This window comes from Megalops cyprinoides, chromosome 17 (genome assembly GCF_013368585.1).
Source record: "Megalops cyprinoides isolate fMegCyp1 chromosome 17, fMegCyp1.pri, whole genome shotgun sequence".
Lineage (NCBI taxonomy): Eukaryota > Metazoa > Chordata > Actinopteri > Elopiformes > Megalopidae > Megalops > Megalops cyprinoides.
Window position 1 is genome coordinate 29,070,882 of NC_050599.1, and position 144,179 is coordinate 29,215,060.

At 41.9% G+C, this 144,179-nt stretch overlaps 6 protein-coding genes and 1 pseudogene across 10 annotated transcripts; 4 read left to right on the forward strand and 3 right to left on the reverse strand.

Moving 5' to 3' along the window:
- The first annotated feature begins 3,430 nt into the window (after positions 1-3,430).
- Positions 3,431-4,000, forward strand: LOC118792544 (histone H1-like). The gene has a single exon (XM_036550423.1). It carries the CDS (start codon positions 3,431-3,433, stop codon positions 3,998-4,000), a length of 570 nt encoding a protein of 189 aa, XP_036406316.1.
- Positions 4,001-6,330: 2,330 nt separating this feature from the next.
- LOC118791859 (histone H2B-like) lies at positions 6,331-6,705 on the reverse strand. Its single transcript, XM_036549342.1, has one exon. The coding sequence runs from the start codon at positions 6,703-6,705 to the stop codon at positions 6,331-6,333; it is 375 nt and encodes a 124-aa protein (XP_036405235.1).
- A 10,893-nt stretch (positions 6,706-17,598) lies between these two features.
- Positions 17,599-17,994, forward strand: LOC118791860 (histone H3.2-like). The gene has a single exon (XM_036549343.1). It carries the CDS (start codon positions 17,599-17,601, stop codon positions 17,992-17,994), a length of 396 nt encoding a protein of 131 aa, XP_036405236.1.
- Positions 17,995-29,622: 11,628 nt separating this feature from the next.
- Positions 29,623-32,008, reverse strand: LOC118792164 (glutathione-specific gamma-glutamylcyclotransferase 1-like). The gene is made up of 3 exons (XM_036549911.1): positions 31,328-32,008; positions 31,150-31,185; positions 29,623-30,940 (listed from the first exon to the last, which is right to left on the reverse strand). Exons 1-3 carry the CDS (start codon positions 31,496-31,498, stop codon positions 30,539-30,541), a joined length of 609 nt encoding a protein of 202 aa, XP_036405804.1. The 5' UTR covers positions 31,499-32,008; the 3' UTR covers positions 29,623-30,538.
- A 12,060-nt stretch (positions 32,009-44,068) lies between these two features.
- LOC118791861 lies at positions 44,069-67,266 on the forward strand (annotated as a pseudogene).
- Positions 67,267-80,392: 13,126 nt separating this feature from the next.
- abcd4 (ATP-binding cassette, sub-family D (ALD), member 4) lies at positions 80,393-93,953 on the reverse strand. Of its 5 annotated transcripts, XM_036550156.1 has the most exons (21): positions 93,899-93,953; positions 93,525-93,650; positions 93,262-93,322; positions 92,463-92,581; positions 92,075-92,202; positions 90,891-91,030; positions 90,369-90,485; positions 90,170-90,295; positions 89,661-89,711; positions 89,161-89,255; positions 87,796-87,917; positions 87,357-87,448; positions 87,190-87,279; positions 86,884-87,089; positions 83,854-83,945; positions 83,712-83,748; positions 83,253-83,302; positions 83,099-83,151; positions 81,902-81,978; positions 81,628-81,743; positions 80,393-80,836 (listed from the first exon to the last, which is right to left on the reverse strand). In XM_036550156.1, the coding sequence occupies exons 3-21, from the start codon at positions 93,300-93,302 to the stop codon at positions 80,768-80,770; spliced, it is 1,821 nt and encodes a 606-aa protein (XP_036406049.1). In that variant the 5' UTR covers positions 93,303-93,322; positions 93,525-93,650; positions 93,899-93,953; the 3' UTR covers positions 80,393-80,767. The 5 variants fall into 5 exon arrangements, with proteins under 5 accessions (XP_036406049.1, XP_036406051.1, XP_036406050.1 ...); XM_036550158.1 differs by lacking the exon at positions 92,463-92,581 and having other exon boundaries at positions 93,525-93,940; XM_036550157.1 differs by lacking the exons at positions 93,262-93,322; positions 93,525-93,650; positions 93,899-93,953 and adding an exon at positions 93,060-93,148.
- An 11,232-nt stretch (positions 93,954-105,185) lies between these two features.
- On the forward strand, positions 105,186-115,703 carry LOC118791862 (butyrophilin subfamily 1 member A1-like). Its single transcript, XM_036549344.1, has 5 exons — positions 105,186-105,534; positions 105,693-105,983; positions 110,880-110,923; positions 114,758-114,898; positions 115,611-115,703. The coding sequence occupies exons 1-5, from the start codon at positions 105,186-105,188 to the stop codon at positions 115,701-115,703; spliced, it is 918 nt and encodes a 305-aa protein (XP_036405237.1).
- Positions 115,704-144,179: the final 28,476 nt, after the last annotated feature.

Sequence of the window (144,179 nt, forward strand, 5' to 3'; positions counted from 1 at the left end):
ACTCTGACCAGTCTTCCTCCATTCAACCAACCCCCAAAATGAGGGCAAAGACTGCCTTATATACCCTCCAAGCTGGCTGGGAATATCCAAAACAATTTTAATGTTTTTCCATCCCAGACTGTTAATACTGTAATAATTAACCAAAATAATTCACATTACAAACAGCCTTTCAATTATAACACATTTCTCACAGTTTCTGATTTACCAGGTTCAAAAAATAAACGCATATGAAAACTGGTGTTAGTTGGACCATACCACCCGAAGTATATTAAATTATAAATACAGTCCCAGCACAATGTACCACCCTTTTGCTCCCCGATGACCCGGAAACAGTGGATGCGGCTGCCCCAGGCCCATGGTTCTTCCAGTTACAAAGGGGCCCAATCTGCCTGACTGAACATGCATTTTTATTGTTTAGTTGAATATTTTGAATAAAGTTTGTTTGTGCGTCTGGATTGCGGCAAAAGTCAGACTGAGGGCGTAATGGTTTCGACCGACCCCTAGCTAATTTTCTCGCCGTGATGTTTATTTCGAATGAGCAGAGACACAATAGAGTTACAGAAAACTTTATTCGCTGTCCAGTATCCTTGTGTAAGTGTACAAACAGAAAAATTACGCCCTCTTTTCCAGTCCCAAAGCAGGAAGTAGGCGATCTCACTCCTACTCGTCCACCCCTCCTCTGTCTAAATTCTCCCGTTTGTTTCAGATGCTGATGTGTCTCACCTCTTTACATCACATCAACTCACTGCCTGTGCCCTCCTGCAGACCATTGCTCCCAGTATTCTTCCATTCATTTACATTACATTTACATCTATTCATTTAGCAGACACTTTATTTCAAAGCGACGTACAAAAGTGCATATAGTGGGCAAACAGGCACAGGCACAAGGGCAAGATGTGTACAGGTCATACAAAGCAGATAGTGCTGAAGCTGAGCGCAAGGTCAGTGTAGAACTAAGACAGAGACAGAACTAATCTGATCTAAAGGTACATATGCCAAATACAATCATTGGGACAATAAAGTACCGCTATACTACCTAGGCAAAACGCTTGAAACGAGCTGTGCCTAACCAGCTATCCTCCTTTCTCTCCTGGAATAACCTTCCCGACCCTTATCAGTCTGGCTTCAGGGCTGATCTGGTCATTCCACAGAGATGACCCTATCCTCCATTACTGAGGCTCAGACTCAATCAGCCAGAGCTTCCTCCCACTCCTCAGTCTTGATTCTTCTAGACTTCTCTGCAGCCTTTGACACAGTGGACCACACTCTCCTTCTTTCCACCCTGCCTACTTTGGGGATCACTGACACCGCTCTTCTTTGGGTTGAATCCTACCTCTCTGGACACTCTTTCAGGGTGTCCTGAAACGGTGGGTTGTCTAGACCCCACAGCCTGTCTACGGGCATCCCGCAAGGCTCTGTACGTGGTCCCCTCCTCTTCTCTTTCTACATGCAATCTCCCGGGTGTATCCTCTCCTCCCACGGTTTTTCGTATCATTTCTACTCCGACGACACACAATACTTCCTTTCGTTTCCACCGTCTGACACACAGGTTTCTGCACATATATCAGCTTGCCTGAAAGACATTTCACTGCTGAACCTGGCTAAAACTGAGATGCTTTTCTTCCCATCAAAGTCCTTCCCATTTCAAGAACTCTCCCTCAGCCTAGACTCTACAAGCCTGGCCACCAATAGCAATGTCAAAAGCCTTGGTGTAATGCTTGATAGCCAACTATCCTTCTCCTCTCAGGTGGCAGCAGTGAGTCAGGCGTACAGATTCTTCTTGTGCAACATCCAAAGGATCCGCCCCTATCTTACTACATGTTCTACACAGCTCCTAGTTCAGGCCCTGGTCCTCTCACGCCTGGACTACTGTAACTCCCTCCTTGCTTGCCTTCCTGCCTGTGCAATCAAACCTCTACAACTAATCCAGAATGCAGCTGCATGACTTGTCTACAATCTCCCTAAAGCTAGTCAAGTTACTCCTCTCCTCACCCCACATCACTGGCTTCCTGTCATTGCTCACATCAAGTTCAAAACTTTAGTGCTGGCATACAGGACAGTGAATGGAACAACCCCTCTGCAGGGCAACTGCCTATCCCGACCCTACGGGGTCGCTCTTTTCAGACATGATCCCTGTGTGTATTGGTCCCTCCAGTGGTGGAATGAACTCCCCACGGAGGTTAGGACAGCAGATTTACTGGCCATCTTCCAGCGAAGACTGAAGACCCACCTCGAGCGGTTGAAGTCCTTTGTTTCGATAGATGGCTGATGTTTATTAAACGAATTAAAAAAAAATGTGCATATGCACAGACATACAAACACACATGAGCACATATACATACATTGCTTCAGATGGAGCTCCAGTACTGTACTCTCTCTCACACACAAAGTGTGAAAGAAAGAATGTGTGTGCTTATACTTGAACAAAAACTTGTGGATTTGCAGCAGTCCCCCACGCCTGACGACCTTGCTCGTGGTAAGACGGTGTTTTCTGTTCAGTTTGCCACACAATTTGAAATAACCAAATAAAATCAAAAACATTTCTTGCAGGAGAGGATTGTTTTCACACATGGAATGGAGTCAGGGTGGGGTCATAATGTTACAAAGGTGCTGCACATGTCAGTTGAGGTTACAGCCGGGGCAGGTTTGCCAATTCTGCCGACCGTAAAACAAGAACAATGTGTTACAAATGTGAGAAATACTTCTGTAAAGTCCATGCTTGCAGACTTGCACACTGTCATACATGTGCTAAATAGAGAAATACACAGCCATGTGCTTGGTGCTCATGCTTCCCAAAATAAGACAAAGAAAGTTATCATGTTTGCCAAAAAGTTCAAGAAGGTTATTGCTTTATTTCCTTTCAATAAAACCCAAGGGAGGCGAAGAAGAAACACGGTTTGACGTGTGCTTTGACTGGCACAAAAGGAGTCCTATTTAAAACTCACGCTCGGTTAAGAGACGACTGGCAGCGTCTTTTCCAGCTGCGCGTGGGTCTTGCGTGAATGGATAACACGCGATGTCAGAGTGCCGCAAATGTTTTAGACGCTTTAAGTGTGAAAATCTGCACGAAAATCAGTGTGAGGGGGTTCTGTCTCCCCGCAAAGTGGCTAGGTTTAAGGCATGTCGCACTAAAATATATCAGAAGTCCGTAACTCGAAGGGGTGTGATACGAGCGGAAAGGCTTTCCGTCAGTATTCCGTGCTATTTTCACATGTAGAACAGCTGCAGGGTTGATTTTTTTGGCCGTTTTGCACGAAGAGAAAACACAAGCGGACAGAGGTGTCGGGAGCACCGAATCGCTGCTGGAGGGTTGAGTCTACATGGTTCTCATGTGATGTCTAACACCAACCCCCTGCCTGACGAGCAGCACTGAATTAGACTGTGCTACAGACTGCGCGTGTGTTAGACGAGAGAAGCGAACGAAAGGAAAATGGCTGAAGTCGCACCAGCTCCCGCCTTGGCCGCCGCCGCCCCCGCGCCGGCCAAGGCTCCCAAAAAGAAAGCAGCAAGCAAGCCCCAGAAATCGAGCCCTAGCGTTGGAGAATCGATCGTCAAGGCCGTGTCCGCCTCCAAGGAGAGGAGCGGAGTGTCTCTCGCCGCTCTGAAGAAAGCTCTGGCGGCCGGCGGCTACGATGTGGAGAAGAACAACTCCCGCGTCAAGCTGGCACTCAAGAGCCTGGTGACCAAGGGGACCCTGTTGCAGACCAAAGGAACCGGCGCCTCTGGCTCTTTCAAGCTCAACAAAAAGCAAGCCGAGGCTGCGAAAAAGAAGCCTGCAAAGAAAGCGGCTCCTAAAGCGAAGAAGCCGGCCGCCAAGAAGCCCGCCGCCGCCAAGAAGTCACCGAGGAAGGCGAAAAAGCCCGCAACACCCAAGAAGGCCACGAAGCCGGCAGCAGCCAAGAAGCCGACCAAGACTCCAAAGAAAGCCAAGGCAGCCAAGCCCAAGGTGGCCAAACCCAAGACCGCCAAAGCAAAGAAAGCGGCTCCCAAGAAGAAGTGAACATTTGGAAGTTTCATTTCTCGCACAGCAATGGCTCTTTTAAGAGCCACCTAAGCGCTCCCCGAAAGTGCAAACGCGTTCCGTGAAACACTCTTGCTTGTATGCAACTGCGACTTGTGCTGTATAGCCAGCTCGATTTCTGTGACTACATGTGCAGCGCCCTTAAAGACACAATCTTTCACTACATTTGCAGATGTCGAATAGAAATGAATTCGGTCTTGTACACATCGTCTTCGTGCGCCTCTCCATTCGTGCTAACTTGCCACACGCTCACGCTCTACTTAGCGTTTCAGTAGCAGCAGTTAGTCAATCAATGCAATTTCCCTGATTTTCGCCATCGTGTGAACAGCTGACGTTGTGTGTGTGTGTACCGTGACTGTGACAGTCCTTGGTTTATTCAGAATCAAAGGGGAGTGCCAACTGAATATGAAGGACACTGAAATCAGGGAAATAAGACTGACATACCACATTTATTTGTGATTCTTAGTTATGTTCTGAGAAAACCAACAGGTTAGATGTGCAATAATTAATAATAAACAGGTAAAAGCAACTAGTATGGAACACACACCTGAAACAGTTCTCTTGTCATGAGGACAAAACACCTCGAAGGACCCGGTAAGTACCAAGCACCCAGGAGAATAGTCATCCTCCTCTGTGCCTTCAGTCAACCCACTTTGTGAAACACCCCCTAATATATAGCATCCATTATCCACTGCCTGATCAGAAAGCCCTGGAATCAACAGTCTCATGCACACAAATTGAGAGAGGTGAAACTGAAAGAGTTTAATGATGGTAAGGTGTGAATTCATTGGTAAACCTGAGGCCCCAAACGAAAATACACATTCATACAATGAGTAAAAACAAAAAGGCGTTGTAAAGTAGAAACGGTTCGACGTAGAAAATGGTTCATTTTAAAGTCTTCAACTGTTGATCAGGTAGGAATTTCCTTACAATCTTATATATACATTTAGTTTCCTGCTGATAGCTTTCCTGTTGATAGTCTCATTTCGTGGTGGATACAAACATTCTTTGCCATTGCACATTTTTGGTTCTTTCCTTTGTTCTGTTTTCTGCAGCATGAAAAAGTGATTAATCTAATAAACAGTTAAATACTGTTGCCCACAAAGGGGACTTAAGTCCTTGGGCAAATGACAACAGTACAACAAGCTTCTGACAGACAAATTCAATATCAAAGGCAGGGTCCACGAGACAGCCTCAAGGATTTTGCTTTTCACATTGGGGCACTCTGTCTACAATGGCTGCAAGTATTGAGGAAAATGAGATTTAAAGTTTTCAAAAATAAATAAATAATTTTGAAAAAAAACCCAAAACATCCAGGTAAATGTGTTAGAATTTACCGTGCTAAGCAGGTTTCCTATAATAATATTTATTCATAATATCATAATATTATTCATAAGCCTAGCCGAGCCTAGCTTATAGCCATACGCTACGCATTCATTGGACAAGGCTTTGATAGGATTTCATCCAATCACATCGGAGCAAGCTTTCTGCGCGGGTGCTCAATTTTAACAATGTTACCGATGGAGAATTGATCGTCTCACTAAAATGTATCCGTACAACAGCCTCCACACTGAACGTATAGTGTTGGTTTTCAAAGAGCGTTCGTCACTTGTGAACCTATAGCCGACAACAAAGTAGAAAGTTACCCTCGCGTATAGAATATGCATATTAGTTTTTAATTTTTTAACGGTCTGTATTGCTCCTCTGTACAGCTTATTTCCTAGTGTTTGTGCATTACTTGTGGTGTCCAGTAATAAATGAATTTCCCATCAATAGAGCACTGCTACTAAATGACATGCAGGGTCAATTCAGCATTGCCCCAGTAATTGCCCTAGTTCTATAAGGGCACTCACAGCTTAGCCAGAACGTGTCGAACATTCCAGAAGTCATGCATGAGTGCGTTATTCCCACATTTTTATACGGAGTGTGCAGGCTGACCTGCTGCTGTGTGCTTGAGGGTATGACGTTGTCGAAATCAATGAGTGAGTGAACACTGGACTGTGGAGATGCGTGCGGCGCTTGTGTAGCGGATGTCGTTGCAAAACTGTCGTGATTATACACACGGTGGGATCAGCTTCAGTCGATATTTTACTGAGCACTTCGTCTTAACGCAGCCCGCTCTCCGAGTGCCAAAGCTACTGAGGCCAGCTAATGTGGTCCCGTTTTAATTGTATCTAGCTTTAGCCTAGGTACTTTTATAACGACTCAAGCGGAACTCCCACCACTAGGTAAAATGGTTTCTGCCTCTTACCCGAAAGAATGGGTGGCTCTGAAAAGAGCCTTTCGGTTGGACTTGTCGCCACGCCACTTTACTTTGAGCTAGTGTACTTGGTGACAGCCTTGGTGCCTTCAGACACGGCGTGTTTGGCCAGCTCTCCAGGCAACAGCAGGCGCACGGCAGTCTGGATCTCTCTGGAGGTGACGGTGGAGCGCTTGTTGTAGTGAGCCAAACGAGACGACTCACCGGCGATGCGCTCGAAGATATCGTTCACGAACGAGTTCATGATGCCCATTGCCTTTGAAGAGATACCCGTATCAGGGTGCACTTGTTTCAACACCTTGTACACGTAGATAGCATAACTCTCCTTCCTGGACTTTCTACGCTTTTTGCCGCCCTTACCGGCCGTCTTAGTGACGGCTTTCTTCGATCCCTTTTTGGGAGCAGACTTGGCTGGTTCAGGCATTATCACACACACACGAATAAAAGCTCTTAATCTCCGTACTTGGTCTATATATAGGGTGTATGCAAATTTACCCACGATCTCTGCCCAGCCTTTTATCGCAGGATCTCATTGGCAGATTCTTCCGAATCCGATGACATTCACATTCGATTGGCTGACTTCCTTCGGCGGGAATACCACACGCCAAAACGTTAGCCATCCATCGAAACAAAGGATTTCTACCGCGCGATTCCCACTTTGTCTCTTTTTTTCTTTTGTATTATTTCTTAATCTTTATTTTTTGCAAAACAATTTACAGTATGTAGGTACCATTAGTCAAGAAATACATTCAAGACACATATGAAACGCATATGAAAAACCAAAAATCTGCACAACGTACATTAATCATACGTCAACATGCTGGATAATATATAAACATCTCTCTCTCTCACACACACACACACACACCAGACTATGATATTCAACAGGCGCTTAAAACTCAACTTTTTCTCTGCCACAAATAGTCTTCTATCTAGTTGTGACAGTAAATATCCAGCTGTATAAATGGATAACATTGTAAAGAACTGTAACCTATGTAAGTCGCTTTGGATAAAAGCGTCTGCTAAATGAATAAATGTACATGTAAATGTATACAGTTACAATGAAAGCATGAAAACTGGGGTGTGTTCCAGAAAGCCGGTTTGAAAATCGTAAATTTAAACTCGAATTCGGACTTGAGTTAGCAAAATGCCACACGTGCTGAATTTTTGGTTCCAGAACAGATGATTCCAATTCCGGAAACTAAGTTCATTCAATCTCGGATAGGCTGAGTCTGAATTGTGCGCGTTCGCGGCGAACTTTAAAAGCCATCATCAATCGAACACTGAAGATGTGATAAATGATGGATTCTGACAGAGAGAAACCACGTGCAACGTTTTTCACGGCAGCAGAGCAAGAAGTAATAATGACAGCGTACCAAGACTACCGGCAAATATTCATAAAGAGAAGCAATACGGTGACAGCAGCAAAGGAAAGGGAGATGGCGTGACAAAAAAATTGGCGACGGAGTTAATGCGTAAGATTATCAAGTTGTGTAAAGTGGTTATGTTGCATTCAATATTTAAAGTAACTTTTGAGAATTTGAATGTAATTTTGCCTGCATTGTACACTATAATACTGAATGCATTTTATGTTTTTGAACCAGATGTAACCCCAGTGGTGTGAAATGCACTTGGCAGCAGGTAAAGGTCAAGTACAAAAACATGATTCAATCAGGTAATATTTCATTTGCTTTATTGCTAATTTGTTTCCTCAATTGTAAATGTAGGCCTAGGCATTACAGTTGAGTTTCACTTTGTAGCCAACAGGAAGAAGGTGGAGGCCCGTAAAACGGGTGGAGGGTCCCCCACCACCCCGTCTGAAGAGCTGGCAGTCTGCCAGAATGCAGAAAGGCCATTTATGGATGGCATTAGCTCATCGGAGCCAACTACTCCCCAGGACACAAGAGCCTATATAAATGGTAGGTTTATCATATTTGAATAAAGGCTGATCACTGATTAACACTTACATGTAACCACCTTAATTTCCAGTGACTGAAGGTGTCCTCAATCTTCTGGACATTCCACCATCAGTAAGTGGCTCATTCTCAACAGATTTTGCCTGATGCATAGGTTTCAAGTAGCCTATATTTAAAACATTTTATGTTCTAGGATGAAGATAATGAGACTCTCTCAGCATTTACAGAGAGGCCTGTGGAGGTATACCTTAAATTCTGAGAGGGGTAACTTCTAATTTGGTGACAGATTAGAATCTTGCCATGTCATTGTCCTGTCAGACCACAGCTGGCTGTTCCCCTTCCCCTGTGGAGGAATCCCCATCCAACTCCAGAGAACATCTTCGACATATGAAAAGCCATTCTTACTGTGCTATCAACCATGTGTCTAACTGAAATCATAAAATAAGAACACTATAACCTCCTCTAACAAAATGTCGTCTCTCTTCCCAGATGGCAGTAAAAGATCTATATAAAGTCCATCTGGAGAAGCAGATTAAAAAATGTGACCTCCAGATGGACCACATACAGCTTCAAATAAAAAATTTAAAAAAAAACTTGAAATTGAATTACTGGAGCACAAGTTAAAGGTGGGTTTATAAAATGATTTTATTTTTCCATTGGTGTGCATGGTGTTAATAAATTAAAGCTTGGTCTTTCATTTTCATTTGCAGGACATAAAGAGTATTCATTGAGCATGCACAAAAAAATAAATGAATTTTTAAACAAAACTGCAAACAAAAAATGCTATGCTTCCAACTTTGTGGCAACAGTTTGGGGAAGGCCCTTTTCTATTCCAACATGACTGTGCCCCAGTGCACAAAGCAAGGACTATAAAGACATGGTTTGATGAGTTCGGTGTGGAAAAACTTGACTGGCCCGCACAGAGCCCTGATGGGTGAAATGTACCAAATTATGGGAGTGTACAGGGAACTCAGGAGAGTGTGACTGCTTCAGAGACCTTACAGAATCAGCCACAGCCTTGCTGTAGGCCAAAACGTAATGTAAGACCACTGGACAGGTTAAATTTGTAACAGAAGACTGTAAATGAAAAAAGGGGTTACAGATTTCTGGGGAGGAGTGTTATATGAGGTTATGCACGTGATGTCACAGTAGGCGAAGTCACTGCGAGTTACACCCACTGAGTGGCAGCGTTAGCCTTCAGCTTGAATGCCGCGAAAACACAAAAAAGACATCTAAACTGGGAAAGAGCTGTTGTGCGATTGACTGTACAAATAGATTCAACATGAAATCGGAGCTATCTTTTTACAGACTTCCGAAAGCTGAAGAAAAGAGAAGCAAATGGATAGCTCCAATTCGCAGAAACAACTGGAATCCAGGCACCGATACGTGTAGTTTACAGTTTTCCAAATAAAAGTTGTAATAAAATAAAAAATATTTGTACAAACCTGACCACATACAACCAGAATATCCATTGGTGTCCTCGTCACTTTAAATTCGCCAACAAATCCTGCCTTGAAGTACAACCAAGCTTTTGCGGACATTCTAAAACGCTTAGGGTGAAACAGCTTAACGTGGCTTAATGTTCCAAAACAGCGATCAGTGATTACCAAATTTCTCTCGGACATCTCTTGTCACAAAAAAGCAAAAACCAAAACCCAGGAAATATGGTATTTAGGCCGACGTTACATTAAGCGCTGTCCTTTTGCTTGTTTGTTAGTTATCGCTGGAAAATTAAGCTACGAAGCGTTTCCTTATAATGGGCGTGAATGGAGAGTTTTGCTTTTTTATAGGAGATTGTGTTTATGACATACGAGATGGCAGACAAATTTGGTGATCACTGATCGCTGTTTTGGGACATCAAACCACGTTAAGCCTTTTCCTTATAATGGGAATCAATGGAGAGGGAAACGCTTAACGTGAGATAACGACCATACTATTCGGTTTTGATTTTTTTGACAGGAGGAAATGTTTCTGACAAGAGATGTCCGAGAGAAATTTGGTGATCACTGGTCACAATTTTGGTAAATTAAGCCATGTTAAGCGTTTTAGAATGTCTCGGCTTTTGTAGGCTATGCCTTCAGGCTTTGCTTTGTGTACTTCCCCGGCGTCGAAATGAGGTAGGCTACATATAAATGTCAGGAGACCCGTTTCCTGGCCACGTGTCAATGTCCATGAACCGCTGGTTCTTTGGTAAGTTGTAAGGATCACTGTCGAGTCCACCTGCCTTTAATATAAGCAGATAATCGTTTGTTTTACTCCCGCTTTCGCAGTTTCCCCTAATAAAGACAGCTATGTAGCAGGACGTTTTGCCACCCAGCCCGACTGAGGGGGCGTATTCCGGCGGTCAAGTGACGTCAGTGCATTACCTCTTATTGAGGTTACACTGTTAAGGCAGTGTTGTGCCTTTGTATTGGAGGTCAGCTTGACTGATATTTGATTCTTAAAATTGACGTCATGTGATGTAAACGCACCTGATTGGTTGCTGGAAGTTGTGCGTATAACCGCCGTTCAGAGCGGCCGACAGCCAGGGAAGTCGGTGCCACTTAGTGGTATGCAAAACGATTCTTTTTAGTGATTCGGTTCCTTTTGTTCAGTTCAATAAAATGATTCGAATCTTTGACTCACTGATTTGTTCATTTCCAAATCTAGTCGGGCGGAATACACGAATCTGTAAATAGTTTTATTGCATTTTAAAAGTTACTCTACATTGTTCCAAACATCATGTCCATTATTAGCCTGCTCTGCAGCAAACCAGCACGTGTGAAACCAAATGTCAATGAAATTAATGATTAATGATTAAATTGTTAATTAAACTGTAATATTCATTACAGGAAACTGCACCATGCTATTCAAATCATCAGCCACAAAGTATACTTCGTCTTTAGGAAGGTAATAGAACCCCACATTTTAACGTGTAGAGCTTAAGTACATGTTGTTTGCTAAAACTAAAAAAAATGCACTGAGGACTCGTTTTACAAGTTTTGATCAAACCGAGGCCGAACATTTTAATATAGGCCTACTTGTAGTCACCGCTCAATTCACAATGTGACAGTGAGGGCATGTCACTGCCCCCGCTATCTGTCACACATACGGTAGTTCATTAAACGCACCGAACAAACACATGGGGTGTCCCACACACACACAACCTAACATAACTGTGTAACAAAGTAACATAGCCTACATATCAAAGTCTTAAAGGAAGAACGTTAATCATAAAGAAAATCTAACAACAAAAACAAAAAGAATCATGGGAACACACACTTCCTTAGCAGCAGTGGCTAACTATCAACCGCTACAATATGTAATGTAGACTAGGCATCATAATTAAAATAATACATGAAACCACTGTAGTTTACTGAACTGTACTACTGTACTACTGTACTGTACTACTACGCTACTACTGAACTGTTTTACTGAACATTAAATACATCGTAGCCTACGTAAAATTGCAGTTGTGATAAACAAGAACTGCGATACATTGTGCGCACCTAAAATATGCTACTGCTAAAAATATAAATATAAAATAATATTGCAAGTAGATGAGCAAAATAATATTTAATATTGTTTTTAATTCCTATAATAATGTCACAGAAGCGCTCTGATTCCTTTTGCATCGTCACAGTCAACGGCGGATGTAGCCCAAGCCTGCTATACTGAGAACTAGCGATTCTGGCAACACAAAGTCACCAGGTCTTCATAGTCAGTGAATCTTTGAAGTCCAAACGAACTGATGAACTGAGGAACTTGTCAGCATAGTCACCAGTTCCTTTGAGTCCGAACGAACAGGTGAACTGAGGACTCAAAGGAACTGGTGAACTGAGGAACTTGTCAGCATAGTCACCAGTTCCTTTGAGTCCGAACAAACTGGTGAACTGAGCAAGGGCATTACTGTGTCTTCAATATTGGGGGGGGCAGGGACAGAGACTGTTCACTAGCATTGTACCTCATACGACGCACTTCTGATTTGCTCTGTCTGAGCAGCAGGCCTCTGTAATACCCAACATGAGTACATACCATACACAGGGTTGGGAGGGTTACTTTTAATATGTATTCCACAACAGATTACAGGATACTTGCCCTAAAATGTAATTTGTAACGTATTAAGTTAGATTACTCAAGGTAAGTAATGTAATCTAAATACTTTGGATTACTTTCTGAACACTGTGTTTTTAATTTTTAAAAGAATGTAAGTAAAAGTGTGAATGTGGCATATTGGTTGGGCGATTCTCACGAACTATGTCCAAGTGATGTCAAAATCTCTATAGCTAAACTTGAGTGTTTTTTTTTACTGCAATCCATAAAATACAGTCTATATTTTTTAATTATGATAACATTACACATGGGACTAAGGTTCTGAATGGTTGTTTTTAAATGTTCACTTTGAGCTTTGTTGTGGCTAACATTTTGGCACCCTCAATTCTATACCTACTAGTTAGCTGAATAGCTAATCCGGTGCAGCCAAACTATGTAAGATAGCTAGCTAGCGATCAATATTATCTTAAATAATGAAAGCTTGTGGACCGCAGTGCGAAAACAAGCAGCGGCTGACATCACGTGTCTCGGAGGAGGGCACGTGCTTGTCCATGCTCTCCCGGATTGACAGTGGGGGTTGTGCAATGGGACCGAACAACAATGACGAATTGGACATTCCAAAAATTCAGGGAATTGGCCATTGGGGAGAAAATGGAAAAATGAAAAAAAAAAAAAAAAACATTAAATGAAAAAAATAAGTGAAGTTAAATGAAAAAAAATCCAATGTAATCCCTTCAGTAATCTAAATATTTTTTAAATGTAACTGTAATTTGGTTACCATCAATTTAAATGGTAACTGTAACGGAATACAGTTACTCATATTTTGTATTTTAAATACGTAATGCCATTACATGTATTCCATTACTCCCCAACACTGACCATACATTAGAAAAGAGGAAAATACCTCAGCAGATCAACCTATCTTACGTAGCACAAGATCAAGTTGACTACATAATGTATATAGATTAGGCCTATCTCTTTAATGATTTATTCAGCTTATGTTGCTTCAGTTTATCTTACCTGTGCCTCATCACTGTCACTACTCCAGTCTGTGTCTGCTTTTTCCGTTTCGATTTGCTCTGTCTGAGCAGCAAACCTCTGTAATAACCAATATGAATACCGTAAATTAGAAAAACGTAAAATACTTTAGCATATCACCTCCTCCTACTTATATTATTTATTCAGCTTATGCCGCTTACTCAGCCTTTGCCACTTTAATTAACTTTAATTAACACCATTATCATGCTACTAGCGCTGCATTGTCCTGGGCTCCTCTGCCTCCTACATTTGCCAGAAACGTTGCTGCCTCCTGGGCTAAGCTCCCTTGTGCTGTTGGTAGGCACGGGGCTACATGTCTCTGACTGGACTGCACTGTTGCTGCTTTTAAAACATTTCACTGGCTGCTGCTCTCTACAGAATAATGTTAGTATGATCTTTGTTTTAATTTATGCTCATGTCCCACCCATCCCACCTATAAATAACGCCTGCGGAACTGAGGACTCACAGTTCCTTTGAGTCCGAACGAACAGGTGAACTGAGGACTTACATACTCTTTTTCCACCAATGCGAACTACATGCTAGTTCTGGGCTTGTACCAGTGCCAGTTCGGAGTTGCTTCAACTTGCAAACCTTCTAAGAACGGGCTTGCTTTTCCACGGGTAGAGAGCTACCATAGAGCCACATCATTACATCACTGTATATGTAGCGGAGCTGAAGTGATTAGCTCGTGTGAGTCCTGCGTAAAGCCTTAGGTAGCGGGTAGCAGGTAGCCGAGTGGTTGCAGCGGCTACGTCACTCCCCCTGAGACCTGGTTAAGTAGCGTTGTCGCCGACAGGCTAACGGCAATTTGCCTTTAGCTCAACTGGCAACGACGCTGGCTTTAAGGGGTTGGCAGCGAGCAGTAAGAACCTCGGTTCGAAACTCGCTCGCTCGCCGACCCACGTAACATCACATTAAAAACACAACGCAAGAGACCACCCGTTACATATACGTCTCCGCTTTCCCTAGTGCCAAGCTAGCAGTGGTGGCTGGTGAGCTGGAAACAGGGGAAGCCCGAACACGACCTTTAAATCTATCATTACTTTCAACCTGCTCCCAGGTATCCTCCTTGATTAACAATAAAACAAATAATTCACAGAATAGTCGACACCAATCGCGAGAATAGAGTAAATATGCTCGCAAAACAGTGCAGATTGTCTGTAGTTTGTGTGCTTGCGAAAACTACAACGTGAGATTAACAAGGATTTATCGATTTAAATTACGTTAAATGCTCATGATATCACAGATTTTATGAGGTCTGTGTTCTAAACGTTATTGTTCATTGCACTCAGCCTAACGTAAAAGTTTATTCTCAGTAATTTAAATCGATTTAGCTAGCCTAAATTTAGCTCCCCGTTCTGTAATTTGAATTTTGTAACACAAGAAAGCTATATTGTGACACATTTAAGAGAAAGCTTTGGGATTCCTTGCCACTTAATTATTCAAATTGCCTTCCTTGTTAAACAATCTCATGGCATCTCATTCGTAATAGCACACAAATTTCAAACAATCTGCGGTGCTTCGCGAACATTGTGAGGGAACAAACAACAACAATAGAAACAAGAGAACGGTGCTTTAAAAACTACACTTTATACAAGTTTAGCTTTTTGTGAAGCCAAATGTTAAGGTGAGGTGAGTCAATGGCAATGTTAGAAAGTAGCATGCTAACGTTAGCTACTGTTACCCAAGCAAGCATAGCTACTAATTTCTCACATCAATGATACGAACGTCGAACGTAACACTGATGTGAGAAATTAGTAGCTATGCTTACTTGACTAATGTTAGCTGACCAACAGCTAGCTAGCTAGCCAACATCGATATGAGAAATTAGTAGCTCGCTACACAGCTAAGAAATAGGCTACATAGCTGGCTGGCAACAAGGCAAAACGTTTGAAAAATAAAAGTTTGTTTTTTTCTGCTTCTTCTTCTTTTTAGGCAGACTAGACGCTACACTAGCTCTGTTTTTTTTTTTTTAATGGCGGTCACAAAGTTTTAGTTGGTCACGATCATCCCGCCTCCAGCGGTGGCGGTTCTTTGTTCTAGACCAGCAAAGAGTTGGTGCTGCTCTCGAACCAGCTTTCCTGGCCGAGAGCCGGTTCTTTGGCTGTCGAACTGGTTGAAGATTAGGCACCGGTTCCGAACCGGCCCTCGAAATGTATTGGTGGAAGAGGGGCAACAGTTCCTTTGAGTCCGAAAGAACTGGTGAACTGAGGAGCTTGTCAACACTTCTATCAGGTCAGTAGATGGAATTTCGAGTCTTCGTAGTCACCGGATATTTTGCATTGTCCCACATCGTCAGTTGTGCCGAGATGTGCCAGTGGGAGGTGCTTCGAGAGTTTTAGCATTTCAGCCATTGGCTAGTTGTTGTCATGAACGTACTGCTGATACAGTTTTGTGATAGGCTGCTTCGTGGACAGACCGCATATCTCCACTGGAGGGAGAGTTATAGCTGCTATGCCAGCTAATCAGCGCGCATGAGGAAGGAACGAATTTTTTAGACTAGGGATTCGGTACACTCAGTTCACGTCAAAGATTCGTTCAAAAGGATTCATTCGTTCACGAACTGCACATCACTAGTGCCACTGAAATGCCATACTTGCTTGTTAATGTGCTTAAATAAATGAGAACTTTATTTTGCGGGTTTTCTTATTTTGTTTTAATGAGAATACACTACAACAGCCATTGCTGCTGCTGGGTATTCGTACAAACAGTGATGCCAGGCCACTCACGTGGTAACTTGGACAGCTGGTCAGCGAAGTAGCAATAAATTCAACTCCTTGATTCGTGGCTCAGTACTCGCTGGGTTAAAACTTCGACGGCGAGTAAAGGGCAGTTTCGCACTTTTAAAAAGACATGAGTGGGTGGCTCTTAAAAGAGCCTTTGGGTTATTGGGTCAGTGTCGGACGCTGCGAGAGTTACTTGGCTTTCTCGGCCTTCTTGGGCAGCAGCACAGCCTGGATGTTAGGCAGAACGCCGCCCTTAGCGATAGTGACGCCGCCCAGGAGCTTGTTCAGCTCCTCGTCGTTACGCACTGCAAGCTGCAGGTGACGGGGAATGATAGGGGTCTTCTTGTTGTCCCGAGCAGGAATACCAGCCAGCTCAAGGATCTCAGCCGTAAGGTACTCGAGCACGGCGGAAAGAAGGTGGTAGCCATGAGACGATGAAAAAACGACCCTATGATGAAGTTAGTTGGGCCATCCTTCATCACCTACTCACCCCATTTTGCCTGCCTTTCCTGGTGTCGGAAATTTTATGGAGAAGTAAACTCGCTTACGCAAGCTTATTTTCTACTTCAAATATTCCATACAGTTTGCAATAATATCATGTGCATTTGTCCATTCACCATCATGTGTTTTACCGTTAATTCCATTGACCGAGTTGTTAATTAATTCGCGAGGAAAATGGCTTGCAGTAAAAAGCGGAGCGGAGTTTTGATAGAATTCTAAACGGTGCTATGTAAATGCGACGGTGGTATTGTTTATTTAGTTGTGTGAATTGTATTTGAAGAAGTATTATGGTTGTGCTTGTGTGCAGAAACGAGTTAAAATACGTTAAGGGTGTGCGCCGTGTAATTGTTAGTTTAAATTTTACCGTCAGTCCGCATCTCTGATCTCCTGGGGAAAGGCACGCGCATAGGGCGCGAGGCGGCTGTTTAGTGCTTTATAAAGCGCACTGGAGCGCTGATAGTCATGGCTAAGGGAAGATTTAGAGTTAATACAGTTTTGTGTATTACTTTATTATGACGGACTGGCTTGCTTATATTTTAAATTCTGTTGTTACTCCGGTTACATTTTCATCATAATTATGTACTGTTTCAGTTTGTTTATTTGTTTATTTGAATAATTGATTATTGTTTTGTTCCCTCTTTTTCTGTGCCCTTTGGTTTAGGCTGTGGGGAGGAGGTAGCCACTACCTGTGTATAAAAAGGGAGGGTAGTTTCATTTCAGGGGGGTCTCTCACAGGGGCTAGGTTTGGCTCAGGTGACTGTGAGAGGATGAAAAGTGTTAGTCTGGTCATCTTGCGATGCCAGTACTTGGGTTGAGTTTGCCTTAGTTTGTTTTTTTTTTTGTTTGTTTGTTTTTCATCGCATCTGTTAATAGATTTTGGCACTTTTTTTTGGAAATATCTTTAGTGGCTGGATTACTGCCCCCCTACGACCGCAACACCACATTACCTTTTGACAGACCCCATGGTCACAGACAACAAAGTGAGGTGCAGACCAATGAGAGCCCCGTATAAGCTCATGCAATCAGCCTTTCACTGCTACGCCTTATAAACATGTGCTGTGCGTTTCGCTGCTACCTTTCCATGCAGAAAAGTGTCCCGTCGGGATGGCTAGAACCAAACAGACTGCCCGTAAATCTACCGGTGGCAAGGACCCACAGAAGCAGCTGGCCACCAAGGCTGCGCGTAAGAGCACACCTGCAACGGGCGGTGTGAAGAAGCCTCACCGCTACAGGCCTGGCACAGTGACTCTGAGAGAAATCTGCTGTTACCAGAAGTCCACTGAGCTTCTGATTCGCAAACTGCCTTTCCAGAGGCTGGTGAGAGAAATTGCCCAGGACTTCAAGACCAACTTGCGTTTCCAGAGCTCTGCTGTCATGGCTCTGCAGAAAGCCAGTGAGGCCTATCTGGTTGGCCTGTTTGAGGACACCAACCTGTGCGCCATCCACACCAAGAGGGTGACCATCATGCCCAAGGACATTCAACTGGCCCGCCGCATCTGAGGCGAGCGCACTTAAAATGCGTGACTACACTGTCTAAACCCAGTATCTATCCAACTGCTCTTTTAAGAGCCACTTCAGTGTGTCTCAGAAGTGCATATCTCTCAATATTGTCAAATTCTCTGTGTGTATTCAGGCGACATGTAGTTGTGTGCAGGTCCTGTGTTTCAAGCTTTCTCCAAATCACAAAATATTTCCACCCGGTCTGTAGACGTGCTGTGAGCGGAGTGTAATGTGAACATTTGAGTCCAGTATTTTTTTTTTTGTCCCATAACTTTATTTACAACAAAGAGGTATAATAACAATTGTCATACAAAACAGTAAACAGTAAAGAGCAACTTTGTACAAGCCAGAGGAGTCCAAAGTCCATTCATTGTGAATCCTTTTAGAGTTCAAATAAAATGTACTTCCTTTAAAATATTAAAAGTCTTTTGTAGCTTTTTTGTTCTTCACATGTTCAATTAAAGTGCCTACTTTTTGAGTTCAACAGCAAACCGATTAAAGCAGGGTTTGGAGCTTGACCATTTTGATTTGTGGATGTGGAATTCGCCAAGAATGATCAGAAGCTGAATTATATAGTTGATATTACTATCCAACCCACTGAGCACAAAATATAACATTACATCAAATACATTAATCTGTACATTAGTACCCATTTTTCTATTTATAAAGTTTTGTATATCTGTCCAAAATAAAATTGAATGATCACAGTGAAAAGACATGAAGTATTGTTTCTCTGTCTGAACTGCAACAAACACAGGTATAGTCTATATTTAGCTTAAATCTTTCCAACACTTCTTTAACAGGGTAAATTCAATGTAAAATCTTGAAGGATACTTCTTTCACTTTATTATTAATGCAATATTTATTTAGAATACAACAAGCCTTTTTCCACTGTGAATCACCCATGATAGAAAACTAAAAGAATTTTGCTGCAGGAGGTGTAATACAGACCAAAGCATTTCTGGTGTGTCTGTTACTGCACAGTTTATTCTAAATATCAATATCTCCAATAAAAATGTGCTTAGATTTTACTTCCTGTGAAATCACAATTATTTAAAAACTGAAGTGAATCTGTGGGAACTGCATCAAAGATAATAGCATATTCTTTAGGTGTGACTGGTACCTTAAATTTTGAAGAAATTCTGAATATGACAGTAATACACCATTTTTCTTTACCAATTCAACTAACAAAATTCCGTTGTCAAGGCACGAGTGATAAAACAGTGATTTATTTTTGTATAAAATATCCCTATTATTCCACATAAAGTATCTGTGAGGACTGATATTGTGTTAATATACTAATGCCAAAGCTAAAAGAGCTTGCCTATGAAAGTTAGCTAATCTGATTGGGATTCTGTCAACAGAAAAATTGCATTTTAACAAAAAATCAATGCCACCAGTATAATTAAATAAATATGCGAGACAAGCATTCCAGATACTGTTGGGATTCTTTAAAAAATCCATAATGCACTTAATCTTAAAAGTATTATTCAAGATATTGAAAGCGAAGACCTCAAGACCACCTTGTTCTCTACTACCACTGCTCCAGATATAATCATATAGCATCTTATCCAACTCCTTGGTAACATTTGTTGGGATACTGAGCCACAATGAGACATAGACTGATCTTCCTTCCTTCCTTCCTTCTCTTTTGGAAAACAGGACCCTATATGGAAATATCTCTCATTAACCATGAATTCAATTTTATTTTGTTTTTTCAATAATAGGGTCAAAATTTAATTTACATTGTTTTTTTTATTTTATTCTTACAAATAACAATGCTTAGGTATGTCACCTTGTCTTTAATTGGAATTCCATAACAATCTGACAGATTGTCATAATTGTCAGATTGTTATGGAATTGGAAATTGGAAATAAAACAGATTTATCCAAGTTCACCTTTAAACCTGAAACATTAGTAAACTCATTCATACAAGCCACTGCTTTTGAAACCTGACTTTTTTTTTTTTTTTTTTTTTTAGAAAAATTGCAGTATCATCTGCTAACTGACAAATGTGAAATCCTTCCCCACTGCATTTATTCCAAGGGTGATTTTTTTTTTTTTTTTACATGAGTAGCCATTATTTGGGTAACTAACAAAAACAAAAATGGAGATACTGGACAGCCTTGTCTAATACCACAATAAATGTTAAATCTTTCTGAGGTACCATACATTAACTTCACAGAGCTGGAACAGCCATTATATAGTGTCTGAACTGTATTTTGAAAGTATTTTCCAAAACCAAAAAAAGAAATGGCTTTAAAAATAAACTCATGTTCAATCGTGTCAAAAGCCTTATAAAAGTCAATAAAGAAAATAAAACTTTCATCAGGTATTAGACTATTATAATCCATCATATCCAGTATTAAATGAATATTATTACTAATATGTCTCTTCTGCATAAAACCAGATTGCTCTTCATCTATTAATTGATTTAACCCTTGTTCTTTTAGCAAAAATTAAAGCAAATAATTTACTATTGTTGTTAAGTAGACTAATAGGTCTCCAATTTTCTATGTGTAGTCTATTATTGTTTCGTTTGGGAATTAATGTAATTACCCCCTGTTTTAATGTAGTAGGAAGCTCACCCTTTTGAACAGATTCTCTAAACATGGCTTGTAAGAAAGGGGCAAGTTTTGAGGTAAAAGTTTTATAGAATTCCCCTGTCAGACCATCATTACCTGGGGATTTGTTTTCTTAAGACATTTAATACACTCAACAATTTCAGGTAAAGATATCTCCTCTTCACAAAAATCTCTGAATTCATCCTTTATTTTGTTTGTATTCAGCGAAATATTGTCTAAGAAGACTCAATATAAGAAGTTGCAGGGGCTGAAGATTATGACTTTTGATAAAATTGAGCTACATGTTGAGAAATTATTTTAGGTTAGTTATTGTGCCATTAGCCATCAATTTATTTATTGTTGCAAATTCAGCATTTCTCTTTTCTAACACAAAAAATATTCTGTAATTTTCTTACCTTGTTCAATCCATTTACATCTTGATCTAATAAAGGCACCCCTAGTTTTCTCCTCATAAATATTGTCTAACTGGTTCTGTAGCAAATTCATATACCAGTACCTCTTGACTAGTTAAATTTCCACAATTTTTCATTTGCAGATCTAAAATTGCTTTAATGATTTTAATTTATTTATCTCTTTTAAGTTTGCTAATAATTTGCTTTTTTTAAATAGCAACCCTTTGGATTTCATATTTCATTAATTCCCAAAAGTACCCGTAAGTACCTACCAAGTACCTACCAATCAGGCTTGATTCCAAAACTTACCCATAATATTGTTTTTTTCCAATCTAAAGTCTTCATTTTCCAACAAAGAATTGTTAAGTTTTCAATAGCCTGTACCAGAGCCGACCCTGACCAATTTGGTGCCCTAGGCAAGATTTTAGCTGGTGTCCCTTGCATTGAGGCAAATTCCACCACCAGGGTTAATTGTGGTTTTAAACTATTCTTTATGGTCAGAACATGACAAACACTTGAATAAACAAACAGCAGAATATTTCACAAATCTGAGGTAGAACATTCAAAACAATTGTAATGATAAGATCTTTTTTCAACATCAAAATATGCATGAGTAAAATTAAGTAAAATCCCTTTTCAGTCCTTTTCTTCAACAAAATATTTTAATGGAAAATGAAGTGCTGCAGTGTGATATAGCACACATGTAAGATGGCTCAGACTGCAAAGTTTAAAAGTGTTTTAAAGGATAATGTCAATAAATAAAACAATATATTGACAAAGAAATCTTAATTCTGGTCAGCATGCCAAACCCTTTGTACAGATGGTTTGAAACATTTTGTAAGTATTTTAGCTTACAGTGTAAACAAAATAAATAGACAAAAGAAAAAGCTCAACTGTGGTCAGTATCTTCTGTACAAGTTTTAAACAAGCAAAGCCATTACCCTGCAAGTGTGACTGCCCTGTGACAGCTGATAAGCTTCTTGAATCCCTCATTTTCGACAGTGCTAATGGGAAGCATGTCTTTTGCAATGCAATATGCAATTGCATTTGTGATGTCTTCGTGTCTTTTGGTTTTTTTGTCGTAAGGCATGGTGCTGGAAAATGCTGATACGATCATTTGTTGCTGGGTAGTCGCACTCGGTATTGGTCTGGTGCTTGTCGAGGGTCCACTAGCAACACTCGTTTCGGACTGCGTTTTCTAACTGGTGATAATGTTTCAAATGATGAAACAGTTTTGTGGTGATGCCTGTCTTTGATGGCATGTCTTCGGCACAGTTTGCAGCGCATGCTGCTCTGTTTTTGTCGGATTGTAAATAGCTAAAATATCTCCAAACTACTAAAGTTGAGTGACCTTTCTTGTCAATGATGTCTTCGTCCTTCAAGCTGGTCATGGGCAGTGCTTTTTCTTTGGTGTCGCTCATTTCATTTATTTTGCTTATTCCACTCCATCTACAAGGTCAGCCGCTGTGTCTGTAAACAATACCACTTGCTGGCCTGAATTTATACCTCTCACCGTGTAACCTGACTGTGCAATGCATAGCTCTATTCCTGCGACATGATTGGCAGTTTGTGATTCATTTCTGTGCATGTTATGTAAGCATGGAAATTAATTATATTGAACATTTACTGAACATTTGTTATACTTCTATCGAGTAAAATTATGTCGCGATAATTATTGTTATTGTTTTATCGTCCAGCCCTACTTACATTACTTACCTACTTACTTATTAGTTACAAAAGGGGATGGAAAAGGAAAAGCATTTTAATTGACTATTACAAGCAGGGCTAACGTTGGCTAACTAGACTAAGATGTCAATAAAAATGTATGCCTGGTTTCTTGAGACAGACAGTGAATGGTTCCTGCAGCACACTCGCCGGGGTGCCGGGGTGATGCTGCGGGCAGCCCGGAAAATAGGCTATGTAGTTACGTTGTTGTGGGCTTTTTTGTAATATTTCGAAATAATAGTATTAAAATAGTATTAGTAAAAAATAGTAAAAGTTAAAATTTTTGAATTTTTTTTTCTTCCCTCATTTGGGGCGCTCCTATGGATAGACAGCGCCCCTCTCTAGCATTATATTTACCACCTATGCCACGGGCTGGCTCTGGCCTGTACCATATTTCTGTGTATAACTATCTTTTAGATCAAATTTAATGAAGATCCCTTTATGATCTGTTAAAGTAGCCGGTTCTATCCAAACGTCTATATCCAGATTAACAAGATCACTAGAAATGAGCCAGAAGTCAATACGTGATTGTGAGAAGTTCTTATTACACCATGTATACATATTTTGTTGAGGGTTTCTCTTTCTCCAAATATCCAAGAGTCCCATTTGTAAACATGCATGTTTGAGTTCACAGTCAGTGGTTGTAGCCTGTTTTTTGTAGGCCATCGATCTATATTCTCATCTGATTTCTCTGACTCTGACTTTTACATTCTCAGCAGAGGTAAGCTGACAGTTGCCGCCGTTGTTGAGCTCCTCATCAGGGAAATTAATTGGGTAGGCTACCGCAGGTGTGTGTTTGTGCCGGGGTTGTTGAATGGTCGTTGCCGCCGAGCTGGCGGAGCTCCCGGCTGTTCTGAATTGTCATTATTACCGGGAGTACAGGTATGAAAACGCGATGATTCAGGCAATCGTGGAGACGGAACACCTGATAAAATGGTGTAGAATATATATTTTACTCTACTCATCTCTCCCTTTCTCCTTCTTCATTCATGCCTGTGGGGCAGCAGTGTTGTGCAGTGGTGAGGAGCAGGGCTCGTGACCCAGAGGTTGCCGAGTTAATTCCCAGTTGGGCCACTGTTTGCAGTTACACAAGATACCTAACCCAGATTGCCTCACTAAATATCCAGTTATACTGAAGGATAACATTTTGCTAAACATGTCAAATGTGTCAGATATAAAATGTAAATAATGTGCAGCTGGATGACTTCAAGAGCCCTTTCTTCAAAGATGAAACAAGCCTGATGTCCCAGCATGACTTTTGTTTCACAAGTAAGATTACCACATTTCACCAGTTATACAGGTGTTACACCTTTTACACCTGTTCTCTGCCTCTGAGAATAACTGTCTAGAATACAGTATATAAAATCAGTCATAGACACCCAATCTCTCTTTTTCACACACACATCTTTCTGTCTCTCACTTACACACACACACACCCATACACACGCAAACATGTTTGAATCGAGAGGCCAGATGTTTAGCCTGTGTGGGTGGCCAAGGGTCCATGGGTAATTCTCTGTGCAGCGCTGAGAGTCAAATCGAGACAAAGCGGCGCGGGTTTCAGTCTCACCCCTAGGCTCAGCTGCACAGGGCTCGGGAAAGGAAGGCTCTGCTCGCGGTTTTATCGGGGGAGTTATTTCCGGTTTGGTTTATTTTCCTTCTTTGTTGCCTTTTGGTCATTTTCGGTTTCGATTTTGTTGTAGCCTACGTTTTCGGCCGGTTTTTCTTTTTTTGGGGGGGAGGGGGGGGCGGGTATTTTAAGTTTCGTTTACTTTTGTTTCTTTTGGTTTAATTTGGAGAAATCCCGGGAGGGGATTTCATTTTATCTGGCAGTGCGTGTGTGAGGAACGAGTGACAGCGGAGCGCTTCAGACCCGTACCGCTTCCCGGAGTGACGCCCGGGGCAGGCAAGGCAACGGAAGCCGGCTGGGGAAGGAGAGGGAGAGCGGCGGAGCGACAGCGCCCCAGGCTGGCCAGGAGGCGAATCGGGGCGTTGCCCCTGTGCAGTAAGAGACGTGACTGGCGGTGTTGCCGTTGTGTGTGTGTGCCTACCCTTTTTTGCCCCAGTCTACCCAGCCTAGTTTATTGTTTGTTTATAGGATCCCCATTAGCCAAGCCGTACAGCCCCGCTATTCTTCCTGGGGTCCGAAAAGTAAAGAATCATAATAATCAAGTTAAAAATGCATTACACTGCAAAAGACAACAAAAAGAAAGGAAGAGAAAAAACTACAAAGACACAAAAATGAATTAATTGAATAAGAAAGACAAGCATTAAAACACCATCATTGTGAAACACACTAATAGCAGACAGGTAAAAAAAAATACTACAAATGCACCCACTGACAAGGATTGATCTAATAGCAATGATTAGGTGTACATCTGACCTAGGTAATTCTTTACTTGTTTTTTAAAAGTAGATTTAATATTTATTGTTTAAAAAGATGGCAGCTTGTTTCATGATGTAATTGGTCTGTATACAACTGTGCGTTGAAGTGAATTGGTGTTGGCTTTTGGTACTACAAAACATCCTTCCACCGCATATCGTGTGCTGTAGGTGTTGGAGTGGAAACATTTACAGAAAAGATTATATAGATTTGATGGGGTCTTTTTAAGATTGTCCAAGTTGAGAGTAGTAGAGAAGCTGATGAAGAAGTTGATGTTTGTTCTATATGGACATTTGAGAGCAAGGTGTGCTGCTTTGTTCTGGACCAGCTGAAGTTTTTCCAGATGTTTCTTACTGGCATTTGACCATTGATAATACAATACTCCATCTGAGCTAGAACCAAGGCACCCATAACCTTCTTTGTTAATTCAGGCATAAGGTATGTGCTGCAGCGCCTAAGTAAGGCAAAGTCTCTACTCATTTGATTTACAATATTGCCAATTTGCTTTGACCAAGACAATCTACAGTCCAAGATTACACCAAGCAACTTTTCCTTAACCTGTTCAATTGGTGTTTTGTTTATGGGAAGGTGAAGTGGAGGTTCCTTGCATAATGAGTGATTAGAACCAAACACTATACGTTTTGTTTTATATATATTAAGGACCAGTTTTCTTTTACCCATTTCACTATTTTTTCTAGCACATTGTTCAAAGTGTCCTTGCCAATGTGCAAACTGTAGTGTCATCCACATACATTACTAATTTGGCATTGTTTACCACTAGAGAGAGATCATTAGTGAAAATGGAGTACATTAGTGGGCCCAAACAACTTCCTTGTGGTACACTATACTTGCGCTGTCTGAAAAACTCCTGTTAAAAAGGACTTTCTGAGATCTTAGTCAGATAAGGTAACTGCTGAAGGTTTAAAACCATAGCCCTCCAACTTTTTGAGTAACAGTCTATGGTCAATTACATCAAAAGTTGCAGTGAAATCTAATAGGACAGCACCACAAATCTTTTTGTTGTCAATTTCTTGTAGTCAATAGTCTGTCATTTGGGTTAGGGCTGTGCATGCTGAATGCCCTTTCCTATATGCATGCTGGAAGGCTGAGAAGTAGTGTTGTATTTGATTGAATACTGCCTTCTCAAAGATCTTACTAAGTACTGATAGCAAGCTTATGGGTCTACTATTACGTGCTGTAAAGGTTGTTTTCTTATCCTTGGGTAGTGGAATTACTTTAGCCTCTTTCCAGACTTGTGGAAAGATACATTGCTTTAGGCTGGTATTGAAAATATGGCATATAGGGTCAAGAATGTGGTGTGCAGCCATTCTGAGAATTTTTCCGTCTATATTGTCAATGTCTGCTTGTCTGTCTTTGCAAATTGACTTGATTATTTTGCTCACTGTGTCTCCCTTTAATTCAGTAAACTCAAAACTACAAGAATGATCCTTCATGAGATGTTTTATGTTAAGAATAGAGCCATTATTAATTTCTCCCGATGTCTCAATTTATTCACTTTATTAATAATCAATCAAATGGTTAGGGATGTCCATTAGTTTAGCAATGAAGGTGCCTCCAGTCTCAATGAAAGTTGGAGGAGACAATTGTTTCCTGCACCGGCCCTCGTGACAGAGTGGTCACTGTGTGGCATGTGAATGTGCACGGGGGGGTTAATCTTACGGTGTGCCTAAGTTTGCGGTCTTGTGTGGGGGAGGGAAGTCTCGCTCCTGGCACCGGGTTCTTGTGGGGAGAGAGTGGGATGAGGGAAGGGCCGCTGTGGTAAACTGTTTTTTATTTAATAGTCATTGTACCTGTACTCCTGGTGTCCTGGTTGTCTGGGGCAGGCAGATCTATTGGGGGAACCTGTGCTGGGAAGTGGGGGCCAACGTTGGCGTTCATGGCTCCTGACATAGACACCATCTTTGCCTATATCGCTCTTGCTCATTAACTCTTGATCCCAGATCTGCCATCTTTTTCTTTAACTCCACATTTTCTATTTTCAACATTTCGCTTTCCTTCCTCAAGTCCTTAACATCTCTGTGAATTGAGTTAAGAGCCTCACTCACGTTCTCAATTTCAGCTGAGTTTTTCTTGACCATCCTTTCGAGTTGATCTGCCCTTTCATTGATTTTTTTTCCAGAGAGGATTTGTATTATATTGCTCTTTAGTTTGGGTTGGTTCCATGACGGCACTTGGAGTATTCCTCAACTTCTTGGCGGCTTGGCTTTTACTTGGGGTGTTTGGGTAGGATTCACATTCCCCTCCAGTTACTGCTTTACAAGCGTAGGAGTGAATTTCACCAACTCTTCTCTTTTCTTAAGCAAGATCTACTTCCATGCCTTCCAAAACGGCAAGTAAATCTTGGGTGGACATCTTAACTAGCTGTGTGCAGGCAAACTTACATTAGTAGTCGAAAACTTGAACCTCAGGCCAGTGACAAATCGTTATCAGGGTATCATGTAGATTAATCCATTAGGAGAACATAGACCAGTCTTTTGCTGTGCAAATTGCTGTTTAAAATGCAGAATTTTGTGAGAATTCCCTTCGCTAACCTCCGCTGCAGAAAAAGCGCCTATTCAAAGCGCCATCTTGAACGCCCCCCTCGAGTCCCAGTATTCTCTTGCATGTGTACGCACCGTAACAATGTGGCAGACAACAAACATTGCGCAGGCTTCTAGCGGGAGTCACAGGTCTTGGAGGAAATATGACGTGTTGTATATTTGCGAAGTAACATGACAACAGCTAACAGGTTGCGACAATGTAACGGCAGCATGTGAATCTATTATGCGCTTATACTCGATCACCATCATGTGAACAGCTGACGTTGAACTGAATCGCTGCCCTTGCGCAGGCTTCATATGTTTGGGTATTGAAATTCGAGTAGGGGATGAATTTTGATATTATGCATAAAAGTATGACATAGAGAGATGACCCTGATGAAAAACTGTATTCACTGTTGTCACATTTGAGCTAAAAACATACCACACCAAGCAGTAGACGGACTGATTAGCACAGTGAATTGCATGGATTTATGATAGTAAATATTACTGTAGGAAACCTGCTTAGCACAGTAAATTCTAGCACAACATTTACCTGGATGTTTTGGGTTTTTTTTTTTTAATTATTTATATTTGAAAACTTTAAATCTCATTTTCCTCCATACTTGCAGCCATTGTAGACAGAGTGCCCCAATGTGAAAAGCAAAATCCTTGAGACTGTCTCATGGACCCTGCCTTTGATATTGAATTTGTCTGTCAGAAGCTTGTTGTACTGTTGTCATTTGCACGAGGACTTAAGTGCCCCTTGTGGGCAACAGTATTTAACTGTTTATTAGATTAATCACTTTTTCATGCTGCAGAAAACAGAACAAAGGGAAGAACCAAAAATGTGCAATGGCAAAGAATGTTTGTATCCACCACGAAATGAGTCAAGCGCTGTACCAAATAATCTTATGTACAGGGCCATACACCCCAATGAACAACAGAAAAAAAGTCTGAATGTCTCTGTTCATAAGCAACACCTGAAAATATGCATACGTAAAAACAATAATCCCACTAACAAAAGTAATCCACAAAGCAATGTCCAAATCCAAGACAGAAAAGCTAAAAAGGATTGATTTTACCAAACTCCAAAAGGTTCCAGCAAAGGTGTACACTGTGGATCTATGTGATTTCATGACAAAGAAACGATGAAAAACAAAATAACCTTGACTGATATACCCTCAAGCCTTGGTAAGCAGTCAGACAAAAAAGCAAAAAAAAGCTATCAGCAGGAAACTAAATGTAAATATAAGATTGTAAGGAAATTCATACCTGATCAACAATTGAAGCAGACTTTAAAATGAACCATTTTCTACGTTGAACCATTTCTACTTTCTGCCTTTTCACTGCTTCACAAATTAATTTTCCTTTTTGTTTTTATTTTTTGTATGAATGTGTATTTTCCTTTGGGGCCCCGGGTTTACCAATGAATTCACACCTTACCGTCATTAAGCTCTTTCAGTTTCACCTCTCTCATGAGACTTGATTCTAGGGCTTTCTGATCAGGCATTGGATAATGGTGTGACTGATTGATTTCTTTGCCATGCCTCCTGGGTCATATGACAGAGATATGGTTCAGCAGAGGAAAAAGAGCAACAGTGGACCAAGTGAAGACCTTATTTTTATCCCATTGTTCCCTTTAATACAAGCCTGTGTTACACAATAGTTATTCATCCTGTTTATTCATAATAAAGAACATCATGATTTGATCTGAATACATTCTGAAGCCACTGTACTCATCTTAAATTGTTTATATCAATGTCACTTACCTTTAGCACTTTATTAAATACACAAATTATGACTGAACTTTTGTCTGCTATGCAAGTATATTGCAGAAGGCTTGCAGATCACTTTCATTCTGCATTACTTCTGCCTAGATACTCTGAATAACTTACAAAACTTACAATTTGACATTATTCATTCAGTTGTATAACTGCATAGTAACTGAGGTAATTTGAGATACCTTGCCCAAGGCTACAAATGAGCAAGTTGCTTGGCGCTCGGCAGAACTGGTTTGACCACACCTAAAGCATTTGTAACAAATGTCCATACCGACCTATGACAACACTAAGTAACCCTTAGTTAGTGTTGCCATTGTTTTGTTCACCTATGAAAAGTACAGAAATGCAACATGGGGAGTCTCCTCCAATAAGATGCACACAGGCATTGTCTGTGAAGTGGCAGGCTGCACTACTCATATCAGGCTAGTCTGGAATCCATGACTTGCCTTCTTCTATAACTCCTCCTAGGTATCCCAAACATATTACCAAAAAGATGCAAATTTCTGTTACCTTTATGAGTTTATTGATGTCTTAACATGATGCAAAAATAATGTGGTATTAATAAAGTCAAAAAACCATTCCCTTTACATCAAAGGAGTCTGACAATCTCCAGATGTGATCACACACACAATACATAGCAGTGCAAAGCAACTACAATTACAGGGAAAACATTTACATTTACATGCAACAGTATGTCCAATATGTAATGAAAGGATGCACTTTGCCAAAACTGATCAGTAGTATTAGGAACAGTACCTTTATGTAATATTATTGAGTCTACTTTGAATGCCCAATCACTGCACGTGTGGAGAACCTCTTTATGGACAAATTTAACATTAAACAGTAAATTTAATGGTACTTAACTGCCATACAACATCCACACAATATTGCACAATACCCACAGGTGGTCAGGTGTCACTGCACAGGTAGAAATACTTGTAAAGCATCATGCTTTGTGTAATGCAAACACCACACCCTTTCTTTGTCCCATTAAAAAAACCATGCTTCCCTTATTACCGTTTTGAGAATCATTTTGTGGCTCTTCATAAGCAGACACTGTAAAGACTAACACTACACACAACTATGAGAGGACGATGTCTGAAGACAGTTTAAGCTAAAGAGTGACTGGCCAGCAGGTTCATGATGCCAGCACAGCCTGCTGGGACCCCAAAAGGTAGGGCACCAGGGCCAGGGCTGCAGCCTCGATGGAGAACAGGTGGGCGTCCTCCACTTCAGGGCACTGGCACCTCATGAAATCTGCCAGGCGGAGCAGGTACTCGATGTTGTGGCCGGCCTTGCCGTGGCTCACGGTGATCTGGGCGGCAATCTCCTCAGGGCTGGCAGGCCCCAGGTAGATGGGGTTGTTGGCAGTGGCGATATAGACCAATGCCAGGAGGGGTGGGTCTCCCGCCCCACGTGGAACAAACTCCACTGCCCTGGTGATGTAGCCCCCCAGCACCGCCTCCCGCACATTCAGGTACTTCAGGGACTCCTCAATCTGGGAACCGGTCACCTCGTATGCCACCCCCCATGTGCATGCCTGGACACACAAAAGAACCTCAACTCAGTCCAGTTATAAGTCAATGGAAAGGATTATTCTCATTATGAATTACTTGAGTTGTATTTGAGTTAGGAGTAAGTGCCCAAAAATGGTAAAGAGCCTTCAAGATGCGTACATTAGCTAAAGGCCAAGGCGGTTAAGACATCAAGGGAACTCCTACACGCAGCGCGAGGGGAAAGTTCACTTACGTCATCATCTTCCACCAGCGTCACCACTCTACCGGGCTGCGTAGAAGAACAGAAAAGAAATGAATGCATTGGCTAGCTGCCCAAATAGCATACCACAGTATCTACAAGGCTAATATGGTATGGATCAATACGTTATATAAAAGGTACAAATTCGTCGCTTTAGAAGACACCGTCTCACCATTTCGTCATTTCCCCGATGGAAATTATCCCCGTGCCAGAAGCGTCTCTTGTATCCCTGGATATACCCGACTTGACTCTTCTTGTATTTGAAATCGGGTTTCCAGACAAGTGACCCATACCCGAATATCCACAGACTGGTCTTCTCTGCCAAGATGTCTTGAGGCTTCATTCTGGTCACTTAGCTTGCGTAATAATGGCCAAAGGACAAGGCGACGGTTTCAATGCGGCTGCTAGCCAGGTAGCTATTTCCCCCGATCAAGTAGTAGTGGTATCGGTTGGCTCGCGGTTATACCGCGTGTGGAGCCCAACTGCTTGGCAGTTTTTGTGATGGAATTGTGCAGTCTCTGTTGCCTTGCCTGATGCATGCCGATGCATTAGTGTTGCCGCATAATGCCTTAAAAAACCATTTTGGCCTCCTTGGCTTCCAATACAAACGAAAATCGAAACCGTCTGGCTGGCTTCCAAGCCAGCTACCTGTCTATCCTCTTCTTCCTTTAAAATGTAACCAGGTACCCACCTAAAATCGCGGATGCGACTGTAATGGCAACGTCATAAACCTTACGGCTGGTTTTCTTTCTGAAAGCTACTAGCTTTCCGACCCTAAAATAAGAATGCCGCCCAGCAGCTCCACACCATTATAGCCGTAATGTTAACGTCCCAGACTGATCGAATTTATACCATCGATGACCCAGGTCTACTTATTTACTGTTCCAAATGTACCATCCCATGGAGTGGTCTACACCAATAGTGTCGTTGAGTGGGCGGGGTTTTCATGTTAATACAGCCAATAATAACATTTTATGGAAAGGTAAAAACGGATCTTTTCATTGGCGTAGGGACCAAGGACAGCCTCTCGTATTGCGTACTGTGATTAGTGTAAAAAATGTCAATCTACTTTGCTGAAATTCTTAGTGGATATTACTTCTGTCACTTTTAGAAACATGCATATTATTAAATATTGCTTGGCTGATGCAACAAGACGCAGTGTTTCAGACTCGGAAGCAAAGGGTGGCAACTGTTATGGATATTGCATCAGATGTGTTCTGATGCGGTGTTCGGGAAAACGACACATACGTATATATGTTTGTGAATGATGACTTTTTAAAAGTTGGTTTATGGCATTTATATGTTGTTACAGTGTTTCCTAGATTTAATATTTTGCTCGTTGTGTGTTGCACAACGATTGTTTTGATGGGACTTCGTGTCTGTCCTTTCGAGGATTTCGCTTAACGTTTCACCTGAGATTCCTCAGTTCTTGAAGGTCCGATGAACATAAGGTTTTAAATGGAGAACCTCCAGTCAGTATCAGAATATATTAAAAGCTAAAGGAAGGCCTGTCTTGGCCGTTCAGTTACGTGACGTTACATTGCATTATTGTCATTTGTCATTTAGCCTAAGTTAAAGAGTACATGGTATGTGCATTTTTAATAAAGGTGTTCTCTTAAATTGCATTGTGTAATTCTCTGCCTTTTGTGACATATAACACAACCCCTCATCAGAGGTAATCAGGGATATTCGATTCACTACGTGTGTGAGCGAACGTGGGAACATTATCATAGGATTGTTCGGGAGCATCTGTTTCACCATTTTTCTCTGCAGTACAACACAAAGAAACAGGTATTGTGAGACACGGTCGATTCGCCTTTCTCACGTAAAGATGTTAACTTTCCGGTCTGAGCCAACAGGGGGTATCTTTACTTCCGGTTAGCCTTCTACTATAATATAAAATAACATAATAATACAATACTACTGTGACGAAGGACTGTCAGTTTTGTCCGCAGCGCCCCACCATCTTAAAACTTCTTTCACGGACGTATTTCACAGCCAATCAACAGCGCGGATTTCACTTCTCCATAGCTGCAGCCACCGCCCCCTCTTAGCCAGATTTGCTTGGTTCTCCGGGAAGGAACGAGTACCGAGTCGCACTGGTGTCGGAAGTGAAATTCCCCATTCATTTTAGTCATAGACATTTTTTAAAACGCACTTTTAAAGTACTTCTAGTGATTTATGGCTTACCATCGATTTCCGGATTATATATTGTGATCCCAACTTGTGACTTGTATTGTTTATTTTAATTGTTTTGAGCTAATTTTACGTAATTTAATTGTTTTATCTTATATGCTAGTACAACCACGGGCTAAAAACTACACGTCCCATGAAACCAAGCTTTCTCATTCCCGCTCTCCGGCCTTGCAAGCTAGAGTGTGGCTAATCATCGTTATCAGCTATCGCTATAGCAGCTAACTTGCAAGCTCTTCTTTAGCGGTCATCACTATCAGCAATAGCAAGCTCACCGTTAGCAGCAATGGTGTTGCTTAACCATATTCTCCTTTTCTTTAAGGATGAGACCCAAAGTTTTCAGCGGGGCAAAAACCATTATAAACCAGGGTATGTGGAGGAATTCAGTTGTTTTGAGGGCCATATTACCCATTTGGTCTGGGCAAGCAAAAGGGATAAGACCTACAGGGTGTCAGTGAGTGTAGGCCAGTGTAACGTTAGGTAGCATAGCTAACCAGCAAAGTCAGGTTACCACATCATCAGCCATCGAGCTTGCTAAGTGGACTGATTGTTAGCCCACGATTTTTGTAGTGTTTAAAAGTAAAACAAAGCCGGTAGTTACAGATTTTAATAAAATAACTAAACACATCCTGTATTAGGAATACGGTGCAAAAAAAATAATAAATAAAAAAACCGCCACAACCTCCAAGTCACTTCGCTTTCGTTCTTCTTCCCCCGTGCACTAGCTCACGGCACCACCTTGTGGTATAATGTAGAATAAAACGATTACTAACCGAACACAACAATTTTGAATAATGAAAAACGCCCGAAGCCTTTGAGACATATCTAGAGTCAGAAACACCTTGATGTTTAAGCAAAAGGATAATTCTGCTTACACGTGTAGGTTTGGGCTTGAGTGAAAATGCAGTTACCCACATTTGACAGACGTCTCTCTGATGGTGTGCTTACAGTGATAACCCTCATGGGTTCCATAATCAGAAGAAAATTGAAGAAACAGCGATTTAACATTAACATTAAAAAATATTGTTCCCTTTCATGTACAACATGTTCTGGAATGACAAGAAAACATCCTTATCCTTAATAGCAACCGCAAATCCACGTTTCAGTGCCTGGATTCCAGTTGTTTCTGCGAATTGCAGCGATCCATTTGCTTCTCTTTTCTTTAGCTTTCGGCAGTCTGCAAAAAGAGAGCTCCGATTTCTTTTAATCTGTTTGTACAGTCAATCGCACAACAGCTCTTTCCTAGTTTAGATGTGTTTTTGTGTTTTCGCGACATTCAAACTGCACGCTAAGGCTGTGTTCACACGTAGCGTCTTTTTCTGATGAAAAACGCTGGCCAGAGCGTTTTTGTCAAGTAAAAAAAAAACCCTGGCAGTGTTTGTTCCAAAAAGCAGTTGAGAGCGTCTTTTGTTGCCATAACAACAGTAGCACGTACAGTAGCGTGCTGTTAGCGATCTAGCTGGCTATACATTGTTGCAGAGCTAACGTTAGGTAACAGGCTAGTTTTGCTAACGACAAGCAGTAAGCACAAATACTTTCCAGAAACTCCTACGATCCGTCCAATTTGACTCCAAACGGCATCTTAATGATGAATGTTACGATACCGTTTAACTGTCATATTGCGCAGTTCACTGTGCTCTGAAACTAGCACGTCTCCACCGCTACCTTCTCCATCTCTGCTTGTGATTGGTCAGCTGTCAAAAAAGCGCTTGACGTAGTTTTTTTTTCTGAGAAGTTGAACTTTTTTCAACTGAAAAAACCGCCCTGAGCTGCAGAAAAAGACGCCGGTGACGGCGTTAAAAAAACGCTGAGGACGTTTTTGAAAACACCGCCTACTCCATAGGATTATAATGTAAAACAGAAGCTGACAGCTTCAAAAGAGACGCTACGTGTGAACACAGCCTAACCCTGTCTTTCTGTCTTTCTGCCACTCAGTGGGTGTAACCCGCAGTGACTCCGCCAACTGTGACGTCACATGCATAACCTCTATATGTAGCCTAGCAGCTCATACCCCCCAATCCCCACCCAATTTCTTTCTTTGTTTTACGTATCTGCATAATTCACGTGGGTCACATTTTCAGGTCGGAAAAATCCGGAATTTTAGGTGCTTGTATTTGTTGGACTGTGGCTTACAGTTGGCTTGTGGTGATGGCCTCAAGATTTAACTTTGAGCAGTTTCCCCTGTTACGGTCTGACCCTAGACCGGGCCGTAACAGGGACAAATCTGAAACTTACCGGTCACGTTTCAATAACAGTCTATCTTACAAACGCAAATATAATGTACACCTAGGTTGACAACGACCTCAAATCAGTTTGACTATTTAATGAACAGTAACGATTAAACAAAACCTCGACATTAGTCGCTAAAATGTAGGCTATTACAAAACATCTGTAACCTGTCTTTTTTTTTAAGGCTAGGCCTACATAGCATCAAATGTAGCCTACATTTAGCTACCAGATAATGCTGCTTCACCGGAAGTTGCACCCATAATCGTTTCCACAGTAGCGCCCCCAGGAAGTGGACAGAGGGTATGCGTTGACGTCACTTTCCCGCCGGAATACGCCCCCTCAGTCGGACTGAGTGGAAAAACATCTTGCAACATGGCTGTGTTTAGTACGGGAAACTGCGAAACCGGGAGTAAAACAAATGATTATCTGCTTAAATTAAAGGCAGTTGGACTCGACAGTGATCTTTACAATTTACCAAAGAACCAGTGGTCCATGGACATTGACATGTGGCCAGGAATCGGGTTTCCTGACATTTATATGTATCCGATTTCAATGCCGGCGAAATAGGCTACACAAAGCAAAAGCCTGAAGGCATACAAAAGCCGGAACATTGTAAAACACTTAACATGGCTTACCAAATGTATGTACCAAAACTGTGACCAGTGATCACCAAATTTCTCTCGGACATCTCTTGTCAGAATAATTTCCTCCTGTCAAAAAATCAAAACCGAAATCCTATGAGTATGGTCGTTATCTCTCGTTGAGCGTTTTCCTCTCCATTGACGCCCATTATAAGAAAAAAGCTTAACGTGGTTTAATGTCCCAAAACAGCGATCAGTCATCACCAAATTTGTCTGACATCTCACATATCATAAACACTATCTCCTATCAAAAAAGCAAAACTTTCCATCGACGCCCATTATAAGAAAAACGCTTCGTAGCTTAATTTTCCAAAAAGCGATCAACTAACAAAAAAACAAAACTGGGAGGGCAGGCATAACGTAACGTCGGCCTAAGTACCATATTCCTTGGATTTTAGTTTTGCTTTTTTGATAGGAGATGGTGTTTATGACATGTGAGATGTCTCATGCTTGCCAATGAAACGTGAGCTTGGCCAGGAAGTCCCGCCCCAATTATCAGCCGAGTGAGAGCGCGCGGCATGAACTGCTCAGACCACCAAGAGAGAAGGTGACGCTTAGAATTTCGAACCAGAGAAAGTTGACATTAAATTGACATTAGAAACCACTAGTTAACAATAATTTGTCTCAGTTTACCTCAGGAACCCACCAATTCACTAATTTGACCAACTATAAATTAAACTGAGCTGTAAAAAGATTTTATTTGGTAAGTTTTCATTATTGTATAATTCGCGTATGAATGCTAGGATGCTATCAGTAGCTACATTCTATTAGATACATTGGTTTAGCTAAGATAAAATTAGAATTAAACAATGTTTTATGTTAAGTTATTTGACAGACACTTTATTTCCCTGACCTAAAAGAAGTGGTAATTGAACTGTTTGTCTTATTTTATTTTATTTGCTGAGTTTTTCAGTACTGCTCTAAACCGCGAGTGGAAGCTAAGTTGCCAGTAGTAGTGACACTGAATCAGATACCATTGCCCTGACGCAGCTAAGGGCTAGCTGACGTAAATTGTCCAAGTATAATGGTTTAAGTTATGAAACGTGGTCAATGTTTATACGTTTGTCATGACAATGTTTATTCTTTTTTTTTTTTTTACAATTATTGTCAAACGAATGTGCCCGTAAGTAACCTGTTAAGAATTTTACGAAATGTTAAGGTTGACTAGCATTGATAAGTTTTCATTGTGATACTCGTCTCGTATTAAAAACCGGTGCATGCGCATTTAGTTCTGAAGCAGCGCGTACATGTTTCGTTATAAAGCTGTGCAGTTTAGTACAGTGAACTGTAGTATATGGAGAGAGAGAGAGACATTTTATTAGTTATTTAATTAATGTAATTTAGTAAATGAAAAAGAATAGTATTTTATTGGGTGTTAAACTTGATAACTGAGAATGTTAGAACCTTTGAACCCTGTCTTGCAATGGAAACAACTTGAAACAAATCACAGAATTTTATTAAGCATAATATACTTGATAGTTATGTATGTTTTAATGTAACTTCCTATTTTGTATGCACAGGTCAGGTCTTTTTTATTTTTGTTCATGCAAGAGATTGGGAGGTTTGACTGTGAAGATCTTTCCGACATGAGATGGCGAGCCACCCTGGAAGAATTTAATTGCATGCAGAAGAAAACAGCCAAGGCCCGGACGACGGCTGAGCAGTTGTCTCCTTTATGCTATTGCAAACAGCGGTAGGACTGAGGCGGCCTTCAGTAATTTTTTTTTTGGGACTTTGTTTACATTTTTTAAAATTCATTCCTTTATCTGTTTTATTTTATGGGTGCACCCAAACCAAAGAAAAGATATTGGGGAAAAAAGCATTGTTGCATTGTACATAGTAACAACATATTGTTATATGTGAGAGTATCCATATTGTAGTTCAATGTTTGTATGTGACAACTTAACATAATTTTACATTCATAGTAAACCTGGCTAATCTTCTTTCAACTTGCATCAATCTAATCATTAGCACTTCCCTCCGAACCTAGAGCATTGGTCTATGTTCGGGTAGGGGTTTAACTAAAACTTGCTACAAGTACATTTAATGCTACATTTATTTTTTTTGACGATCAGCACATACTCTTATCCAGTCAAGCACAAGGTGCATCCAACAAGACAAAATGAAAAGATACACAAGCAAGGACATTACCATCCACACATGACTAAGAGTTAGTGCCTAACACAAAGCCAAGACCAATAATACACACATGGCACCATGTTCCAATAATATTAACACAATATTAACATGTAGCCTGGAGTAAAACTACCACATATGATAGATGGGATTAGATAGATTAGATAGATGGATGCACATAATTCTTGAAGTTAATTAACAATAAAAATATGGGATAGTCATGTGACCTGGCCTCCCTGCTGGGAGTGCTGTGCTGTGGTAACTATAACACAAATACTTTAATAAATGCATGCTATGCAATGCAACATATCTTACAATAAAAGCATAAAAATAAGGGGAGAAAGGAATAGGTTATCTGCTGAAGGTTTACAACCAATAGATGACTTATATACTTCAAAATATATATGTACAGACACACATATATGCATGCATGCATGTACACAATCACATTACATTTACAAAAGATGACTTCTTTTTTGGGGTGGTAGTGGGAGCATTTCTTAGTGATTACAGCAATGAGATGGTTGAGTATGTCAGTTAGGCTCCTTTTGCACCATGTTGGCTGCGTTGTTATCTGACCCAGAGCCCCTGACTTGGATCTAACAGTGACAGGCCCAGGAGGAGAAGGGCATGACTTTGGCCATGTCTGCTGTATAGTCCAGCATGGCCTTTTGCTCACTTAATCATTTTAGCCAAACTTAATGCACATTTTGTTTCCTTTCTACTACTGGGGAATATTTAATATAGATTTTCACGTGTTTTAAAATGCTAATCATGTCCTAATATGCTGCCATAGGCAGCTTATGGTTTTGAACAGAGTTCATGATTTTTTTCACATTTCTTTTGTGATGGACTGATCTAGTGACAGCATGGCTCACAATGGCCACTATCTGCAGTCCAACCACTCACCTATCCAAGCTGACTAGGTTTGAAGGAACAGCAGCAAACCCTCCTCTTCAAGTTCAACATTTTTCTTCAGACGGGAGATGTCCAATGGTTTTAAACCCCAGAAATCAGCACTGAGAATTCTGTTGATTTGTCAGAGGGATGTCACAAGTCAGAAGTAGAAGTCATGCTTTTCCACCAGAACCCACCTCTCTGCATGATCTTGCATGTGTCTCAATTCCTTTTCTCTTACTGGCTGTCTGGGGAAGCATTATAAATCTTGATTGCTTTTTCATCATGGCTTAGCATGCTGTATTGCTTTTCAATGAGACTGGGGAGCAGATGTGTGTAAAATTTAACTCCCAGAGGGTTTCATGCACCATTAACTACTTATGCAGGTTCAACAACATGCTCAATCACACATCTGTTAACATCTTTCAGGAATGACTACTTACACTGGCTTTTGTAAATGCGCTGTGGACATTCTGGAGGTTGGAGATTTTTCAGTGCAAATCTAGATACACTCCTGCTGCTGTTGCAATGCTCTATTTACACATATAATTCAAATTGCTGTTTACTGCTGTCACACTGTAAACATTTTATTTAAGTTTTCAGATACTAAAAGAAGAGGGAGTTTCATATTTAACTCCCCCATTAAAACTACATATCACCATTTAAAACTAATGAAAAAAGTAGATAAAGTGCCATGGATGTCTTATGTCTTTCTGAGAGAACAAATCAGCTTCAATCCACAAATGTAAGTGTTGAATTAAAAACATCTGGGACAATAAAAAAAATACAACTTTCAGAATGCACCAGCTGGAAATATGAACTGACATCCATTAGCACATTGCATTAGCATCACAGTGTTTCAACATCTACAGATTCCTTATATTCAATTACAGATGAATGGACATTAGAGGATAGTGTTTATACCAGATGACATCATGTATGTCATTCATGATGTCATTTAGTATAAATTCATCTGAAATGACACTCTACCTGCTATATGATCTTCCAGCTTGGTTTGATGTCTGTTACGCTGCTGGCTGATCTCAGCCCTACCTGGGTGTGGTAAGTACGACTGGAGAGAAGGAGGAGGAGGGTGTCCATTGGACTCCCAGTTGAGAGTTATAGGATCCCTACTGACATACTCGCAAGGGACATCCTAAACAAAATGCACAGTTCAGCCTAAGCCACCCGAGCCCTGCGGATATCTCCCATGCTCTCCTGAAAGAGGAGGTGGTTTAAGCTCATTTTGCTGCATCATTTACAGCCCCATCAACAGCCCTCTCCATGCTGGTCATCACCTTTAGCCTCATTACCATGCAGACCAGTTAGCGTTAGGGTTAGTGACTCTAATGAGCTCAGACTGAGGGGATACACTACATATTACTGTTTTTAAATAGATATTATTTTTCACAGCAAAGCAGTGAACAATGATGACAGTTGACTATCCATTGTGTCCGTTTTGCCCTTTGGTAAGGAGGGCTTAGATGGTTGTCATTTGCACTCTTTTTACCACAAGAGAGTATGGACCAATGGAAGACCCAGACAATTAATAGGCTGGAAATTGATTCCAATGGATTGGCCAGTTTATGAGGACATGTCCTATTCTGTATGTTGCCCTTAGCAGGATTGGTCTGGTGAAGAAGGAGGGGAAAGTGGTGGTCACGCACCACTGTCAGCTCTCTCCATTCTCCCTTGAGCTTATCTAAGATGAAATCACACATAAACAAATTAGAAATTCATAGGATATATCTCCCAGTTGGTCATAGTGTAACACCTCTCTGGGGATTTAGTGAATGGATTTTGACTGATCACTCATTAATAAGGATGCCTCTGGAATGGAACTGGCTAGAAGGCAGGCACCTGTGTGTGTGTGTGTGTGTGTGTGTGTGCATGCATGTGTGCTTGTACTTGTGTGTTTGTTATATGTTTCTGTGTGTGAGCATGCATGTAAATGTGTGTGTATGTGCATGCATGCATGTGTGTGCATGTGTAACCTGCGTTATGTAGACTACACCATCCCAACCCGGATCTGCCTTCTGTCAGCACACAGGACTCGGATGGAGGATGGTGTAGTTCAGTGGTCACCAACCTTTTTAAGCCCAAGATCCCTGACCTTGGCCTTGGTGAAAGGCAAGATCTACCTATTGAAGCGTTGAGGGAAAAAGACAGCCCAGATTGTACTTCCAACTTGAGGCCTTTCATTTAGGCGAACTGTATTTGAATTACATGAAATGCTTTGGTCCAACTTTCAAATTGATGCAACCAAGAAAACACTGTAACGAGCATATCAAACAGGCCATAGCTGTCTTGCTTTAAGAATTTTACATCATACCGTCAATTCTAAGTTTCAACATTTAATTTCATTCCAACACAAAAAATAAAGGCATGTGGCCTACTTTCCATTTGTTCATAGTAGACAACAAAGAAAAAAAATCAACACACTTGCACTGAGCAGATCAAATGAAGTGCCATTGTTGACTGTTATGCTTATCCACTGAAGCTTCATGCAAGTTACTACATTTACCATTAGCATTTTAGAAAGTAGAACTGTAATGTGTGCTAACAAAATTCTCAGTCAGTGCAATTAAGCTAAGTGCAGATCTATGTCCCATCTTATACAGCATCACTTTTCACAATGCCATCAGAAGGCAAAACTGTTGCAGTCATGTTACTTACTCAAGTCAGTGTGATGGCTGTGACTGAATACTGTCTGTGAGTACTTTGTAGTTTGACTCATAGCTACAGACAGCCAGTCTGAGGCAGTCTGTGAGGTGTCTGTCAGTAAAGCAGCTCCTGTACTTTGATTATTTTCATCTGTGAAAACGACATTTCACAGAGGTAAGTGGATCCAAAGTAGGCACTCACTCTTAGTGCACATGTGGTGAGGAGAGGAAACTTCACTCTGCTAACAAGTCCCCAAAAGTCACTGTCCCTTGATCTGGCATTCAGCTCTATGTCATTTTGCAAATCAACCATCTCCATGTCAAGTCCACTTGGCAAAGCAAATACTTGCTGGAATTTGGCTGCTACCTGTTCTATATCAATGGGCAGGAATGGGTTTGAGATGAATGCAGCAATATCTTCCATGATGTCTAACTCACCGAAATGCTGATTGAACTCTGTTGCCACTTTGTCCAGGTGAGCATAGTACTGCTCAGGGTGAAAAGCATGCTTGTCTCCGATGGCCTGTGACATTTTCTCCAGGTTGGGAAAGTGTGTCAGCCTCCCGTTCTTTAGATGTGTGGTCCAAACACCAAGCTTGGCCTTGAACGTATTCACTGCACCTATCATGTGGGGCAGGTGTCGGTCTTTCCCTGGAGCTCGTTGTTGAGTGCGTTCAGTTTTGCCGTTAGGTCTGTCAGAAACCCCAGGACCAGTAGCCACACATCATCTGACAGTTCCTCGTGCTCCTCGTTCCTTGTCGACAGAAAAGTCTTTATCTCAGGCAGCAAGTCAACAAATTGCTGCAGCACTTTGCTGCAACTCAACCACTGGACATCACCATGGAGATGTAGGTCTCTGTAAGCGGCTCATCCAGTAATGCCTTGAATAAGCGGTGCTGAAGCGCTTTTGCTCAAATCGAGTTTCAGTTTGACCACCAGTGTCATTACATGAGAAAAGTCCACGATCTTCCCAGCCAAGGCCTGCTGATGAATCACACAGTGATAATTCACGAAGTCGGGAAAATCGGGGTCATTACGGCACAGTGCTATAAAACCCATGCACACACCGCGCATTGCTGGGGCCCCATCAGTAGTAATTGCCACCAGTTTATGAATGGGGATGTCATTTTCACTGACATATTTTTTATACTCATTGTAAATATCCTCACCTCTCATTCTCGCCTTTAAGTGCAAAAGAGTGAGGAAGTCCTTTGTTGTAGAATCCTGGAAAACCATTCTGACAAATACAACAAGCTGAGCTGTGTCCATTACATCCAGGGATTCATCGAACTGACTTGAAAAATATTCACAGAGTGACAAGTCCTTTAACACTTGTCGATCCATGTCCTCTGACAGTGACTCTGTACTATATAGGGATGCATAGTTCTCATTCAACGGTAAACAACGGTAAACACAGTTCTCGTTCAACATCACAAACACTCTAGTGGTCATAAAAAGGTATTACATCTAAAAAAACTCGAAAATGGCGTTACTGGCTAATTTTAAAAGTAAAAGGTAATACGAATTGCATGAAACGTACAATTCAGTGAACAGCATTGCTTACCTGCATAAAGGGTCAGCAAACACAATGTTTGGGAAGGGCATAAGACAATCTGGTCCGCCTAAATGAAATACATTTACATCGTATTAAAATTTTCTCCATGAAAGCGTGCTTCACGGTCAATTGACAAGACAAAAGTAAATAAAAGTTACAATTTAGGTTAAATGGTCACAAAAACGCGATTTCTAGTGCAATTTATGCATATGACTTAGAGTGAATGATATACAGAACATGCCATATGATGATAATTTGATTTTAATAACTTTTATTGCGGACCCGCTATTTGCCCGATGCAGCAGTAGTCTCTCTTCCCGCTGCGGATTACCCACAATATTTCCTACAGTGCAGAATGAATACAAAAGTCGTTTATGCAATGAATTACAGCAAATAGATGAAGGTGAAGACACAAAAAAGAGAAAAAGGATAATAACAGAATAAAATAAATAAAGAAAAAGAAAACAAAAAAAAATACGTACAATATTTATCAATAGTTTTTTGACTGCATTGTCCTTATGACTGTGCGATCAACCTCCTGCCCGGCTCCTCACCCCCTCGGGGGCGTCTGTACTCCCTATCCCTGCCGGAGACAGGCCATGAATCGCTACATCTGGGAGTCCCTAGCAGCTGGGATTATTCGCCCATCCTCCTTGCCTGCCGGGGCCGGCTTCTTCTTCGTTGGGAAGAAGGACGGCTCTCTTCGTCCTTGTATCGATTACCGGGGTCTCAATGCCATTACTGTGAAGAACCGCTACCCCCTCCCGCTCCTGTCCTCTGCTTTTGAGTTGCTGCAGGGGGCCACCATCTTCACCAAACTTGACCTCCGCAACGCCTACCACCTGGTCCGTATCCGGGAGGGAAATGAGTGGAAGACAGTCTTCAACACCTCCACCGGTCACTACGAATATCTGGTTATGCTATTCGGGTTAACTAATGCCCCTGCCGTGTTTCAGTCGCTGGTGAACGATGTCCTACGGGATATGCTGAACCAGTTTGTTTTTTTCTACCTGGACGACATACTCATTTTTTCTCGCTCCCTGCCTGAACATGTCCAGCATGTCCATTGCGTTCTCCAGCGCCTGCTGGAGAATCACCTCTATGTCAAGGCTGAAAAGCGCGAATTCCACCGAGACACCATCTCCTTCCTGGGTTTCGTTATCACAGCAGGAAGCATACAAATGGAGGTCCGTGCGGTGGAGGAGTGGCCCCACCCCACCTCCCGTCGGGAGCTGCAGCGCTTCCTCGGTTTTGCCAACTTCTGCTGCCGCTTCATCCGTGACTACAGCACAGTAGCAGCTCCCCTCATGGCTCTGACGTCTACCAACAGGGCATTCTCCTGGTCTCCGGCAGGCGAGGCGGCATTTCGCAACCTGAAATGCCGCTTCACTTCTGCGCCCATTCTGACACAGCCTGATCCTGCCCGTCAGTTCATCGTGGAAGTGGATGCTTCGGACATAGGAGTGGGGGCCGTCCTGTCACAACGGTCGGCTGCCGATAACAAACTCCATCCCTGTGCGTTCTACTCTCACCGCATCACGCCCACCGAGTGCAATTACGACATTGGTGACCGGGAGCTGCTAGCAGTGAAGGTTGCACCGGAGGAGTGGAGGCATTGGCTGGAGGGGGCAAAGACGGTGTTCCTGGTGTGGACCGACCATAAAAACTTGGAATACATCAGGCTAAGCGTCTGAACCCCCGACAGGCCCGCTGGTGCCTGTTCTTTCCCCGGTTTGACTTTGCCCTGTCCTACCGACCGGGAACCAAGAACGGGAAACCTGACGCTCTCTCTCGCCAGTTCGCACCAGCAGACGAGACCCCTTAACCCAGCACCATCCTGCCTACCCGGTGCGTGGCTGCGGCGGCGCAGTGGGACATCGAGACCACCATCCGTGCTGCCCTCCGGACCGAGCCGGGTCCTAGCTCCTGTCCCCTTAACCGCCTCTTTGTACCTCAGCCTGTCCGATCCCAGGTCCTGCAGTGGGGGCACTCGTCCAGACTTGCCTGCCACCCTGGCGCCCGACGTACGGCGGAGTTCATTGGTCAGCGGTTTTGGTGGCCCACCATGAGGGAGGACATCCCCAGCACCGTTTTTCCAAGTCTGTCCACTTCATTCCGTTGCCCAAACTTCCCCCGCCTGTTCCCCGCCCACCTGATTGCCCCATTACCTTCACCTGCCTGCCTGCCCACCTGCATTCCATCTCCTCATCAGCCCAGCCCTATTTCTACCCTGCTTGTTCCTGTCTTGTTTGCCAGTTCGTCTCAGCGTTTTTGTACCTGTTTCGTCCCCGCAGTTTTTCTTGATTTCTGATTTCTCCGTGTTTGACTCTGCCTGCCCTTCGTCTTCGTTTTCTGCCTGCCGTCTTGTCCTGTTGCCTGATTATTTGCCTGCCTGGTTCCTGACCCTGCCTGCTCCTGTTCCCGACCCTGTTTTTGTCCACGGACTGCATTCCGGTTTTTGACCCTGCCTGCTTTTGTTTCGCAACTTGCCTGTCATTATTAATAAACCTGCCTGAAACCTGAAGCTCTCTTGGTCTGCGACTGAGTCCTTGCCTGAGCCGTTACATTTCCAAATAAAAGTTATAATAAAATAAAAACATTTGTGCAAAATTGTCCACATACAACCAGAATATCCATTGGTGTCCTCGTCACTTTAATTTCGCCAACAAATCCCACCTTGAAGTAGGAAGTGCCAAGGTCTTTGCGGACATTCTAAAACGCTTAACGTGAAACGGCTTTTAATGTGTCTCAATTTCCAAAACAGCGATCAATGATCACCAAATTTCTCAGACATCTCCTGCATAAACACTTCCACCTGTCAAAAAATCAAAACCAAAATCCTATGAGTAGGCCTATGGATGTCTTACATTAAGCGTTTTCCTCTCCATTGACGCCCTTTATAAGGAAAAGGCTTAACGGCTTAATGTTATGAAATAGCGTCCAATGATCACCAAATTTGTCTGACATCTCACATGTCATAAACACCATCTCCTATCAAAAAAGCAAAACTAAAATCCAAGGAATATGGTAGTTAGGCCGATGTTACGTTAAGCGCTGTCCTCCCAGTTTTGCTTTTTGTTAGCTAGTTGATCGCTTTTTGGAAAACTAAGCTACGAAGCATTTTCCTTATAATGAGCATCAGTGGAGAGTTTTGCTTTTTTGATAGAAGGAAGTGTTTCTGACAAGAGATGTCCGAGAGAAATGTGGTGATCATTCATCGCAGTTTTGTTACATTAAGCCACGTTAAGCGTTTTAGAAGGTCCCTGCTTTGTATGCCTTCAGGCTTTGCTTTGTGTAGCCTATTTCCCCAGCATCAAAATCAGGTACATATAAATGTAAATGTAAACCCGATTCCTGGCCACATGTCAATGTCCATGGACCACTGGTTCTTTGGTAAATTGTAAGGATCACTGTCGAGTCCAACTGCCTTTAATTTAAGCAGATAATCATTTGTTTTACTCCCGGTTTCGCAGTTTCCTGTACTAAACACAGCCATGTTGCAAGATGTTTTGCCACTCAGTCCGACTGAGGGGGCGTATTCCAGCGGGAATGTGACGTCAATGCCCTCTATTCCTGCACAGCGGAATTGAGGCGAAGACAACGCACGAGGAGGAATCCAGTATGGCGCCAAGATCGCAGTTGCTGGGTTTTAATGGTGGTGTGCGTGAGTAGCTGAAGCCGTTGAAACGCGGAGGTACTGAGTTTTGTTTTATAAATTTGCTTGTTACGAGTGAAGCGGCCATATAGATTGGGTCACAACGTACACAAGCACCGATCAGGCCTACAACATTTGTGTTTATAATTTTCTTTTATCTGTCTAATAGATTGCTAGCTATTAGTGAGCTAGCTAGGTAGAGCTGAGAGCTGTACTACGAAGGGAGTTTAACCTACTCAGATTTAACTCTGGGTTATCAAGGAAAGTCAGGGCTGACGAACTCTGATTGCCTGAGTCGGTATTAAACGGTACTACGACGGTGATTAAGATGTCGGTTAGTTGATTCGGTGTTAACTTAATTGGAGTTTGTGTGCGTTCGCATAAAAAGGGGCATGTTCGGCAACGCAGGCAGAGTTTTTGCATAATGGCTCGTGCTCCGTATGCTCCGTATCATGCCAAACATGCCCCTTTTTATGCGAACGCGCACAAACTCCGATTAAGTTAACACTGAATCAACTAACCAACATCTTAATCACCGTCGTAGTACCGTTTAACACCAACCCAGGCAAACCAGGCAAGTCAACCCTGACTTTCCTTGATAACCCCGAGTTAAATCTGAGTAGGTTAAACTCCCTTTGTAGTGCAGCCCTCAGTTCTGTTAAATTAACTCAAGGATGGGCTGTTGCGCTGCACTCGTTCTAAAGTTTCGATCTGACATTATTGTCGGCCAACAACAGACAGCTTCTCCTCAACCTCCCTTTAATTCAACCAAAGCGTCTTCTTTGGATGTCATCTGAATTTTAACTTTTCACATAGAAGAAATGGAACTATAATTTTGTTGAAAACGAAATAAACCGGCTACATTCGTCTCTTTCGTTGAATTATTTTGTATGTCCTAACTATCATGAAACGCACTCTTATTGCTATTAAGGAGATATTTTGCGCATGAGGGCTGTCATTTCATTCGCAAGCTGTCTTCCAAGTTACATGCGCAAATCGAAAGTTTCATGATGTCATCGCTTTGGAAATACGCGCTGCTTAAGAACAGTTTCTATGTTAGGTTCGCAAATGCATCTTCACGAGGACTGCCAAAATGTAGTCAGCGAGTAAGTAGAAGTTACAATATAGCCGCGTGTATGGCCGATGCAGTCGCGTTTCACTGTCGGAGACTACAAAGGACTCTACGAGTTCTCTGTCAACAAAGGCGACAGATTTTGGGGGGCTCTTGGGAGGCAGAGGCTGTCTTGGATTACACCCTTTCACACTGTTCAAAACAGCGACCTGACTCAAGGAAAGATAAGATGGTTTGAGGGAGGACAGCTTAATGTATCAGGTAAGACATTTACATAATTCATCATCATAACTATGTATTGCCATAAAACGAATGGTAATGACTATCCTGTGTGGTGAAGTAGAATTTTTATGTTGCTAAGCTTGCCTTCATCAGTCAAATAATCAGACAATCTGTTTTTATATAAAACACCTTACGGCTTACTTTGCAGTTTTCTAGTTTTTTGGTTTAAAATGTCAGGTATTGAATTTACACAGTGTTAACGGCATTAGACTTTACGAATTCTAGTACAAACAGCTAAAGGCATTCACCACAAATGGGGTTCACCAGAAATGTCTGGTTAATGAAGTATTTGTCCTAATTTGCTTATATTTAATCCATACTTCTGGAGCCTTAACCTCTACGTTTAGATGTTCCCCATATAAATGAATCTTCAAAATGAATCTGTTGTAGGCCTTTTGTGTGTATCCTGAACTGGCCCTAGAGCCTACATCCAGGCATTGGGGACAGTGCTCCTGTAAAGAAATCGTAAACAATGGGAGTGTGGGGGAGGAGAGTGAGCCGAAGAATAGAGGCATCCAAGAGAGAGAAAACCGGGAAACAGACCTACTTGCGTTACTTGTTGTTCCGTTTTGGATGAATTGTAACAAACACAAATAGTTTGTTTGCCTGAGTGGCTGTCAAAACACCTGGTTTACATGTATAACTGTCATAAAACCACAGTGCTAACTGTCCAAAGAATTTAGCAGGTGTTTCTCGTCACGTGCACAGTTTCCCTAGAGTGCTGTTTGCACTGCTCAAACCAAATGTGTTTACTTAGCCAGTGTCGCAACAGAACAGACATCAAGGCAACTTCAGGTTGAACTAGAAGAGTGCATTTCCTGAAGAAAATGCAGAGTGTGCTTGCAACCTAGCAGGGAAAACGTGGTGACATATATGGGACGATCGCTAGGATGTGGCTAAGTGGTTGCTAGGCTGTTGCTAGGTGGTTGCTAGGGTGTTGCTAGGTGGTTGCTAGAATGTTGCTAAGCGGTTTCTAGGTTGTTGCTGGATGGTTGCTAGGTTGTTGCTAGGTGGTTGCCAGGGCGTTACTAGGTGGGTGCTAGGTTGTTGCTAAGTTGTTGCTAAGGTACATAAGGTGGTGGCTAGGGTGTTGTTAGGTGGTTACTAGGGTGTTGCTAGATGGTTACTAAGGTATATGATTTGGTTGCTAGTGCGTTGTTGGGTGGTTCCTAGGGTGTTGCTTAGTGGTTGCTAGGGGGTTGCTAAGGTAAACAATATGGTCGCTGGGGCATTGCTAGGGCGTTGCTGGGTGGTTGCCAGGGTGTTGCTAAGTGGTTGCTAGGGTAAAAAATATGGTCGCTGGGCGTTGCTAGGGCTTTGCTGGGTGGTTGCCAAAGTGTTGCTAAGTGATTGCTAGGTGGTTGCTAGGGTGTTGCTAGGCGGTTGCTATGGTAAACAATATGGTTGCTATGGACACACCCACCTTAGGTGAGTGTTGGGTCACATGACCCAAAGCACCAAATGAGGTCTTGTGGTTATTGGTCAAATGGTGACCAAGTGGTAAGGCTTTGAGAAATGCACTGAAGTGAATGGGAGGATGGAAGGATGAATAAACAAGTAAAGGACGAGTGCGGGGTCAGTATGGGTTTCAATGAGTGTTGGGTGGCATGACCTGAGGCAGTATATGAGGTACTGTGACCGTAGGCCAAAAGGTGACCGAGTGGTAAGACTTGGAAAAATGAATTGAAATCAATGGGATGATGGAGGGAGGAGTGAACAACAGAAGGACGAGTGTGGGTCAGTATGGCTTTCAATGAGTGTTGGGTGGCATGACCTGAGCCAGCATATGTGGTACTGTGACCGTAGGCCAAAAGGTGACGCGAGGTAAGACTTTGAAAGAATGAATTGAAGTCAATGGGAGGATGGAGGGATGAGTGAACGACAAAAAGATGAGTGCAGGTCAGTATGGATTACTATGACAGTTGGGTGATTTGTCCTGAGCCAGCATATGTGGCATGGTGGATGTCGGGCCAAAGGTGACCGAGCCATAAAACCTTAAAAATGAACTGAGGTGAATGGGAGAATGGAGGGATCAATAAACGACAAAAAGATGAGTGCCGTTCAGTATGGGTTTCATTGAGTGTTGGGTGGCATGACCTGAGCCAGCATATGAAGTACTATGAACGTAGGGTGAAAGGTGACTGAGTGGTAAGACTTTGAAAAATGAATTGAAGTCAGTGAGAGGATGAAGGGATGAATGAACGACAAAATGACAAATGTGGGTCAAGACGGTTGTGGATGAGTGTTGGGTGATTTGTCCTGAGGCAACATGTGAGGTATGGTGGCTATGGGGTGAAAAGTGACCGAGTGGCAAGGTCATGAAGTGTGAGGGGGGTGATTTTGAAAATGAATGGGAGTCTATGGGAAAAAAATGACAAAATGAAAAAATGACAAAAACCAGAGAACGAGTGCAGGTACAGCTTAGCTGTATACAAGCACACCAATAGGGGTCAGACTGAAGGGGTTACAGTTGGTTTGGGGTCGATATCTCGAAAACTGTGGGTGGAGAAGCGGTCCAAAATTTGGTGGAATAAGAAGAAAAAGAAAAAGAAGAATAAAACTATCGGATAACAAGTGCTCCGCATTGCAAGCACACTAATTACAATCAGACTAAAGGATATGATGTCAGAGCAGCAGGTGTTTGTATGTCCATGATAGCGCACGTGTCTGCGAGTGAAAAACGCTGAAACGCTGAGTGAAAAACAGGCCACATAGGTTAATCAAATCAAGAAAATCTGCAAAATAATGAGATGATGATGATGCAGAAAACATGGGTAACACAGTGACCACATTCTGCTTTGCTGAGTTGAAAACAGTAAATCACTTATACGTCATTTCCGTGGGTGGAACCGTGCTGATCTGAATCATGCTGGGCCCAGGCAAGGCCAGTTCGCGCGGGTCGATTCGATATCCGTTGCTTTACTCTGTTTGTGGTTAAACGAAATATAATTACGTTGTAAAGCAGGAGTACAATGTACGTTCTACAGTTCTTAGACTTTGGTTTCACAACATGTTTTAGCATATGGAAGTTTATTGATGGCACACAAAATGTTGTGACATAAGATTACTTAACTTTCATCACGCCATTACGTGGACAAAAGTCATCACTTAAATACTTGACAAATATTACCACATAATATAGTAGTCTTTATAACATGTATTCACGTTTTACGTGATAATTTTAACCGATAATTATAAGGTCTGAACAGCACTGTCCGTTCTCAGGAGCAGGCAACTGTTTACACCTGGTATTAAAATGTGTCTCCAATAGGATTTTGGCGGGTAGGTATAAATGCTGAAAAGGCATATTTAAATCCAGTTGAGCTCAAATTTACTGAGGCCATATTGAGAGCAGGTGTTAATGCTTCAAACTCGAAACCATTTTTGACAATTTGCGTCGCCCTACAAGTCTGCCCCTTTAAGTGTTCTGCGGTTACTAGCGCCACATAGGCTACAATAAAACAACAGGAGCCAAACCTAGCTAGTGGACTGAAATGGTACCTGCTTGACAGCACAGGGTGAAGTGACTTCTTCATATACAGGAATGTGAGCAAACTTAAGTGAACATTACTAATCCATTCATTGTCAGTAGTTAATTCCCACCATTCCTGGCCTGTAGCACATATCCACAATCTTCTATGTACCGTAGTGACATTATCAAACGTCGCCAACATAAACGCTTTATGCCTGCATTGTTGGCATCTCTGTTTGTATGAATGCACCATGACACCATGCATACAGTACCAAAACTTCCTATGTACCCGACATTGTTTCAGGAGGGTCATTTTACCGCCTTTGTCAGTAGAAACAACAAAGCAAGAAATGTAGCAATTTAATTGAAATATTTCAAAGATTAATTGACAGATAAATAAATGAAATGATAACATGATGATGATAATAATAATAATAATAATAATAATATAACAACAATAATAATATACAATTTTTACCACAGAAGAACATTACTGTATTTTTCATCATGTAATAACATTATTCATTTTATGATCGTTTTTACTTTTACATCAGTATGGCTCCACATCAGCTAGCTTGCTAATATGAGAGAATAGCGTGAACTGTATTTTGCATCAATCATTTTTAGTGGGGCACTGTGTAAGTATATAGCTACCTGTATTTCATATGATGAATATAACTTATAGCAACACTAGACATGAACAAACAAATGCTACAGCCCTATTTGTAAACCCGATCCTCTAATTGCTACATAGATAGTAATGCCTCTCTGACCATAATGCTTTTCCATTGTGCAGTTTGCTAAACCACCACTGGTCTTTTAGCAGGCTGGCAGCCAAAAGTTAATTGGGCCTGGGTATCTCTCATTGGGCTCACAGAAAAATGCAGTGGAAAATCCAGTAATAGCTGCAGTTGGGCCAACGGGCATGGTTCCTGCTGTGAAAAGGGGATGGATGACTGAAAGAGATCACTAACAGCCTGTATTGTGTCTTTGGTCATTCAGTCAACTGCTTGGACTGTCATGTGCACACCTGTTCAGAGAGAGTGGCCCTGATCTGGGAGAGAGACAAGCCAGGGACAGAAGTCACAGTCACATACAGGTAAGAGACACAAGTGTGGTGGTCAATCTGCCTGCCACACAAGACTTGCTGCATGCTAATGTCCTGCATAGCTGTTGACCATGCAGAAGTCTGCTTTTAATTCAGCCCCATCTTTGGTTTTCACAGTGACTGGATTTATTGTGTTCAGTGAGATCAACCGTTGTCTTTGCTCTGTCATAAAAAATACATTGCCCTGGAGCTGGCTGACATTCTGGACAACAAATGGTTTGAAAATGGCCATTTAAATTTTTTCAATGAAATTAAACAAAGAAAAAAAGGGAAAATTGTATCTTGAGTAGTTCTGCTGTGGGTTTTTAAACTAACGGAAGTAATATGACTAGTGTACTACACTAGTCCAAGGATCCCAGCTACATCCTTTATCCATACTCTTGTCCTGGCTCTAGAGAGTATTGGAAATCACACCACCAATGATGTAGACAGACCATAAGCACACCTGGTGAAGGGCCAACAGTTGAACTGCAGATGCCAATCATGAGATGTGGTGAAGGGACAACTGTGGGGCTCTTTTTATGGGCATTTTGCCAATAAAAAATGCCAACAATGTAATGCCGATAACATGCAGCAACTAAGGGACACCAAACCCATGTTAGCCACTGTCCGAGCAGGGTCCCAAGCACAGACTGGAAATATTGGTTATTGATGAACAAGCAACTGACCATAAAGTTGTGCAGATTCAGTAGGCTGCAGCCAGCTGTACCTGTACAGATAGCTGCAGAAGGCTGGAGATTGAAAGAAGGAATCTACAATGGACACATCACCCAAAGATAAGAGTTGCAGATCCAATGGGGAGAATGAATAGACACCACAATTGAGCTAAAATGCTGAAATGGGGTAAAAACAGGGGAGGAGAACTCCAAATTTAGATGGTCAAGTTATGTGTTAAGATGATTATATGCAAACAAACTTACTTACACCCTGATCAAGATATTGGCAGTTTATGTGACGGAGGATTTGAAGATCAATGAGTGACAAATGAAAAGTTTTATTTACCAATACCAAAGTATAACAAGAAATACACACTTGAAAGTTGATCACAGCTCAAAATGCACATACATCTGTCACATTGGGAGTACCACACTGTTTTTATCTGTGTTCAATGAATCATTACTTACCTCAACAAAACAACAAATGATTAACCCTTCAAAAGCATATGTACAATTTGCTGGGTTGCACACCTTGAACAATAGGTCCACGAACTTCTGACTTCTTGTTTATTCATTATTCAGTGATACTTGTGGTGGTGAGGATTACAGTGAAGTTAATGACAATATTGGTATATATACTGTATAAAATCCTCAAAAACATTTGCTGTATTCGCAAATGTCGTCTTGCAACCACTATGGCACAGAATATAGCATGCTGTGTAATGACTTCTATTATCTTATTGTGACACATATGATTTAGTATGGTCTCTGCTCTTAGCCTAACCTTCTTGTATGCACTTTCATGAGTCACTCTGAAGAAGAATGTCTGCTACATGGCTTAACATAAATATAGATGTGTTGATGATGATGATGCTGATGATGAGGCACATGTTAAACGGGTCGCCACAGACAGCTGCTGGAGCTGACATGCCGGCTGGGGAACCTGCTGAGGCGGTTTGGGGTGCGACAGGGTGACTGCGTGACCATCTACATGCCCCTCTGTCCCATGGCAGTGGCTGCCATGCTGGCTTGCGCGCGGATTGGCGCCACCCACAACGTCGTGTTCGCTGGGTTCAGTGCTGAAGCCCTGGCTAACCGCATCCGAGATGGTGAGGATCCTGGAGGGTCTGTGGGTCAATCACTTTCTGAGAGATCTGCTTCTATCACAAGACTAAATTTGGTCATAACACCCTCCCAGTCACCAGTGCAAAGTATAACTTAAGTGTCCCTTCACAGAAAACCGTCACTATAACCTTGTTAGGAAAAACACTCCCCTGGAGTGATGGGAAGACAGAGATAGTAAAAGTAAAAATTTAGAGCTTGCTCAAAGGTAAAAAGGGGGCTTTCAACAGGCACTAAAAGTAATACAACCTTGATGTGACCTTCCTCAGCAAGTTATCCTGGATAAAGAGTGTGACAAACAAAGAACATTTACTGCTGCTGCTACTACAAATTATGAGGAAAATGGGTTGACATGGGAAAAAAAGAACTGCCATACCCAGGTTTCTGGGCTGGCATTTTCAGGCCAGTCAGGCCTATCAGTTGTTTCCAGCTCTTGTTCACTCTTTTGGATTGAATGCTATCCTCTTCTCACTGCCCCCAGCATTAGAGGTCAGAGCATTTTAATATTTTGCTTTTGCTGTGGAGCTGTGATATAAAAAACACTCCTCTGGATCTCTCTGCTGTCACATGGATGTCACATGACTACAGATGGATGGTCTCCAGCCCTGCCGCTGCTCATAGGACCATGGAAAGAATGAGCAGAAACGATTGGGTGTGCAGCTAATTTTAGTGCTTGTACAGATAAAGGCAGGCTGCCTTTCCAAGTTTATTAACCAGGCATTGTGACTTGGAGCATTTGCAACTAAAAAACAATGTAGATTTCGACAAATGGCAGGACATTCATTAAAAGATATGCACAGAAATGTTGCAATGACAGGCATTTTATATTCTTGTTATATAATATCAAAGTCACACAGAGAACTAAATAATCCGGGTTTATCTGTAAATCTAAACTGTCATTGACAAGACACTGTAAGCGCACTGAAAGCCAAATCTCCCAGGGACACATTAAGTACCAAATATTGTACTAGAGAGTCATGCTGTCTGCAGGTAATACTCTCAACAGGAGATAGTATATGCAGGTGGTACTCTCTACAAGAAATACTCTATACAGGTCATGCTCTCACCAAGTGATACTTCCTTTTGGTCATACTCTCTGTGGGTCATACTCTGTTCCCTCTAAAAATCCCAGTCATGCTGACAGTGCCTCCCCTGTTTCAGCCCAGTCTAAAATGGTGATCACAGCCAATCAGGGTCTGCGGGGGGGCAGGGTCATCGAGTTGAAGAAGGCCGTGGATCGAGCTGTCCAGAGCTGCCCCTCTGTGGAAAGGGTTCTGGTCACCATGAGATCAGAGATATCTGTTGCCATGACAGACAAAGATGTTCCCCTGGAGCAGGTGTGCTGATTTTGCAGCATTCGGTTAAAACATACACCCTGAGAGATATCCTGCCAATGAACAGTCACTTTACTAACAGGCCAATAATTTTGGAAAACACTTTTAAGGATGTGTAGCTGTAATGAAACACACTAGTGGTGTTTTTAGTTTCTATGTGTGTTAGTTATCTTTCCAAACTGTTAACTTGCTGGCACAGTGAGCTCTTGCTGAAAGCCAAAGTGATTGCTTGAATATCATGGCATTTTCACTTCAGATCAAGAAACAGTCTTTTTCATAGTGATCTGCATTCATGGAGGTTCAGAGGTCCAAAGTCTCCTGAGAGCAGAGCAAACATGAATGAAAAACTGAATGCAGTTTTATGGCTGGCTGTGTGGTGCTCAACTGCGGATATTTATTCTTACCTGAAATGTTTGTCTCTGCAGGAGATGATGAAGGAGGAAGTGTTGTGTGAGCCCATTGCCATGGACAGTGAGGACGTGCTATTTCCGCTCTACACCTCTGGAAGCACGGGCAAACCCAAGGGTTTGGTCCACACACAGGCTGGATACCTACTCTATGCCTCTCTTACTCACAGAGTAATTCTACTGCTGCCTAACTCATCTGCTTCACTCCACTATTCCTCACAGAGTCTCACAGTAACTCCTCTACATTTTCATACCAGTAACTCCTATGGAGAGGATTACTAAAACAGGCACAAGACCAACATGTTTTTCCCACATTTTCTGTGTTAACATCCTAATTTTACTGAGCAAATCCTGTATGTGGGGATTAGTACTGTGTGTAGTGTGTCCTCAGGTCACTATTTGCTTGTGCCACCAACACAGGTCGATGAATATGGCACCTTTCTGCTACTGTGGATCTCATCCAGGATCAGTGGAGAGATAGGCCTGGTCTTTCAGGTTAGAGGGTTCTAGCCTTGTGCCAACAGGCCAGCTTGGACTGGACACAGCTAGACAGGTCCAAGACTCATAATCCCATTGGCCCATTGACTGTGGAGAAACTGTGCTGATCTTTCATTGGCTCTACCATGAAATCAGTCCATTCTAATATGCTCCACTTTCTCCTATTTCTAATTAAGACTCTTTTGTAGTTTTGTAAAACTCAGTAATGAGGGTTGAGCAGTTTTCTCCTATTTATCTTCAGTCTTGCTTTCCATTGAACCTAGATTCTAATTCACATATAACATAAGAATATACACTACTTTTTAATTGGACAAATCAAATATATATTACTCCTTTCCCTTCTTTGATGGATAGTTTTGCATGGTGGGTGTGAACTGCAGGCACCTGTGGGTATTAAAGAAACTGACTGCAGTTACAGCAAAGAGCAAAATCTGTCATGGGCGAACGGTTTCCATCTTCTCTTTCATCTCAAGATTAAACTCGCCGCTGAGGCATGACGGGCGTATGGGTGACTGCTTAAAAACACCTGGGAGGAGACATGTATCCAGATCAAACAGCAGTTAATGACAGGCTAATGGCAGAACAGGTACAGATGTAGTGGAGGGTAAAGGAGTGACATATTGTGTCTCTCTACTCTTCCCTTATTTACAGGGTAACTCTACTCCTTCCTTACTCATCCATTCCACTGCTCTACTCCATTAATCTGCTATATTGTGTCTCTCACATATGATAGAGGAGAATTCACAACCAGTTCCAGCACCAGCTGTGCTTCTGAGAGAGAGAGGAGCCCTTGTTTGACAGTAATGAACTTTTCAAACCCACTGGGATCTCACAGAAGGGGGTACTGTACGGATAGCTGCAGAAGACTGGAGTATGGCTCCCTCAGAGGGGAAACAGGGTGCTGTGTGTCTATCAGCTGTCAGATGTTATATAGGGGAAACAGGGTGCTGTGTCTCTCAGATTGGAATCAGACTTTTTTGGCCAAGTATGCTTTTACATGTACAAGGAATTTGACTCTTGTAGTGCTTCCATAACAATGTCAAGGTGACAATAGCAAATACCATCCAACAGTAGTGGTACAAAAACAGTAGTGCAGGACACATATGTGGTATATGAAAATAAATAGGAACAGATACTAACAGCGTCTACACAAGTTAAAGCGTACATGAGTGCAGGCTGTGGGCCTGTACAACAATTTGTTAGAGACAACTGTTGCACTGTGTTATCTATCGCTATCGCACTATGAGCATGAGATAAAGTGTACCTGAGGCAGGCTATGGTTTTGTACAACAGGGTGCTGTGTCTCCTCACAGTGCAGTTTCCCAGCAGTCTCCTCTTGTTCTGTAGTACGTGTTTAACTACCATGATGGGGACGTGTTTGGCTGCATGGCAGACATTGGCTGGATCACAGGGCACAGCTACATTGTCTATGGGCCACTGTGCAATGGAGGGACCACCGTCCTCTTGGAGAGCACTCCAGTGTACCCCAACCCAGGTGAGGGGGTGGCATGTACTGGGGAGACAGATGGACATTGGGGGGCTACTTCACCTATGGTTGGAATGGTAACAAGCTGCATTACCTGGCTGAAAAACTCTCTGAGAGGCTTTGTGCAATAAAAACAAGCCTATAGAGAAACAACAACAAATTCAATAGAAAATGACCAACAGCAGGGTACCTTTATTTTGACTAGTATGGCATCTCAGAATTCAGAACATGACAAGAAAATGCATATTTTTGATACACATTTGATTGAGAAATCCCTTTTTGACATGTGTAGACAAATGATATGAAGATTGGAATTTGTTGATGTTCTTGAAATCTATGATCAGTCAGTGTTATACCATAAAATTGTCTGTTTTGCCCTTTGTTTTGCATTTTAAACCCCCTTGCTTTGTAAGACTATTTTACTGTTACAGTGACTACCTCTAACAGCACAAATACTACTGTTCCCAAAGCATTAACGTGATTTAAAATTGTATACCTCTTTTTGTAACTATGACAATCATAGATCTCAGCAAGTGATCATAGATCTGAGTGAGTTCTCAAATACCTCACTATCTTTTTTGTGATGTTCATTTAAAAGCCACCCAAGGTGCTTCTATAAAGAAATAAAATGTCTCAATTCATGAGGTCCATTTCCTTTGTGTTGTACACCTGGTGTTTCAAGTTTGAGAAAAACTGCTGATTTTCTTACAGGAAACTGGCCTGGCTGCCCTTTACCAGATTCTCCAACCTTAGCAGGATTGTCTTCTTTGTTTTTGAGTTTTATGACCTTTTACCTTTTTTGTAATGAGTGAGGATATTGATGTTTTGAAACTAGGAACCAGTGTGTGATACCATACGGGAGGGGCCCTTGTCTGTATGATAATGTATGGGTGTATGCCCTTGTTTGTGTGATACTGTAAGGGAATGTGGTCTTGCTTGAGTAAGACTGTATGGGAGCCCTTGCCCTTGATTGTTGTATTATACTGTATGGGTGTTTGCCCTTACCTATGTGGTACTGTATGAGTATGTGCCCTTGGTTGTGTGATACTGTAAGGAAGTGTACCCTTGTTTGTTGTATGATACTGTAAGGGAGTGTGCGCTTGTTTGATTAGACCTGTATGGAAGCCTGCCCTTGTTTGCTTCTTTGTAGGCCGGTACTGGGAAACTGTGGAAAGGCTGAAGATCAGCCAGTTTTATGGAGCTCCGACTGCTATCCGCCTGCTGTTGAAATACAGAGACAAGTGGGTGAAGAAGTACGATCGCTCATCTCTCAAAACCCTGGGCTCTGGTATGCTTAATTTCATCAGGATTTTCTTCTGCTGGAAACTCTGTCAGCAGTATTCCTATAATGTCAATTTGATAATTATCAGCTGTATACAACAAAATTTTAAATCAAATTCAAAGCTAAAAGATAGTAATAGACCATCAGTTTATTTTGTAGGTTTCTGGTTTGTGATCAGAAAAACTTTATGAAACGTCTGTCTTTGCAATGTGGTATTTTCTGAAAGTGATATCACAGTCCATCTACATACTAGTGTTGTTCGTTGTGATTGGGTTGCTGTGGGTGATGTTCTGCTTCTGCTCCAATGTCTGTGCTGTAACCCGAGCCAGCAGAGCACTGTTTTGCCATGAACCCTTTCCTCCATTCCAGTGGGTGAGCCAATCAACACAGAGGCATGGGACTGGTATTTCCGTGTGGTGGGGGATGGGCGCTGCCCCGTAGTGGACACCTGGTGGCAGACAGGTACTGTCTCATTCACCTCTGCTGCACCCTATGACACTCGCATACCAGCCTATGCATTACACGACGTATACACACCTCACATTTTGGCAGGGTAAGCTCCTTTGTCTCTTTCAGTTTACACTGAGTGTAAATCTGGGAAGGGCTCTGGTTTGTGTCATGTCACTGTGTCCCAGCCCTAGCATTACACTGATGTGTGATTGTAAACGGTGCTTTGTGACTCCGCAGAGGAGTAAACAGGAGTATTGTTCACACTGTTCACATTGTGCTGTGAGTGTATGTGCTCTTCCTGGTGCTAGCACATGTGGTAGCTGGTCGTTGCAGCAGCCGAGAGTGCTGCTGGTGACGTGCCACCTCGTGATCTGAGATGGCTTGTAATGTACAGTTCACAAACTCTCAAAGGTTTTCTTGCCAGAAACAATGCTGCCTTAAAGGGGAGAGAGTTTTCTGCAGAGTAGGGTCAAACTGACCGCCACAGCATGACTCATACTATTGCCACCACCCACGTAACTCCCCCCCACCCTGTTTAAATGGAATTTAGAATTCCTGTGGGACACATTCTGGCCACTGGAGAGGCAGAACAAGAAGAGGGAAGGCAGTGTTTTTGCTCTTTCTTTAATGGGTTTCTCCGTTTTCTGCCTTGGTGCAACAAGCGGGATGAGAACTCAGTTGCTGCTCCTCTTTGGTTCTTGCAATGCACAATGGCATTGTGGCAGTGTTGTTGAAACACAAATCCTAGCATACTGATTCTATTGGCCAATTACAGTGTACATTATAAAGGTAAACAAAATAAAATAATAACAATAATAATAATAAATGTTATTATTATTGTTGTTGTTGTTGTTGTTGTTATTATGTATACACAAGAAATTATAAAAGATTCATCGCTTATCATAAATAGGCAGATAGACATTCTTAAATGTTGTCATAATACAGATTAGTATGATATGATATGACCAGAATTAGTCTCATATTTATTATGTAAATAATAGCTTGTATTAACAATTACTGGATGTTTGATCCATGTTCGATTCGTTTGATCCACACAGATTCTTTAGGGGAATCAGGGAATCGACTGACTCTGTAATGAATTAACATACGTCTGACAGGCATGATGTCAAGTATATAATGCTGTTCTTTTTCTCCCCTTTGTCCCCCTGTCCTGTCCTACCACCAGAGACAGGAGGGATCTGCATCGCCCCCAGGCCATCAGACCCAGATGCTGAGATAATCCCAGGCCTGGCCATGAGGCCATTCTTCGGGATTCAGATGGCCCTCATGGACAGCAAGGTGGCCGGTGATGGGAAAATGGGAGTTTAAACTGAGATTAAGATTAACATGATGGCCAGCTGTGTCACTTTCAAAACGTACCCGCACCTCAGATAGCTGGCCTTCCCACCACTCTGCTGGTCAACAGCAACTCGGTGACTGGTGGGACAATGGGGGACCTGTTCTGTCCAATCAGAGTCTGCCATTACATAGCACTCCTCTTGACCCTGTTCCAGGGAGTATAGTGTATATACTGGCCTTTGTCTCAGCTTGTTCAAATTAATTTAGTTTGACTGAACTGGTAACTCAGTACTGACCTGTAATTAACATCTCTTGACAAATAATCTGTCAGAAGTCCTGTATGAAAGAAATGGTTTTTGGAGGTGTGTCTGCTCCTAAAAAAGATACTTGCAACTGATTGATTGACCATCTAATTAATCTAATTAAGATGAACACCATTTTATACAGTTGAATTGTTTTGGGTGCACAATGCAGTGTAAGGAATACCTTTACTTGCATTCTGTGTGTTTGCACAAACCCCTCATCAAGCAGTTTCTTTCACAAACAATTACAGGAGATACCTGTCAAGTGATGTCAAAAAACCAGTATTCAGTTAACATTTCAATCAAAGGGAACTAATTAACTGCACTCAGCTGGACAGCGTATAGCGTGTCCCCAAGACCAGGGTTAAGGAACTGTTTTTCTGGACTTTCTGTGAATTTGCATTGGTTTTCACCTACTTCTCAGATCTAATCAGACCTGCAGAATGGAGTGAGAGACATTCCGCTTATCACTTCATCTGCATGTCAGCTGTTGACAGCATCCATCATCCATCCCATCTCTACCTTTTCCCTGTTTATGATGTCCAACAGGGAGTTCCACAAACTTGTATTAATGACCAGTTGCAATCCCTTTGTCAGACTCCAAACCAAATAACCCATCAAACAGCCAACCTCTACACTCTCCAATTCACCTTGTCTGAAAATTCGTATCAACTGAAATGTGTTTTTGTAACAACATGCTAAGCATGTTTGTGAAAAACAGTGTTGCTAAATAGCTTTCCCTGCTAGTCACTCATGCTTGATTCCTTTCATTTTGAATTGTTTTGGGGGCATATAGGAACAGACCAAAATGCAGTATGAGGGATACGTTTACTTGTATAGGTTCCTTTCAGGAAGACTCGACAGGCATGTTATTGTAACCTCTAGTTGGATGGAGTGAGAATGCCCTGACGTGCATGCCTTGTGCAGGGAAAGAGGCTGACAGAGAACAACACAACTGGGGCCCTCTGCATCTCTCAGCCCTGGCCCGGTATGGCACGCTCCATTCACAATAACCACCAGAGGTTCGTCGAGACATACTGTCAGCCCTACCCAGGTATTCACCCTCATTCCCTGCCCCATGCATCTAGAAATGGGCTGTTACCTCAGGAGAGGTATGACTGTGCACAGTAATAGAACCTAGTGTCAGACTACTGCTTGGCTAGTGGCTAGTGTAGTCAGCAGCAATACCACTCTGCAGCTGTCTCCTGCCTGACAGGTGAAGCTGAGACCACCAGGGAAAGCCACATTGTCAGTGGAAATGGTGCACCAATAGGGGATGGTCTTCTTCTTGGGCTTTGTAGGAAACCAATGCCCCAGTGTATTTATGGAGACACTGTGCTATAGGAGATGCCATCTTTCAGATGAGAATTTAAATGGAGGTACTGGCTCTCTGTGGTCATTACAGATCTAGTGGTACTTACTGCAATGAGTAAGGGGTTCTCTGGCTTCCTGGCTAAATTCCCAATCAGGTTCCTTCAATCTGGCCATTGAATAATCCCCCGCTTATTGTAGAAGACATCTGGTGCTCCATTACTCCCTACCTGGTAAAATAAAGTTTAAATTAATGAATACATTTTAAAGTACCATTACATAGTATAGACATATCTCCATCACAAATAGTATTACTGTCTTGGTATTTAGTACAGGGTATTTAGTACTTTAGTACAGTTAATGTAATTAACTGTAATAAGACGTCTAGGTCTGTTTCTGCTGTTCTTGTGTTTTCGTGCTGCCAGGTTACTTCTTCACTGGCGATGGCGCATACCTCTCCAGGGAAGGTTATTACCAGATTGTGGGCCGCCTTGATGATGTCATCAATGTAAGCGGCCACCGGCTGGGGTCTGCAGAGCTAGAGGATGTGGTGGTGAGGTCATCAATAACTGCCTTCAGTAGAATGTTGTAGCTTTGCTTTAATGAGGGCAGATTAGCTGCTCTTTAAATGATCTGGTCTGGCTTTTCCTGTGCACTGATCCCACTGAGTCAGCTGCTCCAAATGACCAGATGTGCAGAAGACTTCTGAAATTAAAGTGCATGAATGTGTATTTCTTCAATGAGGAATTCTGTTACTGTATAAAGAAGTAAAGAGAAAAAACATTAGGTGAAATGGCCGCATCACTTGATTTGTGTAATCAAATAAAAAGATCTAGAGAATCATATCAAGTAATTCCCAAACACAGGACTGGAAGCCACAAAAACCTGTATAAGAAGGATGAGCAGTGCCTGCAGATAATATCCTTAAGGAACAAGATATACATTGAAAACAGAGCTGGCAGACCAGCTAGGTGTTGCTCTCCATCCATTAACAGTATGAAGGTCACTATTAAACAGTGTGCTGCAGAAGGAAAGACTCTTTGAGGAGGAACAAGATAAGAAGTCTAAAATATGCAAGTTTCTTCAAGTATCTGATAAAAACAAATCAATGCACAGAAGCTCTGTATCCCTCTCTTTCAGAATCAGTGCCAAGGTGTGGCTGAGTCTGCTGTGATTGGCTACTCACATGACATCAAGGGTCAGGGTAAGAAGTGTTTATGTGTTTGCTGTGATGTGCAGGAATGTGGATGTGTTTGCCCTGCAGGTGTATGTATTTGCTATGCATGTGCCCCACCAGATTTTTGATATCTGGATTTTTAAATATTTTTATTTTATTACATTTTTTTTATAATATGTAGTTATGATCATTTTATATTATGAGTCAAACATATTCTTCTAATTATGTCACAGATCATACCTCAAAAAGTCACACACCCCCTTTCCCTATGGTATTGGTTTCTTCCAGAAGTTGCAGGATGAAATCGGTTCGCAACAGAAGGTACACACGCACACAGCACTCTGTTGTGCATCAGTGCTGGAGGAGATGTAGGCTACAGCTTAACGTTGTGTTGATGAAGTGGTTAGTAGAGCATTGAGAAATATAGGCATAGTTTACTTTGCAAGATAGTTGGCTAATACCAGCTAAAGTTAGTAGCCATTCCTCAGTCCGGTTGTGTGGCCTTCTGGCTCGCTAGCTAGTCGTGACTTGTGATAGCATAGCATCGTATTTAATATTGGTAAAGGAGAGCTGTGTGAATCTTATGGCAGTGAGCTGATAGTTTTTACCACCACCATCACAGGTTATAGTCAGCAAAGCACTGATGGGCTGGGAAGCATATTGTTTTCGTTGTTTTTTTATGCTTCCAAGCCCACCATGGGCTGGGAAGCATATTGTTTTCATTGTTTTTGTTATGTGGGCTGGGAAGCATATTGTTTTCGTTCTGCTTTTCTTTTTAGTTATGCTTCCAATCCCACCATGGGCTGGGAAGCATATTGTTTTCGTTGTTTTTTTTATGCTTCCAAGCCCACTTGATAGAAAGCCCATTTTTAAGGTGTTTTTCTACGCAATAAGCCTCCTAGATCGTAAGTCTAGGGAATGTGTAATCTGGTTCTGGACGTAGCCCAAGGGCTCTATTAATCACATTGCATGGGGTTAATGGATATCTGCTATAATTTGGAAGTTACCTGGATCAAAAGCCTACCTGTGCCATAAAATGATGAAAACAGATTTTTCCCACGGCTATAACTCCAAAACGGTAAGAGCTATTCACACCAAACCTGGTAGGTTTGTGGCATATGTGTATGCAATTCTGTCATAAAGTTTGCAGATGTGGGGGGGTGAAGCCCCCCTCTATAAAAGATTCTATAAAATATTATCTCAAAATATAATGGGAGTCTATGAGAACACTTGCAGTACTGCAGTCTTCCACGAGAGGCGCGATGCCGTGTTTTGAAAAGGAAACTCTTATACAAGAGTTGGCAGAGGCAAAAACATGGCGGAGCATGCACACAGGCACCTCATAAAATTTAGGGTTACTTTGCTACGAATCTCAAGTTCGGTCTTCAAATGAGATAAGTACTTAAGCTAACGTCCATGCACTTTACAAACGATTACATTCCTCTCCTCAATACACACTGCAAGTCTTTCAATCACCGCGTAGCGACTCATTGCGCTACCTTGTAGCTAACTAATGTGTAAACGATTACATTCTTATTACTGTATCTTGATAGGACGGTGAAATGAACAATTATTATATTACCATTGTTCTAATAAATATTAATACTCGCTAGCTAACTACTTACAAACTATTATATTCTTCTCAGTACACGTTGCAAATCGTAGTATCACTGCGTAGCGACTTAGCTAACTAACTATTGACCCCATGCACAAGATAGCGTTTCTCAACTTCCTGGTTCTGCGTGGTGTGCATTGTTGTTTCCGGATGTCGTAGTTGTGAGGATAATTGCGAGTTGGATAGCAATAGCGATAATGAGTGTTTTTAAGATTAAGGAGAAACGATTAACATATCAATGGCAAGAGAAGAAAACGTCTCTTCATTGTTGTGTGCCTCGATGTGCTAATTTGTCGAGGTACAACTCGGAGATTATTTTAGCTCGGTTTCCAATCGACCCTGAGGTACGGGCTCAGTGGCTCAGATCCGTAGAGCAGGGTGCGAAATAGTTGGGGTCTCGGGGGTCCGAGACCTCTTGATTGACACTTGAGACCCCCTGGACGCCTCACCAGCAAAATGTTGTGGGGGGGGGGGGGTTCCTGGAAAAATCTCTCAAAAAGTATGTCACTTGCAATTGTCAACAACAAATGTCTTTTAAACCTTAAAGCCCGACAGACGCAGCCTGCGTCCAAATTCACATCCCTTCTGCTCGGTTGAATTGCTCACGAAGTATTCATCGCTAACGATGCTAGTTGCTTGAACACTCAGCATCACTCAGGGAGGAGTCCTCAAGGACAGTCTTAAAAGAAAAAGGTGTTGTCATGTTACAATCATATAGCCGACACTAACACATCAGCTTAAATATTACACAGAAAAAGAGAAATGAGAAAGCTGTTCAGATTGTTTTGAGTAATCATGGTAGTAGGCTTAACCTTATCAAGTTATCAATGTCATCACCAAAAGAGAACAAAAAATAGATTATTTCTGTTCCGTTTTTGGAACATTGTAATGTTATTAAATTAAAATACATACGTCTGTAGTCTATAACGTTAGCGTCTTAATTTGCTCAAACCTACGTTCAAATATAGTGAATGCTGAACAGCATGCAGATAAATGAAACATACAGCAAAGAACAACGGCCGCCACAACCAGTTTCTGGGGTTTTCATGAAGGCTAGATATTTGAATGCTACCTATAAGGCAGGTAACGTTTGTTACCTACTTCATACGTTAATGTTATAGAGTTACAGAATCTATCCTAGCCACATCAAATCCCCAGAACATAACTGGAACAGAACTGGCTTGGAATTGACAAACAACTGAACTGTCGTCCATCCTACTCTGAGGTTGTGAGGTTTCTCATGTTTCCTCATAGACCTATGGCAGGTAGCTCGGACGCTCACTCTTCCTGTCCGTTGATCCTTATTTGATACTGGGGACAATATCACGTAATCATCAACACACTTAAAACTTGGTCATACTAGTCAAATCTTTGCTATCTAAGTTATTTAGCTTGTTAGCAAGATAGCTAAGCCTCTGTGGCTGTTTACGTTAAGCAGGTACTAAGCTAGTAAGTTAACTTACCTTTGTAATTATCGATGTAACTGAAGACGTACATCTTGAAGCCCTTCTCTCGCTTACTCCTTGGTGCTGATGTCGCAGCTTGAATGATGCAGTGAACATCATTGATTATTATCTTTGGAAGATCTTGAAGACATTGCGTGTAGAAAATCATTTTGTTATCTACTAACTGACCGGCGTCGGAAACCGGATATGCTTATGCTCACTAGGGATGGGCGGATCGATACCAAAATATCGATATTTCGATCCTGATGGTTCAGTTTGGTTGAGGATGGCTCAGGACCGATCCTCATATTAAAAATCGATAACAGGTAATGCTTTAAACGTCTGATTTCATTAATTTAATTTCATAGTATTTTTGCTAATTTTTTAATGGTTAGTTTGGATAGGAACTACTTTTCCTTCCGCTTTCTCACTCACCTCCCAACAACGTCTGTAATAAGGCACACACAGAAACAGACTCAGTCACTCAGCTCCAGTGCCGGTTGCAGAATGTAAACGGAGCCTTGTGTGGAGTTATTTTGACATGGTAAATAGCAGTGATTCGAAATGTAGCATATGTGACAAAACGGTCAGATATTGTGGCAATACCACAAATCTCATGAAACATTTAAAAAATATCCACCCAAAAGAGCATGACCAGTTACAGGAGAAACAACGAGAGGTGGAGAAAATGCAGGCAGATACGCCCACTTCATTGAGGCAAAGTTCTTTAGCAGAGGCGTTTCAGAAAGGCAGGAATTATCCAGGTAACCGGTGATAATAGAATTGTTAACCATGTAAAATATAAGCAGGATATTTATTGAAACCCTAGTCATGGTATTGGTGTAGATTAGCTTAGGCCTACATATAAGCCCAAGTTTTGCAGTCAGTAGGCTTTAGGCTACAGTTAGATGTAGGCTATGTGAAGCTATAGGCATATATAGGACACATTTTCAAAAAGAAAAACAAATATGTTTTAAAGCCATGTCTTGCTGATATCTGAAGAGAAAAGGCCATCTATAATGAATATTACTCATCATCAGCACACTTTTATCAATTTTATCTAATGGTGGATATTGAGAGATTTTGGAATGGCTGTAGTTTCATTCAAAATGTGTCATTAAGTAGGCCTGTTCTAACTGTCTGTGGCTACTTGGTGAAACTAGGCCTAGGCCTATTTAAGCTTTTATGAAAGGTTTAGTGTCACATCAAGATTAAACTACATGTAGTGTAGCTAAAGAAATTTTCTTTTTTTATAGATGACTCTCCGAGAGCCATACTTATTACAAGACGCCTTGGAGAGATGATATGCAAGGACCTCCGGCCTATTTCAGTTGTAGAGGACGGGTTTCATTGCATTTGTGAAGACTCTTGACCCATGCTGTAAAATCCCAAGCCGCAAACGGCTAATGGAAGGGATCACAGACATGTACAAAAACTGTTAAAATGAAGTAAAGGCAGCTTTTCAGCGTGCGAACAGTGTGGTTCTGACCACAGATACGTGGACATTGAGGTCCACAGAGGCCTATTTGGCCGTAACATGTAATTTTGTTGACAACTGGCAAATGGAAGAATTTCTTTTAGAAACCTGTTGTTTCCATGAACAACACACAGCTGTCAACATTAGTTTAGAGCTAAAAAGTAGAACAGATGAATGGGGCATAACTCAGAAGGTGCTAGCAGTTGTTACCAAGGTTATAATAGTTTTACATTTTCAAATTCATTTTTTTTTGATAATATGTTTGTATTCAGTCTGAATTTCCATTTAGTTTTAGTTAGTTTCACCAGTGTTTTCATTAGTTTCAGTTTAGTTTTTATTTCATGGACTCATTTCTATTTCGTTTTAGTTTATTCTAGTTTCAGTTTTAGTTTTAGTAATTTTAGTTAAGGAGAAAAAATTGTCTAAGATTAGCGCAGCGTGAAAAATAATCTTCTTATCATCGAAGATATCAACATTTCGAGACTAAACTTAACTAACATATGCGATACATTTATTTCAGACTACACAGAATTATGGGAGTGTGACCAGTGGCGCCTCCTGCCAAATCTCTCGGGGGGAGGGGGCAATTGTCGCGATGATGGCTAAGCGGTGACCCGTTCAATGGGTAAATTAACAGCTAGCTAACTTGACATTGTCACATTGAATTGAGCAGGGGTAGCAGAACAAAACGTTACCTACTTCGCAGCCTGCTAGCCACGTTTTCCGCTCATACCAGCTCCGCGAAAATCCCCAGTTATACGATTACCCCCCCCTTTGTAGATACTTGCTTGATGTCTAAATTTGGTCCGGGTGGTCCTAATTCTTTAGTTGCCAATTTATCCTGCTTACTACGACGACTGAACGGTATTTTTTTTAATGCCACGATCGAGTGGTAGGAGCGGTAGTCCACGGAACACGACTTGACGCTGATTGGGCTATGATATTCAGAGGCAGGACAAACTGTCTAGAACAGTCACAGCTAGCGTAGCACTGTGGTAGGATGTGTGATGTGAAAAATTCCCTCCCTTTCCTCCTTTGGTGGTGCCTCGCCCGATCGCCCTAAAGAATAAACCGCCCCTGAGTGTGACACCATGCCGCCTTGAATGGATACGAGCTCCGCCGTCTTGAAACGATAACGACAATTTTTTTTTTGTCTTTTCTTATTTCATTTTATTAGTTTTTAGCAATCATTATTAGTTTCGTTTAGTTTTAGTTTTACATTTTCTTTGGTAGTGAAATTGGTAGTCAAAGATGCCATTAAAGCTGCAATTGTTCAGCTCTTGGAAAAATGCAGTAGCATTGTATCATTTTTCCACCACAGCACGAAAGCCACGCAGAAACTCAAAGACATACAGAAGCAGCTGAATGTGGCAGAGCATAAACAGGTTCAGTCAGTAGAAACAAGGTGGAATTCTGCATTCTATATGTTGGACAGACTTCAGTAGCAGAGGGAAGCAGTCATCACCGCACTTTGTGTACTTGGAAAGAATGCCCTGAAGAGCTGGACTTGATCCAGCCAACCATTGAGGCCCTGAGACCGTTCGAAGAGGCAACACGAGAAACTTCTGCAGCAAAATATGTGTCCACGTCGAAGGTGATCCCTCTTGTTTCTCTACTTTTGAGAGCAGCTGCAGCCACGGAGTGTCAAGTAAACACACTTTCCAGAGAACTTACAAATCAAAAAACACAACAGCAAATCAAAAATCACAACAGCAAATCACTAAACACAACAGCAAATCAATAATCACAACAGCAATTCAAAAATCACAACGGCAAATAAAAAATCACTACAGCAAATCAAAAATCACAACAGCAAATCATTAAACACAATGACATTCATTTCTACTGGAAGTCTTCTGTCTCAATGTTTTCTTAGCGGGAAGAAAGGTTAGTTCCATTTCCAGGGCGTTCCAGGGCGGCAGTGTAGCATAGTGGTTGAGGAGCAGGACTCCAGGACTCGGAGCGCCGGTTCGATCCCCGCTGGGACACTGCTGCTGTACCCTTGGGCAAGGTACTTAACCCAGAATTACCTCAGTAAATATCCAGCTGTATAAATGGATAACATTGTAAAGAACTGTAACCTATGTAAGTCGCTTTGGATAAAAGCGTCTGCTAAATTAATAAATGTAAATTTCTTATCGTCTTAGGACAGGTTTCGGCAACCTTTACTATCTATAGAGCCATTTTTGGCCAGAAAGAAAAAAAAATCTGTCCGGAGCTGCAAAAATAGCCTATTTGAGCCCTTTAAATGCAGGTAGCGTACCACAGTGTATCAGTCTAAATGAGCCTATCAACATTGCTAATAGGTCTAAATGAGCATTCATTCATATGTTTTATCACAAGGTGGCTGCGGTAGGCTATTTATGATTATTTGGTACTTTAACTTTGCATTTCCTATATTTACAAACATTGCGGCGCGTGAGCATTAGGAGGTGGCAGAAAGCCACCAGGCAGTAGCCTAACCAGTGCCAACAGAAAACTGACCATTCTCGACAGTCTGTTTTATTGTGTTATCATCATGTAATCTTACATTTTATAATTTTTACATGATCTGTCAGATGTATATTAAATAATATCTGTCTACAGTAACGATTCTGTGCGACTACAATTTAAAAAATGGTAAAGGTAATGTGTCCGATTCGGGGAAGACCATATGATTGTATGGGGAATCTGCAGGCTAGTAATGTTACCTAGAGTTAGCAGCTAGGTAGCAGTTTAGCCACATATGAACGGAGTAGCCTAATAGTAATAGCGAAGAGTTGTGCTGTCAGTAGGGTTGCCAACCGTCCCGTAAAATACAGAATCACTCCGTAATTGGAAACTAAAAGACGTGTTCCGGATTGAACTGATACGGGGCGCGTTTTATTACGTCATTTTGCCAATCACTTCACTGCAAATCCATGGGAGAGAAATATTACAGGTTAGACTATTACGCGATTTGTATGAGATAGAAGGAAACCCTACTGCTCTCCCTTAGCTTGTCTGTCATGTTATGTTCCACTATCCAAACAGAGAATGCGCTTAAGCACTGTCAGCGTTGCTACGATGCACCTGGCAGCGCTGATTGAAATTCTTTCATAATACCAGGTCTGTTTTATTCAAAAGTAAGGCTGGGCGATAAAACGATAACAGTAATTATCACAATATAATTTTCCTCGATAAAAATATAACAAATGTTTGATTTAATTACGTTCCATGCCTCGATAGCATTCACAGAAATGACGAACTGCCAGTCATGTCGCAGGAATAAAGGTAGGCCTATGCATTGCACAAGTTAGGTTGCACGGTGAGAGGTATAAATTCAGGCCAGCATGTGATATTGTTTACAGACAGATTGGTTGACAGGCCTGTAGTTGGAGCGGAATAAGCAAAATAAGCGAAATGAGCGACACCGAAGAAAAAGCACTGCCCATGACCAGCTCGAAGGATGAAGACATCGTCGACAAGAAAGATCACTCAGCTTCAGTAGTCTGGAGATATTTTGGCTATTTACAATCCAACAAAAAATCAGAGCAGCGTGCACTGCAAGCTTTGCTGAAGACACATGCCATCAAAGACAGGCAACACCACGAACCTGTTTCATCATTTGAAACAATAATCACCCGTTAGAACACGCAGAAAGGGATTCAAGAAGCTTATCAGAGTCCATCAAATGTAGTTTTTATATCTGTTGTTTTTCTTAAAAAAAAAACAGTTGTTTTATTCTAAAGAATGAGAAAATAATGTATATTAAACTGCTATTTTGCACAGTCCAAATAAAATTCTTGAATGATAATCTGTACAAAAATCCAAAAAATACGCTTAAAAATACAAAACTGATAAAATTCAGGTTTGTGTCTTCATTTGTCTTAATACATGGGCCTGTAGATGCATGTCTGGTAAATGAAGCCGTTGCAGTTTCCTTGATGTGATTATGTATGGTATGGAAAGGACATCTCGCAACCAAGTATGTGGGCATTTTTATGTTATATCTTTAGACACAGTCTACAACTGAAGGGTAATGCAGGTGTAAGACCCGTATTTGTTATAGGTCCACAGTAGTCGGAGCTCCTCAGTCCAATATATATATTACATGGTAAAGTTATTTAATAACATTGAGAAAGTCGTGAATTTTGCATGTAAGTCTACGGAGCCAAATCCACTTTCTGCCACCAGCCCCCTGTGTGACGACACGGAAGTATTGGTCTATTGTGCGAGACTTCAGGAAACACCAAAAGCACACGGTTGTTGTTCTTTGTTTACCGTAGTGCGTGTTCGTGTGTTCATATGTTATTTTATCGTTCTCGAAACGAATATCACGCAATAAATTTTGAACATTGGATAATGTAAGGATGACTTTAGGCCTATGTAACGGGTGGTCTCTTACTGCGTTGTGTGTTAGATGTTAACAGGAGTCAGCGAGCGAGCGAGTTTCAAACCGAGGTTCTCACTGCTTGTTGCCAACCCCTTAAAGCCAGCGTCGTTACCAGTTGAGCTAAAGGCAAATTGCCGTTAGTCCGTCGGCAACAACGCTGCTTAACCAGGTCTCGGGGGGTGACGCAGCCGCTGAAACCACTCAGCTACCTGCTACCCGCTGCCTATGGCTTTACGCAGGACTCACACGAGCTATTACTTCAGATCTGCAACACCTACAATGATAGCAAAAAAAATGTTATTCACTTCCATATTTTTTTGACAAAGCTACGGAGCCATTAGAGAGGGACTAAAGAGCCGCATGCGTCTTAGGTGAATTTTCTCTCCCGCTGTATGCCTCCAATCAGTGACGTTCTTGGGAGGAGACAGATGCCATTTCCGGTAGAAATTAATGTCGTTGTGTTTAATGATTTGCCGTTGTGATTTTTGATTTGCTGTTGTGTTTTTTTATTTGCGGTTGTGATTTTTGATTTGCTGTTGTGATGTTTGATTTGCCGTTGTGTTTTGCACTTCAGGGTCACCGTACATTATTGTATTAACATTCTGCACGCATCTAGCGAGCTAGCTAAGTTAATGTTCCTGCACTTTACGAACTATTACATTGTTCTTTTCAATACTCGTCGTGCAGCGTTCTAATACCGCTGCTAGCTAGCTTGCTTGGAAATATTGCTGTCACTACGCTAGCTCTAGCTAGCAATACTCGTCGTGTAGCGTTATTACCGCATAGCGAATGGTGTGCTAGCTAGGTTGCTTTTGTAAAACCAAAGCGCGCTTGTTAAAGTCTGTTTGAACGAATCTTGTTATGGCTGTCACTATGAAATAGTGCGTTTTGTATCTGTAAATGAAAACGTAGTTGACTAGCAAGCTAGATTCCGTTCATCACTGAAAGTAAATACGCTTAACTCAGCTGCAACTGATCTTGTGTTAAACTCTGTTTATCGTTGGAAAAAGCGATAGGCCTACGTGATTCACTGCAATGAAAATGTTTCATAACGTAGTTGAATATAAAAGGGTGTTTGCTGCTTTGCTAGTATTGTGAATACATTCATGAATTCGTTTTGTAAAAGCGCGCTTGTTATGGAAAAACATATTCGAAGAAAGAAGTGCATGTATTACCTGGTTTGCTAGTATTATGAATACATTTATGAATTACGTTCTTCCATAGCAATCGCGCTTAGGTTTTAGAAAAGTAAGGTTTAAAGAAAGGAGCGTATGCATTACCAAAGCAGCGACTTGTTCAGAGTGTCAATGTAACCTGATATTCATGATATGGTAAGCAGGTTGTTCCACTGTTTTTGTTTTATTCACTCCAACCGGCGTGTAGTGTAGTGTAATATATGAAGTTGCTAGCTAGCTTGCTAATATTTTAATTGCTTGTGTACATAGATTCTACTTCTCAAACTTTAAAACAAAGCGTACGTCATTTAATATGGTAAAATGTACTGGGAGGAAGTAGTTTGTGTGTCATGTAACAACAGTCCTCCATATGTAGAATCTAAATGTAACTTGCTATTGCAACAAGATGATTATTATTACACATTTAAATTTGTGTAACTATAAAACAGAATGCAGCTGTGATTAAACGAATGAATGTCATTTAATTGTGCTGTTTACTTGTTTTGAAAGCACTGAGGGTGTTAATGTAATTATGGTGTGCATACTGTGCAGAAAAAACTCACTTTGTTTAATTGTTATATGTATTTGTACACCTTTGGGGCTTGGAAGCATTTGAGGTGGCTTGCGACCTCTGGTTCCGTTTGATATCTTCAGGTCACAATGCAGAGGAAAATCTCGTCATTCTTTTAAAAAACAACAGAAAGCCCCAGCCCTGTCCTCAGTCAGGAGGTTAGTGCAAGAGGCAGGTTATCTTAGGTGAGATTTATAGTGATAGGCTATTTTTCCTTCATGGAAATGTATGCAGATTTAATTGAAAAATTTGTTCCCTCTTTCATATGACCATTTCAGACCAATCAAGGGGTGATGATGATGATCAGGCAGTTACAGTGTTCTCTAAATTAATTTCCATTGTGGATATAGTCTTTTGATGTGAATTTATTCCCCTTAAAATTTTGGGTGAAGCAGACAAGACTTTGCTCTTTTTCAAGAAAAGTGGCAGCAGTGTAGAAGCTAGTGTAGAAATGAGTGAAAACGTGAGTGTCATTTTCAATAACCATAACAGCACAAATAATTGACATGAAAATCTCCAAATAAATATACAGTATTTACCCTAATATAAAGTGGGAGATTACTGAAGTCAAAATAGCAGACCTAAATGTGCATTAAGTCTAATGAAAACACAGCGCTTACTTCACACCAACCTTAAAAATGAACTGTTTTCTCATATGAATGATTAACTAAAGACGCAAGTCTCAATTTATGCTTGTCTTGGTAGGTGTTGCGCAAGAAATAGAGGCAGTTGTTTCCAGGACCTCAAGATAAATTTGCCTTAATATTCTAATTGGAAACATACCTATTTATTTCATCCATTGCAGAGGATTTTAATGGCCTTTGGAAACTCAAATAGTTATTTAGTATCTATTTTTCCGAATCTGACTTAGATCACTACCTGGTGTAATGCTCACAGGTGCTTCAATGACAAGCTGCTGCTGCTGCAAAGTCAGCAAGTCAGCTCTTGGTCCACCGTCTGCAGTGGGTCCTATGTTACTCCCTTCCTGCTGCAGTGGGCCCTGTGTTGCTCTCCTCCTGCTGCAGTGGGTCCTGTGTTACTCTCCATTCCTGCTGCAGTGGGTCCTGTGTTACTCCATTCCTGCTGCAGTGGGTCCTATGTTACTCCCTTCCTGCTGCAGTGAGCCCTGTGTTACTTCCCACTTGCTGGTCCAGGAGACTCAAGATAGGCCTGTGTCTGCTCAGTGAGGAAGTTACACAAAAATACACCTAGCCATCCCAATGAACTCCCACACTCCTCACCTGCCACCAACTCTATGTTGAAATCTTGAATTGGCGAATAGGCATAGAACGTATAAGCACATCCATCCATGGGACACCTGCCCCCACTGTGTCCACAGGCTTTGCTCATTTCCTGCCTGTTCACCCCCCTCTTCCCCAGGGTCCTGGCTCTTTGGGCCTGCCCACCCATGCATCACAATGTGCTCATAGGAGCAGCTATGTTTTGGGTCAGTGTGGGGTCCTCATGGGGCCCACTCTTTCTGTCAGACAGGTGCTGGGACATCAGCAGCATGCTGGGCGAGGGTAGAAAGCACCCAGTCCCCCAAGACCTCCAGGCTGGTAGTCAATGTAGGATGACCTTCTAGATTGAGGTCAGAAGTAGTGCTGGAGCTCAATATCTGATGACAGTAGAGTATCTGTGTTAATATTATTACTGTGGTTTTCTATAAAAGTGTTTCTTCAGTTTGATCCTGGAGACCAACTGTGAATGCTGGCTGTTTTGGCTGAGCTCTCAGTTAATTAGGTCTGATTCAGCTGTTACTGAATTCTGTTCTTTATCTATGCTGTTGGAACATGTTAACACTTCATGTGTTTGTTCTTATATGAAATGTTTTGTTCAGTGTATGTGTGTTAATATCTGCCTCTTGACAAAATCTGGTTGCTTAAAGTAGTGTTTTAATTATTTGTTCTGAACTCAAAATTTATCAGAAACCTGCATGTATTACAAGTTTAAAGGACTTTGTTGAACATAACAACTTAGAGAAATATCTTTACTTGTATCATTCCTTTCCCATAACTCTGTAAGAAAAGAACTAATGATTGATAACTAAGTGACATCAAATACATAAGTGTTCAGTTATTTTTTCTCAATTGATTTGGTGCATTTCTGCAAACTGAGGTCCATGCTCTCAAAATTGTTTCAGCTGTCTAAACTCTTGATCATTTTTGCAAAATGGTCTGTTTTCATTGCTTTCAATGACATTATAAACATAATTTTTACCACGCACCGCAAACAAAACTCGAAATGTAAGTTCAAAATGTCTTGTCATTAGGGCCTAATGTCATGAAATGTCAGTTTCCATCATAGTGATGTTAACAAAGTGACAGGTTCAGAAAGTTCTAATTGCTGAATTGTTCACTCACCAATCAGCACTGCAGCATATAAAGTTATAGTTCACTACAGTAAATGGGTTTTGTGATTGTCTTTGATGTAAATTGAGATCTCATTTGTGAATCATTAATATCTGTTCATTCTCTCACTGTATAGTCAACAAACAAAAATGTCATACATGACACAGCCCACCTGAAATCAGCAAATTTAAAAAAAATATTTAAAAAACATACAAAAATTTTCATTTTCACACATTAGCCCGACCCCTGTGCTCAGCAGCAACTGGACGCCTCGCTCCTTGCATGGTCAAGGCAGGAGGTGCTTGTTCTGCCAGACATCGGCGTTTCACCTACATCGCTCCCCAGTGGTGGAACGAACTCCCTGTCCTGCTACGGACAGCTCCTTCACCCCATTCCTTCAGATGGGACCTGAAGACGCACCTCTTCAGACTCTACCTGGACTGACCCAGCACACAATTGCTGCCCCCCTAACCCCCCCCCCAGTCAGTGCTGTCGTAAATTGCTGTGCTTTTTAAATTGTTTCTTGTTGCCGCCTTTACCCTGACGCTCATTGCGCCGTTTGAAGTTGTTGAAGTCCGCCGTTTGAAAGTGTATCGTATTAGTTGCCCTATAGGCTGTAATTGTACAAATCTAATAGTACTGTGTCCTCAAACAGACCTTGCTCTCAGCTGAGAACTGTCTCATTGTGGAACTGTACACATCCTGTCCCCGTACTGTCGCTATACTTACTGTATGGACTTTTGTAAGTCGCTTTGGATAAAAGCGTCTGCTAAATAAATAAATGTAAATTTGTAAACATTACACACATTTTCACAATTGTCATCATATGAGATGTTTTACATACAGTATAAAGGTTTATAATGCGCACACACATTTTACGATTAGTATTCTTGTGCTGATATAGGTGAAAATATTTTCTCTCGGTGACGTTTGGCAGTTTGCAGATATTTGATTTGATAAATAGATTATAGAAATACAGAAATGTAAACAATGCTTTATGTTGCAGATAAATTTGGATGTTTCCTAAAGTAGAAATTCTGCTTAGACAGCTATGTTAACTGTTCGGAGAGCATGGACATTCAGAAATGTCCCAAATTGAGAAAAATTGTAACAGCTCATTGAAACCTAGTTAATACAGAGCTCAGCACAGAGTTTCACCAGAACCAGGTCTGAGAAACGCTGTTCTACAGTATTGTATTGTAAATCTTTAGGGGGTAAAAGGGGTCCTTTTAGCATGCCTTTAGAGTAGAGTGCCATATATTCTCAAGGTGAATGTGAGAGGCACAAAATGTTGCATTAGAAATGAAAACACATACCTTCATCTGTGCAGGAACACTCCAGGAAAACTTCTTAAATCTCTTAACAAATATAAAAGTTAAAAACTTCATCCTGCAGTATAGAGAGACTGAAAATTGCAGATATCCCTGGTCACCTCACCTCCTTCTGGTTTGGCCCACTGTGTCTTATACCTTGCTTCTATATAGAACAGTGCCAAGGCCATATTCCAGTCAAACTTTTTATAGCTACAAAATGTGTTAGACTTATGCAATTACTGATTAGTTTCAGAATTATATTGAAGCTCTGTTAAATTCTCGCATGCTTCCATTCAGCCAACTGTATTGCAACATGTCATATTACATGTAATTTTCCTCAGTGTGCAAGTGTACCATGGGCTAAAGATCTCTGGCCCCACGCCGGAGATTTTAGATTAGGCAATGAATTATTACTAGCGCATATGGGCTCTGATATTACCAGACTGGAACGCAATTTTATTAAAAACGATCACAGACGTGGTGTTTTTCGGATGAGTTTCAACCAATGGTATAGCCTGTTTAGGCAACGTACTGGCACGAGAGCACTGTTATCCAATCTGCAACTAGTTTCAATATTATGTGAGGCGGTGCCAGGAAGTATTTGCGGGCACTGTATCAGTTGATTACTGCACAATAGGCTAGCATGCATTGAATTAGATGGAGCATGGAAGCGAAACTTGTGAAGGTTGGCGCAGACACAAGCACAATAGAACGGGGGTGAAAAATAAATGGCGATAGGCTTGGTTAGATTAAAACTAATGACGGACAAATGTTCGGCATATGTTGTCACAAATTAACGTTGCCGGGAGCTGTGGCCCTGCTGCTGCTTCATCCATCCAAGAAAACTAAAAACTAAACTGAAACTAATGAAAACACTGGTGATACTAACTAAAACTAAATGGAAATTCAGACTGAATACAAACATATTATGAAAATAAAAACGATTTTGAAAATGTAAAACTATTATAACCTTGCTATCCACTCACGACATTGCCTGTCACATTAGGCAATGTTTAGCGCACAAGCTGTCAAAACAGATGTTTTCACTGAACGTTGACGAGTCCACAAACCACAACATGGATAGAATTTTCAATGTCTTGGTCTGATTCTATGATGATGACTTGGACAATGTTGTAACACAGCATCTTGCTAACATCTTGCCAACTTGTATTGAAGTTGGACTTTTCATTTTTAATAGCACTTAAGAAAAAAAGAAGCATTTTACTTTGAGAACGGCAATACAAAATTGTATTAATGTATTTTTTTTGTTTGTTTGTTTTACTATTTTGCATTAAAGCTGTTGTGGTAACGCTAAATGTACATGCGTCCCATTTTGTCCCCCCCCCCCCCCCCCCCAAAAAAAAAAAAAAAAAAATTCAGGCTCAGAAAAATTTGTTGCTTTAAGCCCTGAGGTGTACTTTAACAGTGAGGGTGACACTTAATGCCATCTCTGGCCGAGAGTATAAAAATAAACTTTCAAGGCCCAGTTTGAGTTCTTTGTTCCTTATTAAATCTTGCCTTTCAGGAAGGCCTGTAGAAAGAGCATCACATCGCCTCACTGCATTTAAAGGAGCGTATAGTAGACCAGCTGGGCTGTGTGCAGAAGGATACAGAAGAAATTATCTCTGTGGCAGAGATAATTTTATTTTTCTCTCATCACAGGAAGCAGCTATGTCCTTCACATTGCATTCTGAACATCCAAGGGTGTCTCATGGTAAAATTAACTAAACTGACTCAGTTAAAGGTGATGTCATCTTGACGAGCCAGGGATCTCACTCCATTACCTTTTACGATGCATGGGGCATAAAATGCATGCCATGGTAGTTCATTTGTGGCTGAGGAGACCATTACAAAATACCTCTTCAGAGAGAATACAAAAAAACATTCTCTGTGAGAAATTCCACTTTAATATAAAAAAGATTAAACATGCGGGATAGTCTGTTCAATGCATCACAGGAAAGTGTGACACTGACAATGTGTACATTCCAGTAACATCCACAGTGATTCCAGTTTGAAGGAGTAGAATTCCCTGGTGACCTGGACTGGAAGTCCTCTGGATGCATCCTGGCTCTCTTAGCAGGCAGTCACTCCATTTTCAGTTTGGTCAGCTCCCAGCGACCATCTCCACACAGGCTCAGCATCACATCATGATACTGCACAGATACAGACAGCATTCAGACACATCATAATACTGTGCAGATACAGTCAGCATTCACACACACTGTAATACTGTACTGATAGTCAGCATTCACACACCGTAATACTGTAAAGACAGTCAGCATTCACACACACCATAATACTGCACAGATCCAGTCAGCCAGCATTCACACACACACACACACACACACACACACACACACACACACACACACACACACACACACACACACTGTAATATTGCACAGATACAGATACAACCAGCATTCACACACACTGTAATACTGCACAAATACAGCCAACTAGCATTCACACACACTGCAATACTGCAGATACATCCAGCCATTATGCACACTTTGATAATGCACAGGTACAGACACAGTCAGTTTTCACATAAACGTGATATAATTTACTATACTTTTGAACAAATACTTCTTAGATTTGCTTGTTGTTTCTGTTGTGTGAGGGATGTCAGTCAGGCCAGGTCAGGTTCTGTCTGGGGGAACTATTGGTTGGAATGGACTGTGGTAGAGTCAGGTCAGCTAGCTGCAGCACTGGGATGGCAGTTGTGTTGGATTGTGGGAGGGGAGGATCAAGTCTGCTTATTGCAGTGTTGGATCGAGTCTACTTGGGGGCAGTTGGGTTGGAGCAGGTTAGGAGTGTGGCCGAGTTGGGCTGGGGCAGGTGGGGTGTGTGGCTGAGTTGGGCTGGTGGGTTAGGGGTGGGGCTGAGTTGGGCTGGGGCAGGTTGAGGGTGGAATTGAGTTAGGCTGGGGTGGGTGGGGTACCTTCTGCAGGCTGCTGCGGTGGCCCAGGCTGAGCAGAGTCATGCCCAGCTGCTTACAGGCCCGGTACAGTTGGCCCTCCGCCTCCTCAGTCAGCGCGCTGGTTGCCTCATCCAGCACTGCGAAAACACACACAGCCTTCAATTTTCATTCAGCGTTTCAGGCACATTCTCATTGCAGCATTGTCCTGCAATGTAAAAAACAAACCACACAACCTTAAATGTGTCAGACACACTGCACACATCAATCAAAGTGTTCTGCGTCACCTGATCCTGACCTGCGTATTTGGGCTGCAGGTAGAAGAGTCGAGCGAAGCACAGTCTCTGCATCTCCCCTGGGGACAGGACATCATACCTGACAAGCACAGCAGCACAGTGATTGCAGTGAGTACAGAGAAAGGAAACAGTGCTGGGAAAGCACAGACAACAGAGAATACAGTACAGAGCAAACACACAGCACAGAGAAAGCACAGAGTAAAGCCACAGCACAGAGCTAGTACAGAGTACAGAGAAGCACACAGTGCGGAGATAACAAAGAGTAAAAAGCGAACATTACAGAGCAAACAGCACAGAGATGGGACAGAGTACACAGCAAGCATATAGCACAAAGAAAGCACAGCACAGAGAAACCATAGCACAGAGCAAACAGCAGAGGAAAAAGATCTTCACATATTCTACTTCTAGAGAACAGTTCTTGATCCAAAATATCAGTGCCAGATTCACATACACTATATGGACAAAAGTATTTGGACGCCTGACCATTACACCAAAAGAGACTGTAATGACATTGTATTCAAATACATATACTTTAATATGGAGTTGGTCCCTCTTTTGCAGCTATAACGGCTTCCACTCTTCTTAGAAGGCTTTCCACAAGATTTTGAAGTGTTTCTGTGGGAAGTTGTGCCCATTCATTCTGTAGAGCATTTATGAGGTCAGGCACTGGTGTTGGACGAGAAGGCCTGGCTAGCAATCTCCCTTCCAGTTCATCCCAAAGGTGCTTGATGGGGTTGAGGTCAGGGCTCTGTGCGAGCCAGTCAAGTTCTTCCACACCGAACTCATCAAACCATGTCTTTATAGTCCTTGCTTTGTGCACTGGGGCACAGTCATGTTGGAATAGAAAAGGGCCTTCCCCAAACTGTTGCCACAAAGTTGGAAGCATAGCATTGTCCAAAATGTCTTGGTATGCTGAAGCATTAAGATTGCCCTTCACTGGAGATAAGGGGCCTAGCCCAAACCCTGAAAAACAGGTGTTGCCAAATACTTTTGTCCATATAGTGTACTTACAGACCTTTTTCAGCACATTTACTTCAGGCCCTGATTACATATAAACTTGCTGAAAAATGCATGGTAAACCAAAGACAATTCTACATAGAGATTCAGATGACCTTTAAGTCTACACTGACACTTCGGTGTAGTGCTACAACCAAACAAATAAAACCTGCTCTCTGGATACTATGGCCAGGTGATCTCACCAGTTCCAGTCCACCCTCTCATCTAGGCCCCCTGTCCGTTTCAAAAGGCTGGACTGCAACACAAAAGGATGGCTCACTATCAGGACACAAGCTAACACTAACAGTGTTAATGATGGTGGTCACTATTCTGGGAAAATGTGCTGAGAATGCTCACCACTCCAGCCAGTTCCAGGTACTGAATGATCCTCTCATTGTCTACTGGCCCTGCAGAGAGACAGTCGTAAGATCACATGCACTCCAGAGAGTGTGCTCAGTTTAACCTCAATGATGTCCTGCTTCCACTAATCATTGAATCTTACTAATGGCCTTGCAGCTTGATTATCAAGACCCTCGTTTAACTTCACGTCTTAATGTTTGTGTATTCAAAGGTAAAGTCAACAATCATTTTATACCTTAAACTGATAATAGCAGTGTGGAGTAGTGCTAAGGCACAGGGCACGTAACTGAAATGTGGCTGGTTTGATTCCCTGCTGGCACAATACTGTGGCACCCTTGGGCAAGATACTTAATTGCCTCAGTAAACATCCAGCTGTACAACTGGATAAAACTATAAGTCACTCTGGAGAAGAGAATCTGTTGATAAAGATAATGTGCTAATGTAAACATTGCCTACCTGACACAGGGTATATCTCTTTCAATGGGTAGATAACCTGTTGAGTGAGAAAGCAATTCAACCACAAGTGCATGAAATGAGAGAGAAATTCAATTACATGTCTTGTGATGGTGGCCAATCCGGATACAATTCACCAACACACCTGCTCTCTGAGTGTTCCATCGGTCAGATAGGCCTTCTGCGGCAGGAAGAGGACTCCCCTGGGCCCGAAGCACATGGTCATCTGCACATAGCCTGCAGAGCCACACAGACAGAACCAGATGATCCAGACAGAACCATGATCCTTCCATAGCTTTATTATAAGCAGACAGAACCACAAGATCCACACTGAACCTTGTGACCATTTCAGCTTTATATCTCTTTCACACTCTCACCATTTTAAAGCTGTCCGTCAAGGGAACATGACACAGATAGGTTTGTGGATCAAGTCATTTCATACCCAGGAATCAAGCCTACTGGTCCTATGACCAGTTTCCATTCTGTGTCCCACTGACTTTACCTGTGAATGAAACCCCTTACAGAATTATTTTGATTACTTAAACTGTATTTGGATGAAGGATTAACAGTCAAATACAATCTCATTTAATAAGTGCTTTGTAAGTGATGGCCTATGTTTGACATGTTTCTCTCTATACAATGTGAATGAGATATGCACTTTCCATGTGTGACGGAGTGCCGTCACTACGGTTGAGTATGCGCTCTGACTGCCATACCAATGAGCCTGGCTCTTTGGCGTCACGGTCCAAGTTGCATGGTTGGTAGGTTGGTAGGTAGGTTTGAGGCTGGGTGGGGTGACTGCTCTCGCCCTTTGCTACAAATGGTGTTAGCACTGGGATGGCTTGCCGCGAGGCTATCGGAGGCATGCCCAGTGTGTGCGTGCCGTACGAGGGACCCCCAGATTTGGTCGACCCCGGTGTGTGAGGGACCCCAGAGATACAGACGTGGACAAATTTGTTGGTACCCTTACAGCTCATTGAAACAATGCTTCATTCCTCCTGAAAAGTGATTAAATTAAAAGCAATTGTCTCATGTATACCTGCATGCCTTTGGTATGTCATAGAGTAAAGCAAAGAAAGTGTGAAAAGAGACAAATTATTGCTTATTCTACAAAGATATTCTAAAATGGCCTGGACAGATTTGTTGGTACCCCTAGAAAAGATTAAAAATAATTGGATTATAGTGATACTTCAAACTATTTTCTTTAATTAGTATCACACGTCTTCAATCTTGTAATCAGTCATTCAGCCTATTTAAATGGAGAGAAGTAGTCACTCTGCTGTTTGGTATCATTGTGTGCACCACATTGAACATGGACCAGAGAAAGCACAGGAGAGAGTTGTCTGAGGAGATCAGAAAGAAAATAATAGACAAGCATGTTAAAGGTAAAGGCTATAAGGCCATCTCCAAGCAGCTTGATGTTCCTGTGACTACAGTTGAAAATATTATTAAGAAGTTTAAGGTCCATGGGACTGTAGCCAACCTCCCTGGATGCGGTTACAAGAGGAAAATTGACCCCAGATTGAACAGAAGCACAGTGCGAATAGTAGACGAAGATCCAAGGAAAACATCCAAAGAGATACAAGCTGAAATCCAAGGTCAAGGTACATCAGCGTCTGATCTCACCACCCGTCGTTTTTTGAGCAGTGGGCTCAATGGAAGAAGACCCAGGAGGACTCCACTGCTTAAGATAAACATAAAAAAGCAAGACAGGAATTTGCTAAAATGCATATTGACAAGCCACAATGCTTCTGGCAGAATGTCCTTTGGACAGATGAGACAAAATTGGAGCTTTTTGGTCAGTCACATCAGCTCTATGTTCACAGACGAAAAAATTAAGCTTTCAAAGAAAGAACACCATACCTACTGTGAAACATGGAGGAGGCTCGGTTATGTTTTGGGGTTGCTTTGCTGCATCTGGCACAGGGTGCCTTGAGTCTGTGCAGCGCACAATGAAATCTCAAGACTATCAAGGCATTCTGGAGTGAAACATACTGCCCAGTGTCAGAAAGCTCTGTCTCAGTCGCAGGTCATGGGTCCTCCAACAGGATAATAACCCAAAACACACAGCTAAAAGCACACAAGAATGGCTAAGAATTGGACTAACATTGGACGATGGACATTGGACTAATCTGAAGTGGCCTTCTGTGAGCCCTGATCTGAATCCTATTGAACATCTATGGAAAGAGCTGAAACATGCAGTCTGGAGAAGGCACCCTTCAAACCTGAGACAGCTGGAGCAGTTTGCTCAGGAAGAGTGGGCCAAAATACCTGTTGACAGGTGCAGAAGTCTCATTGAGAGCTACAGAAATCACTTGTTTGCAGTGATTGCCTCTTAAGGTTGTGCAACAAAATATTAGGTTAAGGTTCCCATCATTTTTGTCCATGCCATTTTCATTTTTTTTATTATTTAAAATATTCTGTTGAATCAAAAATCAAAAGCAAAATTTTAATTAAATATGGAATAAACAATGCTTGATGCAATTACTTTTGTCAGTTTCAAGTTATTTCAGAGAAAATTGTGGGTTCTTCTTTTTTCGTGGAAGGGTACCAACAAATTTGTCCATGTCTGTAGGTGTAGCACAGTGTGAGGGACCCCAGAGATGGGTGAAGCACCAGTAAGTGGGGCACCCTGGGATGGGAGAAGTACGGTGGGGGATGTGTGAGGGACGCCTTGGTGCATGTAGCGCATGGGCGCGCTTCCCTAAGGGGAGGGCAGTGTGACAGATTGCCATCACTACGGTTGAGTATGCGCTCTGACTGCCATACCAACGAGCCTACTTCTAGTTGCTACATGTTATTGTCTTTTGAGTTAGGTGCTTTCTGGAGCTGTACTTTACTGAATATGAGATGCTGAAGCACTGTAGTGGATGTGTGTCCTGTTGGAACTCTGAGGTGAGTGATATGTTTCCTGTGTGTGTGTTTTTTTACACATTGGGATTTAGCAGATGCTCTTTTCCAGAGCGCTTTATATCAGTTACAGATATTTACTGAGGCAATTGTGGGTTAAGTACCTTGCCCAAGGCTACAGCAGCAGTGCCCTGGTAGGGAATCGAACTAGCAACCTTTCGGGCATGAGTTCTGCTCCTTAACCACTATGCTACACTGCCACCCCATGTGTGATGCATGTTTGTGCTCTGTGGTAGATGATGCATTCTCTGTGGTTCTGTCTCACCGCTGGAGGACTCCCAGAGTCGGTTGAGGACCCGCAGTAGGGAGGTCTTCCCCGTGCCTGTGTTGCCCACCACCAGCAGGTGTGTCCCCTGGCAGATCTTCAGACTCAGGTCCTTCACCAGCAGCTCGTCTGAGAAGGGAGACTTGTAGGACAGCCGCTCCAGAATGAAGGCCGTGTCAGTGGGGCCGGTGTGGACCTCCAAGTCACTGTAGGGGAACAGGAGGGGGAGCGACGACACTTGAATGTCCCAACTGTGTCACTGGAAAGCACTGCACAGATATTCCCACAAAGCACCCCCAGCCTCACCTGTCGAAGTCATATGTGTCCCCAGAAGTAGGATCGTAGTCACACTGCTTCCTGATGATATCATCCATCACCTCCTTCAGCTCACCAATCCTGCTCAGGCACATGGTCACATGGTCACCTGCCTGTCATTCACATCTGTGGTTCCAGCCTGTAGTGCAGGAGGTTACCTGTGTGTGTAGCCAGCCACATCTGACACTGTGGTGGACAGGTCAATCAGCTGAGTGAAGCAGTTTATCAGATAGATGCAGACAAAGGCGTTCTGAGGGGAGTGCGAGATACCAAATCAGGACAGAGAGCAGGGCCGTCACTCACACTGCAGCAGAGCGCTAACACCTTTCATTCCAGGAATTTAATTTTTTTTTTTTTTTACATTACTGCCACCTAGAGAAAACTTGAAAGAATTACAGAGTTTTTTCATACTTGCCAAATCACATGACAGCACATTCAGACTCTGCTTTTAAAATACCATAAAATCACAGTTCTTCAGAAAACAACACATTTAATCCCAAACATAAACTACTGGTTGGATTCTAAATCAGCTGTTGATTGGTGACTCTGTAACCCTGGAGAGCAGAGCCTGGTGGTCCTTCCTGCAGCTCCACTCACCTTACTGATCAGGGCGCTGAGCTCACCCGGGGTCAACCCGTCGTACACCCCCGTGAAAATAGGGAGGGCGATGACCATATAGCTGAGGATGCCCCCCAGGTAGTCAAAGGTGTTCACCCCGACTGCACAGGGAGAGGAGGGAAACAGAGGACAACCCCTAAGCGCTATGCTTTGAACACTATGGGTTTGAGTAACATCAATGTGCGGATTACTGTGAGAAAGAGCAGGCCTACACACAGATCATACATTTATTAATTTATTTTTTTTGCATTTTTCTCTCCAATTTGGAAATGGCCAATTCCCTGAATTGTTGGAATGCCCAATTTGTCATCGGGGTTCGGTCCCATTGCACAGCCCCCACAGTCAATCCAGGAGAGCGTGGACAAGCACGTGCCGTCCTCCGAGACATGTGATGTCAGCCACTGCTTCTTTTCACACTGTGGTCCACAAGCCAAGCTAGCACAGAGATGAGTCGGAGGAAGACATTTCATATGCAGCTTTGGCACGTGGACCACAGGCGCCCGATCGACCAGTAGGGGTCGCTGTTGCTAATGGGACCGAAGCCCCTGCCGACGTACCCACCCCTATCCCTGGCGGAACAAAGCCAATGCGTTCCACCTGTGGGCTCCCGGTCACTGTCGGCTAGTAACACGGCTGGGATCGAACCCGGGCCGTAGCGTTCAGTCTGCACTCAGAATGAGTGCTTTTACCGACTGAGCCACTCGGGAGCCGATCATTTATTACATTATTATACATTTATTAGTGTAGTGGACAGTAGGCCTACAGCTACAGCATGCTACAGCATGCAGCGATTACTGTAGTCTAAAACCTGTCCATAATGTGTTTCATATGGTGAGCAATAGCTATAGAACTAGACCATGTAATTATAAGTAGAACGAGACCATGCAGGGGGCGGCAGTGTAGCATAGTGGTTAAGGAGCAGGACTCAAAAATAAAAGGTTGCCAGTTCAATTCCCTGCTGGGACACTGCTGCTCTACCCTTGTGCAAGGTAATTAACCCCAATTTCCTCAGTAAATATCCAGCTGTATAAATGGATAAAATTGTAACTGATAATTGTAAGCTGCTCTGTAAATTGTAAGCTGCTCTGGGTAACAGTGTCTGCTAAATGCCAAAAATGTAATGTAATGTATTGGCATGATGAAAATTTCTTGCATCTGGCACTGGCATGTATCCAAAATATTGTGTGGGCAAGTGTAGAGTGAAGAAGTGTGCTGGGACTCTTATTGTGAAATCTGATCATGTGCTATACTGTAGTGTATAGACATGAATAGTTTCCACTAAAATCTGTTTTGCCCTATAATGCAGAGGAGGTGCACAGGAGAGAAGAGAGCAAGAACCCTTACTGTAAAGCCAGAACTCCTTGTTCATCAGCCTTCTCTGAGTGTGCAGCAAGGCCTGGAGCCTGCAATCTGTCCTCATGTGCTCCACCTTACCAGCCCTGCATACAAACATGCAAACACACAAACACACACAGGCACGCAAAAACACATGCACAAGAACACACACATGAACAAAGACACACACAAACAGAGGTATACACACACACATACACATACATAAACACAGATGTACACACACGACCGCATGTGCATAGAGACACAGATGCACACACATATACACATAAAGACAAACGCGCACACACACAATAACAACAACCTTTATTATACAGCCATCTGCCCTAGATCAGACAGGCTCTGGGGTGCCCCCTTGTCTTTGTATGGCATTGCACATACTACATCATTCATCCAAGACCAAAGCCCTCATGGGGAAGCTGTTTATATTCAGATTTAACCCAGATAAGTCAGCACTGTGGTACGAGTCCCTCAGTGTAGGACTGGCTTACCTGTAGAAAGCAGCGGACTCAGCGTTGACCCGGATCTGCATGTGTTTGAACCTGGAACAGAAACACAAAACAGGCTCATCACCTGAGCCACAACCACAAAGGAGGTTATACACTAATCTTCAGTCTCAGTAAAGTGAGAATGACCTTCTCCTTGTTTAATTACACACGCAGCACACCATCCTCTACCACACCAAATGAGCCTGACACTGTGGGCCAGCAGCTCCTGTTGCTGACACACAACACATACTATACTATTTATGTTGTGTGCTCAATTTTAAGATGAAGAAAATATTTAAAATTACACAGTAAAAGGTACATGAATTAGATCTATTTTTAAAAAGGACAATATTCCTTTAGATACTAACGCCAAGCTGCAGCATTCTCCTGGCTTTGTGGCTGAGGAAACGCTGCTTTATACTGGAGGACTCCTGTAAGTCTGCCCATGGGCTGCTGCATCTGCGGTATGAAGCCCACACTGTGGAGGCTTGAGGATGTGAGCGGCTCCTTACCTGAAGTCCCCCTCCAGCTTCTCCTGCTCAAACAGCGTGGACACGATGGGCCCCATCAGCACCTTGTTGGCAACAGTTCCGATGACGAAGTATCCGAAGATGCTGACAGGCCCCACCCAACCGGTGCTGCAAAGAAGACGGCAGCAGGGTGAGGATGGGGCAGGACGGGTGGTGACTGGCCACACGCCCACGCTCTCACCTGTGGAAGCACTGGTAGGTGTAGTAGCCCAGGGTGAATGGTGACACGACTAGCCTGCTGGCCATGGTGCTCAGCTGTTTGCACAGTCTTTCTGCGTCCTGGCTGATCCGCTGGTCCCTGATGTGTACACACACACACACACAAGTGCATGTGCGAACATGCAATGCAGAGCAAATTAAGAGTCCAGTGCAGTGAATGATGTATGTGTGTGTGCGTGTGTGAATGAAACAGACAGCACAAGACTGCAGATGTCCTTTTAGTGTTTGCTGAGTGTTGCACCTAATTTCTGCTTTTGCGAGTGTGTGAAACAGAGGTAACACAGAATTTCAGTGTGTGTTACGTTTGTCTTTACTTGGTTGTGTGTGTGTGCGACAGGGCGAGCACACACAGGTTTCATCATGTTGTGGGTTTGGCACAGATGTGTCTCAGAGACATACAGGTTTCGGCATGTGTTGAGTCTGGCACCGTGTCTATTCTCAAGTGCGTGCGTGTGTGTGTGTGTGGGGGGGGGGGGGGACGTACGGGTTATCGATGTCCTCTCGCAGCACATTGAGGGTGTAGTACACCCTGCCCTGGAAGTAAGCTCTGTGGAGACACTCCGTCAGGCTCTTCCTCCAGCTCACATACATCAGACTGCAGATGTATTGGTCCAGACTCTTCATCTGGGAGACAAGATGCACATCCAGACATAAACACAGTCACTGCATACATGTCTCACACAGCCGCACACAGGATCAACACAACTGCACACCTGACCGACACGACGACACACATGAACAACACAACCATACACAAGTCCAACATAACTGCATACCTGTCCAACACAACAACACACCTAGCTAACACAACCACAGACAAACCTGTCTCAAGCAGGGAAATACATTTCCACAACTACAGAGCAACTAACCACCCATCCCAATGGGATCACTCCTCTCAGACATGATCCCTGTCTGTACTGATCCCTCAGTGGCGCAGTGAACTTCCCATAGAGGTTAGGACAGCGGAATCACTGGCTATCTTCCAATGCAGACTGAAGACCCACCTCTTAAGACTGCATCTCAGTTCCACCTCAATCCCCACCCCCTAACACCTGCTACCTGTAGTATTTGATGTTTATATTACATTGTAGTACTGTGATGTACGTTAGATTCTGTATTGTAGCTACTGATGTATGGTAGTATACTTGGATTCTGTTGCCTAGTCAGACTGCACAAGTTAACTTGTGGTAGGGCTTGAATGGTCTTATGCTCACCCTCACTGGTGTGGGAGTGTTGTTAGCCTGGTCTGATACTGTTGCTCAGTTAACTTGAATGGATACAATTATTTTCTATTGTGCTGGATGTTCCTCTGAATAAGAGTGCCTGCTAAATGCACATAATGTAATATAATGTAATTATTTGTTACTTTTTCAATGGACCTGAGCAAGCAAGCCAATAGGACACCACTAGACCGCTTCCTCTGCTGCCTTTATACCCAGCTGAGCCTTTAAAGCATTCAGTGAGAATGACCAATTTCCAGCTGCCTAACAACTGCTAGTGGGTCAGAATGATCTAGCATAGGAGGAAGGAGCCAGTTCAGCTCTTATCTACAAGACACTTCAGATAAGAGTATGCAGAAAATGACAGCTTAGAGCAACCTGCTTGGTCATCCTTTGAACTTCATAATGAATGTGCTCCCTAAGTGAATCACTGTAACGGTTAACTTACACTGGAGTTCAGCAGTATCAAGAGGATGGCAAACGCTATGAGGCCTTTAAATCCATCCAAGTCCTTGTCGGCCAATACCTCATAGAACTTGCTTGGAAGGACACCTACTTGGTAAATGACCAACTGTTCTGGAAAACAACAATGATTGCACATGGTAAGATTCTGATTAAAAATGAAAAAAAAAACCATTAAATTTTTATCATTATTGTACATTGAAACGGGTTAGATATACCTATGGACATTAAAGCCTGAGACTTGCATTCCTATTACACTGGTACATAGATTGTGTCTGCGTGTCCATTGCTGCAAGATGTTTCAATGTTTTGTTAAGGGTAGTGGAAGTGAATGTGCCCTGATGTAACCTGCGACTTGCCATTACGGATCCTACCAAAGAGCGTGACGGCGAGCAGAGTCCCAAACATCAGTACATTTTGACTCGACCAATAAGGGAAGAGGACTCTCTGAATGTGGCAGAATCTCTGCAGGAACTTCATATCCAGTTTTGGTCTGCATGGGAACAGAAACAATTACTGTATTTTCTGTAGATACGCTAGGGTGGACTTCAATCGTCACGCTATCCCGTAAACGTAATCGTCACACTCCGGTGTGTGGTAATTTTGAAAAATGACTAGCCTAGTTCAGACTGCGTAAACTCTTGTCTGAAACAGTTCCTATTTGATCCTAAAGAAACAACTGGGGGCGTTAAAGTGATAGTGTCGCAAATATTGTCCCTTTTACATTTCAGAAAAATACGAATCAGAAAGAATTAGCTGGACAGTCAACAGGGGTAGAACATATTGTCAATATCGCTATCTGCGCATCAATGTGATTTATTGTAAATATGCTTGCTTGCAAGCTTGGTCGCTACGAACTGTGCGCTAACCAAGAGAATGTGAAGATACTTCACGCCGTGTTCCATATTGGGACGGGGGCGCCATCTTGTGAGGGATGTGCTCTGTTTACCTGTGCCTGCTACGGTGCTTACCTGCTAAAAGTTCTTTAAATCGTTCAAATCTGATGGAGAAGGGAAGAGATGGAGAAGGGGAAAGAGAGAGAGAAAGGCTAGCAACTACCTAACCAGATCTAGCTAACTAGGTAAATTAGACTAGGGACATGGACCAGTGGGCTGGATGACTAATCACATCACATGACTAACAACAACAACAACAACAACAATATGCGTCTACCTTTTGACCTGATTGGTACTGGTTCTTCCAAGCGGAGGCATTCTGGAATGTAGCAAGCAAGCTAAGGAGAAAACAGAGGTGGTTCGTTACCTAGCCATATGAGCAAGCTAACGTTTGGAGGCTAGCTAACATTAGTCAGCGTTACTTGCTAAACGCTTACGCTACTGCTGAACTGAGCATACACTTATTTTGTGTTGGAATTGGTCTGGATAAGAGCGATAGATAACTGAATGTAATGTAGTGTAACGGGATAGAATGCATACCATCGAACAATTGGCTCCCAGCGTCTGTGGCTAGCAAGCCTGCAGGCTACTGCGCCTGGTCATACCAGAGAGAGGCGGTCCACTGGAGAAAAGTTTCAGAGGATCCCGGAGTCTGAAGTCTAACGACTTGTCATGTGATGATGAGACGGCAAAGACATAAAAGAGGAAATGATGGATAGTAACAACGATGGGCCAGCTAGTCTATCCACTTAACGCTACCGTAATGGGACGAAACATCTGACTAAAAACCAATGCATACCCTCGTAAACAAGTGAATTACGACAACCTATTCTGTCATTCAATGCAAAGCATTACTGTAATTCGGGTTCAATGTCTTGGGATAGCAAACGTTAGATAGGTAACGATTAACTTACTTAAACCGCTTCGTATTGTTTTCATTGAGCGCGTACGAAAAGGTCAAGGAATCCCATTTCTGTCAATAAAGAGCGTTTAACAAACTAACATCGTGCTCTCAACGTACTCTGCCCCTTGGTGGTGAAAATATGTAACGACACTCACTGTATACGCTACCGGTTCACCTTCTCAAGGGCTGCTGTGACTTTTTACATGGATTTTCAAAATAAAATTCGCACATTAGTGTCAAGTATGAGGTCGTGTATCTGCCACACTAAGATCATTTCTACAATTTTATCACCTTGTCTACCATATTAATGATATTTTCAGCCGTTCTGTAATTAGAACAACCAAACACACCATTGTCTTAATTGTAGTCGTGTTAAATTAAGGATTTCACATTACATAACATTACATACATGTAACCATTCAAGTTAAGGGAGCAACAGCATCAGACAATGCACACTCCCAGACCAGTGAGTGTGAGAATAACACTCTTCAAGCCCTACCTTAAGTTAACTTCATCAAGTTAACTCAATCTGACTAGGCAAAGGAAGCCAAGTATACTTCCATACATCAGTCGCTAGAACACAGAATCCAAAATGCATTGCAATACTACACGTAAAACGAACAGAAAGAAATAGACAAACTGGAAGTAGCAGGTCTCAGAGGGCAGGGATTGAAGTGGAACCGAGATACAATCTGAAAAGGTGGGTCTTCACTTTACATTCGAAGATGGCCAGTGAGTCCATTGTAGTGACCCCCCTGGGCATTTTAGGTTGAACAAATACTGTAGTAATGATTGTAGTAATGATGGGAGTTTATTACTCATTAAGTGAATGGATCGATACATAACATCACATATTTACTCAGCAGAACCCCTTATCCATGGCAAATGACATAGCTTATATGTCTATGTTTGCCCATTTAAATAGCTGGACATTTATTGTAGCAGTTCTGGTTGCGCATTTTGTTCAAAGGGTGGGACATCAGTGCCTTACCTGGCTGCACAAGCCACCTAAGCTGTGACCATCTTGCCATCCAAGATAGACTCTGAGCTCCAACAAATTACCAAAGAATCATGATTATGAAGTTCATTTATTTTCATGGTTTCACGCTTCATCTTTTTAATTCTAGGTTTAGTTCTGTCATGATATGGTTGCTTTAAGTGTGCTTGTTCCAATGCTATTTTTGTAAATGTGTTTTAGTCTTGTCTCGAAATAAGTAGGCCTACAATAAGCAATTGTCTCCAATAGATATGTCAGTTTCACTTACATCAGTACATCAAAACATCAGTTCACTAGTCCTTTCCTATTTGATGTTGCTTAAATTTTGTCGGATTAATTGCAAAGAAAGGGAGGAAAACACCCAGCTTTTAGTAGCTGTGAAATGGTAAAGCAGATGTATATCCTGGGAGCTAGCTGCTGTAATAGAATATTAGTTAAGTATTTGTTAAACAACACTACTTCAGTTATTCTTGGTTATTTTTCTCAAATATATTTTGTGGCACCCACTGTTGAGTTGTGTGTTTTTCACTAAAAGCTCTGTTTATTGCATGAGCTTTTTTCTGATCATTTCAGGATTCCACATCAGAGAATTGCAGCCCTCAACCATTTTGCAATACATTTATTCATTCAATTTTGTCAATAGTTACTATTATTCAGGATCTAAACTGTTGAAAACATTTTGTTGGACATAAGGAAGGAATTGCAACCTTCATAACATACTGCCTATTCACTGTATGTAACGGTGGGCTAATAGCAGCAATGTGGAGTCATACATTTCATTATTTAGGATATCCCCACATAGGAAAAAAATACATTTGAAATACACTATATGGACAAAGGTATTCTGATGCCTGACCATTACATTGTAATGATATTGTATTCAAATACATATACTTTAATATGGAGTTGGTCCCCCTTTTGCAGCTATAACAGCTCCCACTCTTCTTGGAAGGCTTTCCACAAGATTTTGGAGTGTTTCTGTGAGAATTTGTGCCCATTCATTCTGTAGAGCATTTATGAGTTCAGGCACTGATGTTGGATGAGAAGGCCTGGCTCGCAATCTCCGTTCCAGTTCATCCCAAAGGTGCTCGCTGGGGAAGAGGTCAGGGCTCTGTGCGGGCCAGTCAAGTTCTTCCACACCGAACTCATCAAACCATGTCTTTATAGTCCTTGCTTTATGCACTGGGGCACAGTCATGTTGGAATAGAAAAGGGCCTTCCCCAAACTGTTGCCACAAAGTTGGAAGCATAGCATTGTCCAAAATGTCTTGGTATGCTGAAGCATTAAGATTGCCCTTCACTGGAGATAAGGGGCCTAGCCCAAACCCTGAAAAACAGGTGTGGCTAAATACTTTTGTCCATATAGTGTATATTTTGATGAGCTCTTTTGTAATATATGTAAATATTCAAAATTGGCCCAATATATATATTTTAGTAAAATATATGTCAATATATTTACTTATTAAATATATTTACTTATATGTATATTTCTGTTTGTATGTTACACACATGTGCCTATATTTTTGACTTTGAGATAATTGTTTTATGTGAAATATATTTATGTTAGCATATTTTCTTGAACATGGGTATTATTGGATGTGTTTGTGGATATAATGTACAGTGCTGTATACAATGTGAAATATATATGTATATATTGTAGTAATAATGGAATGAAGAAGCTATTTAATATTGTGTGTATATTTTGTAAGTGCAGTGTTGGACACTGAGTGTATTCTACCTTAATATTGTATTATTTCACTGAACTTCACTATTGTAATGTCATTGTATTTTACTTGCATCATAAATACTGTACATATTTTCAATATTATTTTAAACAACAATTACTTTTCAGAAAGATCAAAGCATGCATCAAAGCCTGTCAATAAATGCAATAATTGAATTAAGTGCTGTTTTAATGTAGCCTGATGTCCTAGGGAAGCAAATGTAATTTATCATACATTGCAGTCATTTAAATGCAAATATACAGTATATAGTACAGTAGTATGTAATATGGTATACAGCAGCAAAATCTATTGTTGTTGTGTAGGGAAAGAGGAGGTAGAAGCAATTCCTAAACTGCTCAAAAAACAGAACATTTCGGCCCTTCTTAAGCTGTATAAGTGAGGTGCTTCTGAGGCTGAAACATACAGTTGAACAAGGACTTTCATCAGTTACAGTCAGCTACAATTTCATGACCACATGTATTTTGTCTTATATTTTGCATTTCATGAATTTTCATAAATTTGACTATATTTCACACTTTACTCCATATATTTTGTTTTTTCAAAATATATTTCAATATTACAAATATAAGTAAACAACAATGCAAATGTATTGCAATGCATTTACAACATATTCCATGTATATTTTTGACACTTAAAATATATTTCAATACATTTTTTTCTGTATGGGTCTGTCCCTTCATGTGTTGGGTGAGTCTTATACTGTAAACTTGAAAATACCTTGTTTTCTCACAAAGACTAATGGGGCCATGCTTCAAGGTCAAACCAACACTCAGCACATGTGCACACAGTGGGACAACACTGCAACAGTTAAAACGAGACTTCTCTAAAGTCATACCATGGAAAATACTAAAAACAAGAAGTTCAAATTGGTCTTTTAACAACACGAATATTCACAGCCAAGATCACTAACAAAACTGGCTGGATAACATTCCATTTAATCAAACTGAAAGAAACTGAAAGCAGAATCGTGGTCGGGAAAAGGCAATCAACAAGACAAACTACGGCGGGGATGAGACAGGTAGAAACACTGAAACGAACTAGAAATAAGACAGACACACGCAAGGAAGATATAGGGCTGGGGTGACGAGGAGATGGGATGCAGGTGGGCAGGCAGGCAGGTGAAGGTGATGAGGCAATCAGGCAGGCAGAGACCAGGCAGGGAGTGGGGTGGGGCTGGAATACAAGGAAACAAAAAGCACATGGACAGGGAAAAACAAAACACCACAGCTAAGGAGGCGGAGCCCTGACAGTGTGCTCATTATTGTTGAATGAAGAACCCAGTCTGATCTGTGGTAGTTTGTGACAGATTGTGTATGTGTGCTGGGTGCAGTCTTGTATAATATAAGAATACCTGTTTTTCTCCTCTGATGGGGTCCTTAACCAATCATGCACCTTGACTCAATCTTCTTTCTGCACATGTCCATACAGTGAAACAAAACTGGAGCAGAAAACAATGAGATGTAAGTGGACATGGTGCAGCAGTTAAAATGAGACCTCTATGAAGTTATTGCATGGCAAATACTAAAACAAAAAAGACATAAAATTGGTCTTATGCCAACTGGCAAATTCACAGAAAAGATCATTTGTAAAAATTTGCTTTCTGACAGTCTGTTCTCATTAAAATCAGACTTGAAGTAAAATGTTCCAGCCTCTGCTAATCTACTGATGGCATGCATATCAACTGAAGCCAGGGTAAGAGTAGAAAAACAAACAAAACCAGCAGAGATAGTATATGTGACAGCTGAGCACAGTTTGCATAATATGAAGTCAGATTGGTTTCATTTGTACAGTGCATTCAGAAAGTATGTAGACCCCCTTCACATTTTTCACATCTTCTTATGTTGCAGCCTTATGCTGAAATTGTTTAAATTCATTTTGTCCTCATCAATCTACACTCAATACCCAATAATGACAAAGCAAAATTTGCTAATTTATTAAAAATAAAAAATTGAAATATCACATTGACATAAGTATTCAGACCCTTAACTCAGTACTTAGTTGAAGCACCTTTGGCAGTGATTACAGCCTCGAGTCTTCTTGGATATGATGCGACAAGCTTTACACACCTGGATTTGGGGATTTTCTGCCATTCTTCTCTGCAGATCCTCTCAACCTGTCTCAGGTTGGATGGGGACCCTCGGTGGACAGCCATTTTCAGGTCTCTCCAGAGATGTTCAATTGGGTTCAAGTCCGGGCTCTGGCTGGGCTACTCAAGGACATTCACAGAGTTGTCCCTAAGCCAAGGCCAAGACCTCATGGCCTGGTTTATGCTCTGATATGCATTGTCAGCTGAGAGACCTTAGAAAAACAGGTGTGTGCCTTTCCAAATCATGTCCAATCAATGGAATTTACCACAGGTAGACTCCAATCAAGGTGTGGTAACATCTCGTAGATGATCAAGAGAAATGGGATGCACCTGAACTAAATTTCAAGTGTCATAACAAAGGGTCTGAATACTTATATCAATATGCTATTTCAGTTTCTTATTTTTAATATATTTGCAAAAATTTCTAAAATTTCACTTTCACTTTGTCATTATGGGGTATTTAGCGTAGATTGATGAGGAAAAAATAAATTTAAACGATTTTAGCATAAGGCTGCAACATACCAAAATGTGAAAAAAGTGAAGGGGTCCAAATACTTTCTGAATGCACTGTATGTGCCCCAAATTATGAGTCAGCGATCAATACATATTTGCCTTTTTATTCATAATATGTCAACATAAAAGTTAAGAATCAATGTAGTCCTATATAAACTGCTCATTGTATCTCATAAGCTCATTTCTTATTTCATGTTTTCCATGTCAGGTTTAGGCATCCACTACCAAAAAATGGCATAGACTTGCAATTGTCCGTGTATTTTTGCAACAATCTCTGCTATATTTTGAGATAAAGTGAAAATTCTCAGGGACCAGTTAACCAATTAGCTAGCATTACTGCCTGAGAGTTGATCAATTCATGCTGACGAAAAGCACTTTTCTGGGACTACCTTGTGCTATAGCCTGCTAAACCAATAAAGACAAGAAAATATCAAAAGGCCTATTGGATTTATATGTACTTTCAAAGTGGTGAGTGAAACATTTAGACTATAACCCTATTAAGAAGAATTGGATTCTAGCTGAGTGACAAGATGACTTGGCTTATTTGAATACCACTAAACTGAATAGGAAAAATACAGTGGAGGACCCAAACAAATCAGCAAGTCAATAAAGCAGATCTTCTTAATTAACAAAGGAATAAAAGGACTAGATCTTCTCACTGAACTGACCGAAATGATTCAGTTCATTAAGAATAGCTAATCACTCGCGGCTAGCAACCCTCTGAAGAATGGTATATTCTAATTGTTTTAGAACTTAGTGCTGCATTTGATACAGTTGATCTTTTTTATTTCAGTGGATCACTACTGCTCTGAATTGATTTATTTCTCTCAAATAAACAGTTCAAAGCATCAGTCAAATTACTTGTGGGGTCCCTGAAGGGTCTTTATATGCTTTTTACCACTTCATTTTGGGGAATGAAACGAAAATCATGTTCAACATCTTGAATAGAAGAAGATCTTACCAAACCCTTATTAATTAATTAATTAATTAATTAATTAATTAATTAATGCTGACAATAAATCCATAAATAAATAATTACATGTTGACAATAAATAAATAAATAAATATTCTACATTTCTGTGCTGCTACCTGCATTTATTTCCACATTTCTACATACATTTATTTATTTCTGTCTTCTATTTGATAATGAGGAATGCTGGTCTTACACATCTTTAGTTTATCGTAAACTCAAGACTGCTTGATTACTTTTGACTTGCTGTAGAGTGACAACCATGTTGTGCAAAAATTCACTAGAGACTTGTGTTTCTTAGGGAAGGAAGTGGACAACCATGTATCAAGCAACTACAACCTACTACACCATCCTAGGGGATGGCTCAGATAGACTTGCTAAGTTTGCTAATGCAGAGAATATGAATAGGTGAAATCATGGGCTGGCAACCTGATCCAGATCAGCTCTTTGGCTGCCCTCCTCTAGTTCCCAAGCAACTAATTAATAGTCCTACAAAAGTGCCTATTATCAGACCTGTAAAATAGGATCTGGGTGCATATTTGAAAAACAAAATTAATATAACAATAATAGAAAAATGACCAAAGCTGGCTACACATCCTCCAATCACTTATGTTAGTGAGCCTATGACCAACAGTGAAACTGGGGCCTGTTTCAGAATGCAGGTTTAACAAACTCTGAGTTTAAACCTGAACTCTGGGTTGACTAACTCTGAGCTGTCAAACTCAGAATTTTTGGTTTCAGAACAGGTGATAACAGGTGATAACAAGTAGTTCAATCAACTCTGAGTTAACCCTGAGTAAAGCACACATGAGGAGATAAAATGCCCTCATCAATGGAACGCAGATAACATGATTAATCATGGCAAGAGGAGAAAAAAGGCCTCGATCCTCCTACTTCTCCCCAGTGGAGTTAGAAATATTAATGAATGCATATGCAGAATATAGAGTATATATAGTAGTATAGTATAGTATATAGTATGGTAGCAGCAGAAAATTGCTGACCGAGTCAATGCGTGAGTATTAATTTAAAAAAAAAGAAAAAAGTTTTATCTCGAGTGTTCCACGTTCCATGTGCGTGTATATGTGTTTAATATTTATGCAGGTGCAACCCAACAGGCACAAAACCTACTTGGCAGCAGCTAAAGATGAAATATAAAAATATAGTTCGAACAGGTAGGCCTAAGGTATAATTTCATTACAAGCAATTGTGATGTTGTTTTGCCTAATTAAACAGCATATTAAACAGCAAATATGCTCAGCGTCAACGATGTTATTTAGAAATCTCCCGTTGACAAAAAAATAAGAAAAAAGGAAGTGCAACACAAAGAATTTGTTCCGAACTGAGAGCATGTCCACGATGTGTCATATGAACGATATGAGGGCTGAGAATATTGTTCAGATAGATGATCGATTGTGCAGAAAAACGGAAACGCTCAAACAGATAATCATCAGGGAATGACAAAACATCAAAGCGGGGTCTGATCACCCTCTCCTGACGGAGATTTCTGCTGAGTACGTGCGATGACATGCCATGTCTGACGCCTCCTTCAGTCTGCAGGCTTCAGCTAAAGAGGAGGAGAAACTCAGGGTTAGCTGAAGAAAACCTGCCAGCAAGCAGGTTAGCGTCACGGAGTATGTTTCCATAGTAACTGACTTAGAGTTTACCTGAACTGGTTTGGTGAAACCGAAAACCCAGAGTTTCCTTCAACTCTGTGTCAAATAACTCACTAAACCTGCTTTCTGAAACAGGGCCCTGCTTTGCACCACGTTTTGGGGTTTGTTTATTTATTTTACCCGCACACATAACTATACACTAGGGTAGGCTAGCTATTTCCCTTAAGAGCCAGATACCATCATTTTGTTTTCAGGTAAAAACAGCTACTACCAATGCTACCATCTGATATTCGTGTTCAGTTCAGTGTTCAGATGACTGATGACGGTTGATACATTGGAAAAATAAACAGAGCCACCTGATGATGTCATTGACAGGTTTTAGAGGCAGGTTTAAAATCTGCTTATCAAAGGAAGTACAGTCAGGGCTGTGCACTAAGACTGGCCCCAACCCAATGGTAGCTCTGTATCAGTACAGCCCCAGGAGGAGCACCAGTGAGGAATATGTATACACAGACACACTCTATACGCACTATATACACACTATATATAGCCATATTCACACACAATACACACCTCATGTGAGGGGGCAGTTACATGAGGTATACAATAAGAATCAGAGGGAAGTTTTTATTACTTAACAGTCTTATTACTTAGAATCTTATTACTGCATTTACAGTGATTTACTGATTTTTTGAGGGGTGGAGAGTTTTTTCTTGGTACTTTCCCTTTCTGTTTACAGAAGCTGTACGACTTTTCACTTGCTGTATTTGAACAAAATGTGTTTGGACAAAAATATTTGCTTTGTATGTTACCATTGTATTTCTGTATTCATCCTGTCATTTTGTGAGTTTGTAACAGGTCATCTGTAAAGTATATGATATAAGTATATGATTAGGCTGAAAGCATAAAATCATTTTCATGGTAGTGTTTTTGATTTATCCCACCAGCGTGAAATTAGAGTTCAGTAAGAGCATTCATATAATGGTATCTGTGTTTTCAGAATTGTTTTGTAGGTTTTGATTGGAATGAGAGAGAAGGCTATTTTGAGTTTAGTGTTAATAGATTTTAGACAATGTCACATGTATTGCTCTCTAAGAGTTGGTTTTAGGGTGTGCCGAGGGTGGAGGACACAGAAGACGAAGGAACAGCGTTGAGGTGCTGATGGTGGAATTTATTTACAGGGGGCAAGAAAGATATTTAGGCATGTTGTGTAAGAGGCAAGGTGTACATTGAGAAACTGAAAGTAAAAGTGTTTCAGCATTCAGCACAGAGTGCAGACAGACGGAAGGTCTGTCTGCGTGATCTCGCCTTCAATATTGAAGAGTATCCATTCTTTATCAGGAGTTGCAACTGGTCCAATGTGAGAGGGAACATCTGGAGCCCCCAGCATAGCTGTTGCCTGACAGGCTGAGATCAGGTAAGAACACCTATCACCTTATCATAACAGCAGACAGGAACAGTATTACAGTATGGGCTTCAGTGATAAGGGACATTATAGAAACAGCAGGCAGGAAGGACATACTGGGCCCTACATGGAAGTCACATTGTTACCAAACACAAATGAAAACTCCTGGCATTAGAATCAAAATGGCATATCTGAATCATTTTTTATATTTAAACAGTGCACACACATGGCATAAAGTGCACAAGGGCTGGGATTACCTTTGTAATGGGCTGAGGGTGTGATAAAAGTATGCCCCTGCACCAGCCAATCAGGACACTTGCACCGTACCTTTAAAACGTCCTTTTCCACGGTGTCAGGCTGCATTCTTATTCACACACATCTCAGCACAGAACTAGATTACAGGTGCACTCCATTTGTGTGTTATAGCAAGGATATGTGAAATACATAATTTAAATTAAATTTGTAAAGGATACATAAATACATAACCAAGTCAAGTTAGAAAAAAATTATCACAAATGCAAAAGCACAAGGCATAGCCTTTTAAAAAGCAATGATTAATTTATGTTCATTTATTTAAAAAATCTGGTCAAAAAAGACTGCACATGGACCAAAAAATCCAGTGTCCTCACACCCCCACTCCTGCTCGGTGCTGTTAACAGTTAGCCCAATTTTGGCTAATTACACGACACTTCCTAAACAAAACGATCTTCACATTGTGAAAATAGTGAATAGTACCTACCAAACTGTATTTCATTTTGCAAAATGATACATTTCAATTTCAAAATTTTCTAAAACACAAAATACACAAAGGATCAATTGTACATGACATCTCACTGTCCATCCAGTCTCTCCTCTGCTATGATTTATGCCATGGCCTACAAGTTCTTTCTTCAAACTTTTTTTGAAATGTTTGGATGCCTTCACATCCCTTCCCCTTCCTGTCACAACATGTGCGTTCTTTTTCTTACACCCCCAAGTTGTTCTTCTCTTTCACCCACTTGTTCCTGGCACATCTTTCAGCAAAACATCTCGCTGTTAATTTAGCCTTTCTTGATTGCTAAAATACATTGTTACAAACAATTGAGCCAATTTTGAAAACAGGTGTCACAAACAACGAAACTGTGTTTCAGTTTGCAAAATGAGAAATGCATGATGGAATTTTATTGTGTGATCAAAACTCAACATACCATCAACAAAATCATCTCTAAAAAGAAAACAGAATAAGAAATTCTGCATTACAGATACCAAAAACAACCCCCAACATCAAAGCAAATGTTTAGACCTGCAATTGTTCAGTCCTGATTAAAAAAAAAAAAAAAAAAGAACATACAATTAAGAAAATATTTAAGGCTGTCTGCAATACATAAATATTTACTATCCCATATCTTGCCTTTCAATTGCATTAGGCCATAGATTTTCATTCATGTCACACCCAATATTCTTCCTGGCCAGACACCTTGGATAAAAAGCTTTCTGTAGCAAATTAAATTCATCCTTGACATGCCTCTGCAGTGATGCTACCATTGTCAGGTAGATAACATTTCAGGAATCACGTGTAAGAAATTGAGAAAAAAACTAACATGACATCAAACTCATGCACTATTAACAGGTTACATTTGCATAGGTAATGAACAGATTATTTACAAATTCGAAGATTTGCTTTTATGTTTTTTTTTTCTTTTTTTAATTTCTCTGCCATTATCTCTTCCAGACATGAAGGGGGACGGGTCAGAGTATCTGTGTTTAATTCTTGTGCTCCTCCACCAGACTTCTATCTCCAGACCAGGTAGAACACATGTTCACCTGCAATCTCACTGCAGTACTGCCATCTAAAGTGTGTGTCTAATGCTATGTGACACATTGTTTTTCATAAAATGAGAAATCTCAGTATGTGCTGTTGGTGCGGCTGCAGTGGCAGCCTGTGCTGTCGATCCATCTGCAGTCTCAGTCTGTATTTTTATCTCCAGAGATGTTCCAGGTTCTTGGTCCAGCAGATCCTGTTGTTGCTCATGTTGGTGAAGATGTTGTTTTGCCCTGTTATCTCAAGCCCAACATCAATGCTGAGGGCATGCGTGTGGAGTGGATCAGACTTCATTCTGTAGATATACTGGTGCATCTTTACCGTGAGAAAGAGAATAGGAATGAGGATCAGATCCCATCTTACAAAGGAAGGACAGCACTGTTCCCGGAGGAACTGAAGAAAGGCAACGCTTCGCTAAAACTTACGGGAGTACGAGGCTCTGATGAGGGAACGTATCAATGTTTCATTCAGTCTCAACAGTGGGATGATGATGCTTCTATTAAAATTGAAGTAAGAGGTCAGCACTCTAACTGCCCAACACAAATAACTTTAAGAGTGAATTTGAATTCAATTTTTACGTGATCACATATGTATAGATGTGAGACTTGGCTTTCAAAAAGCAATCAAAGTTCAAACATGGTAATTTAGGTGTTGTAACCTGGATAAGGTATTGAGTTTGTGTCTCTGTAGGAAATGAACCAGTGATCTCCATGGAGGGACACAGAGAATGGGGCATCAGCCTACTGTGTGAATCTAAAGGCTGGGATCTTCAGCCTGAACTCATCTGGCTGGACAGTGATGGAAACAGTCTCCCTGCTGGATCTACAGAGACACAAACAAAGAGTATGGACCTCCTAATAGTAAAACAACGTGTCATCATACAGGACAGAGACACTAAAAAGGTCACTTGTCAAGTTCAGCTGCAGCATCTCAGACTGGAGAAGAAGACAGAGTTTGACATCACAGGTAAGTAACACTGTACCATCACCTCATGCATATCATCAGGCTGGTCGGTGTTGTGGCCATACACAGCCGTCATTCATTTGAGCAAGTATTCCTCTTAAGCCATAGCAGCTAAATAACTTGTTATTGAACATTTACAGCATTGTCAAGTCAGTTAGAAATGAAAATAGTAGTACCACCAGCTGCCAATGTTAATTTTGATTGGTCCTAGATGGATATGAGCGGGGTAATACAAAACAGTACAGTTATAAAATGTGAATGTGAAAGGTTTTCCTGGGGGGGGGGGGGGGGGGTACATGGCTACGTGGCTCCAAGGGATTGTGAGCATTATGTGAATATGTTCTGTTAAATGGTATCCTGCAGCATGTGTCTCTTTTAACTAGTGTAATGATATGTATGTGAAACACTACATTATTGGAAGTGGAAGTGTGGTTGTAATAGCAGTTTTCTTGCAGAGGTGGAAAGTGTTGTAGAAGAGTATGTGTGGAGTAGAAGTTTGCTTGCAGAGATGGAAGATGTTGTAGGAGCATGTGTTGTAGCAGCGGTACCAACACAGATGAAGAAATTTGGGTCATAGAAACTGTTTATATGTTTAATGCTGGTGTTTGACTGATACTGTGGATACTGGCCATGTGCAATTTAACAATATGCTCAATACATGCATAATTTTTTTTGGAAACTGTTGAAGTATTTTTTTAATGAGTAAAACAAAATGTAAGTTTCATTTGTTCTGGAATTTTGCAAATTAGTTTTGGTTCTTTCATTTCTGTATTTCTGCTCCTGAATTTTGTTTGTTTCGGTTTCTTCAAACTGCTTCTGTCTCTTGTGTATGTGAACACCCCAATGGCCATGGATTGCTGGGCTATGCTTGATCTCCCTGATTCTTGGGAAACTGCTTTCAGACAGTAAATAAATTAACAACATTAATGAATAAACAAAATAATGAACAGTATTCCTGAATAAAATAATCAATATTATGAAATGACCATTGTTCATAGTAAACTGTATTAATGAATACAATGGTAATTTGTGGTTCTCTCAATTCTAGCTGAGATGTTCCCTCCTGCCCCTTGGAAGGTGGCCTTAGCTGTGCTTCTCCCTCTAGCTGCTCTTGCCTTTGTTGGATCAGTTATATTTTTCCACTTTAAAAAACAGCGCAGAAAGGAAGGTAATTCACCACCTACAGTATTTTTCATGGACTGGAATGTTTTTCATCAGGGAAGATTGTGAGTTGGGGTTGATGAAGGGCTGTATTTCAGCCCCCTATCTTCCAGAGGGCTGTAGTCAGTGGCTTAATTATGCAGAGAAATTTCAAACAAAGACATGGCATATATCCATTTTTTTGTAATGTGAATAGTAGCACCAGGGCAGTTAATGTTTCCTGTTATACATTAAATACACTATATATCATATGGAATACCTTATTCCATCAAGCATGTATAATGTTTGACTAAATGTGTCACTTTGTGGAAATGCAGCTACCTGCTGCACTAACTTGCTAGCCACAGATGCCTATACGCGCCAGCTAGTATAGCTAGCTAGTTTGTTAGCTTTGTTATTTCTGTATTTCTAGCTGTATAATAAGATTGCTTAAAAAACATGCTTGTAAACTGTAACAAAAAGTTAGTATTTAAATAACATAAGTAGACAGTAGACAGCTAGTTAAGTAGCCTTCTTATTACACTGTCATATCTAGCATAGCTAGCAATTTCTGTCAATCAAGTGTTGTTGTACAGGTCATTGATCACCAGTTATTGATTGCTTAATTGAACTTTTTTCTCTCTTGGGACAAAGCCTAACAAAGAATCTGTTTTATTTGTGACAGTGTCATTAAACCCAGTGAATAGAAATCGCAATGAATTATGTTTACACATACAGCCATAATCCCCATCTTTTATTTTACTACAAATGTGCGTTAATTATGCCTCAACAATACAACACAGTCCAAAAAAATGTACCTGGTGAGCAATTCAAACAAACTTACTAGAGTTGTTCAGCTACGGATCAGATGTTCCAGTAGGCCTGTTTGGACTGTGACACCAGAGGAATACCAAAGAGGAAGTTGCATGATAATATCAGCAGTCAGAGTCACTGAATATCACAAACTGGTGAACTCAGAAGTACTTTACTAACATAAATTACAGCTGTTGATCTCAAAAAAGAAAGCAAAGTCATGTGTCCTCTAGCTCACATTAGAAGCTGTATTGCCAAGAAGTTTTGCAGGTAGTCAACCAGAATGGATTGTGGTTACTCTGTGATGTTGAATCAGTCTGTAATCACACAGTGACCGTACTATGAGCCCCTTACTGCTACACTGCTGCCCCAGTGACCTAATATAGCCCAGTGACTGTGCTATGAGCCCGTTACTGCCACACTGCTGCCCCAGTGACCTAATGTAGACCAGTGACTGTACTATGAGCCCGTTACTGCCACACTGCTGCCCCAGTGACCTAATGTAGCCCAGTGACTGTACTATGAGCTCTCCCAAGAATCCATATAAAAGAGTATTTTTGACATTGAACAAGACACAGTACATGCAGATTTATTAATACAGTTACAAATATGTTTGCACTAATTTCCTACTGATATCTAAAAGGTATTAACATTTGCTATAATTTGTTATAATTTATTAATTTGTTATTAGTGCTTTTTAATAGTTATCATTTAAGTGAAAACTTTATTTTCCATGATAAATCACAGGTTTTCAAAGACCATGGCATTGCACATCCTAATATTTTCATTTTAATTATTCTGTTCGTAGTGAGTTAATTCTTCATTCTTTTATCTGCAGATGAGCTGGGCCAGCTAATGCGTAAGTAGTGTTTGTGTGTGTGTCTGGCTTAAAATAAAACTATAATGTTGTGTCTCAGACATACTGAAGAATTTATTACACATTTTTAATTATTTTATTTAAGTTATTCTCTATTCCTTTATATATCTTAAATACCTGAACTCTGTTTCCTTGCATCTACAGAGCGGGTTCCCCAAAACAAAGGTGAGTAGTGAATATGAGCGTGTGATTTACAATACAATTTTACAGTTGTAGTAACACTTTTTTTTTCAGTAACACTTTATATGAATTTATAAAACCTGCTGTGGAAAATTCAACACTGCATTTCAGTAATTCCCTTTTCTGTGAGCTAATTGTGTTTTCTTTCATCTACAGATGAGCTCTCTCCACTAATGAGTAAGTGTGTGTGTCTTAAAAATACATTTTTACATTCATCACTGTTCCATTAAATTTACACATTTTGCCAGAAAACTGTTTTATCTATTAAGTGTTTTCCATCTAAGGTAGGTGTTTCTATACAGACAGGATCCACTGTGTCTGTCATTCTGAGCTAAAGTAGCAACCTCCAAACAAACAAGGCCATCATTTCTCCCTAAAATATGTCTAAAAGTCGGTTTAGTTAGGCTTGCATATTAAAGCCCTGTGTGAAGGCCAAATACACTGACTTTATTGTCAGTGTAATGAGTGCTGAGCTTAAACTGAATGAAATGTCAGCAACAACAGCCACAACCTCTATTAAAGAGGACAGTCTTAAAATAATGGAGTGAAATGATCGGGCTACAATTAACTACGATATGAGATGTAGAAATTAGTTATTATGAGTTATTACCAACTCATGACAGTCACACTCTCCAAGATATTAGTGGTCACCATTAAAGCTACAAATGCAATGGGTCATGGGTGTCAGAGTATGTTTAAGCAGTGGTCTGGACATCACTACAATACAGAAAATTCATTCAGATTGGACACCAAAAAGTTTAATGCTTTATGACTGCATTGGAGTAAAAGTAACCCTGTAGAAATTGATTGTCAGGTGGCCCAGATTTTTTTGTGTAATTTTGCTTCATTTGGATTATTTAAATGGAACATCTGAAATATTTTCAAAGTGTTTCTACTGTCTTATAGAAAATGAGTATTTTATATGTGCCAATCAACTGCCTATGCTGAAAGCACTGGTTTGTGTTGATGTATGACACATTGTGATGAGGGATGCAGTTTTCAATGACTGTTTCTTTGCGTCATTGAAGTCTCCAAGTTTATAGAGGTACTGACTGTAAAAATGAATTGCAACCCTGTCAAAATGATGGATGAATTTTATTTTCATTATATATATCTCTAATATTCGGACCTGGACTGACAATCGTTACCAGAAATGCATTTCTTCTTGGGAATGAATCCTAAATGACAAAGTTTATGATCTTACTCTCAACATCATCATTTCTAATATTTTCTCTCCTCAGATGAATCCATAATAAAAGCCCAACAGAAACTGAAAACTGACCTGAAAAAGAAGTTTGAATTCATAAATAAAGGTTTAGGTTTAGCAAAGTATAGTCACTCAGCCCTCCTCCATGAGATTGATACAGAGATATACATCATAGAGGAGGAAAGTGTGGGATCAGCATCCAAGAGACAAACCCCACAGGAGACTGCAGTCCTCTGCAATGACATCTTTAATCCTTTATCCGGTGAAAACAAGGATATCAGAACTGTGCTGATGAAGGGGATCTCTGGGATTGGAAAAACTGTCTCTGTGCAGAAGTTTATTCTTGACTGGGCAGAAGGAAAAGCCAATCAGGACATTAATTTTATCTTCCCTCTTCCTTTTCGAGATTTCCGTTTGAAGAAAGAGAGAAAATTCAGTCTGATACAACTTCTACAGATCTACTTTCCAGAACTGAGGGAGATTAAAAGTGTTGAACATGATGAAGTCAAAGTTTTGTTCATCTTTGATGGTCTGGATGAGTGTCAAATTCCTCTAGATTTCCAGAACAGTGAGATTTTGTGTGATGTAACAAAGTCAACATCAATGGAATTACTACTGACTAACATCATTAAGGGGAATCTGCTTCCCTCTGCTCTCATTTGGATCACCTCCCCACCTGTAGCAGCCTATCAGATCCCTGCTGGGTGTGTCCACCGGGTGACAGAGGTACGAGGATTTAACGACTCACAGAAGGAGGAGTACTTCAATAAGAGAATCAGTGATCAGAACCTGGCGAACAGAATTTTCTCCCACATTAAAGCATGCAGAAGCCTCTACATCATGTGTCACATTCCAGTCTTCTGCTGGATTTCTGCTACTGTTCTGGAGACAGTATTAGGTGAAGGATACAGTGGAGAAATCCCCAAAACTTTGACTGGTATATACACATACTTCCTGCTTATTCTGTCCACCACCAAGAATATTAAATGTCAGGACACCAATGAAACTAACTCAAAGAGGATATTAATATCAGACAGAGAAATCATCCTGAAATTGGTACAGTTGGCTTTTCAACAGCTGGAAAGGGGTAGGCTAATATTCTGTGAAAAGGACTTGAGAAAGGTTGGCATTGATGTCAATGAAGCCTCAGTGCACTCTGAAGTATGCCCTGAAATCTTTAAAGAGGAGTCTGGGTTGTATCAGAGGAAAGTCTACAGCTTTGTGCATCGGAGCATCCAGGAGTATCTGGCTGCCTTTTATGTGTTTCATTCATTTGTAAATGAAAACAGGAATGTACTCAGATCAGATGAATCAAGACATCAAGGTGACAAAATACAGCTGTCTGAAATACACAGGAGTGCAGTGGATGACGCCTTACAGAGCAAGAATGGACACCTGGATCTTTTCCTCAGATTCGTTCTTGGCCTCTCACTAGACACTAATCAGATCCTTCTCCAAGACCTTCTGAAACAGACAGGAATCAGATCACAGAACATTGAGGAAACCGTAGAATACATTAAGGAGAAGCTTAGAGAAGTATCTTCAGCAGAGACGGCTATAAATCTGTTCCATTGTCTGAGTGAACTGAATAACAACTCTCTCGTGGAGGAAATACAGACTTCCCTGAGATCTGGAGCACTCTCTGCTAAAAAGCTGGAACCAGACCAATGTTCAGCCCTGGCATTTGTGTTACTAATGTCAGAGAAGGTCCTGGATGTGTTTGACTTGAAGACATATAACACCTCAACAGTAGGTCATCAGAGACTATTTGCAGTTGTGAAGAACTGCAGGAAGGCTGTGTAAGTATTATGATGGTATTAATAATGCAGATGACTGACAATATTTTCAGAATCATTACTTTGTTCATTGTGTAACATATTCATTGTGTATCAGAATCAGAGTTTTATTGGGGAGTATATTGTGATGTGAACAAATCAGAATCAGAATAGACTTTATTGTCATTGCACGGTGGGGGTACAACGAAATTGTGGGTAATAGAGAGCCTTGAGCCGCTGCGTCCGTACGCGCCGCCATTTTAGGTCATGTCTCCAAGACTACTCCTCTAAAAAGACCAAAGGAAGCCTATTATTCTTTTTTGTCCTGTTTTTCTCCATTGAATCTGTAACTGAAGGTGAGATTACCCCATCTGGATGAAGTTTGGCATGACTGTTCAGATGCTATATAGACGCATGTAAAACATTTTCAAAGAATATTGTTAAGTGCCTGAATTTACAAGCCTCTTAGTCTTAAAAGCACAGGACATTGTTGTTGTCGGGTGGTGACCCAATGAAATTATGGAGGAATAGTTGTTTTGTCATTGCATTTGGTAGTCATACCTTGTAATGTGCATAAACACCACATCTTTAATCTCTTTTGTTCATCTTTACAAATGTGAATACAAGTGGGGGGCGGGGGGAGACTGTTGGTCCGTTTGTGTTATCCAGTGCATACAAACTTAACTATCAGAGTTTGCAGCAACACTCACTTATGGGAACACATTACTGCTGCTCTACAAAAGCTGCTCTGGCTCCCCGTTAGATACTTAACTTATTTCAAAAGCTTACTGCTGATCTATAAAGCACCACATGGATTTGCACCGACACGAGGCTTCTCTCCATGGGCAATAGAGATTTTAGCTTGGTTACCTCCAATCTGTGGAACTCCCTTCCACAGCACACTGATGGGTCAGACACTGTCCTTTCTCTCAAGTCTAAGCTGAAACCTCATGTTTCAGGCCTATTTTTAAATTTGTTTCATTGTTATAATTTCTTTCAAACTTTTAAACGTAACTTTTTTGACTTTCAGATGGCTCAGATAGTAAAAGCTTCTAGTTTGAGTACGATAGTGTTTTCAAAACAGGCTGTGTCATTTGTTGACTGTCATGGAGAGCCCACAGTGGTGGAACAAATTGGCTTCCTTCTGCTGGGGATAGGGTTGGTAGGTTGGCCAGCATCCCCTTACTACATCACTTTCAGCAGCCTGACATGATCAGGTCCCTAGGAGCATCTGTCAGCACTTTGGCCTGAGCTACTTGGTTTCTCCCTGTTTGTCTGTGTGGCAGGGTTTCCGTTATCCCGTAATTACCGGTTTTTACCTGGTAAAATTTATAAAAAGAAATAAATTAATAAATTAATAAAATGTCCGATAAAAATGCAAAATGTAGCTATGATGAAGGCTATCCCTAAACAGGACATTTGTGTTTTGACAGCAAAACAGCCGAGCTGTACCTTGACTGGGCTACACTGGCTAAAATTGCCTGTGTTCTGCCCGTGTCAAGCGTGCCAGCAGAGAGGGGCTTCTCTCTGCAGAATCGAATTAAGAAGGCGCTGTGAAGTCATTTGGAGGAGGAGAGAGTGACGCAGCTTATGCGCATTGCAAGCTGCAAAGACACATTGGACACGTTTGATTTCAAGTCAGCAGCAGAGGACTTTGCCGCAATGAAAAAAACAAGAAAATAAAATGTTACCTGGTAGCCTATAGGCTACATTTGATGCTATTTAGGCCTAGCCTTTTATTTAAAACAGGCTACAGATGTTACAGGTTACAGATGTTTCATAATAGCCTACATTTTAGTGGCTAATGTTGAGGTTTTGCTCAGTCATTCTCAATCGTTACTGTTTGTTTTGCTTAATCAATTTGAGGTTGTTGCAATTCTTTGGTCCTGTGTGGGACAACAACGCATCGTTCTGCAGCAGCTTCAGTTCTTTTTCGGCAGAGATGAGAAAGGTCTTTGACCGCTCTAAACACGGGAGAGAGGCTGCCTGTGAAATGCTGCAGATTTGCCAGGGTCGCTGATCCATATCAGACTATGCAATAGAATTCTGTACTCTCACTACGACCAGCGGCTAGAACTCAGATGCCCGGTATGACGCTTTCCTTAATGGCCTATCCGATGCCATCAAGGATGAGTTGGCTACGCGTGAACCTCTGGCCACTTTTGACGTGCTGATATACCTGGTCATCCGTATCGAAAATAAGCTGTATCAGTGTTGCTGAGAAAGAGGCACTGGAGTGACACTGAATGCCTAGCTCTCCAACAGACCTCTGTTTTGTCCTTTGTCCAGACCTCCCACCCAGAACTGCTCCCTGAACCAAAACCTATACGAGTCAACAGCACCCGTCTGACATCCACTGAGAGGCAGAGAAGAATTAACACCCGTTTCTGTCTGTATTGTGGCCAGCCAGGCCATTTATTGCCTCTTGTCCAGCAAAAGCCTGCACTCACCAGTAGACTGGGGAGTTCTAGTGAAGCGTAACCCCCACGCAATTCTCCCTGAACCTCCGCACTCTCCTGCATGCCACCTTGGAGTGGGGGGGGACAACAGCACTGCCTTTCGGTCCTCATCAATTCCAGCGCAGATGAAAGTTTCATCAATGCTTCTCTGGTGGCTCGATGGCGGCTACCTACCTCCGTGCTTCACTTTCTATTAGTGGCCAGTGCTCTGAATGGCCAAAGGTTGGCCAGCATCACCCATGTCCCCATGATGAGTCTTCTCCTGTTGGGTAACCATTGCGAGGAGATCACACTGCATGTCATTAACACTCCTCATGCACCGATAGTCTGTCCAGGAACATGTCCTACAATGGCTCCTCAAGAACCAGCTCTATGTCAAGGCTGAAAAGTGCTCCTTCCACCAGCAGTCCATCTCTTTTCTGGGCCTCGTCATCTTGGCGGACGGCATACAGATGGACATGGAGAAGGTGAGGGCTGTGTCGAAGTGGCCTACCCCCAACACATGCAAGGAGTTACAGAGATTCCTGGGGTTTGCAAATTTTTACAGAAGATTCATACGGGACTGTGGCCAGATCTACTACTGCCAAAAGAGCTTTTTGATCTGCTTAAGAGCCTCTTTACTTTGGCGCCCGTTCTGATCATCCCTGACCCTTCCCGTCAGTTTGTGGTGGAGGTAGACGCCTCGGATGCTGGAGTGGGGGCGATGCTATCCCAGCACTTGGTCAAAGATGACAAACTGCACCCCTATGCATTTTTCTCCCACTTGCTTTCCCCTTCTAACTATTGCTGGTTAAAGTCATGCTTGATGAATGGCGCCACTGGCTGGAGGGCACAGAGACTCCATTTCTGGTATGGACTAATCATAAGAACCACTAATATATCAATTCTGCCAAATACCTAAATTCCTGCTAATCCCGCTGGGCATTATTCTTTTCCTGCTTCAATTTCACCCTGTCTTACCACCCAGGGTTAAAGAAAGCTAAGCCAGATGCCCTCTGTCACCAGTTTAGCACATCATAAGACACCTCTGACCCCCCTACCATCATGATGGAACATGGACTGGTGGCAGCTGTCTCCTGGGATGTGGAGACCATAGTCCATGCAGCCTAACAACATGATCCCACCCCAGATGATTGCCCCACTAATCGTTTGTTTGTGCCCAGCTCTACCCATGCACAGGTTCTGCAGTGGGGCCACTCATCCCGGCTGACCTGCCACCAGAAGGACATTAGCCTTCCTCCATCAGTGGTTCTGGTGGCCCTCCATGCCTGATGACATCTATGGCTTTGTCTCTGCCTGCCCTGTCTGCTCCCAGAATAAGACATTGAATCAACCCCCTGCTGGCCTGCTCCAACCCCTGCCTGTGCCCCAACATCCTTGATCACACATCGCCCCGGACTTTGTAACCGGTCTTCCTTCTTCAGGTGTTAACACCACAATACTCACCGCTGTCGATCACTTCTCAAAGTCTGCTCACCTCATTCCTCTGGTCAGCCTTCCCTCCACAAAGGAAACAGCACAGCTAATGATTGACCAGTTCAGATCCCGATTCTAGAAGGAATTCTGCAGTCTGCTTGGTGCCACTGTCAGCGTCTCATTCGGGTTCCACCCCTAGTCAAATGGTCAGACTGAGTTCGCTAACCAGGATGTGGAGAGGATTCTGCAGTGCCTGGCTTCCCAGAGCCCCTCTTCCTGGAGCCAGCTTCTGGCATGGGCCGAATATTCCCACAATTCCCTCTCTGTTTCCTCTACTGGTTTGTCTCCATTCCAGTGTTGCCTGAATTATCAAACTCCCCTGTTTAGCTCCCAGGAAGAGGAGGTGAGTGTGCCATCAGTTCAGGACTTCATCCGGCGCTGCCGACGCGCATGGAAGCGTGCTTGGGCAGCTCTACTCTGTTCCAGTGACCGCACGAAAAGGGCTGCAGAGGAGAACCACAGCCCCCCAATATCGTCGAGGGAAAAGGGTCTGGCTTTCCAGCCGGGACCTTTCATTGACAGTGGACTCACGCAAGCTGGCCCCTCGCTTCATTGGTCCTTATCCTATCTCCAAGGTCATCAGTCCATCGGCGGTCCGCATTAAGTTGCCCCTGTCTCTCCACTGGGTTCACCCTTCCATCCATGTTTCCAGAATCAAACCAGCGCCTGCAGCTCCCATTTGCTCCAGCCTCTCCTCCTCCACAGCTCGTTGATGGTGCCTCAGCCTACACTGTCTGGCGCCTCCTGGAGGTCTGCCGCTGGGGTCAAGGACTCCAGTACCTTGTGGACTGGGAGGACTACAGTTCAGAAAAGAGATGCTGGGTACCTGCTTGGGATGTCCTCGTCAAGTCCCTCATCTGGGATGTATATCGTGAGCATCCTCTCGCTCTTGCAAAGACGCCACTGGGTGTGTCTTTTGTTTTTGTTTACAGGTCCTTGTATTTCCTTGTCCTGCATGCCTCCCCACCCTCTTGTTACTCGGCCATGCCCATCACCTGAAGCCTGTTCCAAACACCTGTGTCTCATTCCCTCATCATGTCCCTGCCTACATATACCCTCATGTTTTCTTTGTTCTTTGCAGGATTGTCTCAGTGTCTTAGCTGTTTCATTCTCGCCTTTTGTAAGTAAACCTGCTCTGTTCCTGCTTGTTACCGAGTCTGCCTGTTCCGGATTTCTCTTTTGCCTGCTGTTTTGGATGTTATCTGTTTTTACACTGGATTTTTTGGCTTCTGACTCCAACTGTTTTTTTCACTTTGATCTTTGCCTGTGTTTTTGGACTTGCCATTAAAGAACACCTTTTCGTACTGGCCGTATTGTCTACGCCTGGGTCCTTTACCCACAAACTCTGACAGCATTGGGGGTATGCCTGTCCTCTGATGGCATCTGTTTCCGGTGCACTGTGGGACAGTGTGGAAAATATTTTGCCCTAGGCATGCATGTGTATAGGAGAATTGCAATCAACTCACAAGATGCTGCAGTGCAAGTTCAGTGGTTGTGGCAGTAAGATGAACATAACTTTTGCAGTCACCAATTGTATGTTGGTTTAAAAAAGGGAAAAAATAAAACTAAAACGTGTTTTATATTTATCTTGAAGTTAAACTTGAAATGGCATCACAGAGCACCTTTGGATTTCAGAAAGGCACTTCTTAAATAAAAATGCTTTGTTATTGTTAAAGTCAAATTAAAATAGCATGTGAAGGTAGCTCAACATACGTTTTAGTAACTGGTAAATATGGCCTCTTTATTTGAACTTTCACCCATGAAATGACTTTAAAACTCAAAAATCAAGGGTATTATCAACCTTAATATCATGTATTGCCCAATGAATCACAGATCTAGCACAGATGATACTATTCATAATGAAAGCTTTTTTTTGAAGTATTTTCCCATCTTTGAGTAGTATTCCATAGGAACAGAGTTGGGCAGTATTTTAGTTACATGTACTTCAATTATGTAATTTCATTTCAATTATGTATTTTGTGTTTGTGCAGATAGTCACAATACATGGCATGTGATTTTAAAATTTAATTAAATCCTTTTCCATATCTGACTGTTTTTTATCCTCTTCCAGTCTGGGTATCAGTATAAGTAATTCAGTATTTGTAAACATCTAAAGAAGTTAGTGAAAGGTAGATGGTATTCCGAGCAAAAGTCTTCAAAAGATTTTATTTGATTTTGTTCCATAATCAGGGTGTACATGATGTAAATTAATAAGGCACTTAAAAAAGAACTGTAGACCTTATCATCACTATCAGTTATCACCATACACTGTCAATATTATATTTTAAATATTACATGTTTTTATATTATATGTATCTGAACTCTATTCTGCAGACTGGACAGCTGTGAACTCAGAGCAGAATCATATGACACTGTAGCCTCTGTTCTCCAGTCAGTCCCCTCTCACCTGATAGAACTGGACCTCAGATGTAATAACTTGGGTGATTCAGGAGTGGAGCGGCTCTGTACTGGGCTAAAGAGTCCAAATTGTAAACTACAGAGACTGAGGTGAGTAGCGCTGTATAATATATCACTTTTAGTAAAAAAAGTTCAATGATTAGGTCTCTATACAAAGGTACAGTGAAATGCTAAAAAAAAATCATTCATTCTGATTCTCTATCTTTCCCAGCCTGACTTATTTATGTACAGTATTCCCATTGCTTTCTTCTTACTCTTCTCAAAACAATGCTGGACACATCCTTTTCAGTTGGCTCTTAGCATTGCAAGATGAATGGTTCTCACCCATAATAGTAGGTTTCAGTGGAATTCTACAGTGTCTGTTCATAGATGCCAAATAGATGCCAAGTGTCCATTCAGGATGGCTGACCACCTGTTTTAGTCTTGCAAGTTTATATAATAAAATGTTTAGGTATGTCCCACTTTGCAGTCTTAATTCTCCATTATGCATCATTCAAGGACTGATCCCACCTGTTTGGCATACTTGGCATCCCAAATATCCAACACAGTAGCAGTCAGCTGTGAGTTCACTCTAAATACATCAGATGTGCAACAGTCTGGTCTGCTAACAATAGGGGTGTGCCAACCTTCCTCTTCTTAGGTTTCAGTTAAATTTCAATTGAATGTCATTAGCTTTGGATGAGAACCAAAGAGTGACCTCAGTTCAGTGAAGTGAATGCTATCTACAAGTGTACAGTTTCAACTGTCAGTAGACTTTTGCCAAGAAATTGAAAAATAAAAGGGAAAAGTAAGGTCACAGGAGTAGGTGACATTGCCACATTGACAAAGTTTATTTGATTATTTATTTTTTGTTGCGCAGTCAGTATCTGACTACTGTGAATAGTGCGTAAGTGATTCCGAGTGTGTTTTAACTACAAATAAATAAATAAAATAAACAAACTCAATTATTAGTAGTTGTTAAGTGGTGGTGTGTGTCCTAGGAGCTAGTTGCACTGTAGATCCCCACCTTACGGATGGCACTCGGTACACAATACTGAGTAACCTCACAACAATTACGCAGGCAACAACTATGCACAGCAATACAGCCTAGGTATACATTGCCATGAGCACAGCCACATCATAGATGAACCTCTGCCACACACCATAATAACACAAAGGTATCATGAATTATTACTAAATTCACCCGGATGCATAAATGGAGAGATGATACGGAAATGAATCGCGTCAGAGCAAATACTGTACATGAGGCAACAATTACCTACAGCAATAGGCCACAAACGTCTCACTGTCAGGCACCTGTATTCACCAAAAATGCCACACACCATAACCACAAACAATAAGAAAATCCACTCAAATTCATAGAAAGATTAGTATCACTATTAGTGCTGAACATATAAATGTGGTGAAACAATGGGTTATCATGACTGCCAGAAAAGCAGGCTGAAGAAAGGATCTGCCTGAAATGTCTGTGCGGCATTAAAAAAAAAAAAAATTAACATGTCAAGGTGTGCACACCTCTTACTTAATTTCATTCATTTTCACTATTAGTGCTGCGCATCACAATTATTAAGCACAGAACAGACTTTACAACATTCACTGATCGTCGCCACTGCCACACAAAAATACATTGTAGCATTGATTATCACAAAATTCATATGCCTTGTGTAGACACAACAGTTTCTTAAGAGGCCTTAATAACAGAGAGAGGAGAGGAAGTAAAAAAATGTCAAAACAAAAGCAAATTGACTTAACCATGTTTGGTTTTACCAAATGTGTAAAGCTGAAGTCGAGGCAGAGAAGGAGACGCTGGTTAGAAAATAATTAGCTAGCATGACTGAAACTGGCGGGAGAGCCAGCAAGCTATTAATATATTTCTTTGTAGTGTTTTACTTGGGTAAAACCAAACATGGTTAAGTCGATTTGCTTTTGTTTTGACATTTTTTTTAACTTCCTCTCTCTGTTATTAATAATTTAGTGTTTAAAGCTTGGTATTGGGGCAGGCAATTCACATCAGCTTGTCACTGGATTTTTTTTTCAACTGCTAGCTAGTAGCTTGCAGGAACAAACAACAGTAAATGTACATGCGAGTGTGATCCTGCTACCGCAGAGAGTAGCTGCTGAGCAGAAGCAGTGCTCCTTGCAGTGTGGCTGAAAATTACACCCAATGAGATGGCTATTTATCACACCAGTTATAGAATTAGCGAAAACGAGGAAAGAATTAAATGCCCCCCCACCAAACTTTGATTTCAAATGGAACTAGGGTTGCCCTGGCCAGAACTAAGGGGGCTGGGCCATCCCGGGCCTCAGTGTAAGTTGAACCCTGTTCTGAACTCTCATCTGCAGACTGGACAGCTGTGATGTCACACAGAAGTCATGTGCCACTGTGGCCACAACTCTCCTGTCACTCCCCTCACACTTGAAAGAACTGACCTTCAGCTCTAATAACCTGGGAGATTCAGGAGTGAAGCAGCTCTGTGCTGGACTAAAGAGTCCAAACTGTAAACTGGAGAGGATAAGGTGAGTAGGACCTGTTTTAATCATACTGGTTTGTAGAATAAAATGTTTATATCTGTCCCACATTGCAATCTTCATTCATCTCCATTATTCACTCCCTGCTATGAAGTCTGAACTGTTATCCATACTATTTCCCCACTTTCACACGCTCACCTCTCACCTGTTTGGCATACTTGCTATCTCAACCATGCCATCCAAGAGTAGTCAACTCTGAGCAGGGTCCTCATCAGATGTGCAGTGAACAGTCTTGTCTCTTGACAGTAAATTGATTGCCATTTTGGAACTAAACTGACATGAATTGTAGCTGCTACCCAGAATGTTTTGTGGAAGCATATTTGCTCTTCTGCGATTTGTACTGAAAACTTTTCTCTGCACAGGTACAAAGTCAAATAAGAAATCTCATTTTTTTTCTTTTTCGTTTTCAGAGCTACAAACATACCAATCAGAACATTAGTTTAAAGTGTCCATGATTGCAAAGCCTGATGTTTTTTATTGTTTATTCTTTAGTCTTTATTGGAATCGCCATTAGCTTCCACATAGTGGTCACTAGTCTTCCTGGGATCCACTCAACAGCAATAACAATCAATTAAAACAAACAATATTAAAAATGATACTGTATCGAAAGCAACAAAAACAAAAAACAAAACAAGGCAAAGCTTCAAAAAATAAGTACAATTACTCTACATATGAAACACTAAACAATAAAAACCTGCACTGAAAACCAAGACAAAATTCTCACAAACAACAGCAACAGCAACAAAATGGAATAAAAACAATCCAAGGTTCAGACACAATAATAAGCGCAATAACATCTATTTAAGATTCATCAGATTTTGTTTTATCGACTTTTTGAAAGAAACTCTATTTTTTGTCTGTCTGATGTTGATTGGGAGCATATTCCAAACAAAGGAAGCCCTATAAAGAACAGTTCTCATCGTACAATTTATTTGTGGACTTGGCACCACCAAATGACTAGTACTCGCTTGAGATCTATTAAACCCATGACAAAAACCTGAATATACTAGTTTTTCGCAAATTTAGTATGGTGTATTGTTCCAAATAACATTTTGCATGAATAACAGAAGACAAGATTTTAATTTAGCCTCCACTGTAAGCCATGATAATTGTTTATGCATCTCACACACATTACTATGGAAAGAACAAAGAAGAGCTAATCTGGCTGCTCTGTTTGGTGCAATTTAAAGTTTTTCAGGTGTTTCTCAGCAGCACTTGACCAAACAATTGGGCAGTACTCCAGATGTGACAAAACAAGTGACCGAAATACATCAATCATAACAGAAGATAGAACATATGCAGAACATATCCGTGAAATTGCAATGCCTTTACCCATCATTGAGACAATGTGATCAATTTGATTAGACCAAGACAGTAAATGATCTAATTTAATGCCCAGTAATTTGGTTTTAGTGACCTGCTCAATTAATATCCCATCTGTAGACAAATTGAGTGCAGAAGAGTTAGCAAGAACATTCCTGCTACCAAACACAATGCATTTAGTTTTATCAGTGTTTCGTACTAATTTGTTAATTCTCACACATTTAGTAATGCTTTGCAACTCAACTTTTAGATTATCCCTCAGTTCCACTAAAGTTGGTGATGCACAGAACAAACTTCAGCATTTTTAACAACATTTGGTAAATTGTTTTAAAAAGTTGAAAATAAAAAAGTGGACCCAAGCAACTCCCCTGTGGAACACCGCAAGGTACTTTTTTACTGTCAGAAAAACTGCCGTTGAAAAATACTTTGTATTCTGCCAGAGAGGTAACTCCTCGGCAGGGGCGAACTGACGAGAAAGAGCGTCTGGCTTACGGTTCTTGGTTCCCGGGCGGTAAGACAGGGTGAAGTGGAATCGCTTGGAAAGTGGAATCGAAATGGAAGGCGCTTAGCCGACCTGATGTACTCTAGATTTTTGTGATCGGTCCACACCAGGAACGGCAGACTAGCCCCCTCCAGCCAGTGCCTCCACTCCTCCAGCGCCAGCTTGATGGCCAACAACTCCCGGTCGCCGATGTCGTAATTTCGCTCAGTGGGCGAAAGGCGGTGGGAGAAGTAGGCGCAGGGGTGGAGCTTGTTGTCAGCCGATGAGTGTTGCGACAAGACGGCTCCCACTCCCACATCCGAAGCGTCACCTCCACCACAAACTGCCGGGCAGGGTCTGGCTGTGTCAGAATGGGCGCCGAGGTAAAACGGGACTTCAGGTTGCGGAACGCCCCTTCATCTTCCGGGGACCAGGTGAACGCCCTGTTGACCGAAGTTAGAGCCGTGAGGGGAGCTGCCACCGTGCTGTAGTCGCGAATAAAACGTTGATAAAAGTTTGCGAATCCCAGAAAACTTTGCAGCTCCCGACGGGAGGCGGGACGTGGCCATTCCTCCACCGCCTGGACCTTCAGCCGGTCCATCTGCATGCTCCCTGCCGTGACGATGAAACCCAGGAAGGAGATAGTGCTACGGTGGAATTCGCACTTCTCCGCCTTGACGTACAGGTGGTTCTCCAGCAGGCGCTGGAGAACACGTCGGACATGCTGGACATGTTCTGACAGGGAGCGGGAAAAAACGAGGATGTCGTCCAGGTAAACGAACACGAACCTATTAAGCGAAGGACGTCGTTTACCAGGGACTGGAACACGGCAGGGGCATTAGTTAAACCGAATGGCATGACGAGATATTCGTAGTGCCTGGATGGAGTGTTGAAGGCCGTCTTCCACTCATCCCCCTCTCGGATCCAGCTTGGTGAAAACGGATAGTGGGGGATTCAATCATTAGAGGGGTAGATAGCATAGTGTGTTCGGGCGACAAGGAGTCTCGCATGGTCTGTTGCCTGCCTGGTGCCCAGGTTGGAGACCTCCTGGAGAGCGTGGACAAGCTCCTGGCCAGAGCGGGAGAGGATCCAGTGGTCATGGTCCATGTTGGAGCCAATGACATAGGAAAGGGTAGGTTTGGGGTTCTGCAAGAAAAATTTATTGAGCTAGCGGGGAAGATTAGGAGCAGAACTGTCAGGACTCAGGCACGGACTCAGACGCGGACCACAAGTGCTCCAATTCCAGGCGTTTATAAGCAGAATCGTCAAACAAGCCGGCAGTCCAAAAACAGGCAGGGTCAAAATACCAGGTAGACAGTCCAAGGGGAAAAACAAGAATCAAAACCAGAAACAGGCAGGGTCAAACCTTGAAGGCAGGCAGATCAGGCAATCAGGACAGGAGGGCAGGCAAAAACGTAGTCAAGGAACAGGCAAGGCAAAAACCAGCAAAATCCAAACAGGAAAACAGGCGGGAAACGAGACAGGCAGAAAACACTGAAACGATCTGGCAAACAACACAGAGACAAGCAGGGTAGATATAGGGCTGGGCTGATTAGGTGATGGGAAGCAGGTGTGCAGGCAGGCGGGTGGAGACAATCAGGTGGGCGGAGACAGGGCGGAGAGCAGGGCAGGGCTAGAACACAAGGAAAACAAAGGCACATGGACAGGGAAAAACAAAAACACAACAGCTAGGGGGCGGGAGCCCTGACAAGAACCTCCACGGTAGTCTTCTCTGGAATTCTACCAGTACCACGTGCAAGCAAAGGGAAGCAAGCCTTTATATGGAGGTTTAACACGTGGCTACAAACCTGGTGTGGGAAAGAGGGGTACAGGTTTATGGGGCACTGGGACTCCTTTTGGAACAGGGGTGACCTGTACAAGCGGGACGGGTTGCACCTGAACTGGAGGGGTACAGCTGCACTGGGCCAGTGTATGCTTAGGGTAGCAGAGGGTTATTTAAACTAGGGTCTGGGGGGGCAGGGAGTTCATACAGTCAGATGGGTAGGGAACAGAACACACCATGGCTAAATATTTTATTAGTAGAGAGGAAACAATGCTTGTAAATCAGTCAGAGCAGCACTGTAATAGAGGTGGTTCTGAGCAGTTGGGGGCGGGGGTGAAGGGCAAGAGAGGCACGCGTGGTACCCTGAAATTCCTTTGTTTAAATGCTAGAAGCATAAAAAATAAAATTCTCGATCTGGAAACCGTTATGACTAATAGTAACTTTGATGTTGTTGGGATTACAGAGACATGGGTTGGTGCAGGGGATGGGGATGTGTACCACGTAGAGGGATACAAGCTGCTAAGAAAAGATAGAATCAATAGAGGAGGAGGAGGCGTAGCTCTCTATGTAAAGGATAATCTTAATATTCAGGAAATACCAGGAATGAAGCCCCTTGGTGTTAGTGAAGACATATGGATTAAGATATTGGGGGAAAATGAAAAAGGTCTGAATGTTGGAGTATGCTATAGGCCACCAGCCTCAGACAGTAACGTCAGTAGTATGCTCTTTGATAACATTAAACTAGCATGTCAGGAGGGTGAAACAATAGTAATGGGGGACTTCAATTACCCTTCAATTAATTGGGAAGCTGTGTCAGGTCAAGGTAAATGTGAGGAAGAGTTTTTGGATGTTGTAAATGACTGTTTTTTGATACAGTCTGTTACTCAACCCACGAGAGAGAACACAATCCTAGATCTGGTTCTGTGTAATAATCCTGATAGAATCAGCAGTATTGAGGTAGGGGAACCACTCGGTACAAGTGACCATAGTTCAATTTCATTTGAAGTTTTTTGGCAAGTTAAGTCTGCATTCTCCAATGCTAGAGTATTCAACTTTAGGCAAGCTGACTTTATTAAGATGTGTGATTATACAAGGAATATAAACTCTTCTAGGTACCTCTTCTAGGTGGTAAAACTGTCAAAGAAATGTGGTGCATATTTAAAACGATTATTCTGGATGTACAGCGTAAATTTATTACGCAAGTGAGAAAAGGGAAGTTGAAAAAGAAGCATCCACAGTGGATGAATAAGTCGGGACAGTTTGAAACATAAGAGGAAATTATTTAGAAAATACAAGTTGGAGAGCTCATATAGTAATAAGATTGAATACAGTAATATGCAAGCTCAAGTTAAGAAAAAAAAAAGAGAAATTAAAAGGTGTTTTGAAAGACAGATTGCACTAGATGCAAAGAGCAACTCTAAATGTTTTTTTCAATATTATGGTCAAAAAAAGGATAGTTAAGGGTGAAATAAGAGGTATAAAAAATAAGGATGGGGTTATGGTTTACGTGTCAGGGCTGCGCCCCCTTAGCCGCGGTGCTCTCGTTTGTTTCCCCTGTGTTTCAGCCCCGCCCCGCTGCCTGTCTGCTCACCTGCACCCCATCGCCTCGTTACCCCTGCCCTATATCTCCTCTGCGTGTCCCTGTCTGTTTGCTTGTTCGTTGCAGTGAGTTTTTTCCTGTCTCGTCCCCGCTCTAGCTAACCTGACGTTTGATCGCTGTTCTTGGATTCCTGCCTGTTTCTCGACTTCGTCCTTCGCCTGCCGTTTTGGTTCCGTCTGCCTGTTCTTGACCACCTGGTTACCGACTCTGCCTGCCCCGACTCCTGATCCTGGATCTGCCCCCGGACTGCCTTCCCGTGTCTCTGAACCCTGCCTGCCCCTGTACTACGAACTGCCTGACGATTTTCATTAAACGCTTGGTTCCGCTTACCCGGTGGTCCGCGCTTGTGTCCCGATCCCCGTTCCTGACGATAACAAAGCTATTGCTGATACACTAAACAGTTACTTTGTGGAGAGTTTCACTAGTGAAGTGTTTTTGCATATGCCTTCAGGTGCAGTCAGTTCTCAGAGACTTATAGAGGAAATTGATTTAAATGATGCAGAAGTACTAGATAAACTTCAAAAACTTAAAACAAATAAGGCAGCAGGCCCGGATGGAATATATCCAAGAGTTCTCAGAGAACTAGCAGAGGTGGTTTACAAGCCTCTGACAGTTATTTTTAAGCAATCCCTTAAAACTGGAGAAATGCCAGATGACTGGAAACATGGCAGTGTAGTACCTATCTACAAGAAAAGAGACCGGACTGAACCAGGAAATTATAGGCCTGTCAGTTCAACTTGTATCGCATGCAAAATACTGGAATCCATCATTAGGGATAATTTGGAATTATTCCTGGAATGAAATGGTGTTCTAAATGATAGCCAACATGGTTTCCGCAGAGGGAGGTCATGCTTAACAAACCTCCTGGACTTCTTTGAGGAAGCTACAGAATGTCTGGACTCAAACCAAGCTTATGATATTATCTATTTCTATCTATTACTTTCAACAGGCATTTGACAAAGTACCGCATGAGAGACTCATATTGAAAATGAAATCTGCAGGAATTACAGAAGCTATCACTGAGTGGGTTCGAAGTTGGTTGTCTAATAGAAAGCAGACTGTAACTGTGGGAGGAATTGTATCAGAGCAGGGTCCTGTACGAAGTGGAGTCCCGCAGGGATCGGTGTTGGGGCCTTTGCTATTTCTTATATACATAAATGATCTTGATGCAGAGGTTAGTAGTAAAATAGTAAAATTTGCAGATGACACAAAACTAGGGGGGTCTAGCCAACAGCATAGAATCAACTAAGGTAATACAGGAAGACCTAAACAGCATCCAAAAGTAGGCAGATACCTGGCAGATGACATTCAATTTAGATAAATGTAAAGTCTTGCATGTGGGAAATAAGAACCTTAGACAAGACTACTTCATGGGTGGAAAAAAACTAGAATGTGCTCAATTTGAAAAAGACTTGGGAGTAATAGTTGACCCAAGCTTAACAGGATCTAGGCAGTGTGCTGTAGCAGTAAAAAAGGCCAACAGGATGCTGGGATATATAGCCAAAAGTATTGAGTATAAATCTAAAGAGGTTATATTGAAATTATACAATGCCTTAGTCAGACCGCACCTGGAATACCGTGTGCAGTTCTGGGCACCGCACTATAAAAATTATATCGAAGCTCTAGAAAAGGTTCAAAGAGGGGCAACTAAATTAGTTCCTGGCATGAAATATAAAAGCTACGAGGAAAGACTCAAGTTACTTAATCTATTTAGACTAAGCGAGAGGAGGCTTAGGGGTGATTTAATTGAGGTATTTAAATGTATAAAAGGAATCAATAAGGTTAATTATAATAGATTCTTTAGGGTGAGTTCAGTCTGTAAAACAAGAGGACATAAATGGAAACTAGTTAAGAGTAAGTTCCGCACTGATATGAGGAAATATTATTTTACACAAAGAGTTATCAATACATGTCTATCAATACAAGTCTAGACTTGATGCAGTTTTGGATGCTCTTTAGTTAAGAAATGGCGAGCTTAGTTGGGCCGAATGGCCTGTTCTCATCATCATATGTTCTTATGTTCTTACGTACAAGATCTTAAGCTGTCTACTCTGTTGATAAAGAAGTTGTAATTCTAAAAAGTAATTAACTACATCATATGGTCTGGTGATGAACTGACCAGCACATTCAACATACTTTTGAGAATTGCGTGACTCCCTACACATAATTTCATTCAAAGTTTTTCATAATTTTTTACTGTCATTTACAGCGCTACAAATTTTTTGTTTAAAATATACTTTCTTTTTGATGTAATTTAACTTAGTAACCCTGTTTCTCAGCTTACAATAAAAACTTAAGCATTAGTGATCTCAACTCATCATCAATCCATGGTGCACTCCTGCCCTTTACAGACTTTTTTCGAAGTGGAGCATGAAAATCCAACAACCTCATTAATTTGTCCATGAAAATTAAAAAAAAAAATTTAAAAATGTTTTTATTTTCAAACAGATTTTTGGAGTTTTCCTTTAGTAAAACATTTTTTTGTGAAAATGCAGATTCCAAAAATATTGACACCCCAGTTTCCAGAATTTGGTGGAGCCTCCCCTGGCAAGAATGACAACACTCAGCCTCTTTCTGTAGTGTTTAGCAAGGTTGGAGAACACTTGTGGAGGGATCTTGGACCACTCTTCCATGCAGAACATTTCCAACTCATTGAGATTCTTGAGTTTTCTCTTGTGAACTGCCCTCTTCAATTGAGACCACAGATTTTCAGTTAGTTTCAAGTCTGGAGACTGAGAGAGCCATTGCAAAACCTTGATTTTGTGTTGCTGCAACCATTTCTTTGTCGATTTTGATGTGTGCTTCATGTCATTGTCTTGTTGGAAGACCCAACCACGGCCCAGTTTCAGCCTTCTGGCAGCGGCAACCAGATTTTGGGCTAAAATGTCCTGGTATTAAATGGAATTCATTATGCCACTGACCTTAACAAGAGCTCCTGGACCACTGGGGCAGCAAAACAGCCAAAGCATCAAAGAGCCACTGCCATATTTCACCATGGGTATGAGGCACCGTTCTTTGTATGCAGTCCCCTTTTTCGCCAAACATGACAATGGTGTGCGTGGCCAAAAAGCTCAATTTTTGACCATAACACACGATTCCAGTTGTAACTTCAATGTTGCTTGGCAAAGTTCAGACACTGGGATTTGTGTCTTGTTCTCAGGAAGGGCTTCTTTCGTGGAACTTGTCCAAAAAGCTTCTGGTCATGGAGGTGGGGTCTTACTGTTGATCTTGAAACGGTGAAACTCCAAGATTCAACTAAACTTTACAGTTGTGAAACTGTAATCTTTGGGCCCCTCTTTGCCTCTCTTAGCATCCTCCTCACTGTGCGTGGGGGAAATATGCGGATGCGTCCCCTTCCTGGCAAATTTTCAACAGTTCGATGCTTTTCAAACTTCTTTACTATGGCCCTGATTGTGCTTTCTGGTAATTTCAACTGAATTTTTTGTAGCCATTCCCCAATCTATGCAGCTCAACAGCTTTTTTTTTCTCATTTGAGTTGAGAGCTCTTTGTTTTTGCCCATGTTGATGGATGACAAAAGGATTTTACCTGGATGTTACCTATATTTATACCCTAGTGAAACAGGAAATGGTCATAGACAACAATAAAGTTCCTAGACACTAAAAGCAATATCAAGAGACATTTTTTTCCCGAAGACGCAAATTCCTTTGGTTTTATTTATAGTATTCTTTAAGGGTGCCAATAATTTTGCCACATATGTTTTTGACAGAATAAACTATTCCGAAGATAAAACAACACTTTTGCAATAATGATTTTTATTAAATGATTAGTTGGCAATTTCTCCAAATATTTGAGTAAAATTAGAGTCATTATATGTATTATCTATATTATATTCATGTTTTTGCTCACTTTTTTGAGGGGTGCCAATATTTCTGGAGTTGACTGTATTTTTTCGAAGTACATTCCAAAGCCTATTTCTCATTATGATTATATACTGACGTAGAATAGCTCTACAATACGTCTCATATTAAATGCTAAATTCAATTTATGTTTGATAGTGACAGTTACCTCCCAGTGAAGCTGCCTATTACATCAGAATACCCATTTTTCCCCTGTCACCACTGCATGTCTCTTAATTGCTTTTGTGTAATTGATAGAATGCTTAAATGAAATTAGCATATCCTAACATGTAAAAAAAAGTAAAAATGTAAAAATGAATGTACAAAGCTGGAATCCTTGTAAAAGACGAAGAGGTAGGGGCAATATATAATCTGTAAAACATTCACAGTGACGAAAAGTGGCTCTGCAGAGATCTGTTTGTAGGATGGAATTTGATTTTATGGTGGGAAGATAAAATTAGTTCCCACAACTGTGAGACACTATCTTCCTGCGAGCACTGTTCACCTTACAATCATACTACCAGTTCATCAATGAGCACCATTAGTGTCACATTTCAGATGTTGCATATGTTATACTGTATTATATGTCTCTGAACTCGTCTCTGCAGACTGGACGGTTGTAATGTCACAGAGAAGTCATGTGACCCCATGGCCTCTGCTCTCCAGTCAGTCCCCTCACACCTGAGAGAACTGGACCTCAGTTACAATCACCTGGGAGATTCAGGACTGGAGTGGCTTTCTGCTGGACTGAAGAGTCTGAACTGTAAACTTGAGAGACTAAGGTGAGTAGTGCTGTGTAACACATTGCTTAGTAAACACAGTTCATACAGAGGTACAGTGAAATATTAACAAGCCCATTTTCTTTTGAGTTGAGTACTCTCTGCCCCAGCCTTCCTTCTTTGTTCACACCAGTACCACCCCTCTCCCCTTACTCCTCTATCACCAGGAATAAATATACTTACAAGACAAATGAATGACTATATGTCTGATGACATCCCTGATGAATACATGGCTGATCTAGCATCCATGTGTGGATGGATGGTTGCAAAATATCTGGTTACTCCTCTGTCAAACCTTAGTCAAAATAAAGGCAGTGCCTCATGCTGCAATGTTAAGATGGTGCTCTGTATAAGGAAAGTTAGATGTACCACTGAAAAACACAGTTAACTAGCAAGCTTGTTACTATAGCATTACATTACTATATAGTAATGTGTTTTGTTGTCTAGCTGGTTCTCTTGCTAGTTAACTACATATGTAGGAGTGTAACATTCATAATAATGTGATTACCCGTTATTTTGGCTACCATGGCTAGAAGAAGAGATCGCAGTGACTTTAAAAGAGTGGTGATTGTTGCTGATGTTCCACAAGGAACAGTAACTAAGGTGATATTGGCATAGGAGTTTGAGGGAAATACAGCATCAATTAGGGCCAACTGGTTGAAAACATACTCCTCAACTGTGATGTTGGTGCATTGGTTCAAGATGCAATGTAAAACAGAGAAACAGCTCAATTTGTTTACTACAAATACCAATTGAGGGCATGAGTAGTCAGTTTAATCAAGAACAGTCCATTGAGAACTTCACAGAGAGGGATAATGTGGTTGAGTTGCAGTGCATGAACACTTTAATACACCTGAAAAACCATGTCTACTGAGCAGCAGAAAAAGTCATACGGTCGGTCAGACAGTCATCCTTCATGCTGTTCTCAATAAGCAGACATATGCATGTGTGGTGAACTCTCAAAGAAACCTGCAGGCCTGATTGCTTCTTTCCCATGGTGAAGGGTTCTGACTGCTCTATTACACTGTGGGATCCAGTCTCCTGGCATGGTTTAGGTCCACTCAGCCCCTTAGTGGGCAAGGTAAATGTTAATAAGTATAAAGCTATTCTGAGTGATCACATTCATCCTATGGCGAAGTTTTCCTATCCTGAGGAGAATGGTCACTTCCAGGATGGTAATGCCCCCATCTACAGGACATGGGTGGTCACCAAATATTTCTATCATAAAAATGATTTAAACCACATGCATTCTGACTGTCTGACTCACCAGGTCAAAACCCTTTTGGACACTTGTAACACTTGAACACATGTATGATTCTGGAGTGCTGTCTCCATCACCATCAAAAAAACACCAAATGATGGTATTTCCCATGGAAGATTTGTGTTGCATCCCTCAAAGAGAGTTCCAGATGCTTGCAAAATCTATGTCCAGGTGCATTGTAAAGCTGTTCTGGTGGCTCGTGGTGGCCCAGTGGTGACACTTTATGTTGGTGTTTCCTTCATTTTGGCAGTTACCCACAGTAATGTACAACCACCTAACTTAGCTCCTCTCCCACCATATCTGTTTTCAGGGGAATCTGTAGTTTCTGGTCACAGGTGCAGTCTGGACTCAAAATATTTAGAATAACTTATTTTATTCAAACTTGTAATCAAAATTGTATGACTCACACAGCACTATCATAGTGACAATGTTTTCCTGCTTTTTTCAAAACTTTCCAGAAAACAAATCTTTCTGCACAGCTCTCTCCTACTGTTGTCCAAAGTGTGCGCTTTCCGGTTGTATTCATGTTACAGCTCTGAGGAGCAACAAACCATTTTAAGAAAGGGTAATTTTATGTAGCATTTTAGATATTTATTGAATGCACCCAGAATGATACCTGAGATTGATGATAATAATCATTACTTCCACAACCCATTGCTTATTTTATATTCAGCTAACCATAAGGGCTGCAAACAGAATGGGATTAGTCCAATCCTTGTGGTTTGTCTCGAACTGGCAGTGAGAAGAGATATCATTTTCTTATCTCTGCAGGCTGTCAGGCTGTCAAATTACAGAGAGAGGCTGTGTTCATTTGGCTTCAGCTCTGTGTTCAAACACCTCGCAACTGAGAGAAATGGATCTGAGCAACAATCACCCAGGGGACTCCGGAATGAGAGTGCTGTCTGTTGGACTGGGGGACCCCAGCTGTAAATTGGAGAAACTGATGTAAGTAAACAGTGGGAAGATGTGTGTTAATATCAGTTTACTCCTGTTTTGCCCAGTTCTCCTTCTTTTTCCATCCCCCTCTTCTTACTCCTCTGCCATACTGCAGCAGGTTAACACCCCTTTCAGATGAGTCTTAGGTTTGCTAAGGCTGAGTTTTCAACTGTAATATCTGGATTCAGGGAATTCTGTGCAGTTTTTGATCATGGGTACTGGCTGCACAAGTGTCTGGTCAGAATAGTTGACCACCTGTTTTACTCTTAGTTTATTGCTAGTTTGCTAAGTAAAAAGTTTGGGTTCCACCCTCAACAGTAGGGTAGGCCCACACAGTCCCTTTACTGTGTAATTACTTATAGTGCAGGAAATGCACTGTATGTTAACCATTATTGTCTAATGCATGAACTGTAAACTGAATTGCACTGCAAATTCTTTTACTATTTAAATTCTTATTTATGAATATCATTATAACATATGGAACTATAACACTGGAGTTTTAGCAGGGTTAACACATGTCCCCCAACACAATGTGCAGTGGTCAGGCATGTGTGCAATGAAGTATCACCAGAACAAAGAGGTGTTTTAACTGCCCATAAAACCTGGTGCACAAGACCACACAGGTCTTATGTGGACAGAGGAACATTTTTAATGACTGGTGGGAGTGGCAAAGGAGTGACCTGTCAGGGCTTGGGCAAGGACTCAGTCGCAGACCACCGTGCGTAGATGTTCGGGCAGAAGTAATCCGATGAGCAGATCGTAAACAGTATACAGACAGGGTCGAAAACCAGAGAGGCAGTCCGTGGGAAAATCCAGGAGAGAGTAAACCGGAACAGGCAGGGTCGAACAACAGGCAGGCAGAGAGATCGGGCGAACAGCACAGATCAGCAGGCAAAAAACAGGTCGAAAAACGGGCAGGTCAAAAACGGAATAAGGCAATGAACAGGAAAAATTGCGGGGACGAAGACAGTCAGAAAATGAACTGCTACGAACTAGCAACAGGACAGGGAAACGCAGGGCAGATATAGGGCAGGGCTGACAAGGGGATGGGAAGCAGGTGTGCAGGCAGGCAGGTGAAGGCTAAGAGCAATCAGATGTGCGGAGAGCCGGACGGGGAGCAGGGCAGGGCTAAAACACAAGGAAAACAAAAGCACATGGATTGGGAAAAAACAAAAACACAACGGCTAGGGGGCGGGAGCACTGACAGTACCCCCCCCCCCGCCTTACGAACGCCCCCAGGCATCACAGCGGGTGAACCAGGGTGCCGGCGGTGGAAGTCCCGGATGAGGGCAGTATCCAGGATATCTCTGGCAGGGACCCAACACCTCTCTTCGGGCCTGTAGCCCTCCCAGTCCACCAGGTATTGGAAACCGCGTCCCCGGCGCCTTAAGCAGACAGTGCACGGTGTAAGCCTTCGCTCCGTCGATCAGGCGAGGCGGCGGAGGAGCCTGGGGAGCAGGGCATAGAGGGCTGCGGATGACTTGATCTTGCTTGATCTTGGAGACGTGGAAAAGTGGGATGGATGCGATGGAGGGAGAGCGGGAGCTTGAGTCGAACTGCTGCGGGGCCGATCACCTTGGCAATCGGGAAGGGACCGATAAAGCGAGGAGCCAGAACACGTGCTAGATAGTGCTACGGTGGAATTCGCACTTCTCTGCCTTGACGTACAGATGGTTCTCCAGCAGGCGCTGAAGAACACGACGGACATGCTGGTCGTGTTCTGGCAGGGAGCGGGAAAACACGAGGATGTTGTCCAGGTAAACAAACACGAAACGGTTAAGCATGTCTCGAAGGATGTCGTTAACCAGGGACTGGAACACGGCAGGGGCATTAGTTAAACCGAACGGCATGACAAGATATTCGTAGTGCCCGGATGGAGTGTTGAAGGCCGTCTTCCACTCATCCCCCTCTCGGATCCTAACCAGATGGTAGGTGCTGCGAAGATCCAGCTTGGTAAAGACGGTGGCCCCCTGCAAAGATTCGAAAGCGGAGGACAGAAGTGGCAAGGGATAGCGGTTCCTCTCTGTGATGGCGTTGAGGCCCCGATAATCAATGCAGGGACGGGGGGAGCCATCTTTCTTGCCCACAAAGAAAAACCCAGCTCCGGTGGGTGAGGAGGACGGACGGATAATGCCGGCGGCGAGGGACTCCCGGACGTACTTATTCATAGCCTCGGTTTCTGGTGGAGACAGGGAATACAAGCGCCCCCTAGGTGGTGACGAGCTGGGCAGGAGGTTGATAGCGCAGTCGTAGGAACGATGCGGGGGCAGCGAGGTAGCGCGGGACTTGCTGAAGACCGGCTTCAGATCCATGTACTCCGGTGGCACTGCCGACAGGTCTGGGAACTCCTCAGGAGCGGGGGCAACCGACGATACAGGAACCAGAGCATCACGAAGGCAGTTGGAATGACAGAATTGGCTCCAGCCAATCTTATTTCCTTCCCAGTCGATGTGGGGGTTGTGTCGGGCTAGCCATGGGTAACCCAGAACCACGGGAGCTTGAGGAGTGTCAATAATGTGCAGAACGATCGCCTCGCGGTGGTTACCGGAAATGAGGGGGCACGGGCGGGACAGGCGGAGGGGCCACCACAGACAGAGGGGAAGAGGAGTGGCTGTCCTGGTTCAGCTGCAGCTGCTGTAGCTGAGCGGTGACACCGGCGAGGCTGGCAGCGAAGTTCTCCAGGGATCGACCAATGGCGTCCAGCTGACTCTGATGCCCCCCCAACAACGCACCTTGCAGCTCCAGAGCGGCCCTCAGCTGAGGTAGGTCTGCTGGGTCCATGTTAGGCTAGTTCGTAATGTCAGGGCTCGGGCAAGGACTCAGTCGCAGACCACCGTGCGTAGATGTTCGGGCAGAAGTAATCCGACGAGCAGATCGTAAACAGTATACAGGCAGGGTTGAAAACCAGAGAGGCAGTCCATGGGAAAATCCAGGAGAGAGTAAACCGGAACAGGCAGGGTCGAACAACAGGCAGGCAGAGAGATCGGGAGAACAGCACAGGTCGGCAGGCGAAAAACAGGTCGAAAAATGGGCAGGTCGAAAACGGAATAAGGCAACGAACAGGAAAAATTGCGGGGACGAAGACAGTCAGAAAATGAACTGCTACGAACTAGCAACAGGACAGGGAAACGCAGGGCAGATATAGGGCAGGGCTGACAAGGGGATGGGAAGCAGGTGTGCAGGCAGGCAGGTGAAGGCTAAGAGCAATCAGATGTGCGGAGAGCCGGACGGGGAGCAGGGCAGGGCTAAAACACAAGGAAAACAAAAGCACATGGATCGGGAAAAAACAAAAACACAACGGCTAGGGGGCGGGAGCACTGACATGACCATGTACTGGCCAATCAGGAGTTAATACCATTACCTTTAATTAAATTCAATTCAATTTTATTTGTATAGCGCTTTTTACAACACAAGTTGTCACAAAGCAGCTTTACATTGTTCCCAGGCCTGAGACCCCCTGAAAGCAAGCCTAAGGGAACAGTGGCAAGGAAAAACTCCCTAATTAACAGGAAGAAACCTTGAGAAGAACCTGGCTCAGAGGGGGAGCCCATCTGCTTCTGGCCGGCACTGGGAAGATAGAATTAGAGAGAAGCCTTTAAGCATGTATTTAGGATCCAGGAAACAACATACACTAAAAACAATGTCATAAGCCATAGAAAAGAATGAGACGTGTTCAATGCCTTGTGGTAACAAAAGGAAAATGTGAAATGAAACCTCCCTTTTCAACTTACATATAGGTGAAATGAAAATGTCTAACATATATCCTCTTACCTATTTTGCCTTAAAATTCTACCTTCTGTGAGCAGCAAAATTCATAAGGCTTTAAGCACATTTTCAGCCCTTGTTTTCTAATGCTGTTCTGGCTTTGTTGTATTTCCTATAAATATGAGGTTCTAAACTAGTAGGTTTTCTAAACAGTTATCTTGGTGCCATCTGGAACAGAGATACTGTAGGTCTCACAGAACTCATCATTGATGTGTTCTGATTAGGTGTGTGTGAGACCTAGGCAACGACCTGAGTCTCCAGGATGACACTAAGTGGCCACACCAGCTCAGCAGTAATCACGCAGTCCTCAGGATTCCCAGGGAAAGATTTTTTATTTATTATTTAAGGCAAGAATGGTAGCCATCAGTGTTCCTCATAAAGGGAGTGCAGACACAAAAACCAAAATGAAATTCCAATAGAAGAACAAAAAAAACAAGTTAATAATAACTTAAACAAAATGAACTCAAATTAACCAGCTGCACCCAGCTGCAGCATGCCGGCCTGCACAGACACCAGCTCACTCTCCTCTCTGTCTATCATGCTGACCATATTTATATAGACTCGAACACCCCCTGAACAGGGGAGTCCTAGGGAGTCTACATTCAGAAACTGGATGAATTACATTTGAATAACAGTTTAATCAAACAAAAAGGTAACATTATATTCAAAATGACAACCACAACCAAAATAAAAATAAAACAAACATTACATATACTAATAAAACAAACTACCAATATCCCTTCCTCCCCCCCTCTACTCCTACGATGAACCTTCCTTAAAGTTCGCGCGAAACCTACAGCGAAACCTCAGAAAAGGGACGTAGTCAGGGCGCGCGCTTCCTCTGACCACCTCCTTCCCCGAGCAGCTGCCTTCCTCCACACACCGAGACCGTGCATCCGGAAGAGAGAGAGAGAGAGAGAGCGGGAGAACACAAACAACCAATGTACACGGTACCTACTTAAACTACGAAACTAAACAAAACATAACAAGTACTATAACTACATATAACGATAACTGGAGGAGTGTTGTTTAATGGACTGAAAACTAAACCCGGAAATCATTCGGAACCACATTACATGGTACCGAACTACTGTGCTGTAGGAAACCGGCTAGCAACTAGTGAGGCACCCATCGTACGCCTGAGCACACTCGCTATGCGTAGCGATCTCCCTGCGTTTATTTTAGGAACGAAGGGACAGTGGAGGAGCATCAGTTAGCTTCTCCACAGTGTGCTTGTCAGTAATTTGCTCTTTACATAATTGCTTATTCATTTCAGTGTCAAAAATCTTAGTGAAATGCAATATTGATTTAAATGTACATTAAAGATAAAAATGTGACAACCCTAGAGCTCATGCATGTGTTATATTCTACTGTATGCTGTTCATTGCTGGGAGAGAAACAGTGTGTGTTCCTCAGAAAGTCACAGCGGGCTTATTAACAACAGAAGTCTCCACAAAGATGCCTACTTCTCTCCTCTGCACATGCCTTGACTTGCGGCTGGCCACTTCTAACCCTACAGTCACACGGACGACACAGGAGAGACAAAAAATGAGAGTTAGCGATTTACAGCGACAAGAGACAAGTGGCCGTTGCAAAGCCAACCAGGCGGCGCTAAAATAGACTAGAGGTCTATTTTATGCAAATACTGAGCGATGCGCCACGGCAACTACCAATGGGAGTGAAGGCAGCATGACACATGTTGCTGAAACATATGATCCACAAATGTCTAGCCTACTTGTTTAGTTCTGTAACCTAGTAACCACAAGCCAGGAATACCCATAAGCGACAAGCGACAAGGATTAGGGTTTGTCTCTCTCCTGTGTCGCCTGTGTGACCGTAGGGTTACTCTGGTCTGTGATGACAAGAGTAAAACACACTGAGCCTCAGTCACTTCATACACAGGTGTATTCACACTTGTATGTGTATATGTGTTAGAGGAACATTGATTAATATGAGCACAGGTCTTGTGTTCTTCTATTGCCAGGTTGGGTTAGTGTAATCTCACAGAAGTATATGTGTATGCATGAAGTGTCTGTGTTTTTTTGTATGTGTTTACATATTGTGGCACGAGGGAGAGCTTAAAGTGCACAAAATCAACTAAAGAATATTTAAATTGTAGCCAACTACGCCACCTTGGGAATTTCACCCAGAGAATTAACCTAGTACTTGCACACAGGACATCGTTGATACCAGGAAGCGAGAGACGTGATTTTGGGTATAACATGGAATTTTGACTGCAGAGGTAGTGGAATTACTACAACACTAAAAGCGTACAAAATACTCCAGCAACAGGATCCAATTTGTTAGCAGAGGAATATTTATTGCAGATCAAATCAATCTGGAGTATTACAAAATTAGGGCAATAGTTAAAATTCATTAATACAAAAATAATTTGTTTAAAAATGTATCTGCACAACAGTTAAAATATTTCCACTATCACACAGACAAACAATTGCCCACCATAGTAACTACAAGGGAAAAATGGGTTCAGCAGCAGAACTAAGGCTTACCTTGGGGAGGCAGACTACTTATAAAGTGTGCCCAGGTCCCAAGCCACATGCACACACACAGCAAACAATAATGGGTGAAACAAACCAGCGTGCTCCCAGAGACTCCTCACTGTGAAGGAATACCACCACTCGGTGACTAGCCTCCCCAACAGGGCACTCAGCTGCAGCTTTAAATAGAGAAAGAAATAGTATTAGCTGGGCAATAGACACAATACACAAATTATATACCAGTTGGTACCAAGCTATACAACAATCACAATTCCAAATAGCCCACCCACAGGTACAAAAGGAAATTAGAGTAGAACAGAGTTAACTAAACACGGTCGCTAAAAATTGTGCACAGCGTAACCCTGTGCTACATAAATCACGCGGCCCATGCAGACGCCGCGCACACTGGGGAACACTGTGTACCAACTTAATAAAATACAATGCACTGTAAAGGCCGGCCGTCTAACAGGCGAACAATATGAAATATGCTACCTGGTATGGACTAACTATCATCAAGAAGCAAACATAGGCAAAACGGCAGAGACAAAACAGCAGCTTGATAGAAATGCAGCACGCCAATGCCGATTCCCCTGGAACAGTTTACAGGCCTAGTGCAACCTGTTGAGACAAAATGAAATTACTGAAGGGAATAAACTTTATATTTAACGATCACGGGTGCCTGCAGCTGTATGGCTGTACGCACTGTGCGTACCATGAGATTTCCGATTTGTGAGCGCTCCACGAGAGAGAGAGATGTGTATGTGTATATTTGTCATGCCAATAAAGTTCTTTGGAATTGAAATTTAAAATTGAAAAAAGAGATAGATAGAGAGAGAGGGGGGGGGGGGGGGGGGGTCAGAGACATTACAAAGGAGGAGACGGACCACTCGTTGAAATATGAATGGCATTGACCGTAACGCTCAGTGTGGCAGTTGCATTAAGGGAAGTCCCACTTTTACAGCAAACGGCCAATCGCTTTGTTGGTAAAGGCGTAACCCGGAAAAAGGCAGGCCTATCGTATTCTTAAAGCGAAAAATGAACGCCCACAGTAGGGATGGGTGATACCAGTGATTTTTGTTTCGATCCGATACCAAGTAATACCAGGGCTAGTATCCCAATACCGATACTTTTTAAAGTTTTGTTGTGTACACAAATCCAGGAAATACTTGTAATTTCTATGATGAAATTGCATCAAAAATGCATTTAAAAGCTTACTTTTAAGACACTACTTGGTCTATGATAAAAAAAAATCAAACTTCTCTTTTGTTTTTCATTTATTTAACACAAACAGTGATAAAACAGTTTATTCTTCAACATTCAAACAAAAACTTTGAATAAAACACTTTCTTTGCAGCAATAGAGACAAGACGGTCATCTATAAAAAAGGAAAAATTCTTTAGCTACACTACATGTAGTTTAATCTTTATGTGCCACTATACCTTTTACAAAAGCTTAAATAGGCCTAGGCCTAGTTTCACCAAGTAGCCACAGACAGTTAGAACAGGCCTACTTAATGACACATTTTGAATGAAACTACAGCCATTCCAAAATCTCTTAAAATCCACCATTAGATAAAATTGATAAAAGTGTGCTAATGATGACTTATAAAAGAGTAATATTCATTATAGATGGCCTTTTCTCTTCAGATATCAGCAAGACGTGACTTTAAAACATATTTGTTTTTCTTTTTGAAAATGTGTCCTATATACGCCTATAGCTTCACATCGCCTACATCTAACAGTACCCTAAAGCCTACTGACTGCAAAACTTGGGCTTATATGTAGGCCTAAGCTAATACACCAATACCATGACTAGGGTTTCATACAGTAAATATCCTGCTTACATTTTACATGGTTAACAATTCTATTATCACCAGTTACCAACACTCTCGTTGTTTCTCCTGTAACTGGTCATGCTCTTTTGGGTGGATATTTTTTAAATGTTTCATGAGATTTGTGGTATTGCCACAATATCTGACCATTTTGTCACATATGCTACATTTCGTATCATTGCTATTTACCATATCAAAATAACTCCACATGATGCTCCGTTTACATTCTGCAACCGGCACTGGGGCTGAGTGACTGAGTCTGTTTCTGTGTGTACCTTATTACAGATGTTGTTGGGAGCTGAGTGAGAAAGCAGAAGGAAAAGTAGTTCCTATCCAAACTAACCATAAAAAATGAGCAAAAATACTATGAAATTAAATCAATGAAATCAGACATTTAAAGCATTACCTGTTATTGATATTTTGGTATCGATCTGCCCATCCCTAGCCCACAGCCTACTCTGTGTGCTGCGTAGCTATAATTGTGACAGCAAACGGGGAAAATCTACACAATGAGTAATATTAGGTACCAAGCTAACGTCATATATAATGTCTCTAATGGAGATCGGCGCATTATTACACCAGCTTTCCGCCAAATATTACATGTAAAAGATGACACAATTGTGTCTGACAGAATTAAAGTATAGCTAGCTTGCAAGCTAAAGTTAGCTTGCTGCATGCTGAACAAGTAGCTATAAAACAAACAACAAACTGTGATGCACCAACTTTATTAAGTACCGGGCATAAAGAAAAGGCTTAACGTAAGATAGCGACTATATTCCTTGGATTTCTGTTTTGATTTTTTGATATGTGAAAGTGTTTATGACAAAAGATGTGTGAGAGAAATTTGGTCTTCTTTGATCAATGTTTAGGTACATTAAGCCACGTTAAGCTTGTTTCGCATAATGGCAGAAAAGCCTTAATGCTCTTTATTGCAACAGTAGGCCTGCACATTGCTGATTACCACCCCAGTGTAGGCTGTAGTTCAAGTGATGTCGTAAGAGGTTAAACATGAATATTTGCATTAAGATTCCCAATAGGCCAACTGTAGGCCAGCTGCAAGCAATGTCTTTATAATGGGTTCCTATGGGGAAAACGTCAATGAAAACGTCAGTGTTTATATTAAACCCATGGGGTCTTCGTATTGGTTCTTGAACGTGGTCATGATCAGAAACGTGTTAGAGAAGTGTAGTCCTGATCGCTGTTTTGGTCCATAATGCTATGTTAAGCTTTTTCCTTATAATGGGGGTCAATGGAGAAGAAACAGCTTAACGCAAGATAGTTACCCCCAGGGGTTAAATTGGGCCAGGGCTGTCCGGGGCTCAGCCCCAGCACATAGACATAGACATACGCTCTTCTACGTCATCAGGGGACACATCAAGGGGGCACATTTTCAACAATGTATATATTTTTAGACTTTTGTCGTTCTTAATAATTCAAACATTGACTAAAACACATTTCCTGTAGCTATAGAGAACATAAATGAGGTGATGTAAGAACTCGAACATCAGAACTTTCAATTCAATTCAATTCATTTTTATTTGTATAGCGCTTTTTACAACACAAGTTGTCACAAAGCAGCTTTACATTGTTCCCAGGCCTGAGACCCCCTGAGAGCAAGCCAACAAGGCAACAGTGGCAAGGAAAAACTCCCTATCAGGAAGAAACCTTGAGCAGAACCGGGCTCATGGGGGGGGCCCATCTGCTTCTGGCCGGCACTGGGCAGATAGAGTTAGACACAAAATTATGCAATGTACATTTGTTATTGACAAACAATAGCAGTTAACAGTAGAGTGATTATAAGAATGTCTCCTAGGATGTCCGGGTCTTGGAATGCAGTTGGCATTGATGGGCAGGGCAGCGAGGTAGCAGGACTGGAAAACGAGATGAGACGCTTGGGCTACAGCTCCGGACAGGAGCCCAGAGCAGGGAATAGGAAGCAAACAGAAAACAGTGGTTAGTGGATGATAAGAATGGCAGGGAAAAAGGTGTGCAACAAGGAAAGACCCCGGCAGGCTAACATTATGGCAGCATACCTAGGGGACGGGAGGCAAGGGACCGGCATAGTCATGAGGGCGACCCTAAGACAGTCAACACCAGATCACGGCACAGGGTCCATGAAAGCAATGACCACTTAGTCCACCAGAGACTCTATGATCCACGCCAGCACCAGGCCATGTCCCTCAGCTGAAGGATTTACTATATAGATATGTTTTGAGCCTAGACTTAAAGGTGGAGAGAGAGTCTGTTCCCCGAATCTCAGAGGGTAAACTGTTCCACAGGAGAGGGGCTTGATAGGAAAAGGCTCTACCGCTTACAGTAGTTTTGCCCACTCTTGGAATGGTGAGAAGCCCGGCATTTTGGGAGCGAAGGGCTCTCTGCGGAAGATATGGATGAAGAAGGTCCTTAAGATAGGGGGGGGGGCAAGCCCATTTAAAGCCTTAAATGTGAGTAAGAGTATTTTAAAAATGATCCGGTATTTAATAGGTAGCCAATGGAGAGAGGCCAGAACTGGAGTGATGTGCTCAAAGCGTTTAGTTTTAGTTAAGATTCGAGACTTAAGACTTTCACAGGGTTTCCCTTTTTTCTGTCAATGGGTTTCCTAAGGAAACTTTCCTTACTTTCACACTTTTTTTTGTAGCGCGCGTGTTATGTTACATGGTTCGCTATGTTTGCATTAGCGTTCTTAAGCTTCTCATAGTTTTCAGTTAGCATTTGCTATATTTTTTAAGGTTAAATTGCTGTTTCCTCAAAGCTAAAATTGGCTAGAATTTTTCCAATCGCACCGGTTTTAGCAAATGGCTAATCACACCGGTGTGACCATACGCGCGAAAGGGTAAAACACTGCCTAGCAGATCAGCGACCTCAGTCACTTGTCAGTCAGTCAGACAGCACAGATGGCAGAGTGATAGGTGGCTGGCAAGGTAGGGAGAAAAATAGGTCAGAAACTGACACGTTTAATGACAGAATGTAAACTGTTCTGATGTTCTGCTTAAACAATGTTTCGATTTTACTAAAAGATAGTTTAACATTAACGGCAGGTTGCCTCCAATCTTTGGTAGCTAGCTAACTGTGACATTAAGCTAGCTGGCAAGCTCTAGTTTGAGTTAAACTGTCAAATATTGAAATCTCTCAGCATTGTCAGGACAATCGTGGTTTGAGCAGGCTTCGTTAAATTTTAGTTTATTAACCTTTTTACACTCCTATTTTCAC

Coding starts and splice junctions, on each gene's coding strand:
- LOC118792544 (XM_036550423.1), top strand. CDS start 3,431: ATGGCTGAAGTCGCACCAGCTCCCGCCTTGGCCGCCGCCGCCCCCGCG.
- abcd4 (XM_036550156.1), bottom strand. CDS start 93,302: ATGCCTCCGCTTGGAAGAACCAGTACCAATCAGGTCAAAAG. Junction 92,582..93,261: donor AGTACCAATCAGGTCAAAAG/GTAGACGCATAT, acceptor GTTCCCATGCAG/ACCAAAACTGGATATGAAGT. Junction 83,303..83,711: donor AGAGATATACCCTGTGTCAG/GTAGGCAATGTT, acceptor GTCTCTCTGCAG/GGCCAGTAGACAATGAGAGG.
- LOC118791860 (XM_036549343.1), top strand. CDS start 17,599: ATGGCTAGAACCAAACAGACTGCCCGTAAATCTACCGGTGGCAAGGAC.
- LOC118791859 (XM_036549342.1), bottom strand. CDS start 6,705: ATGCCTGAACCAGCCAAGTCTGCTCCCAAAAAGGGATCGAAGAAAGCC.
- LOC118791862 (XM_036549344.1), top strand. CDS start 105,186: ATGTTCCAGGTTCTTGGTCCAGCAGATCCTGTTGTTGCTCATGTTGGT. Junction 105,535..105,692: donor TATTAAAATTGAAGTAAGAG/GTCAGCACTCTA, acceptor TAAGGTATTGAG/TTTGTGTCTCTGTAGGAAAT. Junction 110,924..114,757: donor GTGTCCACCGGGTGACAGAG/GTACGAGGATTT, acceptor ATGCACCGATAG/TCTGTCCAGGAACATGTCCT.
- LOC118792164 (XM_036549911.1), bottom strand. CDS start 31,498: ATGAAGCCTCAAGACATCTTGGCAGAGAAGACCAGTCTGTGGATATTC. Junction 31,186..31,327: donor ATCGGGGAAATGACGAAATG/GTGAGACGGTGT, acceptor TCTTCTACGCAG/CCCGGTAGAGTGGTGACGCT. Junction 30,941..31,149: donor CGCTGGTGGAAGATGATGAC/GTAAGTGAACTT, acceptor TTGTGTGTCCAG/GCATGCACATGGGGGGTGGC.